This window comes from Telmatherina bonti (assembly GCF_933228915.1).
Source record: "Telmatherina bonti genome assembly, chromosome: 15".
Lineage (NCBI taxonomy): Eukaryota > Metazoa > Chordata > Actinopteri > Atheriniformes > Telmatherinidae > Telmatherina > Telmatherina bonti.
The window spans coordinates 16,189,704-16,333,489 of record NC_136613.1 but is presented as its reverse complement, the minus strand read 5'-3'; the positions used below and the strand labels follow the sequence as shown (position 1 = coordinate 16,333,489).

At 38.5% G+C, this 143,786-nt stretch overlaps 9 protein-coding genes across 12 annotated transcripts; 6 read left to right on the top strand and 3 right to left on the bottom strand.

Annotated features, from left to right (window-relative positions):
* Nucleotides 1–14,955: 14,955 nt before the first annotated feature.
* sytl5 (synaptotagmin-like 5) lies at nt 14,956–34,567 on the top strand (the record flags this gene model as incomplete). The annotated part of the gene is made up of 17 exons (XM_079254673.1): nt 14,956–15,074; nt 15,159–15,374; nt 19,909–20,021; nt 20,173–20,290; nt 22,932–23,075; nt 23,527–23,635; nt 23,737–23,854; nt 26,414–26,514; nt 27,139–27,234; nt 29,296–29,361; nt 30,288–30,466; nt 30,871–30,973; nt 31,076–31,237; nt 31,315–31,423; nt 32,874–33,012; nt 33,844–34,052; nt 34,425–34,567. The coding sequence occupies 17 exons, from the start codon at nt 14,956–14,958 to the stop codon at nt 34,565–34,567; spliced, it is 2,244 nt and encodes a 747-aa protein (XP_079110799.1).
* Nucleotides 34,568–38,113: 3,546 nt separating this feature from the next.
* On the bottom strand, nt 38,114–54,732 carry srpx (sushi-repeat containing protein X-linked). Its single transcript, XM_079253993.1, has 10 exons — nt 54,633–54,732; nt 49,394–49,450; nt 47,120–47,308; nt 45,892–46,068; nt 44,241–44,367; nt 44,002–44,123; nt 43,263–43,442; nt 41,703–41,836; nt 38,841–38,962; nt 38,114–38,742 (listed from the first exon to the last, which is right to left on the bottom strand). Exons 1-10 carry the CDS (start codon nt 54,691–54,693, stop codon nt 38,559–38,561), a joined length of 1,353 nt encoding a protein of 450 aa, XP_079110119.1. The 5' UTR covers nt 54,694–54,732; the 3' UTR covers nt 38,114–38,558.
* Nucleotides 54,733–70,912: 16,180 nt separating this feature from the next.
* Nucleotides 70,913–74,334, top strand: otc (ornithine transcarbamylase). Its single transcript, XM_079253685.1, has 10 exons — nt 70,913–71,035; nt 71,151–71,289; nt 71,393–71,474; nt 71,897–71,984; nt 72,134–72,287; nt 72,364–72,486; nt 72,588–72,641; nt 72,748–72,897; nt 73,195–73,332; nt 73,441–74,334. The coding sequence occupies exons 1-10, from the start codon at nt 70,953–70,955 to the stop codon at nt 73,498–73,500; spliced, it is 1,071 nt and encodes a 356-aa protein (XP_079109811.1). The 5' UTR covers nt 70,913–70,952; the 3' UTR covers nt 73,501–74,334.
* Nucleotides 74,335–76,065: 1,731 nt separating this feature from the next.
* gpr161b (G protein-coupled receptor 161b) lies at nt 76,066–83,636 on the top strand. Its single transcript, XM_079253912.1, has 6 exons — nt 76,066–76,149; nt 77,333–77,720; nt 80,266–80,987; nt 81,464–81,571; nt 82,693–82,818; nt 82,956–83,636. The coding sequence occupies exons 2-6, from the start codon at nt 77,377–77,379 to the stop codon at nt 83,225–83,227; spliced, it is 1,572 nt and encodes a 523-aa protein (XP_079110038.1). The 5' UTR covers nt 76,066–76,149; nt 77,333–77,376; the 3' UTR covers nt 83,228–83,636.
* Nucleotides 83,637–87,465: 3,829 nt separating this feature from the next.
* dcaf6 (ddb1 and cul4 associated factor 6) lies at nt 87,466–115,578 on the bottom strand. Of its 4 annotated transcripts, none has more exons than XM_079253754.1 (21): nt 115,240–115,578; nt 109,914–109,975; nt 107,095–107,187; nt 103,896–104,081; nt 103,702–103,815; nt 102,446–102,581; nt 101,943–102,154; nt 100,102–100,195; nt 98,802–98,921; nt 98,165–98,515; nt 97,689–97,886; nt 95,070–95,129; nt 92,883–93,054; nt 91,645–91,754; nt 91,124–91,538; nt 91,019–91,048; nt 90,438–90,576; nt 88,960–89,116; nt 88,767–88,855; nt 88,419–88,524; nt 87,466–88,348 (listed from the first exon to the last, which is right to left on the bottom strand). In XM_079253754.1, exons 1-21 carry the CDS (start codon nt 115,334–115,336, stop codon nt 88,290–88,292), a joined length of 3,000 nt encoding a protein of 999 aa, XP_079109880.1. In that variant the 5' UTR covers nt 115,337–115,578; the 3' UTR covers nt 87,466–88,289. The 4 variants fall into 4 exon arrangements, with proteins under 4 accessions (XP_079109880.1, XP_079109882.1, XP_079109883.1 ...); XM_079253756.1 differs by having other exon boundaries at nt 91,019–91,060; nt 91,208–91,538; XM_079253757.1 differs by having other exon boundaries at nt 91,208–91,538.
* Nucleotides 115,579–116,747: 1,169 nt separating this feature from the next.
* mpc2b (mitochondrial pyruvate carrier 2b) lies at nt 116,748–122,374 on the top strand. The gene is made up of 5 exons (XM_079254418.1): nt 116,748–117,085; nt 118,791–118,831; nt 119,206–119,290; nt 119,804–119,915; nt 121,292–122,374. The coding sequence occupies exons 1-5, from the start codon at nt 116,992–116,994 to the stop codon at nt 121,338–121,340; spliced, it is 381 nt and encodes a 126-aa protein (XP_079110544.1). The 5' UTR covers nt 116,748–116,991; the 3' UTR covers nt 121,341–122,374.
* Nucleotides 122,375–125,277: 2,903 nt separating this feature from the next.
* rpl24 (ribosomal protein L24) lies at nt 125,278–128,707 on the bottom strand. The gene is made up of 6 exons (XM_079254205.1): nt 128,673–128,707; nt 128,471–128,546; nt 127,772–127,882; nt 126,159–126,295; nt 125,629–125,692; nt 125,278–125,407 (listed from the first exon to the last, which is right to left on the bottom strand). Exons 1-6 carry the CDS (start codon nt 128,675–128,677, stop codon nt 125,327–125,329), a joined length of 474 nt encoding a protein of 157 aa, XP_079110331.1. The 5' UTR covers nt 128,678–128,707; the 3' UTR covers nt 125,278–125,326.
* Nucleotides 128,708–129,201: 494 nt separating this feature from the next.
* On the top strand, nt 129,202–134,329 carry cep97 (centrosomal protein 97). The gene is made up of 11 exons (XM_079253662.1): nt 129,202–129,291; nt 129,996–130,138; nt 130,280–130,438; nt 130,548–130,649; nt 130,784–130,897; nt 130,999–131,165; nt 131,261–131,425; nt 131,596–131,774; nt 131,916–132,558; nt 132,692–132,767; nt 133,201–134,329. Exons 1-11 carry the CDS (start codon nt 129,255–129,257, stop codon nt 133,702–133,704), a joined length of 2,289 nt encoding a protein of 762 aa, XP_079109788.1. The 5' UTR covers nt 129,202–129,254; the 3' UTR covers nt 133,705–134,329.
* Nucleotides 134,330–137,450: 3,121 nt separating this feature from the next.
* Nucleotides 137,451–141,449, top strand: nxpe3 (neurexophilin and PC-esterase domain family, member 3; the record flags this gene model as incomplete). Its single annotated transcript, XM_079254672.1, has 5 exons — nt 137,451–137,594; nt 138,339–139,120; nt 140,162–140,229; nt 140,349–140,570; nt 140,642–141,449. 5 exons carry the CDS (start codon nt 137,451–137,453, stop codon nt 141,196–141,198), a joined length of 1,773 nt encoding a protein of 590 aa, XP_079110798.1. The 3' UTR covers nt 141,199–141,449.
* Nucleotides 141,450–143,786: the final 2,337 nt, after the last annotated feature.

Sequence of the window (143,786 nt, the reverse complement as noted above, 5' to 3'; positions counted from 1 at the left end):
ACAAGAAAACAAAGCTAAAAAGGGAAAGTTTGAAACCAGTTTTCACAGGCAATGACAGTACTGTTTGTTTTTCCTATTTTCTGCCTCATTGAGCCCATCAGGGAAGTGTGGAGGCCTGCAGGCCTGATGGACCATTTCAGAGAAAGACTCCACTGAGAGTTATAATGTTACAGCAGCTGTGACATGTGAGCTCCATGACCATACAGGCAGCGTTATAATTGTCATAGCAAGCCACTGGCTCACATAAAAAAAAGAAATTTGTGAGCTTAAATGGGCTCTGAGAAGCAATGATTACAGAAATAAATGCCATAGTTTCTTTTTATCTGTATTTCCTCTGCCTGATTAAGTTATGATCAATGCTAATAGTAAAATTTCTTTTTAATAAGCTTTCATGGATGACTTTATTAGTTCAGATTAATTTGAGCTCCTGTAATGGTGCATGTACACTACACAAACAAATGGGAACACATAATCATTACACTGTAACTCAAGCCAGTCATACTTCTGGAATATCAGTCTGTCCAGTTAAAAAGTAACACTTATTGTAAATCAATCTCACCCGCTGTTGCACAAATGTAACAGACATCAGGTGGAAATGTGAGGCAATTTGCAACAATAGCCCCATAAAAGAAAGGTGCTGCAAGTGGGGGCCACAGACCATTTCTCCATCTTTATCCTTTCTGGCAGATTTTTGGTCATGTATGCCAGTTTGCCAGTGCCCTTGTTACTAGATGTAACATGATGCGATGTCTGCAACTCACAGAGGTTGCTCAAGAAGAGTAGTTCACCAGGTTAATATGCGCTGTGGCAAGAAAGTTTGCCGTGTCTTCCAGCACAGTGTGGAGAGCATTGAGGAAATGCCAGGAGACATGAAGAAGGCCATTGGAATACAACAACCCAGCAGCAGGACCACCACCTCCTTCTTTGTGCAAATCTGGACCTCTTGGGCCAGATTTCTTCTGCTGGTTTTCAATGGTGTTTCACAAAGAGTCATAGGATTGTACTGTAACCACGGGTGAGGCACGGTGGGAATCAAAGCCCACTCACTCGCTTGCAAGTTAAATTTGTTTGAATCAGTCAGTGAATGAATGCTTGAAAGTCAGACATGGAAGCAAAGACAATCTGGCAGTGCATGAGTAAAACAAGTTGTGTTGTCAGCAGGTAGAAACAGTTGCACCGATGAGAGGAAGTGGCTGAGCCAGAAAACCGGAGGGGCAAAACAAAGTGTGACGATGTCCCTGCACCGACATACCTGACTCAAATTAAACAGATAAAACAGCTGAAGTTCTGCACAATGGCTTATTCATTTGAGCCAGGTGTGTTGGAGCAGGGACACATTGAAAACCTGCAGGACACTAAGCCAAGAGGTCCAGATTTGGTTGCTTTTACAGGTCATAATTCCCAACACAAGTTGATGGTTAGATTGGTTCCCTCATATCATGGAGGTTACATGTCTGGTGTCCTCTCATAGTCCAAAAACATGTGAATTTGGACAATTTACTCTACATTCTCCCTTTGGAGCAAGTATGAGTGTTTTGTTTTTTTTTAATCTGTATGAGTGTTGTTTTTTTTACTGTGCATTGGCCCTGCAGTGGACATGCTGACCTATCCAGGGTATGCCCTGTCTCTTGCCTAATAGCTGCTGGGATTGACTTCCACAGCCCTGCTTTGAAATAAGTGGGTTAGAAGATGGATGGATACCCATTACATCATGAGAATACTGTGTCACAATTTACCACTGTGGGGATGACTGCGATGGTATTCAGTTTGGACATGTGAAAAAATATACACATTACACATTTTCTGATGAGAGCAGGCTGGATATTTAAATGTTGTAATAACACAACAAGCCAGAGGGGTCCAAGTCCAGTCCTTGAAATCTGCTATCCTGCAACTTTTAGATGAATCTCTTCTCCAACACACCTAAATCAAATGATTGGCTTGTCACCAGGTATCTACAGAGCTGAATGACATGCAGATGAGGGGATTTAACCATTAGTTGCAGGTGGTTTGGGTGAGAGATGCATCTAAAAGTTGCAGGATTGTAAATCTTGGGCTCTTCTGCAATAAGCAATGAGTGGTACCATCTTTAAATAGTGGATTAAATAAAAACTGACTCGAAGAATGTTTATACCTTTTCTAGGCAGTCACATGTGATTGCTGCCTTCATGAAGATGTAGATAACTGAGGCACATTCACTCAGCTAAGGAGGAATCCACTCTTGCTCGTCTACAAAGGTGGACATATAATTATCACTTGATTATGCATCTATCATTTTGTTTATTTTTTTATTTTTTTATTAAGTGATGCTGCAAACTTTTGAAAAAGCTGCACACTTCCATCAGTGCTTGTCAAACTGTGTGGAGACCAGACAGAATACTTGTTTCTCTCCCATTCTCTTTTGTAGCCTCTGCGTAGCTCCTTCTGTCAAATTTTGTGTACAAATGAGTGCAGCTTTATAAAAGACTTTGAAGTAAGACAGTTAGAAAGTGTGTGAAGTTTTCTCTATGGCAGCATTCCTTTCACAACAACTACACGTACCTTTGTGTGAGCTGTTTTGTTTCCTTCAGTCTTTACTGTGTCTCCTGTGGATCTCTTACGCTCAATTCAGGCATGAAAACTTGTAGCCAACCAATTAAGACATCAGATCACACACTGACGAATTGGGTTTTTGCTTCAACCTGACATTATCTTCATCCCTGCAGACAACGGGCCAAACCAGACAGGCTGCTAGCTAGCTTTATGTGTCAAGCTTGATGCATGTCATTCATATCGTTGTCAAATAGAGCTGCACAACTTAACGTTTAAGCATCGTCATCACAATGTTCGTGTGTGCAATAGTCATGCTGCAGGTCCTGCAGTGTAGGAGGCAAATTAACTTAACATGTTCTCATCCAGGGGGTACACACATGTTTCTTCATTGCCAGTAGAAACAGACTTGTATGGTAAAACATAATTCATGTTTGCACATGATAGATGAAACATTTACTCAGGATGTAACACAATAAAAGGAAGCAGTTAAAGATAGCAATAAAAAAAAACTATCAAAAACAGACAAAAGACATACTTCTAACAATTACCAAAAGAGAAAAATCTTTTTTACCTCTTTTTACCAGACTCAATGTCAACAAGATGGCAGGAATGCAGCAATAAAGTGCTTTCAAGTCATCAATTAAATTCCTGTATTTTTCATATGGTTTGATGTATCACAAGGTAAGAAAAACACGCAATGTCAATTTTTTTCTTATATCACGCAGCCCTAGCGTGTAATGCCTCCTCATTACTTTTAAGGTAACCAAATAATTAAGGTCCCTAATTGGCTTTTGATTGAAAAATCTGGATATGCTGTGTTTCAGCGTTGTCAATCAGACACTGCAGAGGATGAGGAGAACTGATGCCAATTCACACTGACAGCTGGTCCATGCTGATTGGCAGTAACATGAACAGTGTGCCTGACAGGTCGTCAGACTGAGAGAGAGAGGGTCATTAGTGCACTGCACTGGTGCAGATATGCTATCTGCCCTAAGGTGGTGTGTGTATGTATGTGTGTGTGTGTGTGTGTGTGTGTGTGTGTGTGTGTGTGTGTGTGTGTGTGTGTGTGTGTGTGTGTGTGTGTCTGTATGTGAATCTGTCAAAAACAAACAAAGCAAGAGTGTGGGGGGGGGGGGAAGAGGCGCTCAGAAAAGTCACAGTCTAAATGAAAGTCATGGATACTTTCCATTCAAACAAACATGACATGTGTTATAAAATGGAAAATAGAGCCAACACTTACTCAGGCCTTCTCTACCAATCCAGCTTGGTTGTTCTACCAGAGATGTCTGTAAGTCTCGTTCAGCTTGTCAGGTCTCATCTTTAGTTTCCTGCAAACACGATTGCTGCCTATTGATTCCACCTTGCTGTGAATGCAGGCCCATATGCAATTACAGGAAGTGGATTACATGCAGAGAGATGTACTGCAGAGATGGCAGGATAAATCTTACTGGTCACATTTCCTGTAAATGGAGATAAGTTGGATGAGTTGGGAACCATGCTGACTGTAATATCAGTCAGTCTTCACGATACAAGGCTTATAAAAAGAAATTGTTTTTACTTTGTGCTTTATAAAGAAAACTTAACTCTCTTATGGCCAAATCCCTTCTTACCTCACGTTTCATTTTCAAATGGCTCAACACCCCAGATGAAGGACCAGATCGCTACTCCTTGATCTCTAAAAGAAAAGGGACACATTACCCCTGAAAAATGAAGGGATAGGATCAAATGGTTGGACAAGCTCGACTAGACAATGAAATGGGTCTGACACAAGATGTTCATACTTGCTCATATTCTGTTACTTGATAAGACTTTATATTTGTTCACACTAGATTTGGTTACCATGACATTCTAATCTGTGAGAAATAGAATGAAGCTACTCAACACAATGGCTTTCCTTCTGTTGTTAATTGCATTTATGTTTGGGTATCACACAAATAACTAGGGATGCACCGTATCGGCTCAATACCAAGCGTGTGTACTCGTACTTGATATTAATAAATGTGTACCATTACCACTACCGATACCACGCTAGTCAAGCAAGTGCAGATGTGTTTGATGACATGGTTTGGACATGTTTTAAAAGAAATAAATGCCTTGAATGTTAAAATGTGACATTTTTTGTTACACTAAAAGCTAAATCTTTGTTTCAAAACAACACATTTAGAGTTGTATTTATAGGTCAAATGTGCCAAATCAAAATAAGGCTTGTTGAAATTGTTAGATCTGTAATGTTATTATATTTGTATTGGTGAGGTAACTTAAGAAAGGGTGGGTAATTTATTACAACCTAATGAAATCTTACACAGTTATAACAGCAATAATAACCATAGTCACAATCACGTTGACATAAACAGATTTGGTATCTGCAAATATCTGTCTCGGCAGATATTCAAGTTTCAGATATCGATATCGTATCGGAACTCCCAAAAAGTGGATCGGTGCGTCCCTACAAATAACATTAATTGTTGCATAATGGAAAATTTAATTTGAACTGTACAAGTAAGTGCAGCTATGCCAACATGTTGAAAATAAAACTTCAATTAAACTAACCCATAATAGAGAATATTGTTTTGGTGTTTAAAAAGAAAAATAAATTTTAGCAAACAGGGACACGTATTTAATACACTAGAACTTTGCAATCATTTGCAAAGTTTGATACACGTGCATCGCAAAAGCCATTTCCCTTTACTTAACTGGAGAAATTTACTGAATGAGTGTGTGTTTTCTGTTGAAAAAGTGAGTAAACCATTGGCCTCAGAAGTGAGTAAACTTAGTGCTATGCATCATTATTTTTCAAAATTCAACATTTATGCACAAGTCCTAAATCAGTAAGATAATAATTTGCTGCGTAATATGTCTGTAAGTGTCTGATACATGTTTGGACTCTGCCACTCCATAGCACTTGATTATTTCCTTGGTGAGGATGACCTCTCAGTAAAAAGGTCAAACTGATTTTAGATTAAAATTTAAAGCAAATGGCCGAAGCAAGTTTGTTCAGCTGTTACTGTCTGAGGTTAAACAGCTCTTTGATTTAACTTCGCAGAGCACATTATTGCAGAGTATTTGCTCTAAAAAATCATGTTAAATTTGATGAAAGTATGAGGCTTTTTCATTAAATAGGTTGCTGCTCTGATGAACCTGCAAGGGTAAAGCAGTCCTACACTGCTGAATGACTATTTATTTTATTTTTTTTATGATATCTTTCCTAATTTATTTGCATTTAATACTTTTCTTTCCAAAGCCCAACACTCCCCACAGCTTACTTGCCTTTGCACTTTATTCTAGTTTTATGAATTTTAAGATGTGATACCTTTTTTCTTTCCCAATGAGATGTATTTGTTTTATTGTTAATTTAAAATCAGAAAATGACTTCAAATTGTCAATTATTGGACTGGTCATTTATTTGTGATAAGCTGCTTTATTTGTTGATGGCTTCAAGATAAAATATTTTCTTGGATCAACTGCAGTTTTTGCACATTGGACTGTTATTGTTTCCAGAGCTGAAATGATTTTCTTGCCAAAAAGCAACAAGTTGTTAAGTGATTGCAGAGTAGGTAGTTTCAAGGGTTAAACTTGAAAGGGTTTATTTAAAATTTTGCATGCATTCCATTAAATGTGGCTGTGGATACTATAAAACTGCTGTATTCATCTCACTTTCAGGCAGGTATTGGTACTTCTACAAAGCTCCTATTTTGTAAGTCTCAAATGTGACCTGGATTTTAAACTGTAGGTCAGAAACCGTATGTCCAAAATACCACAAATACAGACATTCAGTGGTTCATGATTAAATATGATTGAAAGGTTGCTTGTCCTGTTCTGCGGTCATTTAGCGGACACTTTTCTCCAAAGCAACTTACATCTGAGAGTGAGAGCAACACAAGCAAGAAATCAAACAGTAGGGGATATTGTTAATAAGTGCTGGTCAGACTGCTGCGAGTCCAGATGGACACATGTCTTACCATGTAGGGCTAGAGGCAGTGCATTTTTTTTGTTGTTGTTGTTGAAGTGTAAAACACAGTGAAGGCATATATGTTCTGGTATCAGCTTTGACATCAGTGTTAACACCTGTGAAGTGTGTTAATATTGACCTCTGCTAATGAATAATTAACTTTGTCTACACACAGAGGAAGCCTGCCATTGTGTACGTGTATGAAACTGTGTTGTCTAGCTGAAAAAGATCTGTTTAATGGTCATCAGGGACACATTCTGCCTTTCGCCATCACTGGTGACTGATGTCTGTGTAGCATTAATGATTCAGCATCTTGTGAATCACCAGAGGGGATGTAAGGGCTGTACATTAAAACAATCTACTGCTTTCATCCCAAAGGCAACCATCCAGATCGACAGGCGGTTAACAAATGCAGCCCTCTGATACACTGAACAGGCAGTTTATATAATTTGTTGATGATCTAAACTTGCTGCTCCTAATAGCCACATCTGTGTGCACAATGTTGTATTTTACTTCCCTTGTTTGAGATGTGTCAATGACAAGACAAGTAATCTGTTGATGCTGGGGGAAGGAGCCACTGTGTGATTTATTTTTTATTAAAGCAGCTTCCTCAAAAGACCTGGTTGCAATAGCAACGCTTAAACTGAAAAAGAAGAATAGGAACTTAAAAGTCTTAGTTAACTCATATTTCTGTCAAAACACACTACACCACATCATGTCTCCTCATTTTTCATCTAACTTTAAGAGAGAGAGGAAATAAGAGAGAAAAATCTGTATTTGGGGAGTCAAAAGGTGTAAGAAAAGAGGAAATTGCTGCCTTGCTGTTGACAAAGGAACAAACTGAACATGTGCAGGATGTTGAAAAATAACTGTTGGGTTTTTTTTTTGTTTTGTTTTTTTGCCCTTTAGTGTTTCATCAGTATTATTTATTGTATTTGATATTTCTGTCTTGAATGACCTGCTTTATTTTTAAGTGATGGCTTATTTGCTTTGCACCTACCAGTATTGATCGTTATTAAAGGTCAGTTCAGTAAATTTACAATGCTTGTTCTTTTGCCTACTTTTTCACCATTTTTGTCCTTCTCAAGAGGGATAGCTATTAAAACGTCATTAAATCTGAACCATCAACATTATCATGTCCTGATAGTAGTGGAAACTTCATCAGTAGCTTGATGGGAGTCATATGTGGAAAACCAGAGAGGGACAAGCATCTATTTATTCATTTTTTAAATTTATTTATTCATTCATTTATTTATTTTAATTTAGTAAAATTACAATACCTTTTTGCATGGCGCAATGAATGTATTTTATGCTCTATCAGGGCATCACTTTGTTGAAACCAACTATCAGCAATAGGGATGGGAAAATCAAATCGAAAAATCGAAAATCTGGATTTTTTGCTTCATGATTTTAAAATCGATTTTTTTTTTTTAAATAAAAATTGATTTCTTTTTCAAATAAATAAAAATAATCTATTATGAAATTTTTAGTCATTTTTATTGTTTTTATTGATCTTTTTACTGTCTTCTTGGGTATTATAGCAGCAGAATGATGGTCTGGCTACCGTGTTGTTTTTTCCTAATTGAAATCAAGAAAAAAGTTGAGCAAATCCACAATCCACAATGTTTTTAATCCACAAAAATCAGCAAATTGAAGAATTGTGTGAATCGCAATTTAAATTAAATCGGCACCCAAAAAATCGGAATCGAATTGAATCGGGACACAAGCATATCATCACAGCCCTAATCAGCAAACATGCTTCAGATAGGCTCTGGGAGAAAGCAACCCAAGAAATGGTTAATATTAGCTAATAAACAAAACTATAAAACCATACAGAAAAAAGTAAGAAGATCATTTATGTTAATGTCAAAATCACTGTAAACTCAATTTATTTTTCCCTTTTTTGCTGTCCTAAATCCTTCTACTTTTGCGTCTTCTCTGCTTAAATGCTAGTAAGTTGGGTGAATGAAGTGCTTGAAATAACTTCTCCATTATCAATATTATTGGGAGTTTTGTGGTGGCAGATGGAGGATGAATGAGAGTATTGTTTATTTAAAATGTCCAACGTGGCTCCACTTCTTACTGTGGTGAACTTACCTTTCTCTTTTCCACTGCACATAAGTGGAATTTGTATATTTAGCAGACCTGTGTGTCATTCATTTGTTATCCTAACTGCTTAGTCCGATGAAGGGTTGCGGGGAAGCTGGAACCCATCCAAGCAGTCTTTGGACGAAATGCAGGGTACACCCTGGACAGTTCGCCAGTCCATTGCAGCAGACCTGTGTGCCACCAAAGCTATTTTATAAATAGAACTAACTGTACACTATCCATAATCTATATCAGTTTTTATGATGCCCATGCCATTTGAGACTTCGAGCGTTGCATAAAATGCACCTAATGTCCATCCAGTGGCCTTTTTCGGAGGTTTGCTTTCTGTCCTATTACATCATGATCCTCGTTGGCTCAGAAGCACTTCACATTAAGAGCTTTTCAAACATTCTCTCCCTGTTAATGAAGACCAGAAGCTCCAAAACAGCAATTAAATGGGCCATGCACTCACATAGTTTTTTGTTAATCAAGCAATATGAATGTGATTTGCATGGATTTTTTTTTACCATTTTTTTGGGCAAGAATAAAAAATTCTAATTTTTACATAATTTAAGGATTGTCACAAATAGCAGTTACACATATAACAACTGTGTGTTAAGCGTTTTCTTAATAATTTCTTCCGGAAAAAATGCAATGGGTGTGCTTCTCCCTTGTGTCACATTCTGAGTTTGCCTTAATGTGGGAGTAAACCAAGTCAAAGATTGTGTTATTTGCAGTTTAATGCTCTAGTAACCAAATTACATTCACAATGTCCTTCCAGTCAGTACAATGTTCCAGTAAGTGACATATTACAGCTACAAGAATCATTTATAATTCAGCAAAGGACAAAGTTACAAACAGCTCCAGAGAGCATGATTTTGTTTTAATCAACAGCAGACATCAACAAAAAATGCTGACAGAAATAAAAAAAATATTTGACAAAGAAATGATGAGTACTGTATGTGTCAATGAAAAAAACACTTGTGAAACACTCCCCAGACAGAATGACCGGCACATGTTTCTATTATATTTTTCTACTGCAGTGCCCATTTTCATCATAATGAAGAGAGCAATCACTGCTCTGACATGGTAGTGGATGTGTGTCAGAAATAAGTTGAAGTGAATCTGGCTCTGCAGCAAGTGTTTGAAGGATCTGTTCAATGTGAGTTTTGGTCTTCGGGGGGCTTTTGGCAATAGAAAAGGAAACATATACACACACACACACAAAAAAAATAATAAAATCAACAGACTTGTCCTTTAAAGCCTGAGAGAGCTGCTTCCATCCAAAGCTGAACATGTCCTGGTGTGAAATGGACAAACCTGAACTACTTTGTAAAGCATGAAATTCAATTAGTTATCATAATTTCCCCTTGAAGCTATTTACAATGAAGGGCTTTTCAGTAAATAAGAAAAAGCCTGGAGTTCTGAGAGAAATTTGCTTCATTTCAAGACTGTAATTTTTCTGTGCAGCCTTTGGTAAATGTTCAATAATGACTATCTTTTCTGTTTATCCCAATTCATTTTGCATTCATGTCTGTTTTGCTTTCCTGCCAGTTGGAAGCCAGCTTCTCGCCGCTCACCTGTGGTCTTTAATTGGTAGATTTATTCTGCTGTCTGTATGCTCGGCCACCTGGAGAAAACACCACACTGACAGCTGGTAAAAGGCCACTGAGTTACAAAACACCAGCAAAAACCGCAGTGTGACTTTGTGGCCAGATGTCCCTGATACAGCACAGACTCATGAGCAAATTATCCATTTGATGCTAAAACAACATGAATTGTGATCAGTGGAAAATATGAGGGAAACTATGAGTCACTATGAGTGACGTTATCGGAGCAGAGCTGAGCAGGCAGTGTGTGTCCTCCACTCAGATGCCAAAGTTTTACAGCCTCCACATTCATGTTTACTCAGGGCAGAGTGAACGGCAGCGGGAATGTGTGCTGTGTGTACACAGGGAGGGCTGCATCAGGATACCACACCTAACACACACAAACAAACTCACAGTTCCACTTTCATACGATTGCCCCTCTGACAAATATTAGTTTCACTTTACTGATATTGTTGACCAAGTGTTAGTCATGTGTGCCAGGGGAATAATGTGGCCCCAGCCTCCAGGTTGACGTATTATGTTCCAATCTGAATATTTACTTCCTGCTTTAAGTCCTAACCAGAAAGTTAATGGATGTCATGGTAAAGATCTGCAAAACTCACACAAAACAGAGCATAACAACCCAGTATTTTTCAGATAATAAAACAAAAAAGTGTTAATATAAATATAAATATATATATATATATATATATATATATATATATATATATATATATATATATATATATATATATATATATATATATATATATATATATATATATATATATATATATATGGAGGTCATACAGACACGCGTGGCCACACACACACAAAGTTGGATCAGCCTGTAGTGTGTTTTTCCACTTTCATTTTGAGTATAACTCCAAATCTAGAGCTCCATGGGTTGATACGTTATATTTTCATTGATAATTTATGTGTGATTTTGTTCATTCAGCTATGGATAGAACAAAATATTTGATGAAAATATTTCATTCATTCAGATCTACAAAGTGTTACTTTAGTATACATATATATATATATATATATATATATATATATATATATATATATATATATATATATATATATATATATATATATATATATATATATATATATATAACTGCCTGATTCCAAAGTTGAGGCACTTGTCATGCTTGGTTAGAACATGAAATAGTTGCAAAAAATGTGATATGTTGATAGAGTACTACAGACACAATTAATCTCTTTTTTTGTGCTTCTCAATACAAAAATAACAACATAGTTAGCGTGCTGATGTTTGTATTTAGCTCAGTCACTGCTGTGCCTGAGTGCAGCTTCACAGTGCTGCTTTGTGGCTGCAAGTTATTTTAGTCTTGTTCCAGGAGAAATCACAGTGATAGCTGAGAGAGGTGTATCTGTTGTCATAACTGTGAATAATTTAAATGCAAAGGTTTTCCTACTTTCCATTTGTGATTTGAATAACAAATGTGCCTTTATTGGTACCAGAGAAGCTGTAGTTTAGATGAAGAAGCTTGAATGACTGAAGTCATTATGTGCCTTTGGCTGTTGTTATGACGTGTGCCAGTTCATTAGTGCTAATTCATGTAAAGTGGAGAGAAGAGGCGAGAGAAGAAAGGACAAGGATGAATGAAGACTGAGAGAGGCTGGTGTGAGTTTATGCAGATCCTTCCACTCCTTTCAGGTCTTTTTCTCCAACTTCATTTATGCAGCTCTTCCCTACACTCTGGGGCTTAAATTTCCTTGTGCCTTTATTTATTCATTCATTTCAAATTCATGGCTAGTTTCATTGACAATGAAAGAAACTGATTTTAATATAATTTTTCTCATTTTGGAAGTTTTTTCCAGCACTTTATTTGATCACTTTATTTGATTAGTTCTATCCATCCGTCCTATCCATCCATCCATCCATCCATCCATCCATCCAGTCATCCATTCAGCCATCCATCCTAGTCCTATTAAAGGTTATGGGGGCATTGGAGCCTATCCCAGCAATTACTGGGTGAGAGGCAAGGTACACCGGAGACAAGTTGCCAGTCCATCACAGGGCCCGCTGATAGCTAGTGGCTGATAATATAATAATAAGTGTGGTCATTCCAAGTACATTCTTTCCCTGAAAACTGGCCTCAGAGGTCATCAGATTCAGGGTTTTCAGAGCGGAGAAAACAGAGACGTCTTCATTGCTTTACATCAGTCACTGTGAGTAATTCATCCTAATTCAAAATCCAGATTGCCGGCTCTGATGGTACACACATTCAATAAAAGGTTAGCTGTTTGGTCTCCTCCTCTTCCTCATGTTCAAATCCCTGTGTGTTAGAACAAGATGCTGAGCTGTAAAATTCTTCCACTACAGTCATACTAATAGTATGACTATGTTGTATACTATTATACTTGTATACTAGTATTGTATGTTTATGTGACTAATAGTATACAACTGGACATACTAATGCCTCGTTGAGGCATCGCTTTGTGGTTTCATATGTCAATAATTCTTTAAAACAAATAAAGCAGAACTAAAAAAAAAAAAAAGACATTGGTTGACAATGAAATAAAATGAAAGGGCATCTAGTGCTATTGCTGTGACCTTTAAGTCTTTCAGATCTACCCATGCATGAAAAAAATAAATAGATAGTAAATGGTAGAACAAAAATCCTAACATCTATTGTACTTTGAGATACATTTAGTTAGATATAAATTAATCCAGAACATGATGATATACAAATCAGACAAACCCTAATTTGTTCCCAGTGTAGCATAAACAATGTCAGTTGCCGAAACTGAGACGGGAAATTTCTGTTCACTTTGAGATGGCAGCAGTACATCTCAGATGACATTTATGATTGTGTAGCATCCTCCTTACCTTTGCAAATCTAAGAAAAGCCTAGGGGGGAAAGGGGGCAAAGTTTACTATAAATATTTGAAGGAATTTTCCATTCTAACTTTTTAAACTAGTTTTACCTTTATTTTGTCATTTTCATGTTGCATCTTTGCTTAAAAAAAAAAAGAAAATTCTGCTTACATAGCTAAAGGTTCTTCTGTGACCCTGTGGTTGTGATGATCATGAGTGTAGTGGACAGTACAGGAAGTAACACTTACAATTACCTCTGGCCCATTCATTCCACCGCTGGACAGCAGATGATAGTAATGTGACCATATAAAACTACAGATGATCATATTGCACTACAAATTAGAAAAAATTTGGATGAAAACTTTACAACAGGTCTTGAATAAATAATATTTAGAAACCTGTTGCCAATCTTAGAAAATATTTTTATTTTGGTCAAATATTTTTTTCTTTTTATTAAGGGTTGTATTCCATATAGAGATATAGATTTTATTTTCTTTTTGGATTAATGGAAGTATCAGTACAATTACAGTAAAGTCCATCCATCTATCTTCTCCCCCTTATCTGGGGTTGGGTTGCAGGGGCAGCAGCCCAAGCAGGGGATTACAATAAAGTATGGTGCTAATTTTCTGCCAGCAACTTTTTAGGTTTTTTTGTTTGTTTGTTGTTTGTTGTTTTTTTTACATGATTTGTAGAGTGTATGTAAATGTCTGGGAAGTAAGGAGACTAGTATTTGGAGTTGAAGGAGAAGGCTATTGTCCCATTCTTGTCGAACGCTAGCTAGACTATATCTTTAAGACAGGCCTTGTATTTTTGTTGCCAAATTTTCTGCTTTGTGATTCTCCATTTGTCACAAATCTTTTGGGAGCGAAGGTAAAATTATCTCATTCGTCTTTTAATTAAAATGTTGTTTCACATATTTGAGTTCTTCGCCGTTCATGAATGATAATATAAAAAGTTAATCAAAGTCCATTTTCAGTTCAATTGGACCAATAGTTAAACTAGCATCTAATATGAATCCAAAAGATTTTAACTGAAAAATGTTGCTTTTGCAAAATTAGGAATGAAACACCAAGATTTATTCTGACTGAACTGAATGTTTTCACCAAATCCCACTGCAGTACAACTTATAGTTGCTGAAACAGTTAACAAATAATTAGAAATGTGAGCTTCATGGTGGGACTGTATGAAAATGAAGAGATCTGGGCTCACTTTCTTCCCTTAGAATTTCACAGCAATTTGCCCAGTAAGAGTGTATTCTGATCCCCAGAGCTGTATATGTAGTGTTGCTAAAAGCTATTTTCTAGAGGCACTCGAGTGTTGCATGATTACTTGGACTGGTATGCAGGTGTGCAGATAATGAGTACGAGTCTTGTCGTGACTTTCAGGAAAACATGGAGCTTTGCAAATGGAAGCAGAGAAATGTGGCTGCTATGTTCTGAATATCAGGGTTGTGACTTAATTAGGAGGTTGTTAAGCTGCTGTGGAGCTGTCAAATGTACCAATTACCTGCACTTCCTTATCCAGAAAACCATATTTCAATTCATGCCTTTTTATCATTTAAAGCTGGAATTAACTGGGATTTCTTTTCTTTTCTTTCTCTTCTTTTCTTTCCTTTCTTTCCTTTTTTTTCTTTTCTCTTCTCTTCTCTTCTCTTCTCTTCTCTTCTCTTCTTTTCTTTCTAACCTATGACTATATTTGAGTAGAGCTGCTCATGTCGGATTGGCTATATGATATTGACTTTCTTTTGTATTTGTTGTGTTCAGGTTTCCTGAGAATTGTCACCTCTTGCGGACTATCTGAAGAAACAACAGATTAGAAGGGGAAACACTGGAGCAACACCAGAAACGTTACCAATCACAAGTTGGAAGATTATTAGCAGGGCAAGCAGAATGTAGTTGTTGACTTCCACTGCTGATTCCTCTGGCTGAGTGTGGACTGACAGACCAATGGAGAAGGTCGAAGAGGATATAAACCTCTCCTTTCTGCTGGAGCATGAAAGAGAGATGATCCTAAAGGTGCTTCAGAAAGACGAGAAGCTGAGGAAACGAGAGGAGAAGAGGATTAGGTGAGATATTAAACCCTTGCTCATATTAGTAACGTTTCTTGATATTTTCAATATCTTTTGCTTCCTTCTGCTTGACCCCAACAGGAAGCTTAAGAATGAGCTGCTGGAAATCAAACGAAAAGGTTCCCGTCGGCCCCAGGAGCCCCCGGAAAGACAATGTGCTCGCTGCCTCAAGACTCTGGGTCTGATCTTTGACCGCGGAAACCTTTGCGAGGAGTGTCAGCTGCGTGTCTGCAGCGAATGTTGTGTTACAGCTGCCAGGTCACGCCACTGGAGGTGTAATGTCTGTGCCAAGATCTCGTAAGTGTGATGTGTGCAGGGATGGAGAGCGGTGCAGGGGGGAGGATGTAATCCAGATGTTTTTTTAGAAGATTAATGACACAATATCTGTCTTCATTTGGATGTTGCAAACAATCCCAAAACACACATTTATGAGACCTAGCCATCTTCAACCTTTTTTTTTTTTTTAAAGGAAAGTACATATTTATAATTTCTTATGTCCTGAAGCCAATTGATGCTGTAGAAGCTACATTCATTTTTATGTCTCTTTAAAAATTTAACATGTGAGGTTTTCAAATAATCAAGGCACAATGTATTTCATTCATCCATCCATCCATCCATCTTCTGCCGCTTATCCGGGGTCGGGTCGCGGGGGCAGCAGCCTAAGCAGGGAAGCCCAGACTTCCCTCTCCCCAGCCACATTTGCCAACTCTGCGGGGGGGATCCCGAGGCGTTCCCAGGCCAGCCGAGAGATGTAATCCCTCCAGCGTGTCCTGGGTCTTCCCCGGGGTCTCCTCCCCGAGGGACGTGCCTGGAACACCTCACCAGGGAGGCGTCCAGGAGGCATCCTGACCAGATGCCCGAGCCACCTCAACTGGTTCCTCTCAATGCGAAGGAGCAGCGGCTCTACTCTGAGCCCCTCCCGGATGACCGAGCTCCTCACCCTATCTCTAAGGGAGAGCCCGGCCACCCTGCGGAGGAAACTCATTTCAGCCGCCTGTATACGAGATCTCGTTCTTTCGGTCACGACCCACAGCTCATGACCATAGGTGAGGGTAGGAACGTAGATCGACTGATAAATCGAGAGCTTCGCCTTCTGGCTCAGCTCCTTCTTCACCACGACAGACCGGTGCAGAGCCCGCATTACTGCAGACGCCGCACCGATCCGTCTGTCGATCTCGTGCTCCATCCTTCCCTCACTCGTGAACAAGACCCCGAGATATTTAAACTCCTCCACTTGAGGCAGGACCTGACTCCCGACCTGGAGAGGGCAATCCACCCTATTCCGGCTGAGGACCATGGTCTCAGATTTTGAGGTGCTGATTCTCATCCCAGCCGCTTCACACTCGGCCGCGAATCGCTCAAGCGAGAGCTGGAGATCACGACCAGATGAAGCCAACAGGACCACGTCATCCGCAAAAAGCAGGGACCCAATCCTGAGGCCACCAAGTCGGATCCCCTCAACCCCTCGGCTGCGCCTAGAAATTCTGTCCATATAAGTTATGAACAGAATCGGTGATAAAGGGCAGCCTTGGCGGAGTCCAACCCTCACCGGAAACGAATCCGACTTACTACCGGCAATGCGGACCAAGCTCTGACACCGTACAGGGACCGGACAGCTCGTACAAGGGGGTCCGGTACCCCATACTCCCGGAGTACCCCCCACAGGAGCCCCCGGGGGACACGGTCGAATGCCTTCTCCAGGTCCACAAAGCACATGTAGACTGGTTGGGCAAATTCCCATGCCCCCTCCAGGACCCCAGAGAGGGTATAGAGCTGGTTCACTGTTCCGCGACCAGGACGAAAACCACACTGCTCCTCCTCAATCCGGGATTCGACTATCCGGTGGACCCTCCTCTCCAGGACCCCTGAATAGACCTTACCAGGGAGGCTGAGGAGTGTGATTCCCCTGTAATTGGAACACACCCTCCAGTCCCCCTTCTTAAAAAGGGGGACCACCACCCCAGTCTGCCAATCCAGCGGTACTGCCCCCGATGTCCACGCGATGCTGCAGAGGCGTGTCAGCCAGGACAGCCCCATAGCATCCAGAGCCTTAAGGAACTCCGGGCGGATCTCATCCACCCCCGGGGCCTTGCCGCCAAGGAGCTTTTTGACCACCTCAGCGACTTCAGCCCCAGAGATGGGAGAGTCCACCCCTGAGTCCACCAGCTCTGCTCCCTCATGGGAAGACGTGTTGGTAGGATTGAGGAGGTCTTCGAAGTATTCCCTCCACCGACCCACAATGTCCCGAGTTGAGGTCAGCAGCTCCCCACCTCCACTGTACACAGTATTGATGGAGCACTGCTTCCCCCTCCTGAGCCGCCGGATGGTGGACCAGAATCTCCTCGAAGCCATCCGGAAGTCTTTCTCCATGGCCTCGCCGAACTCCTCCCATGCCCGAGTTTTTGCCTCGGCAACAGCCGAAGCCGCATGCCGCTTAGCCCGTCGGTACCCATCAGCTGCCTCCAGAGTCCCACAGGCCAAGAAGGCCCGATAGGACTCCTTCTTCAGCTTGACGGCATCCCTCACTGCTGGTGTCCACCAATGAGTCCTGGGATTACCGCCACGACAGGCACCAACGACCTTACAGCCACAGCTCCGGCCGGCCGCCTCAGCAATAGAGGCACGGAACACAGCCCGTTCGGACTCAATGTCCCCCGCCTCACTCGGGACATGTTCGAAGCTCTGCTGAAGGTGGGAGTTGAAGCTCGCTCTGACAGGGGACTCAGCCAGACGTTCCCAGCAGACCCTCACAACACGTTTGGGCCTGCCAGCTCTGACCGGCTTCCTCCCCCACCATCTCAGCCAACTCACCACCAGGTGGTGATCAGTTGACAGCTCCACCCCCCTCTTCACCCGAGTGTCCAAGGCATGTGGCCGCAGGTCCGACGATACGACTACAAAGTCGATCATTGAACTGCGGCCCAGGGAATCCTGATGCCAGGTGTACATATGGACACTCTTATGCTGGAACATGGTGTTCGTTATAGACAATCCATGACGAGCACAGAAGTCCAATAACAAAACACCATTTGGGTTCAGAGGGGGGGGACCATGCCTCCCAATCACTCCCCTCCAGGTCTCACTGTCATTGCCCACGTGAGCATTGAAGTCCCCCAGCAGAACAATGGAGTCCCCAGAAGGAGCACCCTCCAGCACTCCCTCCAAGGACCCCAGAAAGGGTGGGTACTCTGAACTGCTGTTCGGTGCATAAGCACAGACAACAGTCAGGACCCGTCCCCCCACCCGGAGGCGGAGGGAAACTACCCTTTCATCCACCGGGGTAAACCCCAACGTGCAGGCACCAAGCTGGGGGCCGATGAGAATGCCCACACCTGCTCGGCGCCTCTCACCATGAGCAACTCCAGAGTGGAAGAAGGTCCAGCCCCTCTCGAGGGTACTGGTTCCAGAGCCCAAGCCATGCGTCGAGGTGAGTCCAACTATATCTAGTCGGAACCGCTCAACCTCGCGCACAAGCTCAGGCTCCTTCCCCACCAGAGAGGTGACGTTCCACGTCCCTAGAGCCAGCTTCTGCAGCCGGGGATCGGACCGCCAGGGTCCCCGCCCCTTGCTGCCGCCCAGCTCACATTGCACCCGACCCCTACGGCTCCTCCCGCAGATGGTGAGCCCACGGGAGGTGGGGCCCATGTAACCCTTTCGGGCTGAGCCCGACCGGGCCCCATGGGCGAAGGCCCGGCCACCAGACGCTCGCTCTCGTACCCCGCCTCCAGGCCTGGCTCCAGAGGGGGGTCCCGGTAACCCGCGTCCGGGCAAGGGAACATTCATGCCCAGGTTGGTCGTCATCATAGGGGTCTATGAGCCGTGCTTGGTCTGGTCCCTCCCCTAGACACCTGTTTGCCATGGGTGACCCTACCAGGGGCATAAAGCCCCCGACAACATAGCTGCTAGGATCTTCGGGACGCACAAACCCCTCCACCACGATAAGGTGACGGCTCAGGGAGAGGACAATGTATTTCTAAAAGCAAATTAAATCTGACCTCTATCAATTAAAATCTTTAATTGATGGTGCTTTAAAAAAGGTTTCTAAAGATGTGAATGTATTGGGGTTTTTCTTTTAAATGTTCTAGACAGCATATTAGGACTGAGACAAGCAATCAACACCATGACTCAGCGTTTCCTCCTTTGCAAGGTGGGGATAATTAGCAAATTGACATTTTTCACAACGCTGAAAGAAGCCAAAGAGTCCTGTTAGTTTAAGCTGTTTCAAGACCGAAAAGGTTTGTTTTCAAGGAAAAAGTCAAAATATGTTACATTAAAAAAACCAAGATTGATTTCAGGGATCAGGAGTTTCTCCCAATGGCTATTTTATCTGTAGCCATCTCCAGACATCATTTAATATTTTTTCTTCAAACTGTCACTTTGCTTCCCCATGAAAAGATGTAAGCCAAGTCATTTTCACCTTAAAGTTTCCTTTTTCTGGTTGTGTCAGACTGTGTTTTGATTTATTGGAGCTTCTCCGAGTCCTTTTTACCGTAATAAATCTTTCAATGCCTGCTCTGACTGCTGAATGTTGAATATTATATAGATAGAGTTGTAAGTTAAAATGGCACCCATAAACTGAAAGTTGTTGTCAAAAAATGAATTGTGAGCTAAATATTAGACTAGTTTGGATACAAAAAACTGAAAATGATGCAGTTTAAATGAACTTTAGTTTAGAAATAGTAGAAAATAGTGTTTCTACGCTCTCAGTTGTCTCCAAAATCATTGTAAAGTCCCTTTGTAAAGAAAGAATTTATTTTAGTATAAACTAGTTGTGCTCAGACAAAACTCATTGCAAGCTAACACATATTTAATGATACACACTGGACTACAGGGAGCTGAAGGTGGTGACTGGAGAGTGGTTCCTGGAGGAGCGGTCCAAGCGTTTTGAGCAGAAGCTGTTGAGCAGTGATGTCATCAAACAGACCATCCTGAGCAGCCCGCCAAGTGAGTTTAACCGCTAATGTGCAACAAATTATGCTATGAAGCTGTAAGTGAAACCATAATGTCTTCTGTGGAAAGAGCATGTTGGGAGCAACACAGGAAATGGGCTGAGAGTAATAATCTTTTTTTTTTATTATTTTTTTTTTATCAAAAGCCGCAGAAAAGAAGCTGACAGAGAATCCATCAGCTTCATCAGAGCCAGAGAAACCTGACACTCCAAAGTCCAGCAGAAGTGCAGTACGAAACATCATGGATGGTGCCAGAAAGAAAGGGTAGGGAAATCTAGCATGAAGGGCTGCTTCTGGTTAAGTATTACACAACGAAATAGTAAGGAACATATAAGAAATGCATTATCCCGCCAGGATACAGTCATTTAAAGCTAAATGTGCAGTGAGTTGAGTGCACACTTTAGCATGAGACATTAGAAAAGACCAAGTGGACGCTTATTTGATTTGTCAGAGGTCTGGAATGTATTATGAAATACATTTTGTACTGCAACAAAGCAGTAATCAGATTGCACTGGTTAACATTTCTTATTATCATGCAAGCAGTCTAATATTTCCCGAGGTACTCATAAAAAAAAAAAAACATACGGACATGAAGCAGGTCTGCTGGATTATAGACGATGCAATCGCTCTGACAACAAATAATTAAATTGCTCCAGGTTCAAATTTACAGGCAACTGCAATCATGACACACTTGCTCTCTAGATAGTAAAGATGTGTACTGTATTGATTTGTCATGAAACAATGGATGTAGCATCAATATAGCTTGAAAAATCATATATTTTTATACATATATAGATATATAGAGATATATATCTCTATATATCTATATATATAGAGATATATAGATATATAGATATATATATAAACTGAATTGATATACACCAGACTCTACAAGAGAGACATCAAAATGCAATTTTCGCTGGAGATCTGCTGCTAAGTGATGACAAAAAGAAGGGAGGCAATCTTATAGAGGGCATTAAACTCTGAGAAGGCAGAATTGCAGATGTTGAGGAGAGCTACAGGTACCTTGGAATACAATAGGCAAATGGCAACCATGAAGAGGCCACAAGGAAAGCAGCTTCAGTCAAATCTGCAACAAGTAAGGCAGCTGCAGAATGCCCTGCCAGTGGTCAGACACCCTGCTGGGATAATAAGCCGGCCAAAGAAGGAAGCTCAGATGACAGATGTTAAAACACAGAAGCTATTCATCATGTATGAAGGGTTCAACCCCAAATCCAGTGTCCAGGGGCTACATGCTAAGCACAGAGAGGGAGGCAGAGGACTAGTGAGCATCAAAGCCACTGTATAGATGAAACAGACAAAGCTTCAAAACATCAGGAATATGGCCTAAAGGGATGGAGCACTTAGTGAATTTCTCAGGCAATGGAGACTGAGGAAAAAGGAGTAACCATCATGAGAAGTAAAAAATCCCTGCGTAGGATGTAGCACGGATAAATCACTGAAGGGGCGGATATAAACAAGTTCTACCAATGGCTGGGCGGAGGACGGCACAGAGATGCCAATCATTGCAGCACAGGACCAAGTCTCTAGCAACAGAGCTATCGAGGCCCAGTAAAACTACACCAAGCAGGATCCCAGGTGCAGCCTGTGCAAAGAGATACTGGCAGGAAAAAAAACAACATCCAATGCAATAAACATATGAACTGGAGAGCCCTAGGTTGCAATGGGAAACGCCTCCCAAGGTGGAAAAGGAGACAGTTAGGATCCTGTGAGACTTCAAGATACAAACCAACAAAATGGTAATCACCATTTTGTTGGTCATTGGTAATGACCAACATACTGCTCATTGAATAAGCTGCAGAGGAAAACCATTAAAGTCAATGCTGCCATCCTCATCGATGGCAATATCAGAAGAAAGCGATAGAAGAAACTGGGGAAATCCACGGACTTAAGGACGAGCTGTTGAAAGCCTGGAAGGGGAAGGTAACAGTAGACCCCGTGGCCATCGGAGCACTGGAGGTGATGTCTACTGCAGAAGTGTTATCTGACAAACTACAGACATTTCCATCCAGACGCAGTCCAAGGTACAGCTAAGATCCTGTGCAGGACCCTGAAGCCCCCAGGTCTCTGGGATAAACAGACACCCAACCTACCCATAGAAGTGGACTAAAAAAAAGCTTTTTATTTAAAAAAAAAAAAAAAGTAAATTCCATAGAGTTTTACAATCCCTTTATTTTTTTAGCATCGCTAATTGAATAAACTGTGGGTTTGTTGAATCCTGATATTTTGCTTCATTTTAGTTTTAATGTGTTTGATATGAGGTTTGTAGCCCATTTTGGCATTTATTAACACTCAATGTGTTACTGAATGTATAGAGTATAGTTTATGGTATTCTTTTCATTTATCTTCCACTCAGAAAAAGCTTTTGGTTTGAATTCACAGTTTGATTCCCAAAGCTGACAAAAAACTTTTGTGTATTTGAATTAAGGGATTCATTTGTTTATGTCAAACCATTTTTTACTTTTTCCAGTTCTTTCTCTGCAGCTACCAAACACATTATTTATTCATTCATTTTTCTAACCGCTTAATCCAATGAAGGGTTGCGGGGAAGCTGGAGCCTATCCCAGCGGTCTGTGGACGAAAGGCAGGGTACACCCTGGACAGCTCACCAGTCCATCGCAGGGCCAAACACAATATATTTGGTTGAAAATAATTAAGACTTAATAATACAGGTTGCAACTCTCTGGGATCCCTGGGTGACTTGGATGAACTTGATAAAATAAAAAAGAAATTAAAAGAACTGAATAAAAAATAGAGATAAATAAAATTTATCTTGATAAAGATAAATTAATATACATTATTGTGTACTCATAACATCATATTCTTGCACAGTTGAAAACAAGCTGCCTGTCATGTGTGTGTGTGTGTGTGTGTGTGTGTGTAGACGGATGAAAATGGATAAAAAAAGCAGCCGGCCTACCCTGAAGCCACAGAATGGAGTTGACAGCATCAGCATCAAGTCTGCTTCAGGTGGAGAAACTCAAAGCGTTAGAAGCGTTCGTTCTGCTCCAAGCCCACATTCAAACAGGTTTTTGTCACGCAGTCAACATTACACACACAGATCCACACACACACACACACACACACATTACACCTTTAATTGGATTTTCTGTCCTTAGAATTTCTTTATTTTGTTATCAATATAAAAATTAGGGAGGCGATGCTTCATTTATGTACTATTAAAATTATTTCTTTCAGGTTGTGTTCTTTATGATTTCTCTCCACATTCTCAGTACTGGTACCAACCAGAACAGCCAAACTATGTACATCAGGCATTGTTTTTACATGCTACGTTTAAGCATCAAATAAGATTTCATGTGGGATAAAAAAGTATTTTTTTATTTAAATCTTTTTCATGCAGCCAAGCTGGATCAGGTTCAGGGATATAATTTTCACACTAAATGTATGTTTATGAGCTGTCTCAGTCTTAAACAAGTGAAGATTCACCGATGTTCAACTGGTTTTTCTCTGGGATTAAGGGGAGGTGCAGTGGCTGTGGAGTCTTCAGGGATTCCCACTGTACCCAACAACCTACGATCCCTAACTCTGGACAAATCATCAACTCCCAGCGACAACCGGAGGGTCAGGGTCAGCGATGATACACACCAGTACACACAGCAGCACACAAACAATCCGTATTAAGGTTCCTTACATGGCTTGGGTGTGTGTGTTTGTGTTTGAACACACAGCCTGACGGAGCAGAAAGCGTTGCAAGTGACAGTGCCTCTGAGAAGAAGGCAGATGGCCATCATCGGACGAACTCTGACACCCCAACCATCTCTGTGTCTCGGGCGTCGGTCTCATCAGGTAACGGCATGACAACTACAACTGGACAGGATTTCCCTCGGTTCCTTTGTTTATTTTTTTCCCTTCCCATCAAAGCAACACAATTCCCACTGACATCTCACAGCTCTTCACCTCACATGCAAACATTTTGATAACTGATTCACACCTTCAGGATGGCAGGAAGCAGCAGATCACACCGAGGGGATGTTAGTCTAACTTCAGCTCTGTGGGTTGATGCACAAAAGATTAGATTAATTCTTTTGTTGGGAGTCGACATCACATCTGCACACATTACACTATTAACTTGAGCCCCTTTATGTCTCTCTGTTGGTCTTATTTTTCTAAATAGAAGCTTCTCTGCCTCTTCTCTTAATGTCAGGCTTGTTATCGGTGCACCCAAATGTCATGTCGAGATTTTTAAATGACTTTTATTACTGTCATTAGTTTGCACAAAGATACTGACTGACATCAGACACAACTTATCTCTAGTTGTGCCCACATGTCACAAGTGTATAAATGTATTCTTCAGTTTTGTGCTTATAGTTAGATTTTAAAGTTTAAAGTGACATTATTTCCATTTCATTTTAGACTTCATTATCAGTAAAGACAGTCTGACCCAGCAGGAGTCCTCAGGTCTTCACTCTGTTTTAAACCTTTCCAAAGAAAAGTAAAACTATTTCCAGCAGCTTTGACAAAATCAGGCTTTTTTTTCTATTTTTTTTCCCTTTTTTTAACAGCTGGAAGCTTTTTTAAACACTTTTAATCAATTAAAGTTCACAACTTGATTTTTTTTTTGTTTGTTTTTATGTGTAAAGCTCAATTATTTAGTATCTTAAAACTGAACACTCCTCACTTTGTATGTCTGTAATATATGTCATCACTTGAGCGAAAATCAATCTTGTTTCAGCATTTTAGGTTTGGAGTTTGAGCCTGGAGGCGATTAGGGAAGCTTAAACACTGGAAGAGAACAGCTGCAGCTCTCTACAAATTTAAAAAATACATCTTTTTGTGCTAAATAATTAATAACTCACTTGTTTAATCTTAACCCAAGGATTCATAAGGGTTTTTTTAACCCTTGAGCACAAAATCAGAAGCAAAAGAAACAGCAAAAACTGTTTCTTCTCTAAGAGTTGGATGGAGAACTGAGGCTTTAACACAGGCATTAAAAAACAGCTTTTTTTATGCAATGTGCGGCAAAAATGGAAAAAGAGATTAAACTGTTATTGCAGAATTGAACTGGGAATGTCATTAACTCATTAAAACTTAATTGGCTCATTAGGACTTGAAAGGTCTTATTTTGATTAAATTTTAGAATTTGATAATTAGTCTCATTCCTCATATCTTGTGGTCACACAAAACATCAGTCCGGCCCTTCAAGCGACTGACTGGAGTCACCATCCCCGATACAACAAAGAAATTTTAATTTAGCTGTACTGTCAGAGTCAAGATGGACTGTTGGCCCTGTGATGAATCGGTGATTTGTACACGGTGTACCCCGCCTCTTGCCCAATGATTGCTGGGATAGGCTCCAGCTTCCCCCAAACCCTGAAATGCACGAAGTAGTTAAGTAATTGGATGGACGAAATGATGGATGTCCGAGTCAAGATCTAGTAGATGAAGAAAACCCTTATTCAAATAATGCAGGTCTGTTAAGTTCAAAGGGGTTAAATTAACACAAGAATGAAAATGCAACACTACAGGAAAATGTGACAGTGTAGCTCGCAAAAGAAGTACCTTGACATCAAAATCCAAGTTTCTCTGTTCTGTATTGAAACAGGACTGTTTGTACCGCCAGCCATAAAGCAAACTTCCAGATTTGCATACACTGAGTAAATAACACTTGTTCTGTTGAAATGTTTCCCGGCATGTTGAGAATTTGTCTCCATGTCAGAAACTTTCTTGTTAAAGAAAGGCTCTATTACTTACATAAAGAAGTAGGTTATGATTTTTGTTTTGTGTTAACTTGTTGCAGTTATAGTTTGCAACATCTTGTGGTTTCAAGTCTTCTCTTGCAACTTTTGTCCACCTAGGGCAGAAACAATTGATTTGTGAAAGGTGTTAGGGGAGTTTTACCTTTAAAGCGTGATCTGTTACATCAAACACGGTCTTCGTTTTTAATAGATTCTGAATGTTTAAACATTTAATCCTTAAATTCTCTTTGTTTCATGTTTGCGGTCTTTCAAAGGCAAAGACTTAAAGGTTTGATACGTTTTTTGTGAGGATTTAGAAAGCTTTTTTTTTTTTTTTTTCAAATATATGGGTTTTTGAACATTTCTTAAAGGAGTCCTCAGGTAAGTAACTTGGAATTAACGTGCTTTGAATATAAACCATACAGAAATTGAAGTAATCTCCTGCATTGTCAGGAGGATTCAATTCTTCTGCGGGAGATGAAGAGGAGAAAGATTATCAGCTGCCACAAAAAAGTTCAGGAAGTTTCTGATAAACACACTTTTTGATATGCCCCAACAATTCTCGATGTCTCCTTCTATTTCATGGTGATTAACGTATCAAACTGCATAGCTGAAGCCACTGTCTTTTCCTTTATTCCTCTGCACTCCTGTTCCTCTCTTCCTGCACAAGATCACAGCCGCTCAGAGATGGACCTGTCAGCTCCGGGCTCTGAACTCAGTGACGATGCCCTCAGTATCCGAAGTCGCTCTGTCCCTGGGCTCAATGAAGCAGTAAGCAATGTCACTCCATCTCCTCACAACTGCACACTGATCACATTTCTAGAATTATTATCACCATGATTGCAGCAACAACTGTTTGCTCCAATTGTGAATTTCCAGTCTTGTCTTGTTTTAAATCCTCACCTGTGTTTCCACATCAAGCTGTAGATCTGTGAGTCGCTGAACTACATGTGATGCGTTCGCTGTGGACCTGAATGCTAATTTCACATCAGAGCTTACTTCAAAGAGCATGACAAGCATCTAAACAGATGTAGTGTGAAAAAAAGGTGGAGGCTGTGATGGTCAGTTTAGAGCTGCTTTGTCTTTGTCTCTGTTAAACTCTCATTTATATTTAAAGCATTTTCCAGAAATTATACAATGTGCTGTTTATTTTTTTATTTGCCTACTCATCCAGTCATACTCTCAAGTTTACCATATATAGAATAATGGCGTGATTTTTGAAGGTGAAAATAGAATTACCACACTCTAGACTTGTTTCACTAAATTCAAGCAAGCAAACTGCATCCATCCACTCAGCTTCTGCAGACAAAAGGGTGCAGAGTAATGTGAGGCTTTGTCAAAGCTTTCCAGGTGTCCTCTTTATTTTTTATTTAACCAGAGTGCTGTCATCCACAGGAGTTTTCAGATGAGGATGCAGAAGAAGACATTGACGCCCTGATGTCGGCCCACAGCACAAGTGCCGGCAGACCCCTCAGCAGCGCCTTGTCAACGGTAGCACCCATGATAAAGCTAGCACATGCACAAACACGCATTTACAGTGAAGTCTTACCCTCATGTTGACTTACAGTTTAAACAAGGCTATGCACTGAGAGTAAGATGCACATATTACAGTGCTGACTGTGTAAACATAGTCAGCTTTGTCACGAACAGCTGCCACACACTGCATAAACTACCGAGAAGAAGTCGTTGTGGGATAATGGGAAAGTTTCCTGTTTCACAATGTGCATGGCAGAGATATTTTACTGTCCTGATTTTTAGGGGTTTCTTTGTCCCAGGTTTGTCTCCACAAAACAGATAAAATGGTGATAAATGTTTCTTCATACTAGTTAAACCGATTCGGAAAGCAGATGCTGTTTCTTTAACTGTTTAAAAACGCAGAAATCCTTAGCTCAACTTCACTGTCATTATTTACATTGAAAAATGTTGCCAGAATACATCAGCAATGTGCACATGGTTCGGGATAAAGATAATTTGTTTATTCACAGCTCCATTAAGGTCACAATATTTTCATTGGGCAATTCCAACATTTTGATTCTTTTCTTTTCCAGCCATTCTGTCATAGACTCATTGTCCTGTTTCATAATCTAGTTTCTGCCAAATGAGCAGATGACCTCATAATTACTCTTGAATATGTTGCTATACGTGAGGAATTTAGGGTTGACTTAATGACTGCAAAATGTCCAGATATTATTGCTACAAAACTGGTCTTAATCATCACCCACTCCTACGCTTGAGAGTTCTTATGAGGTATTTGTGCTGATATGCACAGTACCTGGGCCTTGTCTTTGAAAAAGATGTGGTTCCAGAAAATGTCTGGTTCGTATAGATGCAACTTTGCGAACCTAAACTGTACAGTCATGTTTTTGTAGAGATGGGAAGGTTTCTTCTGGTAACCTTTCCAAGCCACACTTATTCAGTTTTTTTTCTAAATGTGCTCTTATTAACTTTGACATTTAACATGTCAATTGAGGCCTGAACAGTCTGAGGTATAGCATTTAGATTTTTTGCATTTTTTTCTGGGCATTGCACAGTTTGACTTTGGGATGAGCTGCTTGGACATTCATTACTTAAAAACACTGGCAAATGTTTTGATTGTGCTAAAACCTCAGAATTGAAGAAGAGTGTACTTATATGAATGTAGTCATGTGATACTGTTATAGACACACTGAATGGAAATCTGTTGTATTTGGTTGCAGGCACGAGGGCTGGATGTTCTCACAACACTGATATCAAATGGAAATTTAATATTGTAATTTCAGTAGCACATGTACTAAATTAGCACCCCATTTTTTTCTTGGTCTTCATTTCCCATGTTTACTCTTGACTTGGTCACACATGTTAATTTTCCCCTATAAAAGTACCCTGCAGCATTCTATAATGCAATTATGGGCATAAACCCGGTTATTGTCCTAAATGGCTATCTTAACTGTAGAACTCAATTATCCTGCTTGTCAGTCTGTGTGCGTGTGTAATTTGAGAGTCGCAAAGGTAAACAGACAAGAAATATCTTGCCTGCCTGATATTTATCTTCCTGGCACGGCAGCCGTTATTAAGCTTCTGTTTGCATCGTGAATAGAGGCAGTGATGAGCGACATTTTGCAGAGAGCTAATATAGTCTCCCTGGTGTTATATGATTAAATGCATGGAGCAATTTCACTGATCATTGCATAAGTAAGCTACAAGATGCAGTCTTTAAATAAAAGCTGTCATCTGTCAAGTTTTAGTGAAATTATTATTTAGTTATGGTAGTGAGACACAAAAAACGATGTCAGCAAACACAACAACATCCAACTACATGCCTTTTCTTTCTGTGTGTGTGTCCTGTGCATCTGCTCTGTATCGTTGATGATTCCAGAGGAGTTGTAATCTTATGTGGTTTCATCTGATAATCACCATGGTAACCGTGTGTAATGGGGTTTCCTGGTGCTAGAGCTTGGGTCTGTGTTTAGGTTCTGCCTCTATTACTAAAACATCAATGAGTTCAGTTCCTTCTCTTTTCTTTTCCCTCTTTCCTCTTCTGCTGATCACTTTGTTTCTTTACTGCAAATTTAGTCCTCTACTCCTGGTTCAGAGAGAAGGTGGGGGTACCTCAATGTCCCTGACTCGGATGCTGAGACTGTAAGTCTCTTCTCTGAAATTTGCGCATGTACGTGTGTGTGTGTGTGTGTGTGTGTGTGTGTGTGTGTGTGTGTGTGTGTGTGTGTGTGTGTCTTGTTTTTTTTGTTTTTTTTGACTGCTATACATTGAAGATACAGCAGGAAAGCAGCTAAGCATAAATATTACAAGCAGCAATTAATAATGTATTAAGTGTTTTATGGGTACACCCGCCAGTTTTGAATATATTTGCATGTCCAGTTTTTTTTCTTTTTTTTTAGCTGAGTTCAAAACCCTTCCCATTAAACACAATGGCTTCCTACAGAAAAAAAAAAGGAAAGAAAATAACACAGAATGCCACAGTTTGGCCCAGATAAAGTCAGATTTTATCCCCTTTAATGTAACAGCAGTACAGACATGATACCTGCTGCAGTTGTAATGGAGATACAGACAGTTCAACATTAACTCATATTTTCTGAACTCAGCTGCTTTGAGTTTTCTTGCTTTGATCCCTCACTTAAATTTCATGCTACTTCTGTATAATTCACTGTCAGATCAATATTATTTTGATAAATCAGACCATTTTGTAGTTATGTCTGGCTTTTAGTTTAAAGGTTTTGTTCTCTCTTTCTGTCTTAAGTCCTTCTGGGTTCTTACTCAAATTAAATTATATATCTAAATACTTTGTAACAGATATTTTGTATCTGACATCTCATGAACTAAAGCAAACCTATAAAAACAATTTAGCTTAATCTAGATTAATTAGGCTAAGAGATAATGGTGTATTTGTGAACAACAAAAATTAGATTAAAATATTTAGATTGTTTTTTTTTTCCTCAAAGTTTGAGATATTTGCTGTGCACCTCAACTGACTTCACACATGTTTCTACTAAATTCAACACTCACCCCTTCTCATGTCTTTGTCCTTATCTCTTGTCTTGGACTCACAGAGTAGTATTAACAGCATGATGAGCATGTACAGTGAGACCGGTGACTATGGCAACGCCAGGGTGAGCGGTGAAATCCTCCTGAACATCAGCTACAGCTATAAAACAGGTGCTCTGAATGTCCTGGTGAAAGAATGCCACAACCTGGCAACAGGAGACGAGCGGAGGCAACGCACAGATGCGTAAGTGTGTCTATAGATCATCAGATATTTGCAGCTAAAGAGAGAAACATTCCTGTGACACAAAAAAGCATCTTTCAATTTGAATAGTTTACCATTATTTTTGTTAAATTTTTTTTTTGTCTCATCTGTTGTGATTTGAGTTTGTATTTACCAAATTTTTAAAACACATATTGCACATAAGCAATGATTGTTTTTTATTATAATGTCTACATATATAAAAAAATTTAAAAAATAAAAAAAAACCTTAGAGTTGAAAAATACGAACTTTTTTCACATGACTCGGTTTTTTGTATGTGGATGGAAATAGGAAAAATTTATTTCTTATGGAAAACTGAAACACTTTCATTATTAGTTTAAAAAAGAAAACATGTAACAATCAGGCTTTTTGTTCCTTATTATTTCAGGTATGTGAAGACTTACCTGCTTCCAGACACATCACGACAGAGCAAGAGGAAGACCAGCATCAAGCCCAACACCATTAACCCTGTTTTTAATGAAAACCTGAGGGTTTGTGGAGGAAAAACTCAATAAGCAAAGAAAAAAGTCTGAATTCAAAATTCTCATCATTAACCAACATAAAAGTGATGTTTTCTTTTTTTTTAATTTCAGTATGTGATCAGCCACTCGCAGCTGGAAACGAGGACCTTGCAGGTGTCTGTGTGGCATCATGACCGCTTTGGATATAACAGCTTCCTGGGAGAGGTGGAGCTGACCTTTGATTCGTGGGAATTTGATTCTCAGCTAGAGGAGTGGTACACACTGCAGGCCAAGGTAAGAGCCAGAATGTGTTTGTCTTGTCATCTTTTGCCATCTTGCACAGGAGTTTGAATATTTCTTGTGGTGTGTAGGTGGAGAGCAGTATAGACTCCACAATGCATTATAAGGGAGAACTGACTGTTGTGTTGAAGTACATTCCTGCAGAGAAGAACCTCATGCTCCCTCTGGACCAAGTTCAAGGTACCACTGTTATGGTTATCAGATAAAGATGTAAAATTATTGAAATCATGATATTCTGCTGTGTCGGTGTCACAGTATGCATATGTTAATATTCAGCATTAGTTTGTAATGAGTGACCCACCAGCAAGTCACTGATTGTTAACATGAATAAGTACAGCTTTCCCAACCTAGTTTTACCTCAGTTTCAGCTCTCCCCACCCCCATCTGACCTAAAAAATTGTTTTTATGTAAACAAAATTAGACTTGTCCTGATTTAAATCTTAATTATTCCAGAGCACATAAAAATAATTAAAGTGTTTCTGGTCCTTGCTTTCATGCACTGGCCTTCTTCTTGTGTTCAAACTTCTGCAGGATTTCATACAGATGTATGTATTTTCTATGGTTAGAGAAGACACAAAAGAAAAGAGAGAGAGAGAGAGAGAGAGAAGAGAATCAGAGAGAGAGTAATTATAAACATTAGTTATCATATTGCATTTAGACCATTTTATCTGCAGCTACTCACATGTTTAAAAAACACATTTAATTTAAAAACATAACATATATCTTTAAAAATGCTTGAAAAGCATCAACTGCTTTGAACTCTTGCCTTTATTGTGTAACAAATTAATTAGTAAAGGTACTAAACCTTCACCTTTAAGCAGTTTAATTTGTGTAACTAGAAGTGTTGGGTTGATATGCTTTTCTCCCATTTCAATTTTAATAATTTTTTTTTTTTTTTTTTTTGTGGATAAATTATCTCTGTGCATTTTTGCAGGTTGTCAGCAGTTCTCTCCCTTTTGTTTAAGTGTTTTACAAAACAAATATAATGTCATGTTACTGCTGGAGAAATGTGGTACCTTCTCCTTCATATGGCATCTATCATAAAAAACATATAAAACTGAAAAAAATCAATTTTGACAAAAATTGATTTAAAAATTCTAAAACAAAGAAAAATCCCGATTTTTTTTTAATTTTTTTTTTTTATGTGAAACTATTTTTTAGTCCACCACTTGTAACTAGTCAACTAAAGACAGCTATTGGGATATTTTTTACACTGCTGGCATGACACTTACATCCTTTGATGCCTTCTACCACAGTCTTTTGATTCATTAACACAGATTACCATCACACTCACCGCTGTGAGCAAAATGAAAAGGTTACTGGCATCTAGAGGGCATCTTCCTTTATAAAGGTGTTGCGTATTATCACAGCTTCAGGTTTATTTAACATCTTTTTTTCTGTGCTAATAACTAGACCATAGGATAGATACTACACCCCCTTTTCATCTCTCAGAGTGACTTTAAAGCTTTACAAGTTCGAATTTTGTAATATTGTTTAAGGCTGTTCGAATAGTTATTGTCATCAGCGATGTCAATTTTTATTGTTGAGATTGATGTTATTTCTTCTAAAGTGCTACATTTCCAAATAATTTGCCAATGTCAGTTTATCTCTTGTTAAACCCCTCCTGCAGTGAAGAAGAGTTTCCTGAAAGGCAAGAAGACGAGTAGCTTCACTCCACCTAAAGGGGGCATGGTGGAGCTTCTGGTCAAAGGAGCCAGAAATCTAACTGCTGTCAAATCTGGAGGCACTTCTGATCCTTTTGTTAAAGGGTGAGGGTAACCATTACCGCTCCCAGTCACAGTGTTGACAATGTTTGAGAGTCCATTGCCGTAGACTTTGGCAGCCATATTTCCATCAGTTTTCCCCAAAGTTGTTGTGGCTACAGATAAAAAGTAGCTTACTAACACCAATGTGTAAATGATGGATTCTTTGTGAAACAGTTTAGGTCCCTTACAAAGAAATAAATAAATCTAATCCATCATTTTTATTGCAAAGCTGTTAAATAGTGGCTGAGAGGACTTTTTGCTGTATTAAATGGCTCAAAATGTTATAAATGTTGAAGAGAAAGCTTCAAAGAAAGCTTGTTTTTTTGTATTGTATGCACCAACATGATTTGGCTACAAGGTGTTGCAATCTAGACCATGTTAGAACGTACTGCAGATCCCGTTGCTGCACAGATGCTCTGCAGCTGAAGAAGTGTAATATTAAATATATAACAAAAAAGCTAAAGCAACTTTGGTAGCTTTTGGCTTTAGCGCAAGCACTAGGCATCATGTATTCTATAAACTGGGAGTAAGTCCTCTACTATCCACTGTTGGTAAGACACTGATGACTTAACAACATATTACACGCAATCCCACTTCAAACATACCAAAATATTTCATTATTATGTTTGACTTTATGTTTTTTATAAGAACATTTGCAACCAATTAATTAACTTTACAACAAGAAATCTGGACTCAGTTTGTTTACATTTACACAGACACTGTGGTCCCTGCATCCTGTATCATTCTAGTGATTAGTCCAAAATACCAAGCCAAGATATACTTATGGAAAACAAAGCTGGAGCAGAGTCAAGTAAAAATGTATTCTTTCCACAGGTATCTCCTCCCTGACAGTAACAAGTCAACCAAGCACAAGACAGCAGTAGAGCGTCGCACCGTGAACCCACAGTGGAATCACACCTTCACATACTGTGGCCTGCAGCCTGGAGACCTTAACAACATCTGCTTGGAGCTCACTGTGTGGGACAAAGAAGCTTTGGCCAGCAATGTCTTCCTAGGAGGAGTCAGGCTAGGAGCTGGCACAGGTATGATAATCTAGTAAGAAAAGAAAAAAGCCTGTTCAGTATGTAAAAATAAACATTTTCTCACATTTTTCTTGTTCTGGAGATCAGAGTAATGTTGGGAGATCATAGAAATGTTATTCAGCTCATAAAAAATAAAGAGCTTTGCAGATTTTGAGGAGGTTTCTGTATATCTAACCCTATAGACTGGCATAATTTAATCATTGCAAAAATTAACAATGATGATTTAATGATGACCCTAATTACATTAAATCATCAATAATGATTTAATGATGATTTCAATTGTATTATTCTCAGAGTACTGAGGGAGTATTATTACCCTCAGGTCTCACTGGTCATTCTATCAAATTTATTCTTGTTCTTTCTCCCCTTAAGGCAAAAGCTATGGGAACGAGGTTGATTGGATGGACTCATATGGGGAAGAACAACGGGTTTGGCAGCGAATGATCGAAAACCCAGAAGTTCCTCAAGAGTGTACACTAATGCTGCGGTCCAGCATGCGTAAGTGTAACATGTGAATCCAATCAAAGCACAGAGAAGGTAAAATAGAATAATAGACAAAGAAAGAAAACAGAGAAGTGGTCTGAAGGTATAAGGACAGAGCTAGAGCTATTGAACAGTAAAAAAAAAAAAAAAAAAGACTAAACTCTAACGTAAGTGCTCATAAAGGACCACAGACCATCCTTCTCTGTACCTATCTTGCTTGTTCAGATCCCTTCTCTTACCCAGAACAGCCAGTCATGCCTTACTCACTCATCCACTTGTGCCCATCTACCCTCCAAAGTGTCTAGTCCTGACCAAGCACTGCTGCTGTTTATTGCTGTTCATTAAAAATCATCATTGTATGTAACTTCCTGTAACCTATAAATAAGCACATGGTGACTCCTGATGTGTACATTCTTGTCTTGTACGTGAGCCATTGTTGCATGTAGCCTAGTTAGAGATGGAGAACATTAGACAAGAAAATGATTAATGGGATATAAACTTTCCCTTTATAAGTAACCAAGCAGCACGGTGGTATAAAGCACAGTAGTATTTTATTAAGATTAGTTTACAGTGATGGAAAGTGACTAGATCATGCACTACTCTGCAGTTCAAGGGGTTTGCTTGTTTGACTTATAAGATGCACAATGGTAGGATGTGTGCTATTTGGCATCCTAAATCAACATTTTTTCTTTAGGCCTTACCAAATAATTTTGTCTTCATAGAGTTTGTTGGAGATAAAAGAAATGGATTAATGGATTAAAGCATAAGCCTTGCCTTTCAAAAATTCGATTATAACATGGAACAAAAGATTGCACATGATAGGAAGAGAATTGGATTTTAAGATAAATGTGTTGTAAAACCTGGGGCTGTAACAAACTATCTTAATTTCACTATCAAAAAATTTTGAAATGAAAATGTGCTACTTTATCCAACCAATAGTATACAGCCCCAAATTGCTTACTTTACTCTATTTGTAATAAGTACAATAACATTAGATTTATACTCATGAGATACAGAAAGCCCAAAATGCTAGGTATTCGTTAACCTTATTTTTGGTTCAAATTTATCTATAAAGTATCTTTGGGATATTTATTTTAAAATTATGCAGCAGAATACTTGTAAACCAACTCTCTTAAACCATACTTCTTGTTTTTGCACTAATGTTAGCATGTGTTAGCATGGTAACACAACTGCTGCTAAGTTTTGCTGCATTAGCATGCTAGCGTTAACATGAAGGAAGCATTCCAATGACTAAAGATTTATCTCGAATACCACAGTGACTAAAGTTGGATGATTTAAGTGTTAAAACTCTCAAAGTTTGGACAAATTATGACAAAGTATATTTACTATCTAGTTTTTTTTGTTTGTTTGTTTTTATGTTAACGATTGTTGTACAATTAGAAGATCATAAATAAAAATATACATTTAGCATGTTACATGAAATTTTAGCTCCTCCATCACCACATGATCAACAGTCATGGTCAATTGAATAAACTACTAATCAAAGGTACAAATAAATGTGACAACTACAACAATGGGGTTTTGAGCCACATGTGTGATACTTGCTGTTTAACTTAATACACCTTTGCTACATTCATTAAGCTACAGCTTAAAAATGACCAAAGAAAGCAGTGTGGATTACAACAGCAATGTAGCTATTTTAAACATCTTTCTGGACACAACTGGTGATAGAATAATTAATGGTAAAATTTAGCTGAAATAAAAGTTTTGTTCAGTGACGTATATTTTGACACATATTGACAAGTCAAATCAGTTCTGAGGATATAAAACTACAAGACTTGCTTATTGCAGCACCCTGTTTCTTCCTCCTGAGGCTATTTTTCCATAGTCTGAACCTGGCATTAACACATATTGAACATTGAACATATTATATCACTTATCACTGGTTTATATTTTTTGTTGATTGAATTAGTGCTCATTTGATAAGGCATAAGTCTTGAGGTCTATACGCAGCAAGTACATGGAATTTAGCTGCTTTCCATCCCTGGTTGGCAAAATAAATAAATGTGTTGCACAAAGTCTTGTCAGATTAGAAAACTTAGACTAGCTTTGATGTAAATTTACGTAACACTGTATCAGTGTGTTGATATAAACTGCATGGTATTAAAGAAAAAAGAGGTAGAAGAACAAAAAGTTACATAAAGCACTGATAATGACATCACTTCACACCTTGAAGGGAGCGTGCGATTTGCAGTGTGTTCTCAGGAACCCTGACATGGGGACTATGCGTAAGAGTGAGTCAGCACCAAGGCGAGCCACCATCATTTTGGAGGTGGTGATGGGGCTAATAATGAACCAGTGACAGTCAGACTGTGAACTTGTACCTGTCGCCCAGGGCTCTGCAAGCCTTCATCCTGTGATGATTCACAGCTCACAAAAACGATTTTCCAAGTTTAACTCCGTAGAACTATTTTTTCATGTGGGATGCAATCTTTGTCCAATTGTCTTCAGCAAATATGTTCATACATACATTCACTGTTCAGCATACTTGAGAAGCCCATGCAATACCTTATTACTGATTAAATTCTTATTGTACAGCATGTACTATCTCTGTTGTGTGTAGTTTCCAAGCATCGATTTTACTGTTGAAGCATTTTTTTCTTCTTATGTGGGTTATGAAAATATTTTTAAATAAACACATCTTTCCATAGACTGCATGATGTTTTTTTTTGTAATTGTTGTTATTGAAAAACAATATCTGTTTAGTAAGTGCTGTCATTGTGTATGCTGTATTTTGTTTACAAGGTATTGTCAAATAAGCTTTACACAAACCTAATGAAAACAACTTGGTCTCTCTTTTTCTCCTTCCTGTTGCCTCAATTTTTCAATCATATGTCTCCACTGAATAAACAAATCAAAAAGGCCACTCTTGTGTTATCTGGGTCAAAATTTTATTGGCCATTAACAATGCAATAAAAAAAAAAATCTAAATTGTTTTTGCTAATAAACAATGCAAACATTTCCAAAAAAAATCTTCTTTCTGTTGGACTTGCAATACAATCTTGTTTAAGATTGCACAGTCATGCTTAGATTTAAACTTAAATGCATGTATGTGTTTTGAGCTGCATGGTCTTCATATGTAACTCCTTAGTGGAGGAACTCAACATGCAAAGATTTAACAAATAAGTAGCTTTGCAGGTAATTGACTGTAAATCTGTTGTGTGATGTTTGTGCAAGATTTGTTTAGAAAAAGCAAATCAGCAATGCCTGCTCATTTTAAAAGCTGTAAAAGCTTAAAAAGTACTTAAAAGTAGAAACTTTCTCCTACATGAAGTAATTTATATTTATTTATTCTTTTTAACTCATAAAAGAATGATCTCTGCTACGTTAGTTGGCCTAGGCTCCTCCAGAGTGTATCTTGTGGCAGAGGTTGACAACCTGCAGACATAATATAAAGATGTATTATGGAAATATATCCAACACTTGTTCAGCAATATTTAATCTTTTTCCTAATTTTTTTTCCCCACACCATTAAAAATGTTGGGACATTTTCATTTTATTAGAAGTGCAATAAATGATCAGAACAATAAACATGCACAATGTCGCCATTTCAAATATTTAATCAATGTTTTGTAAATCCACTCATAAACGCACAGAAGCACTGTGCATAAACACAGGGTACATTATTATTAAAGAAGTGAAACATAAATATTTAAAGGGCTAAACGTTTTCCAGACTTTTTGTACAAAATAGTAAAATAGATTTCTGGTTTGAAAATATTCAAAATAGCAAAACATTCGGATAACACAGGAATCAATGTGACTGTAATCTACTGTGTGTGTTTTAATCCAGATGAGCCTCAGATCAGCACCAGAACTGACATCCACATCTTTGATGATGACGCGTGCATGCTCACACACCGGTTACAGGACAGAATGAGTTCATGTAGAAGTGTGGGACATGTGGATGAAAACATATGATTTGAAACAGTTTTTCAAGCAAGGAAAAAGATCAAAGATGGCTGACAGTCCATGAGTTTGTTCCAAAAGGCAGGGAGGGGGTTTATGATTGACAGGTTTGGCCTGCCTCCTGCTGTAACACCATCTCATCCTTGCGGAGAGGGAAGGTGTCAATGGTGGTGAATAATTCAGCCGCTGTGACGGGGAATGGGTAGCGCTGCCTGTCTATGCCCTGCTTGTCTACCACCACCATTTGGAAAGACCTCTGAGGAATCTGGAGCAGTAGCCTTAGAAACACACATAAGCTTAGCAAGCATGAGGAGAAAGAAAAGTCACATGTCCTGAAGTTACACTAACATAAATGTGTGTTTGTTTGAGTTAGTACCTGAGCTGCAGGGCCAGCCCTGTGGGGAGCACCCTGTGTCGAATTCTGCCAATTTGTCCTGGGTAAGTCCCAATCAGCTCAATAACCGTCACATGTCTCAGATCCAGTCCACACTGAGCCGGCTGAGCACAAAAATAGAGACAGAGATCTGTAAGTTTTACAGCTTTGTTTCTAATTCCTGTGCAGGTGAAACATAAAGGAGTGAAACTCATGTTACATAAGATATAAAACTAAGCAGAGCTGCAGAAAGCAGCTTTTGTGGTTGTCTCCACCTATGTAGTGTATTCCTTTTTCACTTCATCCTTTTGACTGTTTTCAGCTGTAGACATTTTCCTATATAACAAGGAAATATTCAGTAAAGCTTTAACACATGATATTTGAATAAACAGTATAATATATTTTACTAAATCTAAGATTATTAAACACAGGACAAGACTTTTAACCAGATCAGATATTTTATGTTAATAAAACAGCAATTGCCTGATAAGAAAGCTTCAATCTCAGTTTATCAAATCACATCAAAGTTTATTTGTATAGTACCTTTCATACAAGAAGCAGCTCAAAGTGCTTTACATATATTAAAACAACACATAAAACAAATCTTTTGTCTCTTTAATCAATAATAATAATAGTAAAAGAATAAACATAAAAGAGAGCCTCAAAGTGGATCCATTCAGGCAAGTTTTGCTTACGATTTGAAAAGAATTCAGACAGCTGAGCTAGACAATAACATCTCCGAACAAATAGTTTACATTTTTCTCTGAAAGGTAATCAGCCTTCAGCATCTAAGATGATGACAGTTAGTTTCACACTCACTTCTCTGTTGTTGTAGAAATGTTGTCCAATAATGGATGAATGCCAAAAAATAAATAAATAAAACTATTTACATAAAAGTAAGTACAAATGATGATATACAGCAGTGGTTGTAACACCACAGCTCCATCATCTGAGTTCATGCAAACCTTTAACACCATCATGACCTAAAAAAACAAAACTCATCTCACAATTTGATAATTACATTAAATCAATCAATCAATCAATCAAAGATACTTTATTTATCCCCGAGGGGAAATTCAAGGTTCAAGTCAGTTCGTCCAAAGTTAGACATACAGACATTTACATTTGACAAGTTTACAAGACGGACTGATACTTCGGCCCTGCAGCCAGTTTTTTAACCAAACAAGAATAAGTTAAATGATATTCTATTGCCAAGTTTATGTTATATACAATATTATGTCCAATAAGTTGAGTGAATGCACTCTGTACAACAGCTGCATCTGTAGAGGAAGCCAAGCAGCTCTACTCTCTGTGTTTCAAGAAGCAGAATCCAGCTGATAGCAGAAACACTAAGTTTGTGGAAGCAAAAGTTTTTCCTGTTGGACTGTGTGTGTGTGTGCTCTGTAGTTTATTCCTAAATGAAAACTGTGCTTAGTTATATTTGGTGTTCTTCTCTTAGGAGTATTTTTAGGATCCATTGCAAGAGTGCTTTGTTACACAGGATGAGTTTGGTCACTTAGATTATCTCTATATTTAACACGTCGTGAAAAGATTCAAGTTTAAGCCTTTTTTTGTCTTTAGATGTGTCTGTAGTCAAATTACATGTCTTTCCAACAGCCTTCGAGTAAGAATAGGCCATAAATACAATTTTCAAATGGACTTCTTGCTAAGCTGTTTATGTGTAGATGCAACACTGGTTCATACCTTAAAGGTGGAGTATGTAAGATTTTCAATATTTTCAAAACAAATTAATTAAAAAAATAACTACAATCATAATTAGATGTTTTTTTTTAAACATGTAGGTTCCAGTCTGTTCATATTTGATGTTCTGATTTGATGTGTAATTAAATTACAAGTTTAATTAATGACAAAGACCCTTCTTAAATTTTTGCCTACCAGTAAAAAAAAGTGCTTTTTGTTATTTGTCATTAATTAAACTTGTAATTTAATAGCGCATCAAATATGGACAGACTGGAACCTACATATTCAAAAAACTTTCCAATTATGTTTGTAGTTATTTTATTAGTTAATTTATTTTGAAAATATTGAAAATCTTACATACTCCACCTTTAAGTGTTGTTTTATGCTTGAATAATTAATAGGTTCTTAAGTTGCTTAAACTAAAACTAAAATTACATTCTTAAACTCACAAAGTTAAACTAAAATCACAATAATGAGAAAATGGTTTGGTAAAAAGAAAATGTATTTTTTGGAAAACTTATGTAGTATAAAAAATGTGTTAGAAAGAACTAGAAAACAAGGAGAACTGTTTGTAAAGACCCTTTGAAGCAAAAAAGAGAGTAATTAAGGAGGTCTCAATATTTTTTGTTCCGTTTATATAAAACATAAGCACAAACATAATCACATATTCACCACAAACATTGTGGTAACAGTCTGGTTTTAATTTTCTTAAACATATCAGATAGTTTGACAAATGATTGAATACTGTGGACAAATGCAACCCTTTCTGCCAACCAAACAGCTGGATAGTGATCACCCAGGTTGTGGAACAACTAACACTGGTTAGTCTCTCAGCTGATGACACACTGACTCTAAAAGGTCAGGCATTTAAAGACGGCTCTGACTTAATGGTTTCTGACGAGTCAGTGAAAAACATCCACCCCAGAATAGCCTCATCAGAGCTGTTGTCACAATCATTTGTTCACCGCAGTGACATTCTCTGATCGTCGCTGTGACACCTTCTCTTCTTTTCATTTTTCCCACTTAGATATTTTAGCGTAAACAAGAACCAGATCCAAACAAACCGAGAGGATACAAATCGCTGCAGTGTTGCCCTCCTCCTGATCCCCCAGCTCAGTCGACCCATATTCAGCCAGTGCTGTGTCTCTGTAAATCGTGCCTCACCTGTAGGTTAGTCATCTGGAAGCGGTAATTGTAATTGGCAGCAGTTGGTGCAGAGATAATGAGCAGCCGTCGCTTCTCGTAGAACTGGTCCAGCAGTGCAGCAGCTGTACGCACTCCCACGTTAATGTTCATAGCTGTGATGACATTGAATGTACAATTAAGCTAAGAAATGAAAGATATTCAAAAGAAGTGAAGATTTATGACAACACGTTGTCGCCGTAACATGCAGCATGATTTGATTGTTTATGTCTGTCAGCAGACAAAGAGGACAGAACCTGATGACACTGACGATGAAGAGCTGCAACACATTTCTTCCTGTTTCTCAGGAACTGACATGAAACAGCATGAGCCCAGTATTGATTTTTTTTCTAATCGATGGACAGCAGAGGATGCCATTTTCTCCTCCACTTGGCTTTTCACATGAAACCAGGAACAGAAACAGAATTTACTGATGCATGTGGTTGCGTGCATCTGCAAATGTGCCGAGTTTCTGTTTGCACATGTTCATCCTCCAAGTTGGGTTCGAAGGCAGAAGATTTTTCATTTTTACTTTATCGATCCCAGTTGGAAAATTGGGGTCTACATTTTCCACATATCTAGAAGATTTATTAAAGAGCAGTCAACTTCCATATTTTGGCACTTTTTGTATTAAAAAAAATGAATAAGACCCAACTAAATTATTCCCCTGTTTGCCCATTCAAGGTGATTATCTGATCCCAGGCAAAAAATAATGGATTCACCACAACTGGAAGATGTTTATTCAGCCTTTTCACTTGTATGAATGAAAATGAATAAATGAAATGATATATATGATGCAAACCCATCTTAACCAATAAAGGCCCAGCCCATGAAAAAATGTGAAGTCCAATTTTTGAATAAGAGGTCTTTAAATACTCCTTTCACAAAATGTAAAATATAAAAGTACCAAATTTTTTTAGGGATATTTGCTATTTATTACAATGTAATATGTCAACATTTTTATAGTGTAGTCTTCTGCTTTTTGATGTCCATTAAAGGGCAGAAAACAAGTATCATATTGTGTTCCACAGGAATTTGACCAAAGTTTGGACCATAAAGAGATGCCAAATGTCTCAGAAACTGTATCATATATGTCACACTGAGTTCTTATGGGTTAAATAGTAGCTAAACATTTTGGTATGTTGAAAAACATCATTAAAAGACTTAGACCTCAAAAGCGAGATTAACGTAAAAATACTCACTTTAAAGTACCTGTTCTACTTATTCTTCCTTTCTTAATAATTAGCTTAATTTTGATTCTTCTTTTAGTGTTTACTTTATAATAGTTTCCGTATTGAGCTCAGTAATCCCAATACAGGCGGAGTGAAATTCTTGCTGCAGTATTTTAAATATTATTTACCCAATCTGGATCAGTCTAAAAGCACAGAAAAACTTTAGCAGTATTGAATAACTTCAGTATAACACAGCAGATACATAAAATGTTCTTTACAAACACACATCTGTTGAATCAGTTTTTGATGGAGATCTATAAAGTCTGTCTCAGTTTGTATTTGCATGTGTGTGTCGTCATGCAGTACATACGTGCACAGTTTGTATCTGAACCAGACCAAGTGAGTCCATATTGACACACTCTGGCAGCGCTGCCCTGCAGCTCATAGCCACCGGTGCAGGTGAATTCGCAGGTGGCACCGTAGTTGTCTCCATCACTGTCACATTTCATGTAACCATTGTCTGGGGGAGTCAGCGGGCTGCAGCGGCGCACTGTGCAAAGAGAGTGACACAGGAGAAATCACATGAAGAGACGCAGGAGGCAACAACGGTGGTTGTCACTGCTATCTCATCACATCAGACATTGGAGATCAAAACAGCCATTTTCTCTGGCTCACAGTTTCTTTACAGGCACAGTTTTTCTGTATTTTCTATGAGCTGTGCTGACTAGACTTAAGAGAAAAATATAAAACTCAAGTACAGTAAAGTCAATGAGAGTTTAGAACACCTGAAAGAAAATCTGACAATAGTTTTGGAATTGTATGTTTTTATTACACATTAAATATGATCAAACTGAACTCACACAGGCCTAAAAAGGCAGTTCATAGAACTACGAATTATCTTCACATATCAATATCTGAACTAAAATATTAACTACTGAACTGAACGCAGATGATTATTGTTAATAAAGTCACATGACTAGGGTTTTTATGTTAAGGCTGATCAGTGAACTAACATAACTGAAGCACCGACTGAGACTGTATTACGATAAAAAGCACAATACAGATATGAGATTAAAAAAGAAGTCTCCTGCTGTGCTTTTAAGACTCACCTCTTACTCTGACAGAGAAATGGCAAGATCCTTTGTTCCCGGCCCGGTCAAATACGGTGTAGGACATTTTATGCAGGCCTTCTGGGAAGTCAGATTTTGAAGGTTTTCCTTTCAGGGTAACGCTGCAAAGCACATGCTCAGTTAAATCTGTCCCTCTAATCTCTCTTCTGAACAGGACTTAGACTGAGAGAAAAGAAGCAGAATGGCAAAAAAGGTTAAGACAGTATTCAGAGACTGACTCTGTAAGGATTCCATCTGCTGTGTCGACCCCCTCTGGTGTGTCCCAGGTCAACCTTGCTGTCAGCTTGCCTGGTTCAGCCCACTTATCCTTCACACTAGGGCACTTGATTTTGGGGGGATCGATATCTACAAATCGAAAAAAAATTTAAAAAAAGAGGAAATTGGTAATTCTGTGAAAAGGTAACAAAGTGCACATTTTCTCTTTTGTGCTTTCTGTTACTCCATCAAGTACTGTTTGTTCTAATAATGTTGAGATATTTATTTTAATTAACAAAGTTGCTCATTATTACATACAAAAGTGGAAAACAGCAACATCCTTCCGTCCAGACATGATCTTTACTTCTGAGTCTTCAAAACACCTGATCGTGCAGGAACTCACAGTGCACTGTGAAGAGCGCATGGAGGAAGCCAGCGAGAGGAAACAGGGCAAGAACCAGGATGTAGTGGAGGAAGAGGTAGATAGACGACATAAACGTTGGATGCAGAGCCTTTTTATGACACACATTTAGTAAAAGCAGTATGAGTGGAGAAGCTAAGAAGAGGGCCATCAGGGCTGCTCCGAGAGAGACACAAGGTGGCTTTGGTTTCAGAGTGCTGATCCATGGACTGCTACTGGTACGCTGTACAAGAACCAGCTTGGCCTAGAGATCCATCCGAATTAAAAGTTTGGAATGGATGAGCAAGGTGCAATGCACAGGTCCTGAACCTGGTGAGGGCGCATGATGTTGCAAGACGTGAAACACATCACGACTCAAGAATACATCACTGAAGATGTGTACCAGTGCATCCAAGAGATGTGAGAGTCACTCACAGTTAAAACTGTTAGATATGTTTAAATCATGTGACTATTGTGCAAGAACACTTAAGTGTCCATTTGATGGCTCCATACGTCACACAATAAAACAGTTTGTGAGGAATTATTGAAAAACGCCTGGATATCTGTTCGACTACGCAAAATGACCCCCTTTGACATGCTGGAAGTATTAGAAACAACACAAAACAGTCTTTTAAAGCGACACAAACAGTAAGATGAATCAATTCCCAGAGGAAACAAGGATGAGTCATCAGTGTGTCCTCTCAGACAGAGATGTAGCACACTCAATGTCATCCTTCAAACAGCACTTGAAAGGATGTCCTGGCTGTGGTATCGTCTATCCACATAAAAAAAAAACTAGAAACTTAACATTTAATGCAATTGCTAAAATTCAGTCCCTTTAATTCACAAAGGTTTTAAACGCAAACACTGAATGAAAGTACAAATGATAAACCTTTCTGGTTAGAGAAGAAAACCACAGTCTGCATGTTTGTGTTTCTGTGAACTATGTATGCACATTTCTACAGGCCTCTTTTCTTTCAAATATAAATCTCAAAACCTTATAAAGAACAGGTTTAGTCACAGACTTAGATGTTAAATAGCTAATGTTGGAACTGGGTCTTAAGAAAGTAATTATTTGTATGTACTGTACTGTAATCTCCAAGGCACGGCAAAGGAAGTTTAGCACATTTATTATACAAGACAACTCAAAGTGCTTTACATAAAACATTAAAAGCATAACAGTAGGGTGCAGGAAGCATTAAAAACCAACATTAAAAAGAAATTAAATAAAAAGAGAAAAATCAAAAATAGCTGAAAATGTTTGAACTCAATACCAATGCATGTAGGGACTGCAGCACTCCACACTTTGTTGTGTTGGCAGGTTGCCGTCTTCTGGCCCTTCAGTGTGAATCCAGGGGAGCAGAAGAACTCACAGCGAGAGTTGAAGTAGGAGCCATCTGAACACTTGTAACCTCCGTTAATGGGCATGTCTAGTTTTGCACAGCGGATCTCTGTCAGAAGACAGAACTCAGAGTTAACAAATATGTAGCTTTTGTTGATAGTTAACGCACCGTCAATTATAAGCAGATTAATATGTTTAAAAGGGTATCATGATTTCAGTAGTGTATATTGTGTATATTCTTTAATCATCAATGCTGATTCTTATTCTATGCTGGAATAAAGATCCATCAGGACTTTGTTGAATGGCATCTGAAACCACATTCTCCTTGACCTTTCAGCATCTGGCAATATTCGTAACCTTTCTGAAATCAATTCCCTGGCAATCATACCCTTAGAGCATGCAATATTTGAACTTTTCTCAACCTACTTTTTAGTCTTTATACAACTATCTCTGTCACTTTTCTTCCATACAACTGGACCAACACAAACATCTCCCAATGTAACAGCAGTTTTGTCTTATCTGTCTCTATACTGGCTGTTTTTGTTTTTGTTTTTTTTTACCAAATGTGCTTTTTTTTTTAATGTAACCATTTAAACAGAAAACAACACATTGTTTAAATTAGGTCCTCTATGGCATACTACATAAAGAGTATTTACAACAGAAGTAGCCTGTGGGTTCAAAAGAATTAAGGTAATACACAAAAACCTTCAAATTGCATTTCATCAAATAATGTGCAAAGGTAACTTTTGGGTTAGCAAAGTAAAAAAAAAGTGTAACTGAGTAAAGGTTTATGGCAACAATTAGAATTAATAAATAATAAAGCACTGTATTAAGATGCATCTGTGTTATGACTGGCAAGTTACTACACAAAAACTGTGTAGTATTGACAGTGATAAGAGGCAGAGGAGATCTTTATTAGTCAGACTTGACATTTCATTTCCCTACCCAGACATGCTGATGGCAAGTCAAAGAAGTATGTATTGCAGTGGGTTACTGGTGTGCACATGCTAGTCTAACATATGCATCATTGCATGAGGAAATTAGCATGTGGTGTGACAGCAAAAATATTTATTAGAATGTGTCAGCTGAATTGTAATGTAGTTTGTATTTTAAAAACAGTCTATTAGTATGAGGATGTTCAGGTGGGTATTAGTTCTCACCTCGGCAAGCATAGTTAGAAGACCAGTGTTTGCTTGCCATACACACCACTTCCGTGCTCTGGACTTCATATCCCCGTTTACAGCGGATTTTACAACGTGCCCCCAGTACGTTCCTGTGGTGTTCCCCTCTGGGTGTGCGACAGCTCACATCGCCATGTTTCACCTTAATAGGTGCACACCACGGGGTCTCTAAAAGCAAAGGAAACAGTGCAAACAGCAATGAGCTTTTGTTTGCAGCATCAGTGCAGTTATACATCTCGGCCTTGGAAGGACAGACTCAATAACAAGCACTTACCTGAAGACTATAACAGCTTAGAAAGACTTTCCTTATTAGGAGCAAAAATATAAAAACCCACTCATCAACCTTGAGTATAGGCAGATAAAGTGGATTTCTTATTACCTTCTCTGTGATTTTCCATTATCCAGAAGTGTATCAAGACTATAAGAAGATGACTTCATTTGAAAAGGCATATAATTATGTGTGGCGCAAAACAGAAAAAAGCCTGACATCCACTGAACTCTTTCATTAACTCTTTAATTCCTGGTGTTGCAAATTAGCATCAAGCCACTTCTGGCTTTTGTTTATTTTAATTTCTTTATATCAAGTTATTCTGTTTTATTTATCTATCTTTATTCACTTTTGTTAATGCACAGCTTACTAAATTCTACATTATTTACTATACATTTTTATTTGTTGGTTGTTTTTTTTTATTTCTTTAGTATTAAATTGCACTTTATTTTGTTCCAGTATTTTTTTCACTGAATTTTTTTCCCTGTGTTCATTTTGTTTTCTTCAGAATTGTAAATAAATTCAGGCCTGTTGGGGTTAAAGCCCAGATTGCCTAGATTGAATTTCCTTTCAACTTGTCCCCTTGCCTGGTGGATACTTGCCCATCTCTTGAACACTTGCGTAAAAATTCCTTGTCTAACGCCAATTGGATGGGGCTGCAAGGTTCTTATTCAGTACAAGAAAATCAAAATCTGCAGTTTATTTAATGCTGGCTCAGGACAAGGACTTAGTGCTGTGGCCAAGCACACACACATCTACGTACATCGGAGAAGGAAATACACCAGTTTCAGCTGATGTCCAGTTGGAAGAAAGATGGATGTTCATTACAAAACCAGCTTCTCTTGCTGTGTATATGTGTGTGTTGGCAAAGTTTCCATATCCACTAAGTGAGGGAAAATAAGACTATCTTTAAGCTTTTACATGAAGGGAGAGTTTGGTTTGGCCTGAATACTATTGTTGCATGTCTAACTGAGTTCAAGTTGGAAGCTACTTTGAGATATCTGTGTCAGTTTACAAAGCTGGCTTACTTAAACTGAATTCAATTGTTCTTTTAAAGATAAAATACAATCCAAGAAAAAATGTTCTTCTGTCATTGCTAATAATATAAATACTCTATACATACATGTACATCTGTATATATAGTTTATATAGCTACATACTTATCTGTAACAAAAAAATCAGCGTGCAGCAAAGACATTGTTGAGTTTGAACTAAACGTGAAAAGCAACTCTCATTTAATCAAAATGAATTTTCATCCGAAACAAAACATTAAAACAAATTTAACTTTACATTTTACTTAAGGAATTTGTAACAAATGACAACATACACCACCGTTAGCTAGCAGATTTAGCTGCCAGCAGAGTAGTACAAAGTATGTGGGCTTGGTTCCTCAGCCATTAACAACTTTATATTATATCATTTAGATTTATTTAAGCATCCATTTTTCCATTCCTGCTTCCAATCAAACACATTTTTGAGAAAAATTTAAACCAGGGATGTCTAGCTCTAGTCCTCAAGGGCCACAATCAGGCAGGTTTTCCATGTATCCCTGCTCCAACAGACCTGACTCAAATTAAGCAGTCATTGTGCAGTACCTCATTGGCTGTTGCATCCACTTAATATGGGTCAGGTGTGTTGGAGCAGGGATACACCAACAACCTGCAGGACAACTTTGGACACCCTTGGTTTAAACAAAAGGCAGAAAGCTACCCTCTACAACTTTGTTACAATGACATATCTGCTCTTGAGAGAATATTTGAAGATTTTTTTTAATCCCACAAATCTTTCTACAACCCTATAGTTTTGTTTTCAGATGCCCTCTGTTTACATTTAAAAAAACATTTCTTGCATGTTCGCTTTAAGTCTTTGGTTAAGTTTAGGAACAAAAGTGCTTTGATACATTCAGACACCAAAAGATTTGGTTTGGCTCCTTGATTTTTACGGCCTTGTGCCAAATGTATTTCATTATTGGCAAGTGTACTTACCTTTATTTCTTCGTGAATACCAGTCCTCATCATCTCCGTAAGCATACTGTCCTGACCCTGAGGGTGAAAGAAAATAAGAAAAAGCTGCCACTACAAGGAAAAGAAGTGTCCAAGGCCAAGATGTTGGGCATTGTTTGAAAGCATTGTCCGAGTCTGACCTGTTGGGGTTGCTTTGCTGGAAAATAGTAAAAAGACTAAGCTTAGAAACATTGCCTAACTTTCCATTTCAATCAGTGTCCAAGTCCAAGGGGGATGAGCTGGAGCTTGTGGACAAAAAACATGCATAAAAAGTCAATTTCAAAAGATCTGCTCTTTCCAGATTGCCGGGAAAATGAATATTTTTACAAAAATATTCATTATGTATAGTTCCCTGCTGTGTCTGATGGAAATGGAAGGTGTGCAATTAATTTCCTCCAAAATATCTCCCAGAGTTCAACTCACCATAGATCCTTTTTGAGTCAGTTTTAACTGTGAACAAATGATAAGAGAGCTGAAATTTCTGGTGGCTGTAGAGCAGCTGGAGGATGCAGTTGAGTGACACTGGTGAAGGATAAATGTGTGAGGAATTGTGATGAGCAAGGAGGACTATTTTAGAAAAAAAGATGAGGGCATGGTGCAATAGAAAAGGCAGGCCACCGGCAATAACATGAGAGGAAATGGATAAGGAAGAGCTTAACTTAGGAGGGGAGGGGTGGTCAACCATGGCCCCAGGTTGTTATAGACCCCAGTGTGAATGTGTGCTCTGTTCAGGATCCACAAGGGAGAAGTGTTTAACCCTCTTTCATTTTTGTCTATAATTCACATATTCTATTCAATGATCTGATACTGCTAACAAATCTCCTGCCCAGTCCCTCATTCCTTATCTTGGCTTTTCTGACGGTTTCATTAAACCATTTCTGTACCATGATGCTGGAAGTCATTGCACACATTCACATACATACACACACATACAACAAGCTATGAGGTTTCAGCAGTCAGATCACACAGCATGGACTACACAGAGCAATCCCACATACTGAGTGAGTCATATTTAGCTGCCTAATGGGAAAACTTTACTGTCTGCTTCTTAATGGTGCGAGGGAGCAGGGTATGGAAATGTAATTACAGGTGTGTGTTTCTCTATGTGCATTCACGCTTTAGCTTGATGAGTACAAAAAGCCATACGTTTTTTAAAAAATAGCAGCTTTGCAAAGAAAAATAAAAAGATCAGCAATTTCAGGCTAAATGGATAAATAATTCACACGATGTGATCTGATAAAGTTGTATGATCCTTGATTCTTTTTTCCCTGTTACTCATGGATACAATGTTGTGGATTTACACAGAATACACTGGAAGGAAATTTCATGTAATGATTCCTTTCGACATTCATTGTAAACTCTAGTGTTTTCTTTTCCCTTCAGACAAACAAACAGCCGCAGAGGAAAGAAGAGCTGCAAATACTCGAGGCAGTGCATGACCTCCTCTAAGGTTTCCTTGTTAGAGCCTCGTGGCTTCATCTGAAGCTCAGAACAGCTGCTTTTAGTGTTCTTGCTGATAGGAGGAGCAGGTTTGGCTGGATCTGAAACTGCTGGCACAGCAGCACTTAAGTTGGATTAAAGTGAAGTGGGCTAGTTTGTGCTTGAAGATAAAAGTTACACATTCATAAAAAATCAAGACAAGAATTTCTGAAACTCCTCTTCATTCATATCTAATGAATCTGTCTGGATGATATAGAGGGGGGTCTGCCGCTAGCATCGTCATGCTGTCCATTTCTTTCACATCAAAGGGGTTTAACTCTGGTGTGAATATGGTTAAAATTAGAAAGCCTGATATTGCAATTAGCTAATCTCTGAAGTCCTGTGATACAAACTGTCATTATGTAAAGGTTTGTTCCAGGTTAAAGTTAAAGCATAGCTGCAGGCTACAGCAGCAGAGCAGAGATGAAGATCAAAGGATGTAATTTCTTTATAGTTCAATTTAGTGTTGGTATAATGGCAGCCGTACAATAAGTGAGTCCTCTCATTTATCAATCTGGTTACAAGATCAAAAATGTATAATTTTGTTTCAGGTAACGACAAAGGCATGAATTTGTGTCACAGGTTTCCCTCTGCAGGGCTGCTGCAATGCTATGTAGCATTTGACAAATAAACCAAATATACAGAAGCAAGTTTCATGTCAACCAGCAACAAAATCATCATTAAGGTTGGAGGGGTGGTGATGGAATCAGCTGTAAGCACGGAGACCTTTGTCCAGAAAACTGATGTATGACCAGTGTTTCTTTTCACTTTCAAGTTGTTTTCCATGCTTTGTTTGTGTAGAAAAGCCTGCAAATATCTATTCAAGCAGAACTGTATTGCAAGTTCACTGACCCTGAGTTAGTAAAGCTTGTATTCTTTTGATAAGGATTCAACTTATAATATTTTCATCATTTTGGGAAAACAAACCTTCTTTATAACTGAAAAAAGGAAAATCGGGGTTCATTTGCTCAGTTTTCAGCTTTTAAGATCACTGTCTGCTGTGGAGGTTCAATAAATAAACACTGACTCAGGGCATAAAAGCAGAGTCTTTTTTGCTGCAGTTATCAAATACAGCATGCTCTTACTGTAGATATGAGAGCAAATACATCAAGATATCCCAGTTTGTCATTCTCAAATTAAATCCACTAAAACAGTTGTCATAAAAAATGTTATCCTCTGGATGGCCATCCAGACACCTGCCATGGAAGAAAATAGCCACATCACTAAATACCACCCAACCATCCATTTTCTTAACCACTTAGTCCAATTAAGAGTCACAGGGAAGCTGGAGCCAATCCCAGCAATCATTGGGCTAGAGGGGGAATACACCCTGGACAGGTTACCAGTCTATCACAAGGCCAACACAGAGACAAATAAAACATTCCCACTCACACTTTCTCCAAGAGACTATTGAGAGTAACCACCCAACATGCATGTCTATGGACGGTGCTAAATACTTCAGTTATTATGAGGGAAAACAAGGGAACAATGAGTTAATCTGTAGTATAAAAAAACAAGCCTTTTAGGTTTGCACTTTACCTAAAAGCAGAAAAAGCCAGGACAGAAGTCGTCTTTCAACCAGAAACTTGGCGGCTCGATTCCAGGCTTCACCTGACTACATGCCTAAGTGTCCTTGGGCAAGACACTGAACCCTGCATTGCCCCTCATTGTGCTTATCAGGGCAGGAATGTGTGTAAGTGAATGGGTGACTGTGACATGAACTGTAATGCACTTTGAGTGGAAGTACAAGTCCATTTACCATCCAGCCATTTTGGTTCAGACACTAAAACTGTTAAATGTTTCAAAAATATAGTTTAAATCTATAGTTTGGATGTATGTAAAACATCTAACAATATATGTATAGACTGTAAAATAACTGTAAAGTCGTGGACTTAGTGAATCATATATTTAACTGTTGCTAAAAAACTAAACTGACGTGGATGTGGATTACTAATAATTTAGTGCTGCAGTGCAGTAATACCATTTCAAAGAAATGTAGCTACTTGAAATGTGATTATGATAAGATACTTCATTACATCTGATAAAGCTGAGATATTCCATATTTTTTGTGGACACACTGGATCACATTTCCATTGGAAATGTAGCCATTGTAGACTCCTCAGTTTAAGTTTTAGGAGCTTAGTGCTATTTTTTTTTTTTTTTTTTTTTTTTTTCAGTTTCAGAGGAAACAAGCTTTTTTTCTCTGTGATTTTGTAGGGGAGCCATGCAGAAAAACACATGAGCAGCTACAACATCCAAGCTATGCAGTAATGAACAGTTAGCTTTGTTCCTCAGTGCTTTAATCATCAAGGATTCACCTGACGTAAAGATTTCCTTCCTTTCTACAGAGGTTAATAGATGTGCTTGTTGGGAATTGTCCATGTTTCTTCCTGAATAACAAGGAACTTCTTTTCCAGAAACATGTCCAAACGATCATCATGGAAAATTTGATCAGACTGGATCTGAATAACCTGCCCGAAACAGATTTAACTGAGTACAAAAGTATAAAACAGGTTAACTTCAAATATTTACAAGAAAAGCCCCAAAAATCAGCAAAAGCATTTCTTCTGGAGATTTTTTGTCACATATGTCTAATGCACCCTGAGATCCACGCTCAACTAGTGAAGGAGCTAACAGACCACCAGAACAAACATAAACAACCCGGTGTAAAATAAACTCCTCATAAATGCACACACACACATGTGCACACACAAACTCAAGCACAGAACACAGTCCTGTTAGCTCCACAAGCAGCTTTTAGCCTGTCAGTGTAAATCTGCTTTGCAGCTTGTGTTCATGTTGCAGCCTGTGTTCACAGCAGTGGTGAGTTTCTTTTAAACTATCTACAGACTGCAATTACACACACACACACACACACACACACAAAGTACTCCTGCATCCAAACATGAACTTTGAAGTACTTCCTTGCAGCAGGCTCTGTAATGAGTCTCTTTCTGGATACCATGTTGCTTTAACAGAGTAGTGATATTGCCACATAATATATTCTGCCACATAATAATTGTTTTGGTTGAAGAGAAAAAAAACATTGCCTTATCAAAACCTCAACAGTTCAAAACATGGAAATAAAACCAGTTAAAACCAAGAAACCTTTTGAGTTTTTTTTCCAAGTAAAAGAAAGTTTTTAAACATTTGTCAATGTCAGACAGTCAGTGCTTCAAGTAATCAGTAGTTTTTGCAGTTGTGGTAAACTGTGGGTGTTTCAAAACCTAATCAGTAATCCAATAAAGCCCTGAAAGCACTTGTGAAAGACAGCCACAGTATGGGAAAAAAAAAAACTTTCCGCATTTACACTGAAAGAGTAACCAGATAGATGGTTTATTTCTTCTGAACAAAGCAGAAAGTATGAGAAAATTTCAAAAGCCCAGCAGCAGCAGCAGAGCATTCATTAGAGCCACAGACCTGAAGTCTGTGCAAAGAAACGTCCCCCACATGCACACTGCACTCCCCCCGCTTCCCACCCCCTCCACGTAAACATAGACGCGGTTCACCAGATGCCAGCGGTGAGAGGGGACAAACCCCAAGAACAACCCCAACAAAAGAAGTCATCTCCAAACGCATAGGGTCTCATCTACCTCCAACCCCCCTGAAACCACTGATGCCCCACATTTCCCCTCCGGACATTGTGCAGATGAGCAGCTCCTCTGTTTAGGCTTTTTTTTCCCCCTCTCAGCAGTGTCTTAAAACGCCCCGCAGATTAAATAAAAGCTCTGTCAGATCTCACCTTCATAGCCGGAGCAGAAGCAGAACTGGACAAACAGGAGCACCAGTGGCCACATGTCCATAGTGGGTCGCGGGACGGACGCCTTACAACGTGTGAAGGAGAGTTTTCAGGAAAACTTCCAGTGCATTCCTGCTTTCCAAAGGCCCGCCTCTTGCTCCAGAAACAAGGGAGGATTCTCCTCATGCTGGCAGGCCGTCCACCGGTATGAGAGAGTCGCACAGGAGGACCAGAGAGCCAGAGGTTAACGCTGACACTGTCCCCAAAGGAATAAATTATTACCAAAACATTGGCTTTCAGATACTTCACATATCAGGTGCCCCACTTGGGTTTTAGATACAAATATCTTTATTTTAATTTCACCACATTTTTTAGAAAGTTTATAGAAAAATAGGTGCACAAACAGCTTAGTTATCAGGAAAGAAATGGGACAAATACAGACATGATCAATAAGGGGTACCAATAACCCAGGGTTATAAATCTTAAATCTCTAAAGAAATACAAATCCTCTGTTAACTAATCATTACATGTATTCGTAAAATATATTTAAGGTGATCATATTTACATGTAACTTAATTAGTTTCTGAATTAACATTAAACTGGCAGGTGAACACATCAGCTCATTTATGATGCAAAAACATACATTTTATTGTCATTTTCATATCACTTGCTGCTTACTTATCAGAGCTGTGTCCGTCAGTTTTTGCTTTGCATCATTTCTTCTCTGCAGAGGAAGGCTTAACCATGCGTGTGTGTGTGTGTGTGTGTGTGTAGTTTCCATGACAACATGATGTGTGTAAGTGGCTGAGAAGCTTTGTCATCTTTTCCATGCTATTCATATGAATTAATGCACTTTTATTTTGTTGAATTTGGAAGACTGTTAAGATAATGTTGTGGATATTGACATTAATTCCTTAAGTTTAACATTTTCTTTACAGGTATAATTATCTGAACTATATAATGATGTGTTGTAAGACATCCTCACATCCTGGAAGTCCAGGGGCACAGCTCTGAATGTTGTCTGCACAGCCCCAGACCCAAGGCCAAAGGAAATACTGAAAGATTTACTGCAGTCATGTATTAAGTCCCCATTTTGACATGTTTCTCATAAATGCAGGCTGTTTGATTTTTCTTTTATTTCAAACAAGAAGTTTTATGCTTTGTATAACCTGCAACCCTTAACTATCTGTATCCAGAAAACAAAGGCAACAAGAGAGAAAGTATAAAGCTTGATTATTTGCTGAAAATTGTTAACATGGAACAGTTGCTTGTTTGATGATATTAAAAGTTTCTTCTCTCAAACTTATCATGTGAGGCTGGAATAGTTACAGAAACCATGAATTAACAGAGCGCCATTCATGTTAATACATGGTTGGCATGTTTTTTTTCAATAATGTGTCCAACAGTGATGCAGCAGCAGATTTCTCACAGGATGTTCTTGTTTTTCATCCCATAAATAAAACATCGCACTTCACTTTAAAAAAGTTTCCTGTGAGTAGTTCATTTACTTTGGCATAGGAGACGTTATTCCAGTACATTTTATTTTATTACCTATCATGAAAAGCTCGACTCAACATCATCAATGAAAATGTACAGATTGTGATGGCACATACTGGAATTTTTTTGTTTTGAGCAGAAGTTCACTTGCAGCTTGTTTCATAATGATGTGAACATAATACAAGTCAAGTTAGCTCCAGGTTGTTTCCTAGCAACACAACTCTGATAACTCTGATAACATATATGGTAACCATGTAAAAGTCAATAATAAGTGTTCAAACGGTAAACAGATATGCAGAAATTAACTACGTAAAACTGTTTTTGTTTTGTTGTGTCTCAGCTGGCCATTGTTAAACTTTACACCACACATACAGAAATACACTTAAAAAGAGCAGAGCCAGACTCATCTGTGTCTCCAATTGCATGAGATTTGGCTCCAAACACTGTGTGGTTTGTGAGGGAGCAACTCCACACATGAAGGCATTGGGATGCTCTTTATCTTGACTGGATTGAAAGGGAGGATGCAAAAGGTTTCCAGAACTGTCGTTACTTGTGGGTCACATCAATCGTTGCACCTGCCTTGGCTGAAAAGTCAGTATCAGGTCAGGTGAGAAAAGTGTGCGCAGAACATGTCTTTGCCTTAGCATTCAGGGATTAGAGTGATTCTTTCATGTGGTAACTACAGCCAATGATACAGCTGTCTCTGATTTTAGTTTGGTTTAAGTGTTGCTTACGCTTAGTTAGTGTTTTTACTGAGAAGGGATGCTTTTTATTCAGCTCAAGGGAATTTCTGTAACCGAACCTTAAACTATGATTACTGCAAGTTTGATCCTGATGCAGGATCCATTTCGATGTTACGGTTGTCTCACAATGATCTTAAATACAGACTATAACTTATGTAACCAGAAACAGGAAGTAAAATACCATTTGTGAAACGTCCTGGGACATCACACAGCTACAAGTGAAACTATTCACCAATAAGATATTTAAATTAAATGGTAAAATAAAGTATTATATGATCACTTAAATGATAATTAAATAAGGGAACTTTTCTTCAGTATTATTCATACTGAAGCCGTAGTACTTCATCAGGGCACTCCGGTGGCCAATTGACTGTAGAGAATAGGATTTACATTTTTATTTGTGATCATGTTTAACTGAAAAGGTGACTAAATAAATCCCAAGTATTTCCTGCCTCATGATGGAGATAATAGATAAACTATTGCTTGTAACTGCAAAGAGAAACAATTCTGTACTATATATTCAGTTCTGCCTGATGGATTTTTTAAATTAATATTTTTTAAAGATCCAAAACATTTTAGTCAGTTTGTATGTTAACTTTCATTCAAAAATCAAAAGTGTGCTTTTTAGTTATTCAAGCTGACAAATAATGTCTTTATTTAAGAAAAATAGACAATGGTTATGTAAGTGTAAGGTTTCACCAACATAGATCAACCTACAGAACAATTTCCACATAATTTGCAGCTCCAAAGAGAAGTATGTCCTACCTATTACAGTCTCCAGCTAACCCCAGATACGGTGTTTAAAAGCTGCAACTGGCCACTGCAGGTTTAAGTCCACTTTTAGCAAAAGTCCCTATTTCAGCTATTTATTTAACCCATAAAGGCCCAACCCATGAAAAAATTATATTACAAGTCTAATATAAGATCTTTATTTCCTTTTAACTAAATGTAAAATAAAATAATACCAAAATGTTTTAGGAATAGTTACCATTAATTGCCATGTTCAAAGTTTTTACAATGTAGTCTTCTACTTTCTGGTGTCCATTAAAGGGCAGAAAACAAGTATCATATTTGTGTTCTACAGCATTTTGAAAAAAGTGAACTGTGAAACTGAAATTAATTCAACAAATAACAGAAAATATAAGGTACATTTATTTATGTTTTATATATATATATATATATATATATATATATATATATATATATATATATATATATATATATATATATATATAGATATATATAGATATACACATACATACATTTGTCTTTTGGTGTCATTAACAAGAATATGTGCCTGACACTGCTTGATTGTTACTCACATTGCTCACAAATAAAAATTTAAAGTCAATAATTGTCTTCTGGCAGTGTCATAATTTCCAACACACTATTGACTCAAGTAGGTAAATATCAAAATGATCATCTGAAAAAAAGCACCAATAAACTAAAAACATGATAAACTGGGAATTCTTAATCTTTTTCTTAATTTGTGGTTCCACTATTTCCACCAGTTCATCAAACTGGAATACATCTGGCGGGCATCAGGTGAAAAAGTTTCTTCATCAACTGATTGCAATCTTTGATCCTGATGGTAGGAAAGCTCCAGCCTTTATTTGATCTCTTCCTCTCTTTCTGGTGAAGAAGTTAACATCCCAGTTTGAAGACTCCAGTTTGCTTCATACTGCAAACCTTTACGTTGGATAAATTCATGAAAAACACCAGAAAACATGATGATGTGTAAAAATAGTCTAAAAGGGCCTTAAAGTGCAAAACCACTGATCTCCATCGGTGATGTCAAAACATCTCTTATTTAAAATCTCTTAAGTCTTTAAGGAAACACCAGAGTCATCAGAGGTGGCCAATGCTCCGCTGTCGTCTGCAATCTGGTTGTGTGTGTGTGCGTGTGTGTGTGTGTGTGTGTTCGGTTACTGCAGATCCAAATACTGAGGCAGGACATTGTTCCAGAACTGCTGGGAGCCATCTTGTTTGTCTACTCCTGCGGGCCTCCTCTTTGTCCTCGGTGCTGGTTTTGGTGCTTCTCGCTGTTGTCCGTCTTTTCTGTGCGAAGGAGCAGCTGCAGGAGGACGTTTCTGTCTCTCCTCTTTTCTTTTTTTTGTCAATTTCATTGTTTCTTTTTCCTCCTCCTCCTCCTCTTCTTCTTCCTCATTTTTTCCCTCTTCTTCCTGTTCTTCTTCCTCATTTCCTTCCTGTTCTTCTTCCTCATATTTTTCCTCTTCTTCTTCCTCATTTTTTTCCTCTTCTTCCTGTTCCTCCTCTTCTTCTTCCTCCTCATTTTCTTCCTCTTCTTCTTCCTCATTTTCTTCCTCTTCTTCTTCCTCATTTCCTTCCTCTTCTTCCTGTTCCTTTTCTTCTTCTCCCTCCTCATTTCCTTCCTCTTCTTCTTCCTCCTCATTTCCTTCCTCTTCTTCTTCCTCCTCATTTCCTTCCTCTTCTTCTTCCTCCTCATTTCCTTTGTCTTCTTCATTTTCTTCTTCTTCCTCCCTTTCATCTCCTTGTTCCTCTTCCTCTTCTTCTTCATCCTCATCCCCTTTTTCTTCATATCGCTGTTCTTCCTCCTCCTCTTCATCCTCTTCCTCCTCTTCTCCTTCCTCTTCATCCCCCTCTTCTCCCTCTTCTACCTCACTCCCCGATCCCTTCTCCTTACTTTTTTCTTCTTCTGTTTCTCCATCTTCTCCTTCATTTGTCTCTTCCCCGATCTCTGCATCACTCTCCTCATCTTCAGCACCTGTGTTGCACTCAGATTGGTCGTCCTGATTATCTTGTCCCATCTTTACATCTTCATTTTCCTCCTCTTCCTCATCTTCCTCTTTGCTTGCCCTTTCTGTAGTCACATTTTTAGCAGACTCTTCACTTTCACTCTTTCCCTCCTCATCCTCTCCTTCCTCGTCAGCATCTTCTTCATTTTTCTCTTCCACTTCTTCCTCATCTGTGGTCTCTCCTTCACCTTCACCCTCCTCTTCCTCTTCATCCTCTGTAGCCTCATTTTCAGCTTTGTTGTCATCTGCCGACTCGTCTTCTTCTCCCTCCTCTTCATTTTCTTGATCACTGTTTTCATCTTCCTCTTCCTGAGAGCCGTCACTTTCATCACTATCTGCTTCACCTTTACTCTCTTCCTCCGACTCTTTCTCCTCATCCTCACTTTCAGGGGAGTCATCTTCTTTTTGTTCTTCAGTCTCGTCTTCCTCCTCTTCACCAGACTCGATTTTTTCACCTTTTGCAGATTCACCAGTGTCACTTTCCTCTCCATCCTCCTCTTCCTCAGAGTCTTCACTCTTGTTTTCTGCCTCATCCGATTCACTACTGCTTTTCTCTTCCTCGTCTCTACTCACCTCACTATCTACCTCTTCTTCTTTACTCTCCTCTTCGGTTGACTCTTTACTTTCACCTTCCTCTTCCTCCTCTGATGCTTCATTTTCTTCCGAGTCGCTCGATTCTTCATCCGTTTCCACTTTGCTTTCTTCTTCCTCTCCTTCAGCTTCTGTAGCATCACTAGTATCAGTTCCTTCGTCTTCCTCGTCACTGCTGGAGTCTGTTAGCTCCTCTTCCTCAGATTTATTATCCTGGTCTTCGTCACCCTCTCCAGCATCATTCAACACAGCCTCTCTGCCACTGATGCTTTCACTGCCCTCATCTGAGTCATTGTTTTCCATATCACTACCACTCTCCTCCTCTTCATCATCCTCAGTATTTGTTTCATCTCTCTTGTCATCTACATCCTCTTCAGAGTTAAAAGTTTTCTCACCTTCATCCTTTTCTTCATCATCATTCTGGGAAGTGTCAAGGCCTTCGCTTGTGACCTGCGCAGATGTGACACTTTTCCCTGTTTCCTGTTCTGCTGCATCGTGCGTGCTGTCATCACAGTCCTCGAGTTGAGCAGCATTGTCGGACTCTGACAGGATGCTCACTTGAGCATCTTCTTGTGTATTGTCTTCCCTTTCATTTGAAGTTAAATGTGATGATGTGGAGGAGAAGGAAGGCTGCATAAGTGCTGTCTGCTTTGTGAACTGTTTGCCTTTCAGAGGTGTTTGAGGTTGTGTTGAAGAGGCTTTGTCACTGTCAGACTGGAAACTGTCTACATTAGTCACCGCCTCACTGAGGAGTCCAATAGCTGCGCTCGCCATCCCAACAGCAGGAAGAAGTGATACTGTATCACACAGAATTTCTCCCCACCTTGGTTTTTGCTCCCCATCTTTTTTTCCGTCTACTTCAGATTCATCCAAATCCGTACCAACAGGTTCCGAGCCTTGCGGGGATTTGGCTCGGCTGACAGAAAGCACGTCTCTTCTGTTGGGGCTTTGTTGGGAAATGGTATCATATAAAGGTTCAGGAGGTTTACGCTCTGATGACTGCAAGCTGGAAGTTTCAGTGTTCGTCTTTAGCTTGGCCTTGATATGTTTATAGTCATCATCAGAGTCACTTTTAATTTTGGTGTCCTTTAGTTTAGTTTCATACTCTTGGCCTCTCTTTTTTTCCTTTACTTCAAGTAGCTTCTGCTTATTAGCAGTAGTAGCATCAGTGTCTTGGGTTATGTCCTCTTTTTCCACACCTTTTTCAACACTTTTACTTTCAGTGGAGTGATTTTCTGCACTTTGATCTTTGTCTAGTTTAGTTTTGATCTTTTGAGGTTTCCCTTTAGCTTTCACCGGTGTAGATTTCACACTTGAAGATTTCTTCATTTCCACCTGGGAATGTGTGGTGACAGGAGTAGTTTCTTGTTTTACTGGTGGTGGCTTCACAACCACTGGTGTACGTTGACTTTTTTCTGATGCAGATTTAACCTTCCTTACTCTTCTTGGAGTTGACTTAACACTATGTGCCTCCTGTTGCTCAGTCTCAATATCAGTCTGGATGATTGTGTCATCTTTTAAGTTATTTTCAGTGGATATTAAACTGATTGTTTCATTTTCTTTTGTAATCTTGAGGACTGGCGTTGTCTTTTCTAAAGCTGATGAAAAAGTTTTAAGGCTTTCTGTAGTCCCTGCCAAGTCATTATTAGAGTTGTCTGTTCCATTATCACTGTTCCTTGTATTCGCTTTTGTATTTTTTCTGACATTTTTCTTAACTTCTGTATTTGTCTGTGGGACAGATTGTTGGATTTTTGGACTATATTCTGACTGTTTGCTCTTGTCATGTTTTGCTGATTTAAAACTGGAAAGCCCCTTTTTAACTTTTTTATCATCAGACGCCATAGTTATGCTCTCTTTGCCTTTAGATGTGATGTGTTTTTTCCCCATCCTCTTGACTTCTGTTTTTATGGAGCTGGAACCTGTCAGAAGCTCTGTCGGTAAGGCTTTATGAGAGCTTTGGTTAGTCTTCGCATCAGACTGGATGTGTTCTGCATGTCTTTCTTCCCCTTTTGCAGTACGTCTGCCCTTTTCCCCTTCCTGTAAGACATAAAATTGAGCTTTAATAAGATGTAAGAGAAGAAAACATCCAGGCAAAAGGTCCTGTGCCAGATAATGCTGTGTTTTAAAAGATTAATCTTATTAAACCAACCTCTAACTACATACAGAAATGGGACTTTTTCTCATCTAAATGATTTATTTTTACATATTTTGTACCACCTATGTATTATTTTACAAATACACATACAATATAATATTATAAAAGGTAAACAGCTGTAGATTGTTAGTGTATTTCTGATTCAATATTTTGTTTTCCTTAATAATTTAAAACTTCTATTTAAATTACCATAAACGACCTTAAATAATATTTAAAAAAAATGTTTTTAATGGTAATACCAAGAATATCCCAGCTTATACCACATGGTGAGCTCACGTAACAAATCAGTCATCAACAGATCTATCATCAGGTCAAAGTACAGATGTAGGTGGGAGGTAAAGAAAACCTTGCCGATGACGAAGAAAGGATGAGGAATCCTTTTTTTTTTTTTTTTTTTTTTTTTTTTTTAATCGCTCCTGGGGATGAACAGACTGTGGTTAATTTTGGGGTCTGTGAGTTGTTACCTAATCATGTCACAGCCACTCTGGCACCACAAAGTGTTCGATTGCAAGTTGAGTAACTCAAACATTCTTCACATGTGTCAAATTAATCATTTTCCTCAAATATCAAGCTCTGTATTATTTTTCTGTCACACTGAAAGCCTACATGTATGAGCAGCACACATGAGACTCCTTCACTACTTGCTTCATCACTGGCTGTGGAAACACTGATGAGCTGTGGCAAGATTCCTGCCAACTTTTCCAAAGCACTGGATGTGCATATACGTGTGTGTGCTTGCGTATCTGAGAATGAGAGCCTCAGCGCTTTGTGTACTGAGATAAGCTACCCAAATATCTAAATCTGCCTCTAGAAGATCCGTTACCGGTATTCTTGGCAAAAGGAACCATCGAACACTGAGAAAGCAAAGTTAAATTCAATATTTCTCTTCAATGTTATACCAAGTGGAAAATCTCCCCACACACACATATACACACATGCTTTCAAGAGCACACACACACATACAGTATGTATGCTGAGGTATGCACATTTCCTGGAAAAGGCAGTGAGTGTTCAACATTGTTACTTCCTGCCCTGGAGTGCTTATAATCGAGACCAGACAGAAGAAGCCTTAGGAAGATAAAAACACTCAGCAAACAGTGACTTAATGATATTACATTTATCTCCACAGTTACTGTGAAACCATAGCATGTGCCGTTAATAATTATCTCTCTTACCGTATATGCCAGAAGGACAGTATCTGCTCCTCTCTCATCCACATCTTGAGTGACTAACTGCTTCTGAAAAGCTTCTCCCTCTGAAGCAAAAGAAAAGTCTTTGTTAAAATGCTATTCACTATAAACCTCTCACATGTTGAATTGAATATTTAAAGATACCTGTTTGTGGTGAGGCTGGACACTCGCCATCACTTAGATTTTTACTGAGCGGTCTAGTGGGGCTGCAGGGCGCTTTAGGTGCTAAAGGAGAAGACAGTTTGTTGCTTAAGGCCTTTCTGGTGGCTGTTGCTTGGTACCTTCTATTTTTTGCTGTCTCTTTAGTAGATGTAGGAGTGCTGGGTTTATATTTAGTTATAGACTTAGGTGAAAGTAAGTGAGGAAACTCTTTAGATTTGGACTTTGGGGAAGCAGTGGTGGAGGCTTTGCTCTGACGCGAGTATGATGACTGTGACTGCGGGCTTGATGGCTTTGAGGACACTGCTACACTGAGAGGGGATATGGACTGAGATCTAGGGGATAAAAGTGGGCTTTCTGTTGCCTCTGATCGTGGTTTGGGGCTTGATGTGGGGGTAGTAACATCCTTGGAGAGCTTTTTCCGGGTTTGGATATTTCTTGATGTTTGCCAAGAAGTGTCGAGGAAACCAGAATTAAGACGAGGTAGGTTATGAAACTTTTTTCCAAACAGGTCCACTGAACTCTTCTGAAACACAAGATGCAAAATCCTTGGATGAGAAGAAATTAAAATGATCTCATCAGCTCCCTCAACCATTTACTTGATGGTACAGAACAGTGACAAGCTGGTGTAACACTGCCCCCTGTTGGGATTACACTCTAATTACAATCAATTTTCAGTATTTTCTGTAATATTCCGTCCTCTCTGTAACCTGGCTCAAAATCAATTGTTGTAATAACATTTTTTTTAAATCCTGTAAAATAATAAACTAAACTGATGCAGTACCCTAGAAAAGTAGCAAGAAATGCTTGTGGCTCTTCTTTCATTAAAAATGTTTATTAATTCAGCCAAAATTGTTTCCATATTAACATTTACTTCCCCATCTGAGATTTAAAAAGCTACTTTCATTTGGGTCTGACACCATTTACTGTAGCACACAAAAACACTAAAATCTGTCTAATGCACACACTATTTGACGAACACACATATATTAAAACATCATTTTCAACGTCTTCCAGGTGCTTTTCTGGATTCAGTGTGTTTTACAACATTACAAACTGATACCCCAGTTTTATGCTCAGCAGCAATTAGTGAATGTTTAAACTGAGCAAGCAATACAAATTCAAGCTTTTGTAAAAACCTGATTTTGTCTGAAATATGAGTTCTGAGTTAGGAAAGTTTCTCACTTTTTCTCTGTGGCGGGCTCGAGCAGCAAGGGCAGAGAATGGGATTACAGGACCTGGGTAAACGAGCGAGTCTTCCAACAGGATTTCCTCATAATCAGACTCCTTGATGTAGTCTGTAATTATGACATCCTTATCCAGTTCAACATCCTGGCTCCCTGCTGGTCTGGGTGAAGCCAGGACCAGCAAGTGGTGACTACCACATGACACCTAAAAAGGCACAGAACAGAAAAAAATACTGTTTGTGTACACCGATTTTTTTCTACATCACAGTCAGAAATAGTGATTGGCAAGTGAGTAAACATAAATACAAAGTGGATTTAAATACTTGAGGATCTTTGTTCCTCAAATTAAACATACCTTTTTATTACCACACAAAATACAGGTCAGTGCTTTTATTACAGTTAGAGCCTCAAGGAAAAACAGATAACCACAAATAAACACAAGTTAAGTGCTATATTACTTATGATTAAATACTTTGTATTAAGAGTTAGAGCTAGCCTAAAAGTCAGAATAGCAAAACAGCGACCATCAGATGACCTGAAGCACTTACAGACTGAACGCTGTACGGGAGAAAACGTGTGCAAAGTGTTGGGCTGAACTGGTTGATGAAGTTCTCTTCCCCTAATCCAAGCTTTCCATAACGGCCATCTCCAAATGTGTAGAGCAACCCGCTGTCTGAGGAAGAGGAAGGGGACAAATATGCAAAATAAAAAGGTGAAGCATGTTTTATCACAGCCTAAATTTACCCACTTAAGATATGATTCAGTGAAATGACACTGCATCAAATGACAATATATAGTCTAATTATGTATGATATGTATGCCATTTGTTTTTGTTTTTGGTTTTTTTGCTTTTTTTTTTTCCCTCATAACTCTTTATATTTTACAGGAATTTACTGCATGTTGTTTGACTAATAGCCTTTCAAACATGTGGATCTTGAAATATCATGACTATGTATTTGACTGGTTATTAATGTTTGGTCCAACAAGCAGAATTAATTTCGTGGTCTGATTTTTTTCTCTGTTTTTTTAGCTTCTGAAGGAGTGCTGCCCAATGAACCTTGTTCAAAAGCAAATATCAGTGTATTTAGAGTAACCTGTGATGCTAGTTGTTTCTTGTGTTTATGCTATCACATAAGACTAAACAAAGCTTCAGTAATTGGCAAACATATTTCTTCCTCATTAAAGATTGTCATTATGATGCACCTCCATACAGAATGTAATAAAATAAAGCAACACAAGAAAAATGCACCATCTCTCATTTAACAGGACTTATTGCTTCTCCCTCCTGTTCATTATATGCTTTGGTGAGAAAACTTTCAAGTTGTTGACACAATTGTATAATTATCAAATAAACCCTCTAATAATTTCTGTTTAGTGACTCCTACAAAGAAATGAGTATTTCATTTGGTATTTGGGTTGTAAAATATCTTAAGTGAAAAAATCATAGTTAAATCTTTGTGTATAATGTCAGAGTTCCCAAATTTAAAATTGTTCCATCTAATGTAGTGTAAAACCTGGATCACATGCACAAAACATTTCTTAACTTTTTTAACTGAACCCAAACATAGTTAGGTTTGAAAATGTTATTCATCGAAATTATAGAGAAGAAAGATCTAATTAAAGAGTAAAAAAAATAAAGTTTCCTCAGCTAGCGAAGGAAACCTAAACCCAAAGTGGATTTCCACTCATCTGAACAGCTTGATATTGTCTGAAATTATGTAACTAAAACAGCAGCCCGAACCATAAAATAACATTATGCTGTGATCTTAAGTAATTTTGATACACAGCCGCAAAGAAAATTAATGCAAAACCTTCAAAGGTTAACAAATAAAGTATCTTAACAGCAGGATATCAAGGATAACGTACTTGTGACCACAGCGGTGTGATTCTCTCCACAGGCGATGTGCCGGATGCTGCTGTTATGAAAGTGCTTCAGCGGTTCTGGCAAACAAACTTCAAACTGAAATGTTCCATGACCCAGCTGACCGTACCGACCATGGCCAAACGTGTGCACGTCCTCTCCTGTCATCAGAAACAGTTAGCGTTAAGCAAACCACTGTTACAATAATAATAAAGAATTAAATTTATCTTGCATTTAGACTCAATCCATTATTCATTAATTCCTCATTCGTTCTTGGTGATGATTAGCTACATGTGCAGCCACAGCTGCTCTGTTACACACTGACAGAAACACTGCAACCAGTTCATGCAATGCAGCCTCGCCGACTACCATCAAACATTCATACACTAATGATGCCAACACAGGATGTGTATTCTCCAAGGACACAGCGACTGGGAATTAAACCACCAACCTTCTGGTCATTGGACAACCTGCTCAACCACCTGAGCCACTGCTGCACCCAAATGATAAAATACTATTATATCTGCATTTAATCAACTAGACCAAATTTTAAGTGTATTTGTACTTTATCTGAGGGTTTTAATATTCTTTGTATTTGTATATTTTATAATTAAAATTACTTTTTACAGTCATTTTTTACCACTTATAAATAAAGTACTACAACCATGTGAGTATGACACAATGGAAATTTCTGCTGGAAAATGTTGGAACTTTACAAGAAATTAATTTGTACTTTTTCTTGGAGTATGTTCCCACTTTCTGAGTTGTCATCTGCCACTTATTAAAAGGCTATAAGCTCAAATATTGGAATTTCTAATGAAAATGACAATGATTAAAATATAGTCAAATCCAGTCATTTTTCCATTAATATTATTATCCTATGACCAATATTTTGTGCTGTTGACATACCTGTAAGTGCCACAGTGTGCTCCCCTCCACAGCACACCTGAGTTACACGACCCAGAATGCCTTGCACACGCTGAGGTACTTTATGATTGGCCAGCTGTTCTTGCTGAAGACCAAGCCTCCCGTTCGCACTCTCACCGAATGTGTAGAGGTCACCATGCACTGAGACACAATATTCATGGTGAATTAAAAGACTAAATTATATCTGAAGACTGGCGGAGTTCACGTACAAACTGGTTGTGTGTCTCCCTGTCGATGTTTTACTGAACAGTACTGTACCTGTGACAAAAGCAGAGTGACGGTGCCCACAGGACACCCATATCACTTCTTCTCCTACATTCACCTCTTTGGGTTCAGCTGCACACAGCTCGTCCCCTAAACCAAGCTGACCCACAGAGTTGTCTCCCCACATGAACAGCCTCCCGTCCTCTACCAACACACAGCAAAACAAACCAGAGATCACATATACAGTGTTTGGCAAGCAGAGAAATAATTACAACATCACTCCTCAAACCTGTTAAGGCAGCTGAAGTGCTGCTTCCTGCAGAAAGCATCTTGACTTGTGCACGCTCACAGAAGGACGGCAGTAGTTGAAATGTTCTTGTGTTCTTGTAGTGTCCCAAACCTAGCTGCCCCTCCTGGTTACCACCAGCACCGTACACATTGCCTAAAACTAAAAATGCAAAAAAGGTTTACATATATATATATATGTATGTATATATATATATATATATATATATATATATATATATATATATATATATATGCTCATATGTATTCATACCCTTTCATTAAAGAAAAGGCTGAATTTACAACAGTCACTCAAAATTGAACTAATTTTGTTTTTTGTTTTTTTTTCTTTCATTTAATTGAATTGAAGAAAGAAAAAACAAACAAACAAACAAATTGGTCCTGGACAAATTAGAGCACTTTTCTGTTGAACAGTAGGACGAAATACCTGTCAGCAGGTGCAGAAGTCTGACTGAGAGGAACAGAAAACACCTGACTGTAGCGGAAACATTAAAGGATTGATCAACAAAATATTAGTTTATGAATGATGTAATATGTAATGAATTATTTAATTTGTTTGGTTTTCTAAAAAGAAATATTTCTATTGAACCAGAATTAGAAAATAATGTAATGATTTTCATAAAATTTTTATTCTTTATTACTTTAGTCAATTTCAGCTTATTTTACATGCAGCTGTTTTTTTTTCCTTCTTTAATGAAAGGGTATGAATAAATATGAGCACACACACACACACACACACACATATATATATGTATGTATATATATGAGTTAAAGTTAAATCTGACAAATTTTCTAACATTATCTTTTTCCAATCTTACATGTGCAGACAATCGTGTGATCTCTTCCACAAGCCACAAGCTTCACCTTTTCAGACTTCAAGGCTGAGAAGGAAATAGTCATAACATGTCTGATTAATTTGCTCAGAGAGGAAGGTATAGAACATTTAGTAACTAAAGTTATTTCTAAATGCTTGTGTTTTTCTGACAGTTTGATTATATATATATATATATATAATATATATATATATATATATATATATATATATATACTTAATATTATTATTATTATTATTATTATTATTTAATGAGGTTGTTGTGGGTTGAAACATACCTTTCACAGAGGAAGGTTTGTCAGCAGCTGGTTTTAATCTGAGCCCCAGTTGACCGTAAGTATTCCCACCAAACATTAGCAACCTTCCATTATCTGTAGATGCATTACAGAGATTGAAATTAAATTAAACTTAATCAGTTAAATCTAATCACTTATCTATAAGAGAATTTATAGTTTTAATATCCAGATGATGTACCTGAGATGACAGCAGAGTGCTCTCTGCCACATGTGATATGCACTGGGTGGTCATTTCTTAACCAGAATTTGCTGGGTACGTTGTCAGAAAAATTGCTCTTTCCAAACGTAAAGATGGCTCCTGTCTCTGGAGAAAAGTGTGTGATTCATTTTCATGCAGCTATGACTAGGAATGACACTGTCTGGGTCAGTAACTTGCAATGCATTTGCCTTATTTAACGCCGGCTAAATCCCAACACAACCTGCTGTCAAATCTCAGGCGGTTTAAGTAGCAGCAACGTGACAGAAATAGCAACAGGTTTACGCAGCATACGCGAGGGAACTGTTAGCAGAAGAGAGAACAGGTGAGTATAGGGAGGTGTTTTAAAGCTGAGAGGCAGCGAGGTGAAATAGGAAGTATTCTCACCAGGTATGTCTGCCTCAGTTTGCCCCGTCATCTCCGCCGTTGTCCTCCGTCACACCTCGTCACCCAGCTGATCCCTGCTGGCCAAGTGGTCAAGGAGAGATCAGACTGGCAGGACTAAGCTAAACCTGGTTGGCTGGACTTACGCGACCCAGGTGCACCCATGCAGGTAATGTTGGCCAGGTGATTGATAGATAGGCTATTTTGGCTTTGACAGAGAAGTAAAATAAAAAAAAAATGCAAGTATAAGCGAGTCCTTAGTAGACTTGAAAACAGCAATACCATCCGCGCAGCACTCCGTTTAAGATGGGTTATAGGTCATGAAAAAGCTTTCCATTTTCCTGTGATGTGCAGCACCACATTTAATAGTCAAATACACTCTGTAAAGTTTCAGATACATATATGCATATATAATAATACATCCAGTGGCTCTTGCCATTGTTAGAGCAGCGCAGATGCTGAACAGCAGTCAGTCTTTACCAGTAAAATTTCATCTGGATCTGATCCAAGATGCTCTACTAGAGGCCATGTAAGATTATGGACTGAGATAGATAGATAGATAGATAGATAGATAGATAGATAGATAGATAGATAGATAGATAGATAGATAGATAGACCGTTTATTATGTTTTTATGGGTGTTTTGTTTTAATTTATTGGGATCATTTTTAAGAAATAAGATAAAGGACTCACAAATCGCTATATAGTATTATAACTTTTATTCATCTGGACCTTGTGGTCAACATGCTCAAGGAAAGAAAAAAATGATCGTGTATGAAGCTGAATTGGTTAATTTACTGTCACATGGAGATGAGATAAAGTTCTTTTCCAAGTCTATAATTATTACGTTATGTGTGTCACAGCTAGAGGCCACGCCCCCTCAGTCCAGCAGTGACGTCACTGCAGCCACGCTGCAGGCAGCCCTGCCTCCATGTGTCTGGGGCAGTCAGAGAATGACAGCTGCATTTCTCTGATTTAACAGACACACATACGTTCTTTAACATTTCCCAGGAGCTACTATGACTTCAAGGTTGTTGCTTATTAAAAATCCCCTTTCAAAATGTTTGAATTTTTCCCATTGTCGCTTTACACGAGGATTTAGGTAAGAAACTTAACAAAACTTTATGTATAGAAATTGCCCAATTTTGTCAGCATTGCAGATACTGTTAGTAGAAAGATAAAATGTGCATTCACCCTTTGTTCTGTCTCTTTTTCAGCACTGGAGTAGCAGACTTTGATCAGGTGAAATTAAAAGGCCGCAGCTTTCTCACACTTAAAGATTTCAACTCTGAAGAAATCAAGAGGCTCCTGTGGGTGTCAGGGGACCTCAAGCATCAGATCAAACATGAACAACAGGTATTACCCTGAAGTGGCAAATTTCAAAATCTATTTGCTCAATATGTTCAGTGTAACTTTGTGGCGTCTAGTTTAAATAAGTAAACGGCTATTTCTGTTTCAGTATCTGCCTCTTCTACAAGGAAAGTCGATTGCAATGATATTTGAGAAGAGGAGCACCAGAACAAGAATGTCCACAGAAACAGGTGTCTGTTTTGTATGTCAGCATCTGCATGTGGATCTGTTAGACATTCCCCACCAAATAACAGAGGTCAATCTATCCAGGAAAAATGACAAGTCTACACAGATGAGCTGCATGGATGTTTATTTTATTACATTTATGTGAACACTTTAACTCAGTACATCTTCATGCTGCTCACTAGCCAGACACTATTCATCCCTGTCATTGTTAAAAGGAACAAAAGATCTGCTGAAAGAGGACTTTCACTGGCGGCCTTTAACAAAACACCGTAGAGTTCTTTTACTCCTCTTCCCCTTCATATCCCATCAGTGCCTGTATGGTTCTGTTTGGTTTTTTTTTGTTTTTGTGTGTTGCATAGATTCTTTTCAGGCTCTGGTCTAGTTGGTGTTTATGGAAATGAAAGTTGCATTTATCTGATAATTCCAGGTTTTGCTCTGTTGGGTGGGCACCCTTGTTTTCTTACCTCACAGGACATCCACTTGGGAGTGAATGAGAGTTCCACAGACACAGCGAGGTGAGTCTTACAAATATGGGATGTATACTGTATCTTATAGATTAATAATTCATGTTTAATAATGTTTAGGAGAGAAGGAGGTAATTGGTAAGGATAATAGTTATTAAATGTGAAAAAGAGCTTTACCTGCACTATTATGTCATCACCAGGGTTCTCTCAGGACTCTGCGATATTGTTTTAGCACGAGTGTACAGCCACTCAACGCTGGAGGAGTTGGACAAGGAGGCGTCTATCCCCATCATCAATGGCCTTTCTGACCTTTATCACCCTATCCAGATTCTGGCAGACTTCCTCACCTTACAGGTAGTCCTTGCCCACAACATTTTACCTGATATTGATCCAGTACATTAAAATGAAACAGTAAATTGTTCCCCTTTAGGAGCATTATGGCTCCCTTAGTGGACTGACGGTCAGCTGGATTGGCGATGGGAACAATGTCCTCCACTCCTTCATGATGACTGCAGCCAAACTGGGAGTTCATCTCAAAATTGCTACGCCGAAGGTTTAGATCTTTTGACTGTCATGTGCTTTGATAATTCTTTTACTGTGCTTGTTGTCTTGTTTGTAGTTTATGCTTCAATAAAACTGTACATTCATGCACAGGGTTATGAACCGGAAAAAAGGGTTATTGAAGAGGCACAAAGGCTGTCCAAACAGGTGTGGCCCTCTTGGACACCAGGAATTTAGACAGATCACAGTCATTTTCTGATTTGAAGATTCAGTCTGAGCTACTTTGACGAGTAAAAGTGTTTTTCTGTCTCAGCATGGGACCCAGCTTGTTCTGACCACTGATCCAATGGAGGCCGCCTATGGCAGCAACGTGTTGGTCACAGACACCTGGGTTAGCATGGGACAGGAAGAAGAGAAGAAGAAGAGGGTTAAAGACTTTGAAGGATACCAGATTACAATGCAGGTACAAAAGGATGTAATTTAAAGGCAAAAGCCAAAAATCATTGCACCAGTTCCTGTATCTAATCTTTGGAAATTAAGAAGCCAGCATTTATCTCTGCAGGTGTCTTTAGTAAAAGGCTGTCATGTCAGATTTTCACTGCACAATTATCATGATCAAAAGCCTTCACCATAATTATATTATCTCAGTATCACCCTAGGGGAAAAAACATAAACATTTAATAAACATCTATTTATTTAACAGCACATGATGTGCCAATACTGCATTATAATTTCATGTTTTGATATTGGTCCATCATAGACAGGAAGTGTGGCCAAGCCAGACTGGACCTTCCTGCACTGCCTTCCCAGGAAGATGGAGGAAGTGGATGACCACGTATTCTACTCGTCCCGCTCCCTCGTTTTCCCCGAGGCTGAGAATAGGAAATGGACAATCATGGTGGGTAATCTGTTGGAAAATGAGGATTTGCTTGCAGTTTTGAGCAAATGTGTTTTCCTGTTGGAATATCCTCAATATATTAAGGGTCACAACTCATCTATCTTGCAGGGCCTGATGGTTTCTCTTCTGACTGACTACACTCCACAGATCCCCATGCCTAAGTTTTAATAAGCTTAGGTGTTGTTTTGACCCTCGACAGGCACCCCAACGCTACATGTGATTTTGTTTACATTGTTTAATACACCTTATCAGTGTCATTTGTTGAATATAAAATTATTATTAGCCCTGCGATGGACTGGCGAGCTGTCCAGGGTGTACCCTGCCTTTCGCCCGAAGACTGCTGGGATAGGCTCCAGCTTCCCTGTGACCCTGAACTGGATTAAGTGGTTAGGAAAATGAATGAATGAATGAATGAATGAATGAATGAATGAATGAATGAATGAAAATTATTATTGTCACACCATAATTAATTTGTTTACATTTGGTGTGAGACAGGATGCAGGCCAGCAGTGAAAATGTGTATGTGAAATGTGTGTGTTCAGCCTGACAAATGGTTTTTTTGGCATTTAGGGATTTTACTGTCACAGTTTTTTGGGTTTCATCATGGTGGGCATTCCCAGTGGAGTGTGAAGTTAATTGGATGCACTGCATTGGAAACTCTACAAACCATCTTCCAAAGTTTAATATTGTCTTGTTTTTCCTTTTATTCTTTCTTTTCTTCACTTGTTGCTCTGAAACAAAATTAGGAGCAGCATGGAATATGTATCATCCTTGTTCAGAGTATGAAAACAATTGCATTTTATGGCTGGTATTGTTCTCCTTACATTATTTCTACAGGTCTCTTGAAAAAGGTATTATTGCATGTACAAAATTGTAGTTTTTAGTATTTTATGTTGTTAAATGTCAGGAAAAGGACCAGCACAACACATGAATTGATGTGTTTCTAAAGTGCCCAGAGATGACATTGTTGTAAAGTGGTGCTATACAAATAAAGCTGAATTGAATTTAGTTGAATAGTAAATGGAATGATTGTATTATGAGATTAATAACCCTTGTTTCTGGTTAAGTGTTCACTTGGGACTGCAACATTGCAGAGGATTAGTAAAGCTGTCAGTTTCACATTATCCCTTGAGGGAAAATATGCAAAAATTAAGAAGATGTAATAAAACAAATAGAATTTAAGAAAAATATTATTTACAAGGTGTGGATTTATAAAGCTGTCACACTATATAATGATTTTAGTTCAGGTGTACACAACTTTCCATTTTGTGCCTGCAGAATTTCACTGGGACAGTGGTATTGAAACTGAAGAGCAGCAGAATCCCTCCATGTTTTTCATTAATTAAAGAATTCTTAAACTGCCTTATATGAAGTTATGTGAAATCACTTAGATTTTTTAAAAGAAATATTCAAAGTTGTTTAGCTATCATTGCAACTTATAACAAATATGCAACCATTTATATGTTATAATTAAAGAAACACACGATGGACAAATAATACCATGTCAACCTGCAGAGTAAAGCTTTCTACTATTGTGAGTTTGCATGTGTTAGCCGTGATATCAGCCTCTTAGGTTACAAGAAATTTTGAATCCCTCTTCTTTACTGAATTTTTTAAGTGCATTAAAGTTTACAGGCATTTACTCATGCAAAAGCCCATTTTAAAGACCAACCAAAGGCTTTCAATCAGATTAAGTTCTGGTCTTTGAGTGATTGCAACACCTTGATATTGTTTTGTTTTTCAGTCACTTCACTGTAGACTTGTTGCAATATTTTGTATAGTTTTCCTGTTAAATGACCCATTTGCAGCCAACTAGATGTTGTACAGATATGCTCACTTTTGACTCAAGACTCTTTTATGTGACTGAAATAAGTTTACAACTACAAACATTATTTTAAAAGACCATTAATGTGTGATGGTTACTTTTTTCAAATGAGGAAAAAACACTTGATTAGGATAGGAATTAGTAAATAGAAAACTATAAGTAGCTGCACAACATATACATACTTAAAAACTAGTTCCATTCAAATCCACCACTAAGTAATATAATTTTATTGATACCCTGTATTTCTGTGGATTTAATACTTCTGATACTTGGAAGTATTTTTCCTAGTTCATTGTTGCAATAATAACATTTATATAGTGAAACGGTTTTGTGGGAGTGCGCCCCCAAGCGGACAGATACGGCAACGCGCGCGGTCTCTCATTGGAGGACTGGAGATGACGTATTTGTGCGGGAAGCTATGATCTCCGTGTGTGGTCCAGACAATAAAACACGACGCTGCTTAACGCTTCATTCATTAAAAAGCAGCTCTGTCAACACTAAACGTGCACACGAATGCTTTATTAAACAGCAAGAAAGTCTACACAACATGGAACTTGGAATCCTAAGAGATTCTTCAAAAAGTTCGCAACACAAAGAATATTATGTTTATTTAATGTAACATGTATAAAAAAAAATAAACCTGCACATAGCGAAGAAAAATTACAACAGTTGTTTTAATTGTGATATGAAAACAAAGCAGTGTTCCGCGGCGACCACCCACACACACCGAGGGGTGGCTGCAAGAGGGAGCTGAAGTTGGGGTGGGAGGTGGAGGAGGAGGCGGACGCCATTGCAGCCGCAGCTGGCCGTTTGAGATTTGTCTGAGGAGAGACAAATGATAGAAAAGTAGGACATGTCGACCGGCTTTTAGGGGGGTTTTTATACCCATTTTCCACTACTCTCGGTGTGTGCTTTTGAAACATATGAGGAAGATGGACGTTCCGTCTCTGCAGAGCAGGGAAATGTGGAGCCACAGCGCCGAGCCAAAGCAGGTAAAGAGCCGAGTTTCTGGGGGACAATGGGGAAAGTTTTAGCCAAACTTTGCTAACGTTAGCCTTACCTCTAGCAAGCTGAAACTGGGGTGCTTGTCCTCACAGTGCTTCGCCCTTTTCACGAAATACGATCGGCATTTAGCTGCTCAAAACAGAACATATATATCGTCAATCCATTAGGTTTGGAGTAAACTTTCACTTAGAAATTCCCAATCTCACAGAAAGCTAACAGCCGCACACAGGGATGTCAACAAAGATGCGTTTCTGAGATTAAAAAAAAAAAAAAAAAAAAGATGGAAACAAAGGGTTTTCTCTTTCTTAATGCTTGACCTGAACACTGAATAAACATCTTTCAGTTCAGGCTTTTTGTCTTTGGTGATTAGAGAATGGGACAGGTTATAAATGCTGACACTGTCCCGTGCTCTACAATATACATAAACACCAAGTGATTATTTAAGCTGGCGTTACTGAATAATTTTGACACATTATAATATTATTAAACCATCATCACGACAGTACTTTGTTTATTTGTGTGTGGTTTTTTTTTTTTTGTTTGTTTGTTTGTTTGTTTTTGTTATTTGAGACAAATGGATTACATTGTGGTTTTCCCATTGTTTATCAATGAAACAATGGTCACGTGCCGGTGTTGGTGTGTTACTAGTGTCTATTTACCTGCTTATAACCACATTTGTTAGTTTTTACATACTTTATTGTGTAACAGTCAAGACAAGTTCACATTAGCTGGATATTAACTTGTACTGGTAACTTCAGTTTTGTTGCCTTTTCTTGGATTAAAACATGTAAAGTTTCATTATTCCATATTAGGCTTTCTTGTCTGATTTTTGTGTTTTCAGTTCTGACAAATTGACTTGTCATTTATATATTTAGGAACATCAGGAAAACCAGCTTTAAAACCGAAGTAGTCAACATAACCTGTTGCTTTTTTCCCCCCCATAATTCATTACTTGCTTGTGAAATGAAATGAAAAATACTTTATTAATAATTATATAATAATAATAATAATTATAAATAATAATTTTTAAAAAAAAATTATAATGATTTATAATAATTAATTTTATTAATAATAATTATTAATAATTATATGGAGATGACTTATGGTTTAGGGATGCTCATTTGTCAGTTTTTCTTTACATGTTTGTAATCATAAGTTCCTCTTCAACAGTCTCCTACCCTTGCCTCACCTGTCCGGTGGCCCAGTCTTTCACCATGAACACCAGCAGGAACTGCACCTTGGTGGGGAATGGCGAGGGTCTGGCTGTACTGGAATCAGTCTCCATTGTGACCATCACACTCCTCGCCTGCCTGGGGAATCTGTTGATCGTGGCTACCCTTTATCGCCGACCGTACCTGCTCACACCCAGCAACAAGTTTGTGTTCAGCCTGACCTTATCTAACCTACTTCTGTCAGTTCTGGTGCTGCCATTTGTGGCTGTGAGCTCAGCGAAGAGAGAATGGGTGTTTGGGGTGGTGTGGTGCAATTTCACTGCCCTGTTCTACTTGCTCATCAGCTCAGCTAGCATGCTCACCCTTGGAGCTATTGCTATTGACAGGTTAGTGCCATATCTTAACTGCATCCATTACTTAATCTTCTATATCTTGAAAAAAATGTATTATAATGTTTAAAACTTGTATTTTTTGCTTTTTATTTGGCTAAATTATTATGATATAACAATATAAGGTAATTGCACTATCTACAAATAGAGATGCCATGATTATACATTTCTTGAAAAACTGTCAAAGAAATATTGGATAGTGAATTAATTTCCCAAACCTATATACGTGTCAAATCACATAAGTCTTCTTTTTAGGGCTTTAAGTTTTATGGATTTCTTAAGTAAATAAATCTTAAATATTAACTCTGGATTTGTTCTTAGAGAAAACAGGTGAAAACATCTACAGGACCTCTACTTGGATTTAATAGGCTTCTTTCTGGACAAAACATTATGAAAATGGCTTTGACCATTTCATTTCAACCTGAGTGGAGAAGTTACTGTAGAAACCAAAGAGTGTATGGTAGAAACACAGGTGAAACATCTAGCTTTAACTTCCAGCGGTCCTTCAGCTGAATGGTGGCTGTTTAATACAAATAATACGGAGAGTGTGGAAAAAAAGAAACAAGAATTACCTTCGCATACCTGGAATTAAATACACTTTCTTATACAGACTGTGACTAAAAGCCACGGACCTCATGCCAAGTTGATTACGTTTGAACAAAGAAACTATGCTTTAAAAAAAAAAAAAAAGAAGTATTCAGTTGTTATTTTTCTCATCTTTAAAATGTAACAGTGAGTTACCCAGACCAACCAGAGTCATACAAGATTACAAAATGACATGATAACATTTCATTTCAGTGTTACAGCAGATTAACATTAAACTATAGTGCACTGACTCCAGCATGAAAAGCTGCTGGTTATCCTACTGGAGGTGGAACATATTCAGTGCATTCCCTTTCGCTGCAACATTTTACATCCTGCTTTGAGCTGTCATCTACAACAGCACTTTGGTCTTTTTTTTTTGCTTCTTCTATAACCCCCGCCCACAAAAAGTCCAGACTGGATGGTTTAATCTGTTACGATAAACAGTAAACACAAACAGAATCTCAAAGGTAGTGAATAAATAAAACAATAAATTAACCACAACAATGAATTGTCATAAGAATTAAAAAGTATTTATTTTAAGACCAGACCTTAAAGATTGATCATGATGAGGTCTGCTGAACATGCAGGAACAGTTTGTTTTATTTTAGGGCTGCTGCAGCAGCAGCGACCCGACCTCATTTCCAAAATGACTAAAAGCAGCGGATCAGTAAAAATGAGTGATCCCGATGCCACATATGGTTGGAAGAGGTCAGAAAGGAGCTAAGACATTAAGTTCCTGATATATCAGCTGTAAAATCTAAAATTCAATCAGCAGTAATACACAAAAAGGAAGAATAAAATCAGAACACATGGGATTTCTTTCCATAAACTGTCAGCGGTTCAGTGTATCTGATGTCTTTTATTTTCCTTGAAACATTAACAGATGTCAGGTGTTTAATTATTTTTGTAAAACTGCCTTTTTTGTGTAACTGAATTAGATAAAGAAACACTAATGCAACCAAAGAAAAATTAGTTATTAGTGTATTTCAGTGTAAGTCAGAATGTAGCTTTTCAGTTGAGACTGGTAAACTGCTTGCTTGGCTTGTGGTATTTTTCTGGATCCTGTCCCAGCTCAAGTGATGTGAATTAGACATGCACACACAGAAAGTAACTCTCCATACCTGCTGATGTGAAAGTACTTTTCAACTAGCAAAGATTAAATTATTTTCTCATCTTCTCACTCTCTTTTTTTAAATAACAAAATGATCTGAAAATAGCCTGCAAACCCAAAACTAATCAACCTGTTTTCAGCATTTCTTTCAGATACCACCCAGTGACATCTTTAGAACCAAATATTTTATTTAAATAATCATTTTGAAGTTTATTTTAAAAGAAAATAAAGGTGGCAAAATAATCCCATCACTCATTTGACCAGTTTACTTGCATTTGAAACCAAGCTCTTTAGCTTGGGGTTGCTTCCTCAACTATTTTAAGCTGCTGTTGCAGCTCTAGGAAAACATTCCTGTTGTGTTTTTTAAGCACTAAAAAACACTTTTTGATTTTGTATTTACAAAATAACTTTTTTCTGTATGGGGGGTCATTATTTACATGCATTGTACTTCAGAAATGATAATTTAAAACCACGAGTTTAACTATGTATTCCTGTTCTCAGGCATTACAAAGTGACCACTGTAGGAGCCACTGACATTTTTTCTCAATAGCCCACAGTCCACCCCGTTCTCACTGCTTCCCTAATTGCCCTCAGCACCTTTGGGGATTTCTGATTACAGTTAGTTTTTGTTTTCATGCCAAGTCCTGTCTTTCTGTTTTGTTCACGGCTTTTGGCTAAATGCATTTCAGTGTTTTTTTTTTCCTTCAAGTTTTTGCTTCTGTATTACTCACTTCCTCGTACAGAAGAGCTGCCTCTGTATTATTTGGATAAGAAGTGTCCCTCGAGAAAGACGCTGAACATGTTCTCAGCAGATTTATTCACCGTGTTTTTATGTAATCTCAACAGGTACTATGCCGTCCTCTACCCGATGATCTATCCCATGAAGATCACGGGAAACCGAGCAGTGGTCGCCATTGCCTATGTGTGGTTGCACTCGCTGGCGGGTTGTCTACCTCCTCTGTTTGGCTGGTCCTCCTTTGAGTTCGACTGCTTCAAGTGGACATGTGTCGCATCATGGCACAGAGAACCAAGCTACACAGCCTTCTGGGTCGCCTGGTGCATCCTTCCCCCTTTCCTCATCATGCTAGGCTGTTATGGTGTCATTTTCCGCGTTGCCCGTACAAAAGCTCGCAAAGTGCACTGTGGGACTGTTATTGTGGCCCAGGATGACTCCACAGCAGCTCAGAAGAACGGACGCAAGAACTCAAGCACCTCAACTTCCTCTAATGGAAGTCGGCGGAGCCTCATATACGCAGGAAGTCAGTGCAAGGCCTTCGTCACCATCTTGGTGGTAGTAGGCACCTTTCTCATGACCTGGGGCCCGTATGTTGGAGTGGTGTGCACTGAGGCTTTGTGGGGACAAGGCAGTGTATCTCAGGGGGTGGAGACTCTAGTGGCCTGGTTGGCTTTCTGCAGCTCAGTGTGCCATCCACTTATCTACGGCCTGTGGAATAAAACTGTGAGGAAGGAGCTGCTGGGGATGTGTTTTGGAGATCGCTACTACAGAGAGTCATTCGCCACACGACAACGAACGTCCCGCCTCTTCAGCATCTCAAACAGAATCACAGGTGGGACGATGGCAGAAGCTGTCTTTCTCCTGGAAACCAGCTCAGATGTCTAGAACTTATTTGAGATGTTATCATTTATGTATAAACCTGGAAAGGCCATGGTTTGCTCCTATGTAGTCGTTGAAGAGGCAATTCTACAACCAAACGACATAACAGCACCAGACCACAGCAGACAGATTTGACTTTTGCACGAGGAAGAAACAGAATTGTGTATTTTTGTTGTAAACATGTTGCAGAAACAATGAAACAGGTCATTTATTGTTTTCAGATTACAACTATCTCTAAATAGGACATATTTGTTTTGCATTGTTTCTGGATAAAAATATTCATTGTCAACATGCACGGTAGACCGTTTCTGTACACTGTGAATAGAAGGCTCTGGGCAGTACAAAGATGCCTCTGCCTGTGCTAGCGGTTGAGGTTTGCACTTATTTACACATTTGTAAGGTCACACAACCACCTGTGTTTTTTTCCAGACTTGGGAATGTCCCCACACCTGACTGCCATGCTGGCTGGTGGAGGACACCTGTTGGCCCTTGGCAGCAGCACCGGAGATACAGGCTTCAGTTTCACTCAGGACTCCAGTAAGTGATGCACACGGGAAGAAGTAAAACCACATGCAAAGTGGATACCATCCATAAAAGATCACAATGTGTTTTGATAAGTATTTTTTTTAGAAAATTTGCATATTTTTATCTTCTTGTACCAACCGAAAATAATTCTTAACTGCATTTTATTTTACTTTATTTTGCTTTACTTAATTATCTAACCTTCTTTTCTACCAGACAGATCATTAAGATGTTCTTATTTACAGTGATCACCTGGAAACTGTCATCGACTTTTGAGAATATTAAAGAGAAAGGAGGAAAATGCCAATTTATAAAGGCAGCTTTAAAAAAAACACCCACTGCTTGCATACAATCCCAAGCACCCTAAATGATAGGAGGCAATATAGTCAAATCAGCAAGACAACAAACAAACAAACAGATTAAACAAAAGCGAACAAAATAAATCCTATTAAGCTAAATGGAAAAAAAAAAAACTGCATGTATCATTGAGGATGTCAATAGAAATATCTTATAAAGCAGACCTGGAAAAAAAATCCATGCAATTTCAGTCTTATTGTTGATCATTTCAGTGTTTTGCTGTAGTAGGTTAAATTGAAAACATAAAATTGAAGACATAAAGCTTCTTGAGAGCAATTTTTTTTTTTTTTTATGATTTATCAATCAGTCTTTTCAGTTGTAGTTCAGGGTGTACATGACTAAAATATCACTGTTGGCATGGCTGTCACATTTGCAAATCTACCAAGTATGAAGCAGAGACAATACATTTGTAGTTTGTAGTTTAAAACCTCTTTGCCTTTTTATAAACGCTTTAAAACTGAAGTTGTTGTAAATGATAATTTGCTTGTCACTTCATAAAAAGTTGGACTTAAAACTGACTAGCTTGAAAATAAGAATAGCAAAGAGTTGCACACATGAGGTTTGGAGGACTGGCAGATGGTCTAACTAACCCTCCCACATCCTTGTTATAGTCAGCCGCACATTCCTGTTTCACAGCTCATGTCTTCTGCTGAGGACTGTGTATTCAAGGCATGTAATGTCATGTGTAACACGCAGACTCATCTCGTTGTCCAGCTTGTTTGTGTGCTTTTCTGTCTGAAATGACATCCAGAAACCACTGCCTTTTGTTTCCCATGCAGGCACAGACGTGATGCTGCTGGATAACTCCGTTACAGATGGCTCCTCCATCCTGCTTCACCACGCAAATCCATCCGGTAAGAGGAGGAGCTCAGTGACCTTTGAAGACCAGGTGGAGCATTCCAAAGGTAACTTTATTTCTCTGCTCTGCAGGAAACTAGTAATGAAGAAACACACTTTGTACATGGTGAATGTTTAGAAGATGAATTTGAAGTTAGAGAGCAAAATAAAAAAAACAAAAACAAAAAGTTTCTTTATTTTTCAGCTGAAAACACATCTTCGGTCCAGGTCCATGCAGAGGTCCACAAGTCTCTTGACACATTCGCCTCCTGCTTGGCAAAGGCCATAGAAAGCGATGCTAAGCTCACTTTGTTTGGGGAGAACCTGGATCTGCAGGGGGGACTTTTCACAACAAGGGCGCCACAGAGACCCAGGTACCTGGACGGTCAGAGACTGAGGCTGGAGAGTATCGATGAAGGGATTGTCAAAGATGACAGGGATGAGGAAGAGCAGGATGTGGAGGAGAAACCCATCTAAATGGACCCAGCAGGTCTAGTCTTAAGTCACTTGTATGTGGTCTCTCAGTGCTTGGTGGTACAGCTGATGAGGTCTTGACTCTACGTGTGGAGGCTTCATCCGTACTTGAAGGAGGAAGAGGCACATTATTCATTCCACTTTGGACCAAGTGCACTTATTCAGCATCTTGGCAAAATTTTGTATGATTCATGTAATTAGATAGGAAGCCTTAACTACTGTAATCTCAGCGGTTTGGTTGTATTAATATGTTTTCTATTTTTTCATGTTTTCTCAAAACAAACATGCTTCATTAGAGCTCCATAACAAGCAAAAAAACTAGTCGTCTTTCTTCTAAAAGGCTCCTATTATCACTCTCCTTTTAAAGATTCTGCTTCATGACATTAAGAAAATAGTTTCCACTGCAGATTAGCTCCACATGCAAAGAAGAGGCGGCTTGTCCTGACATTGCACTCCACTTCCAGATGTTTTGATTTAGTGTGCCCAATTAGACGTCTTCTGGACTGTGTGGGTGTGTGTCACTTCCTGACTGTTGGCTTGTCATATAAACACAACTGTCTTTTCACCTTTGTTGGTGCACAGTGACCTTAAATATTTATTGCATCTTTGGTCTGGTGCCACGTTAACATCAGTGAGGAGGGACTTAAAAGACAGAGTTTTCTGAACATTGAAGAAGGTCAAGTGTGGGTTAAAAATACGTTCCACTGACATGGATAGGTTGAATAGTATCTGATGCATCTGGGTGTAATTATCTCCTGTGCACTTTGTTCGTATTTATGAATTGGAAACTAAATGCAGTGCCTGCAGTGTAAGGTTTGCGAACACGTCAGGAGACGTGTCACTATGTATATGAAATAAAACATGGACCTTAAATTTAATAAGATTACAAGAAGCAGAAAACTGCAAGTTCTGTAGATTTTATAACATGGCCGGTAGATTAAAGCCTGTTTTCTTCAGGAAGACAAACACCCCATCGCATAATGCAGAATGCAAATAATCAGGTTAATCTTGGCTGAATTCTATTTAGCTGATCCAGTTTTAGTTTGTCTGTCATGACCTACTTGTACACTTAAATAGACTCCATTGTCCCTGCTAATGTTGCTGGTAACACACTTAGTGTTTATATGACAACATTACTGCTGAAGGTTTACCGATAAGAGGTGGAGGGGGTTCATCATGCATTCTGAAACACTCAGAACAAGCAGTATGAATGTCCTCACTGCTGGTGTCACTATTTTCTGTAGCTGTGAACTTAAAAAAAAAAAAAAAAAAAAAAAAAATCTGCGAGTACTTTCACGGTACATTAAAGCTATTGTTGCTGTTTATTAGTAGTAAAAACCCAAGGAGGTACCAAGAAAAATGATTCAGGAGTCCAGAATCTCATTTTAAAAAGAACTGAATGTTACAGCAATCATGTCAGAAATTAATCTGATTTTATTGGTTAAGTCAGTTTATACCAACAACAAATGTTCAGAGGTACAAAACTCCTTTTACTTTTATAAAAGTTTCTCTAAAAAGTGTATTTATTAATAGCCCAGTTCTGGTGCTTCAGTTTTTACCTCGTATGACTTTTTATTATGTATAAACAGGTACTACTTTTGTAAGAAAAAGCTATACACCTGAGGAGTGATGTAACCTTTTGATTTTCATTCTTTCATAAGTATTCATATGCATACTTGGATTAAAGTTTTATACCAAGAGGTTTACTCTCCTCTATGTCTGTTGTCCTGAAAGTTATTTTTGTTGTTCTGATGGTCCTCCCAAGAGGACGAACAAGAGGACTGTCCTCTACTGATAAGAAAATCAACAAATATGGACACTTGGTTTAAAGGTGAACAAGTGAATATAGTATCAAATCTATTATTTGTTTTTAAAATCTGTAAACAGGGTGAAAAGAATACCAAGAACATGTTCAAAACTAAAAATGAATCTTTATGGAATTTTTTTTTTTTTTTTTAATGCAATCTGATCATTAATGCAATTTTTTTTCTTCTTTTGTCACAGTTGTCCTCCCGTACATATAAATTACACATTTGAGTTCTTTCCTTGATACACAACTTAATGATGTTTCAATTTGGTGAATTTCCTATAAATTTGGAGGCAGTGTGACGACCCATGATTTGTTGGGTCGTTGTGTTTTTTTTTTTTTGGTTTTTTTTTTTTAGTTTGTTTTGATTTCTAATTATGTGTTGTTGCAGGTGGAGTTAATGGCTGATTGGAGACAGCTGGCCAGGATCTCCAATCGGCTATTTAAGATGTGCTTCTCCCAGGGCGCGGCCGGTCCACAGGAGTTTGGGCCCCAAGTCAGGCTTACCCAGCCTCTGCTGCGCAACGTGGTCAACCGGAACAGAAACAGCCAGGGGTATAGTAGAAGCAGCCAAAGCTGCAGAACCAGTCTGTTGCTTCCAGTGTCCCATTTTGTGACAAAAAAAAAAAAAAAGCTGCGGCTGGTCCGCGAGTACCAGAAAAACCCCGAGACCGCCCAGATGCTGACTGGGCCACAGCCAGTTCATACACACGAGCGTCTCCAGAGCATAACTCACCGCTCCCTCTGTGCATCAGCATGTACTCGTCAGGTAAAGCAGCAGCCTCAGAAACTTTCCATTCCAACACATAGTTTAGCAAGTCGCTCCGGAAGCGAATTCCTAAACTGTTCCAGGATCATTAAATTACATAACCCCTGAAAATCCTGCACCTGCTCCGCAGCGCACCAACGAGAATAGTGGACGGTCACATCCTGGGCAAACTCCAAATGTGTCCTTGCACCCAGTTTCCAAGTCCGAAACCGCTGGCGATATGCTTTCAGGATAGCAGCCTTCACCTGACCATAATCGGCACAGTCACTCAGACTTAATAAAGATATCACCTCCTGAGCGCGTCCCACCACCACACACTGAAGCAACGTTGTGCGGTCCAAACTAGACCCGCCTTGTGTATCAGTAATGCGCTCAAACAGCGTGAAGAAGGAAGCCACATCATCCTCAAGCACATCAAAAGCCGTACTGGATCTAACAAGGTCACGCCGAGACCCCGCAGCCAGTTCGCCATCCTTAAGTAAATCCAATCGCGTACTCTCTAGATCAAACCTGGCCAGCTCCGGACGCTGCCTCATCCCCATCCCGGACGATCCCCCAATTGTTATGATCGCCTGCAAAGACCATAACAAAATAAACGAATAAGAGGAATACAAAAATACATTTATTAACTAAACCAAAATCCAACCCGAAACGCCAGGCCCAAACTCCCGAGGACCGGCCACGCACTAGGAGAAGCACATCTTAAATAGCCGATTGGAGATCCTGGCCAGCTGTCTCCAATCAGCCATTAACTCCACCAGCAAACCATGAGTCGTCACAGCAGGAATTATTGTTCTTTCTCATAACAATCCATCAATCCTATTAAGTATTTAGACACAAGGTTTAAAGATCCACAAGCAGAAAAGGGAAACATTCCCTACATACAAACTGGTACTTAGATAAGAAGTATATGCATAGCGTTTTTATTTTTCTTCCCCTCAAACAATGTGGACAGAGAATTTTAGAGTGACTGAGTGCGGTTAAGGGGGAAAAAATAAACAATTTCACAAAACAGTTTAACCAATTAAATTTTTTTTTTAATCTTTACTAGTTTATATAAAATATACCAGTAGTGGGTTTTCTAAATATTTGTAGCCATCCATGATGACTGGAAGACCTTGGCAACAATTCTTCAAAAGAGAATATATATAATTTTATATATATTTTTTATTTTATTTATTTATTTTTTTTCCCTCGGCACAATACTGATTAATATGTTGTTTTGAGTTGGGTTTTGTTCTGTGGAAGGAAATGGTCAACCTCTCTATATGATCACCTCTCTGCAGGATGTATCTGCTGCAAAATATTTTTATTTTGCAACTTGTAACGTTATTTAGCCTAGACTTACAGAGGCAATCACTTCTGTTTTGTCTTTTTTTCCTCGCTTCATTTGGAGGTTTTAACCATGAAACCAGATTTATGTGCTTAGCCTTTTTTCTCAGGAAACAGTTTCTGATTTCCAAACCGATTTTTAAATTAACATTTTCTTTAGTCTGAAAATGAACAAATCCCTTTCTTGATTGTTTTGTTAACTGTACAAAGATCTCCACCTATATATTGTCACTGGTCATCTGCTCTCACACTCGAAAGTAGCAGGAACTCTGCACCAAATCTTCTATAAGGTCTTTTACATGAAAACGCCCAGAGTAGAGATGAGGCATAAAATCTGAATTCTCCTTTAATGAAATAAAACTTAAAAGAAAAAAGATATTTTCAATCCCAGGAGGAAATTATGTTCTTTCACCTTAACTCTTGGATACAGTTATGTAACTTCTGCTGGAAGCAGCATTGGTTTTGACAAACCACCATATAACCTCCCCAGGACAACATAAGTTTGACTCAGCTGCTGGCGTCGCTGCCTCCGACAGCTAATCACTGTCGTTTCAACTCTTTTTTTCCCCCCCCTTTCTTTCTTTCTTTTTCTAGGCAAACAGTAATTGCCATTACTTTTTTGTTTGAATTTGCCTTTATTTTATTTCCAAACTCTATAAAATAATAGACTCTTTTAAAGAAGAACCATCATTTTCTTTTTTAGCTTTTAAACAATAAAATTAAAGCATTTGTGTTTTACTTAAAGACTGTATTCACATGCCGCAGCAACACAGCAACATTTCTTCGCTACAAAGTCAAAATTGTCAAACTTTAACACTGATCAAATCTCTCCTGCTCCTAACAGAAAATAATATTGCACTTAACATCCTTTCACGCCAGCCGCTATTATTCTCTCACCTAACATATTACATACTAAGTCATTTATATATATCCATTCTTATGCATTCACACACGTTTATCCTCATACAGACACATCAGTAAGAAAGTCAACTTTTAAAAAAATCAAAACAAACACACACAGGGGCTAGAAATTACACTAATATTCAAAAGGAAGTATTCTAGACTATACTTGTACAAATCTCAGGTATCTTTTTCAAGTGCTTTACAGCAAGAACAAATAGTGTTTTTTTTTTAATTGAAAATAAAATGCCAGCAAGCTACTGCTCATCTTCGTTTTCCTGTCCTGAGCCTTCAGAGCGATCGCCTTCTAGTCGATCTACAAGAAGAAGTTAGTCATCAGAAAAAGAGAGGGGAAAAAAAAAAGATCAGTGCATGTGTTTATTTACCTGATCTGATGTGATTGAGGGAGGCCAACATTCGGAGCATGAAAGAGGCCGGGACCGTGATTGTGTTTCTTGTTTCTTCTAGCATCAACTCATTCCTCGTTATTACCTGATTACAAAGAAGAAAAGCTGGTGAAGGCATACATCACTGAAGACTATCAACCCTACAGACAGAAAGGAAGAGCAGGGAGCCTGATCAGTTATACATAGATATGCCAAAACGGTTACCTGACAGAGGAAACATTTTAGAAATAATACTTTGTGTTTTGGCCAGAGCGTCCCATAACAGGCTGGAAGACTGAAAAGCACAGTTTTTTTTTGTTTTTGTTTTTTTTAAAAAGGGTGGTGTACCTCATCAGCAAGAACTCTGTTGAAAGATGGTGACTCTTCTAGTGGTGACCAAATCTTGATATCATAGTCTATCCCTGAAGAAGCCAGAACTGAAATGGACCACAAAATGTGTGCCAGTTAAACACCACACAAGAAGATATATCATCATTATCATCATCATCATCATCATCATGTGAAGCTGCAGTGGACTCACTGGGGTCATAGGGGTGGGGCTGCAGGCAGTTGACCACATGGTTGTCGGCTTCGAGCAGCATGAGATGCTCAGCGGTGTGTCTGTCCCAGATGAAGATGTGACCACAATCTGAACCACTCATCACAAAGTTGTTGCCCCAGAAACATGACTCCTTTATCTGGATATGAAATGAGTAAATACAATCTTGTAACATCATCTAGTGGTTAAATAAATACTTTTTACCATTTGAGAGTCTGATTGGAAAGATTTTATTTCTAATGCTGGTGTTTAGATTCATAGATTATTATATTAGTTTAGTTTTCAGTCCAAACAGCTGGTCTGGTTGGTCAGAGAAAAAAAATCCATCAATAGTTTTGATTTTCCAGGTTGATGACGACAGATTCTGATTCAAGTCTTGTGCAAGAGTAAGAGCTACTACATGCCATAGTGCAAAGATAAAAACTGGCACCTGCATGTTGGTTTACGAATGAAGGAAAAACAAATTTAAGAGCTTATTTTCATGGACCAGAATATAAAAGAAACTTAATTCCAGTAAGAAGTGGCCAACCCGCTGGCGCAACTGGTCCAAGTTTAAATCCCAATGAGAGGTTTTTTCTGCATGTCTTCTCCATTCTCTCTGACCAGCTTTCCTGCTAAAGGCCACTAGAAAGGAAAAATATTAATGAGAATCGATGGGAGTCTACTATTTTTTTTTTAAAAGTAGATACTGATCTCACTGAGTAATAAGCTGATGTGTTTAAAATAAAGTGATCCAAAGTAAAAGCTACTATGGCTGTGACTATGTGCGTTCATCCCGATTCAATTCAATTTTTGGGTGGCGATTCAATTTAAATTGCGATTCTCACGATTTTTCAGTATTGCTGACTTTTGTAGACTAAATACAAAAAATATGTGCAGTATTTTTTTTGCTCTTAATTTTTCTTCATTTCAATTAGGAAAAAACAACACAGTAGTCAGACCATCATTTTGCTGCAATAATGCCCAAGAAGACAAGTAAAAACAACAATAAAAACAATAAAATTGACCAAAAAAAAAAAAATAATAACATTGGAATACATTTATTTATTTGAAGAAAAAAATTGTATAACAAAAAAAATATATTTTACAATTTTGAGGCAAAAAATCCTGATATTCGGTAACCTGTATGATTGGCAAAATAACCTTTTTAATAAGTTGAGGTTCATGGTCTTAGAAATACAAAAAAATCCTCGTGCTCAGGCTGCATGCTTACACCCAAGCACTTTGCAGATTTAATAAAAAAAAAATAATCAAGACAATTTGCTTGATGTGGCTCTTTTCCAGCAGGTAATCTGGTCAGGAATGTAGCTTCCTGACTGCCTTGTGATTTTGTCTAATAGCCTGTGTCATAGATTTTCTGAAATGCTGTCACAGGTAAGATATTTTCCAAATTCCAGTCTAATGACAGGCTGAGGTAAGAAACACTTATTATTAACTGGCATAAATCGAGGGAAATTTACCATCGTCCTGGAGTTACGGTGGCCCTTGTAGACCATTTTGACCGAAGGTCTCCTGATATTTTGGGTCTCATTCTCCTCCATTTCCCTCCTTTCTTTCCTCCTACGAAAAATCTCCTGAATACGAGCTGCAGCGGAACGTCTGAGAAAGAAAGAAAACAGATCATGTTAACACAAAGCACCCACAAACACGTACAAGCCCATGCGTTAAAGGTGTGGGTTTATATTTTTACACATTTACAAGCTTTACAAAACAGGCAACAGTGCTGACACTTTTGGGGAAAAAGACTATCAGTATCATCATTAAATTCTCCCCATTAACACTGCCTAGCATGCAGCATGATTATTCACCACATTTGTAAAATACAGCCGAGGTGCTTTTTCCCCACTATTTGTGGAGTCAGTGCTTACATGCATATAATTTACACTCAGCTCAGTGTATTAGTTTAAGTGGAAAGCCCAAACTAGGCCAAAACGTTATGCAAACACTACATATTATGCTGTGTGGTTGGGTTTAAATGCTCTGCAGCATGTCACACACCTCACAGGTTAGATGATTTTAGTTTCCATAGCAAACATATTACCTGATCATCCTATCTCCTACTGCAGATCCTCTGGAATTAAATCTATATTTGTAGTAAAACAATCAATGGCAAGGCATCACACAAAACTCAAATCAGAAAACCCACCTTTTAACAGTGCACAGTTGAATACATGAAGGGGGGGGGGTTCTTATTTGTGGTGTAACAAGAGCATCGTCTTGTCCAGCATACCTCTGTCCTTGTCCTCTGAACCTTGCTGATGGGATAAGAATTGGGTCATCGTCACTGTCATCAGAGTCCTGGTTGCTCTGTGATGGCTGGCTCTGGCCCTCCTCTCCCTCCTCTCCAGCAGGCTCAGCTCTCCTGCAGTCCCCTGGTGTATCCTCTGAACCCTTCGGCTGACTCCTCTCCTGCAGTGAAGGTGTCATGCTGTCACCCTCAGAGGATCCCTCTACTGGGCCCTGAGCCACCGAGCTGCTGAGTGCTGTGGAGCAAGAGGCCTCGCAGGGAGGGTCTGTGGAAGCGGCTTGTAAACTCTGCTGCCTGGTTGACTCGCTGGTAACTGGGGGTATATTAAATAAAGTCTTTCATGGTCTGTGTTTGTCTATGGCACAGAATCAGATAAATAGAACAGGGCCATTTTCATAGCACTGAAGGAGACAGCTCACCCTGCTCTGATGCCGAGCTCTCTGCAGATAGATTCTCTCTGCTCTGTGCAGCTACAACTTCAGACGTCTTGGGGCCTCCACTACCCAGCGAGCTAGAAGTACTGCTGCTCCTGTACAGAGGCAACATTACCATAACCATTATGAGACAGCCATTATGAGAATGAATACAGAAACTAAAGAAAGTCAAAGCAAATGTTAGAAATTTGGAGGTGACAACTCTTCCAAGTTCAGACTTAACTAAACTAAGAAAGTAAAGGAAAAAAATAAACGTGCAAGACCAAGAAATGCTTCTTTTCTCAATCCAACCTCATTTAAAAAGGACTGAAGGGGAAGTAGAAGACTGACCTGCAGTGTGACTATTCAGAGGGTGAATAGAGATATAAATACCTACTCTAAAGAGAAGTACTATTCAACTCTATATTAGAATACAATAAACCAATGGAACCATGCGCATCAGTGCATGTGGTATAAATAACCTGTACACCAGTGAAGGAGTTTTGGACCATCATTTATTAGAGGAAGGTGATGCCTATTTTAGCAACACAATGCCGATCCACTTTCTGCACAGATTACAAGAAAGTGACTGGAGTAAACAGCTTAGGTCAAAACAAGATCTACCACCTGCTAAAATAAAAAAGACTCACTGAGGTAAACACAAAAGAGTTTGCTGCACTTTCATTTCATTTTGTCCCATTGGCTTTTTTAAGTGCCATTTGAAATGAATTTGTCTCTAGCAAAACAATCAGTCAAATCTACACACGGTTTCTTTTTAGGTTGTTCATCTCTGGTGCTCTTGACAGTTGTTGACTTTGTCTTGGTGTGGGGGCTGTGGGATGTACTTTGTTGTGTTTCTTTACGGGTATAGCAAGTTGTCTTAAGTCCGTGGTTGAATTGCATTATTTTATATGTGGTGTATTATTTTTTTAGCTTTTATTTTCTGTCCATTTTCCTTTTCTTTTCTGTTCTCTTTCAATCTTTTTTCTGTCTCCTCCAGTCAGGTCCAGCAATACTATGTAAATTCCGTAACAAACAATTATTTAAAATAAAGAACAAAAATAAGGGTACAGATTATCAAGAGGAGCTTTATAGCTTATAACTATACTTGGCAAAGCAAATTTACTCAACACAACACAGCAGGCAGACCATTGTTCTGGTTGCTATAATGCAGGACAAGACTAGTTGAAAATAAATAAATAAACAGATAAAAATGAAAAATAAAAATAAATAAAATCTCTCACCATTCATCTGTGAAGTCCAGCTTGATGGTGCTGGTGGTGGTGCCTTCTGAGCTGTAGTGCAGGCTGAGGACTGGTTCTGCTGCGCTAGATCTGGAGGTGGAGGTGGGAGGACCGCCACTGGCCGCTGCGGGAGCAGATTCTTCACGTGGTGAACCTACAGCTTCTGCTGCTCCTGAACATCACAGACAAAAAACACACAAGCAAAGAAAATAAGAAAGGTTGATCCTTTCGAACCATAGTTTAATTAAATCTTTGCAGCATGTTCTTGTACAGTGGCGCACAGGAATTATACAACCTTCAGTTGCATCAATTCCCACCGATTAGCAACATTAAACGAGAATGGGAACATGCAGCACAAGTTAACAGGGCAGACAAAGGGCAGATTGAAACAGAGATGTCATCGACTTTCAAAGGCCACAGCAGCAGGACAGAAACACTTATAATAGCCCCCAAAGAATCCTCTCACAATTCAATTGCTTTTTATAATCAAGAAAAATTAATAAAATGATTTCCAGCGAAGACGTACCTCTACATGATGTGTGTAGTGCATTAACAGCAGCAGTTTATGTTACATTGTTAAATTATAATTAGTAATAACCTTGCAATGGGGAGCAAGTTTAAGGGCCTTCCTCAAAGACTCACAGTGGTTCACTTTTGTTGGGACGGGTTCTCCAGACCCAAGCCAAACTCTGAAACAACTAGGCTACCACTCGCCCCTAAATGACAAGTTTCCCAAATGTAAAAGAAGTATCAAACTCCTGGATTTCAGATTTCTAGTTCAGAAAGCTTTCTATAAGTTGCTAATTCAATTAGTAATTTTAGTTTTATATTAAATTTAATGCCTAAATATGACAGTCTCCAGCTTCTCACAGCTTTAACAGACACACAGGTGCCATAGTATAAGTTCAACAATATTTTCTAGCTTTTTTGTTGTCTTTGTTTATCTTTACACAACACAAAGTTGCTTCCTGTTATACTGAAATGCACTCCTGCAAAGTTAATGACATCACTGGGAAAAAATACTTTCATGTCTAATATCTATTTAGTTATATGAATAAGAACAACAGGCACACTGATCTAGCTAAAGATACCATATTGATTGGTGGTAAAAATGTACATGATAAATAGTCACTTTTCTAATGGAAATCAATCAGAGCCTGAGCCGCCATCTAGTGTCCATTAGTGTTACTACATGCATGGCAAGCGTCTTCTTTTCGGCCTCAGACACATTAAAACATATTGTGGAGGAATTCATGTTGAATCGAAGTCAGGTCTGACTGGTTGTTTGCAGGGGAAAATGACTGGTGTGAAGATGCCATTACTCTTTTTTATTATTATTATTATTATTATTATTATTATGAAGTTTGAATACATGGCTTTTTTCATTAAAAACTCAGTCTGGTGTATAAAAGAAGTGATGGCAGCAGGTGGTCAGATTGGAGGTAGTTTTAAAGGAAACACTATCTAGCAAATAATAGCTCAGTTATAAAATATAATTTAATTTATAAAATATAATTTAAAACAAAATTTTCTTTTAACCTGCAGCTAAAATTGATGTAATGGAAAAATGATGTTTTCTCATCAACATATGGGTGAAAGATGAGTAAGGTACTGGAGTGATTGGATTAATTATGTGGTAAGAAAGGAGTAAAAATACTGGATAGGACTTAAAAGGTTATGTCTCAAAAATTAACAGCAAACAAAAAGCTTATGGTCTGTTTATTTCAGGACTATTCTTTGTGTTTTGTACAGTCTTTTTTTTTCCCTTTTCTATTTTTTTGTGAATGTAGTGATGCTGTTTTTCCTCCATATATAGTCTGTAAGATTAATAATAATAAAAACCTGCAGTTGGGCCAAAGTATAAACTTGGAAATTTTCCTTCGCACCTTTTAATGATGTTTAATCATGTTTTCACATGTTAATGTGTGTTCATGTCACTGATCTGACAACTACAGCTATTAATGTCCCCATCACATCCGTCATTCTACCTTTAACTTGGGTCAGATAGACGTCATCCGTCTATCTGCTGGACAGTAAAAAAGTGATACAAGAAAGCAAAAGCATGAAAACAGCGGAGGACAAACTGGACACACAGTGTTAGAAGAAGTTTAGGATGAAGAGTGAGGAAAGCAATGTGACTGCAGGTTGGGGGTTCAGAGGAAGGGTGGGGGAGGGGAGGGGACGCACCCTGCTGTTCATCAAGAGTCATGGATCCCAGCTGTTTGTTTACCACAGACGAGGGGGAATCTGGAACACAAACGAGACCGACTAAACATCCAACACAGAGGTCAGAGCTGAGGACCTTAAACAGTCAAGACGTGCGAGTGTTAAAAACATCAGACGTGTACAAATATATAAACCAATGGCCGCTGTGAGAAGATGCAGCTTCAGATTATTTTTTTTTTTCATTTAGATGGAAATAATAATAAAAAGAGAGGGTTTATGGACAGAAACAAGAGAATGAGGTTACACATGCTTACTACAGACAAACTATATTCCTGCAATGTGACCTGATGACCTGATCTATGCACAATAACTAAATCTGTTCACCTGATGCTTCACACTGCATTTACCCGCATATTTCTGATTAATGAAATGTACGTAAAAAGCAACGGCATGACAGTCATGCAAAAGAAAAATGCTTCTGCTCTTCTTTTTAATGAAGTCAAGCAACACCAAAGATGGCTGTCTAACAAATGTCCCCTTTCAGATATGATACTGCAGGAACTCAGTCTTAAACCTTACATACTGTTCTGAATTTGTAATGACATTAAAGCAAATCAAAAATTTAAAAAAAGCTGCACCTTCTACTTGTATTTCTGTCTGAACAGTGCAGATTACTGCAGCACCAGTTGCAGGACAAATTAAACAGAAAATGAATAAAAACACCTTATCCTGGATGTCACAGACATCTTAACAAACAGGGCAGATTTCTTTTTATCAGCTCACTCAAGATAAAAACCAAACAAACATGTTCTCATTATGAGGGCTAGACAGACAATCAAAACCCTAATGAACAAAATCATTCACTGATGAGAAAATGTATGACTGGCAAAATATCCCTCATTTCCACAGAAGTTATTTTTAACACAACATTTATAATCATGTAATAAACAGCCATCTTGGGTTAAACAATGATAAAGCTGTTGATTTATGGGCTTGGTAATGTTTTTTTTGGTTGGTCGTTAAGAAAAAAGAAAAAAAAAAGAAAAAAAAGAAAAGGCAAAGTAGTGAGAATGTTGCTGATCCATCCTAAACTTGGGGGAGTTTTGCACCCTACATGTTATTTGTCTCTTTTTTTTTTTTGTTCTCAGAACTGTCAGTTTGAGGCCTGAACATCCTCCTGCTTCTTTCTGCTACATTTTAATACATCTAAATTTCTAATAAAGCTGCTCTAATTCTGTTTATCAGACTACACAGCAAACCACAACTGAAAAGCAGCCCATTCAAAAAAAGAAAAGACAAACTAGATGCACTGAGGTGATAAGTACCTCATCGTCTGCTGCATTGAATTAAATATCAGAGTTAAATTGGAATTTAATGCATATGCATGAAGCAGCTGTAATAACAATGTGCTTGCCCTTTAAAGGACCTGGTTCCTAAACTGTGACACCAGCCAATAAGAGCCTTCTGGGTTGAAGACTTAACTTTCTGCCAGTGCAAGAGCTTCTTGAAAAGCTGGAAATGGATCTCTTAATGTTTTTTGTTTGTTTGTTTGTTTTGCTTTGGATTTCCTAGCTTGTTAATTTAGCAAATGTTTTTCTTCAAAGCAGCTCATTCAGTTATCTAAACAGGTTCTGAAGTCATAAATGAAATTATATTTAGTTGCAGCTATTGCTTTTCAAAATACTGAAAATGCAGGATTATTGGCTTAAAGCAGTGTTTCTCAAATCCAGTCCTCAGGCCCCCCTGCCCTGCATGTTTTAGGTACGATCCTCCTCCAAAGCACCAGTGTAGGATTATTGAACTTCCTCATCAAGTTATTTTCAGCATGTTAACAAGCCCTTTATTTCATTCGAGTGTGTTGAGGTAGGGTTGCCTATAAAACATGCAGAGCAGGGGGGCCTGAGGACGGGAATTGAGAAACACTGGCTTAAAGGGAGGAAACCCAACAAATCAAACTGGACAGGAATATAGTGATCTCTGTAGACTTTCTGAACAACATGCAACAGAGGCTAACCAACACTCTCTTCTCTCGCATCAACATTTTTCCCCATTTAGTACATCACATGTCAAATACTGTACAATTAATGAGGTCCTTCTAAGAGGTAAGGGGGTCCATTTAAACATTCATAAAGTAATTACTGTTTTAATTCATGTCTTATAAGGACTTTATTTTCAGATAGAGGTAAGTTCAAAGCAAAATAAGGAGCAAATATTTCAGTCATTACGGCCGTGGATCAGTGTGCATCACCAAACATGGTAAACGGTCATATGAACCATGAGAAAGCCAAATCAAAAGAACCTCATTCCAGCTGGTGCCACTTCAATAGGACAGTCTGCAGGTGAAAACTCAAGCAATGAGTGGATAGAGGCAGTAGGAACATTAGTGAGTGATGGGCAGAGCAAACACTGGATAGGCTGTAGGGTTTAGTAGGACAAGATGCATTACAGGGGAAAGGGAAGCTAGTCACAGGTAGGTTAGTGATCACTTCTACCAAAACCAGGTCTTCCTGGAGCCTAAGTTACTCTGCAAAATGACATGTTAGCTGAGGCAACATAGAGGGTACAATTGCAGGGGATGGAGCCCAGGCGCCTGAAAGGAGGATTTGCTGCAGGATTGAGGAGCTCAGAGGGGTAGGTAACCTGAATGGGGTTGCTTCATGGTGGCAGCAGCCGCTGCAGAGGTAGCACTTCTTTGTGACTGACTTTCAGCGGCTGCAGAGGAAGAAGAGGAAGAGGAAGGGGACGCTCGCTGACCCAGTCCCGGGGGATCGGCCAGCCGGAGCAACCTCTGCAAACGCCTACACACTAAACTTATGGGCAGCCGATGAGGACCGTACTCTGACAGAGAGGCAAAGGAAGAGAGGGAGAGTGAATGAACGATTAGGAAACTGAGGGAGAAGGATGTGGGGAGAAGAGAGTTGAGGGTGCTGAAGGAGAAGAGCATGAAGTGCAGCTGCTGCTTGAGTGGAGTGGCTCCAAAGGACAAACACACCAAACATACACCCACACAACAGAAAACACTGAATTACCCTGAGGATACCTGTTGGCTACACTGAAGAGGAAAGTGTGGCCTTGAGCCTTTTCCTTCTTTTCCAAGTACCAACATGGGTTCTTACCTGAGAGAGCTGGTTCAGAGGTGGGTGTGGCGGTGGGTGTGGGCGTCCCAGTCGTGTTGGCCTGACTCCTCTGCTCTGAATCTGGGGAGGATGTAAGAGGGGAGGAGGAAGGAGCAGAGCTCTCCACTGATGAAGAGCTGGAAGTAGGAGGCGCTGTGACTGTTGATGATGACCCTGAGGAGGAAGAGGAAGTGGATTTAGGCATAGGGGCAGCGGCAGTGCCGGCAGGACTGGCAGGGACCTCGGGGGTGTCTGTCCCCACGGGCCTCTCGGGGGCGCTGGACTCCTGGCCCGACTCTCCTGCTGAGGCAGCAGGAGGGTTTGACCCCCCTTCTGGCCGGACGGCTGTCCCTGAAAACGAAACAGTTAACAGATTATCACAAAGATATTTTTAAAAAGTACTTGCATAAATAAAACGTAGCAGGAGTCGTGCTTAAAATCTGTATGCTTCACAATTTTATGGATTTATTTAGTTTTTTTAAATCAAGCTCCTTTGAACATATTTTTCTTCCACTGCCTTAGCTTACCCTCCTAAAAAGCCTATAGAGGTTCTAAAGTCTATATATGCCATATCTAAATAAATATAAGGGCTTTTGCTGTCAGTGTGATGAGCAGTGCTCTCTTCCTTAAGCTGTACCTCTGGGCCGTGTCTGAGGACGGGTTCCTCTGCTGCTCTGAGCTTCGCTGGCCTCCTCAAACCACCGGGACAGCATGTCTGACATCCTCTGCATCAAGGACACATTTGGACTCTGCTCCCCTGGAGGAAAAAAAGGGAGAAGATTTCTAAAATGTTCTGCTATGAAGAAGCAAACATCAACTTGATGGTTGTTTTAAAGATCAGTTTATCAATAAGCATCTTCCACAGAGATCCTCCTCTATCTGACAGCAGAGCTGTCCTTTTTACTTGAAGGTAGAGTAAGTAAGATTTTCAATATTTTTTAAAAAAAAAATTAACTAAAAAATAACTACAATCATAATTAGATAGTTTCTAAACATGTAGGCTCCAGTCTGTCCATATTTGAAGTGTTATTAAATTACAAGTTTAATTAATGACAGACCCTTCCTAAATGTTTGCCTACCAGTAAAAAAAAAGTGCTTTTTGTCATTTGTCATTAATTAAACTTGTAATTTAATAACGCATCAAATATGAACAGACTGGAACCTGCATGTTCAAAAAAACTTTCTAATTATGATTGTAGTTATTTTATGAGTTAATTTATTTTGAAAATATTGAAAATCTTACATACTCTACCTTTAAAGCTCTGTGATTTTAATTTAGTCTTTAACCATTCCTGTTAAACTGGGTAGAAGAAACTCAGATCTAGTGTTGCTATGGCAAGTAATCAGTATTTTCCATGATGGAGACAAGATCAGACTAAGATGACTAAGACTAAATTTAAACTCAGAAAAAGCTCCCTTCATTTCCAGAGCTCGTTATTTTGCGTTAGTGTTGATTAACTCTTATCAATTGTTTCCTTTGAAAGCAGACTGCTGTTCCAGCTGCAAGGCTCACAGAACAACATCAAAGCAACACAAAATCATATAGACTCTAGAAAATAGGAAAAGTGTGACATTAGACATGAAAAAGGCAGATTTGGTAAGCACTGGAAGCTGAGCAAAAGGAGGGTGACGACTAGTGGCAAAGACTAAGACTTAACTGGAGTTTCTCTATCACTTGTCTGCCGACAAGTTCATCACTGTTTGTACTGACACAGCGCATACTTAGGCACAGCTTTCTAAATCATATCATGCTTCAATTTTTAACTCTTGATGGAGAATTACAAAGTTAAAGGAGGAAAAATAATTTTAAAAAGGGTTAGACTTCTACACTTTGGTGTAAAGACTTTGGTCATCATAATCTGAGGTGTGTCTGGAAGTTGGATCTGAAACATGAGACTTCTGCTTTACACAAGCAGCAGAACATACTGTGATCTTACCATCTCTTTCCCTTTCGCTCTCAGGACGAGCTCGAGGTCCGGTGTCAGACCAGTCACCTCGCAGACGGAGGCGTTTCACTGGAGGCTGCCTCAGCTGTGGAAACACACACACATACACACACACAGAAAGATTAGCAGTTTGTCAGTCAAAGCATGGTCAAAAATAGCTCCGCTGCCAGAGCAAAACACTATTCGTCTCTGTTGGTGTCCTCTCTAAAGTGCCCCCCCCCCTTCTTGCTGTGTGACTGAGGTTGGCTTCTCTTTTCAGTCCCCCTGGCTCGCTTTCTGCAGCACAACAGGCTCAGAGCCAGAAATAGAAAACAGGGTCTTAGTGGAGGGACTAAACACTGCTTTACCATGGAAATGTCATCAGTTGTGGACAGGTGGTAAAAAGCAGGAAAGGATGAGCGAGATAGTGGAAGGAACTGATAAAAGAAAAACCAAGAACAAACTAGGTCAGAGGCAGAAAAGAGAGAGCGTATCAAGCTTTCCCCAACAGTCGCTCCCTCCACACCTATACACCTCAGCCTGAACTATTTTAGTGGACTGAGGAACGCTGCCTGCGTCTGTCGCTGGATTTGGAAAGGAATGTGAGGCTACATCCCGACACAGCTGAACTCTAAAAAGCCGGCACCATGATCCAGCACATTCATTGAATGTGAACACCAAAACACACAATTCCTGGTTGTTCTTTGGTTGATTTCCAAACCTTCTGTACAAAAAAACTGATATGTAGACTATATGAGAGCAACATGCAAATCAGACAGAATCCCTTGTGTTTTTCATTCCTCCTCTCTTCTCTATCTTGTGTCTCAGTTTTCACAGCCATTTGCACCCAACACTGCAGTGCATCAGCCAGCAGATTGAACAGTGATGTCTGCAGGGCTCAGAGTGGCAGACAGTAGCAACAAGTGTTGCACTGTTTACAACAAACAATCCTTTCACCCCCACCCCAAAAAGATTGCTCTACGGAGGCCTCTGCTTGGCAAAACCGGCTTGTAATTCGTTTCTACAATAAAAATACAAGCAGTAGGAGCCACAAATACAGTCTAAAAACTTGAAACAGAACAGGATACATTGTGTTGCCTCTTCACTATGTTAAATGTCTCTGTGCCAGATTTTAAGCAAATAATGTTGTAATAGCTTGAATAAGTCATTTTAACATCTTTACAATTAGTTTGAAATAAAGAAATAAAAAGGGACAAATTCACTTAAACATTTGTTGAATATTTTGAGTTTGTTTGAACCCAAATCATAATTTTTCCTCAATGCTCCCATCTGTTTGATGCAACTGAACAGATAAAAACAAAAGTCATACAAGGGCCATGAAGCCCATGGGTATGAGTCATTCAATGTCAACCTCACTGTCTTTGAACTTAAGATGCCTCTAAGCAAATTACTACACTGCAGATATGCCCACCGCAACAAAACAACAGCTTGTTTGGATGCCAGGTAACAAAATAGCCTCTCATGACCGAAGTCAGTCAATCTAATGAATATGCTTCAAGTTGTGCACTGATGAGCAGGTGACTGATGGTTTTCTTCACTCTAAAAATGTATCTTTTTTCCAATTAATGAATCACAGATAGCTGCTTTTGAAAGTGATGCCTCCTGCTGGCAACATTTTCCCTCAATTCAGTGGAATTCAGCTCTCACCTGCTCACCATCCCTTTTAGCTACTTCTTGAGCAGACCCATTATTAACCAGTCATAACAGCCCACAAAAATATCAAGAGGTGAAGAAACCTAGTTCAATAAACAAACCGATTGACTGAATAATGGCTATAGTAGAGCTTATGTTCAGTATTCATGTGATAAGAAAGGATCACTCTGCCATCTCACCTCCTCCCTCCTCTCTTCCGACGGTCCTTTGAGCTCTCTGGCCTGGTCGTCTTTGGGATCAAACAGGTAGATGTAATCAGACGAGTAACTGACAAGCACCTCCTGACTGTCCTCACTGTAGCAGAGAGATGTCACCCTGCACGACTTGTTGGCTAGGTGGGTGGGAACGAACCGGACACACATCCCTGTCGTCCCTCGGCCCATGTAGTTGCCTTCAAATGAAAAAGAAGATTAAATTTTAGCAAATTGTTGCTTGAAAAATCATTTATTAGTGTATTTTTGGATATTGCCACTTGACAACAGATACCAGGATTCAGAAGTGAAGTATACAGCAGACATTTTCTCTCTTTCTTACTATTGGCTCTACTTTGAGTATAAGCATTCATGAAAACATCTGATGCAAACTGCGGGGGAGAGTGAGTGCCGTACAGCACGATGGTAAAAACCACAAGCAGCTGCCTGTGGGGTTATCGCTGCTGTGAAGTAGGAAGGGCACAGTTTACCTGTCGCTCTGGTGCCCAACATGCGTCTGTCATAGATTCGCACTGAGCTGTCAGAGCAGCCAACAGCCAGATAATACGGCACCAGGGGAGAAATAGATATGGAAGTTGCTGCTCTTCGACAGTTTATCAGGATGTCCTGGAAAAAAAAACAAAAAAACAAAACACAACAAGGTGACATTTAAAATGCTGTGACGTTTTCAGAGCCAGTACTTCCAGAAATGATGAGATGATTTAGCTTTGTGTTGATAAACCATTATAAAGTTGAAGTTTACAGCATCCATTAATTACATCCTATTATTTTTAAAGCAAAAACTGAAATATTGACTCCAGGTTCACTCTGTTAGCCTGAAAGTTTATTCAATAAATTGTCAGCTGAGATACATGACAGTCATGCTGCTAATTCATAACTACAGCTGCATGGCAGATTAAAGGAAAATCCTGAACCCTTGACCCCTGGAGTGAGGGGATCTGGTGGTTCTCGATGGGGCTTTTTTCTGACAATGTTTGTATCTTGTTCTTTGGAAATGTTTGTTGTGTGCAGACTGGTGTAGAGTCTGGAGAGCAATCTCAGAAATAAAATGATTTCAGATTATCTTTCAAACTAGATTTTTTTAATGTTTCTTTTTCTATAACAGCAATGACATCAAATCCAGACAGATGGCAGTGCTGAGAGGGCTGTAACAAAGAGAGAGAGAATAATGTTTTGGAAAAATAGTGTATGTCCCTCCTGTTGAGTAAATCATTGCTGTAGCAACCTGTGCTGGCACTTTCAGTGGGTTTTTCTTTCTTTTGTGACAGATAAGTTTAAGAAGGGGCTGCAACAGAGCCTGGTAAACAATTCTGACAATTTTAAGGTCACAGATTCCGATCTAAAGTACGAAAGACGAGAAGATGCAATATAATCTATGCGGGCACACATCCATCATCTGAAGCAGCTGAACCGAAGTCAAGAAAGCTGTTAGCTGAAGCTCTCAGGAGACAGAGCTGTTTTGCAGAGAGCAGTGCTCATTTCTGAAAGAAAGATGCTCAGCAGAACTCACTTAGATGGATCAAAAACAGCTAAATCAGGGAATGTCCTCCGCTTTCTACTAAGTATTAAATGTATAAAAAAAAAAAATTTAAAAAAAGCAAAAAGACGTATTCAGTCATTTTTTTCCACAACATCAACTCTCAATAAAAACTAAAGTTATTTTTAAACCTGCAAACACAACAGCACAAATGCACCACCAAAGAAACTTTCCCGGCTGTCACCGTACATCTTTGCAGTCTTCTTTAGTGCAGCTTGTTTTTGTGCGCAGGTCAAACCATCGTACTGTGCCGTCCTCCCCACACGACAGAAACGTGTACGGATCATTTGGTACCGTCATAATCTGACAGAGAAAATCAAAGTTAGGAGGCTGAGAAAAAGACACAAACATGTTCATGCTCCTGCAGCATTCTTGCTCTGCACCTCATAAGCTGTCCCATAATGACAGGTGAACTGACACTGTCTGTTGTACTCGGGGCTCTTTTCGGTGTGGGTGTAGTAGATGATGCCATCTCCAGAACAGGAGATGATTTCTTGATCATTAGTGTGAGGCATGAACTTTGCACTGAAGATATTTGCCCGATGACCTGAACGTATGGATTTCTTGACCTGTGGAAGAGAAGCGAAAATATAAAGGAGGTTTTATATAAATTATACAAATAACATACAAGATGGGCTGCATGGTGTTGTGATGATTAGCGCCCAGCCGCACAGCAAGAAGGTCACAAGTTTAAACAGTGGCCTTTCAGTATGGAGTTTGCACATTCTCCCCCTGGTTATTTCCAGGTACTTCGGCTTCCTCCCACCATCCAAAGACATGCGAGTTAGGGTAATTGATTGTGAGCATGAATGGTTGTTTGTCTCTCTATGTTGACCCTACAGTTGACCGGTGGTCTGTCCAGGGTGCACCCTGCCTCTTGCCTGCTAATTGCTGGGACAGGCTCCAGCCCACTGGGACCCTGAATTGGATTGGAAGCAGTATTGAAAATGAATGATGCATACAAGATGATGATTTGAGGTACTTAGAGCTGCTGTCCAATTTTATTTTCTTCCAATAATAGGCTTTTACAAACATAGATGGGCTTTGTTGTTTCTCATAACACTGAACTTCCGACTGAATCCAGTTTCATCTAAACACACCAGCAACTAAAAAGGTGTAAGTATTAGATCAGGCATTTGTGAATAATGTAATTGTAATGTAAAAACTGACTTAAAATCCTGCTGTTAGTGTACAAAGGACAGAATGGCATCCCTCAGGTCACCAGGAAGAGGTCTGCTTTCTGTTCCCAAAGTCAGAGTTACACATAAAGAAGCAGCGTTCACTTTTAATGCTCCTCACCTGTGGAACAAACTCCCAGAAAACTGCATGTCTGCTGAAACTCTCAGCTGTTCTAAATCAAAGCTGAAAACTGGTTTATTTGCCACCTTTAATTTAAAAAAAAAAAAAAAAAAATCATTTATTCTCACTGCAACTTTTACATCATGCATTTTATTTCTTTATATAAATTTTCTTTTTTTTTCATTAAAGTTTCTTTTAAATGCTTCCTGCACCCCGCTGTAATGCTTTAATATTTTCATGTAAAGCCCTTTGAATTGTCCTGTACATGAAATGTGCTGCACAAATAAACTTGTTTCCTGATCTGGATGCTACTGAACAAAACTACCAATGGTGAAAAAACATTTGCTCCAAATAATTATCCATAACATTATATCAGTTGTAAAGAAAAGAAAAGATTTACATCTGTTTGCATTATGTAGGACATATTTTTTCTATAGTTAAATGTTAACATTGGAGCCCTTTGTGATGTTGCCGTAACAACTCTCATCCAATGAATTTGGAAGTCTGCGGAAAATTTCTGCCTGATACTAGAATTGATTCCCAAAGTTTCTGTTTGGAGGTACACTGCTACCCATCTTCATAAATGTTCATTTTAAATTTGCTCCACAGGTTCACAATAGGGTTGAATCCAGGAGATGATGGTGGCATTCTTCACCCTTAGCAGCCAAAGACTGAATGGTATTTTTGCAGCATGGGATGGTGGAAGTATCCAGCATGGAGAAGTTCTCAGGATTTACTAACACATCAGCAACTTCATATATGTGCATGCCACCTATCAGTATTTCAGCAGAATAAGATGCAGTTATATGTATATGATGCTTATGTGTATGTTGTTTGTCCTCTCTTATATAGGTTGTACTAGAATTTTTTTTTTTTGTTGTGCCAGTACACCAGTTCAGTGACACAAAGCTTTATTATGTGATGGAGACTTTCCCTGATCTGCCTTCATTTGAACCAGTCCATTCGTTCTTTGAATCACAGTGTTACAGATTAAAAGATGATCTCGATTAAGTTTTAGTGAAACGTCCAATATTTTAATGATCTGACAAACAATCCTAGTTTCTGCAATACTGCGTAATAATTTTGACTAGTTTAATAATGTGGAACAACCTCCTGAAGTAGTTTTCCTTTAATTAAATTAATCTTGAAAGACTAATAATCAAACCTAGTTATACCTAGAGATAGTTGCTGCTGATCTAAACAGACAGGAGGAACAACACAAGCTTAATCTTCCAAAGAAAAACTAAAACCTACATGCAGAATGCACTGATAAAAGTGTGATCATGTTGCTTATTTCACTTTACAGAGTTCTCCCTCCTGGTGGGATTCTTTTGTGGAAAAATCAAAAACAAAAACAAAAAGGGGCTTATCTTACCTACAAGGCCAAAATAACATTAATGGCTTATTACAGGACACATAAAAAACATAATATAGAATGTTTTTCTGGGTGGAGATGACAATGCACAATTACAAATACTCATCTAAATAAATTTTGGATCGATACATGTGACTTGATCAGGAAGGACATGGTATGACTTTAAGAAGACATTCAGTCGGAAAATCTGCACAAATTTTTCGCCTTAGAATGACAGGATTTTTATAAAAAACGAGAGCAAACTATTAATCCCCACTTTCATTCAGACATACGTCATAGCAGAGACATCACTGGATAATGGACTTTGCTGACTGGATTAGTGCAGTTTTATATGTTATGGTTTCAATATAACTGCAGTTTTTAGGGAAACTTTGGGTTAGAATTAAGATTGTTCACAATTTGCTCTCTGTATAATTTTTACATCAAATGTAGGCTTTATTGCCCATTTCTCACCCAGTGGGGCTTTCTTTACAACTGGCCTTAAAACATTTCTAAAATCACCTCAGAAGGAGGAAAGCAAAGACCTATCATTTTCCCCATAGTTCTGTTTTTAATGTGGCTTATTGTTTCTTGCAGTGCATTTGTTTAATTTCAGCTCTACCTGTGTGTCTATCAAAGTATTGCTATGTGATGTTTATTTGCTGAGAAAAATCATCAATATTTCAGAATAGCTTCTAAGGAAAGTTATACTAATCACTGCAATGCTGAGATTATCATTTTGTCATTTGACATGTGTTTTTGCAACACTGTATAAGACTAGCAGTTTGTGAAAGTGCAAAAAAGCTTTTGGTTTTTTACAACATCAGAGTTCACACAGTGTTCAGTTTTTTGGATTTTCTTCTTCTATCATTGAGCAAAGAATGTGTCTAAGAAGTGTGAAACAGTGCAGCTCAGAAATGACAACCCACCTTTTTGTTGTACGGGTTTGTAATGACCAGATAGGTATCGTCTGACCCAGACAAGATATATTCACCCGTGTCATTCCAGGATATCGTGTTGACCTGTAGGGACACAAAAGAGAAACACAACATAAATAAACGAATTGAATGACAGGAAATAAAAAAGTTATTCATTTAAAAGCCGCAATGTGTAAGTTTGTCTTTCTTAGCAATAAGAGTAACTCCTAAAACGTTGGAGACGCATCCGGATGACATCCCCACCAAAAATAACTTTGGTTTTAGGAATGCAATCCTTCTTTTTTATTTTTTTATGCAAACTTTCATCATCCTTCTCTTTTCTGTCAAACTCCTTAACTATCACTGCCATCTCTCGTGTTCCAAGCTATCACCAGATAAAAGCACGACACCCTCTAAACCAAGGAGGTTCAGGTCTGTTATTTGACAGCAGGACCTGATTCACCTCAATCAAATCAAACTACTCTCCTCAACAACTTGTTAAGTTCTGCCAAAGCATGTTGACCCATGAATATGATTCAGGTTTGCTGCAGCGGAAAACTTCCTAACCCTAGAGGACAGCGGCTCCTGGGGACCGAAGCTGGACACCCCTTCTTTAAACCAATGCAGGACTGTTACCATAGATACCACCTCTGACATATTTCACCAGCATTGTGCAAACCTGTTGGATAAGTGATTAAATGTAATGGATGTTTATTTACATGCAACAGTTCCAAATACATCTTAAAAATGGGAAAATCATTGATTAAAAAGGTTAACTTTGGCTTGAATCAACACATAAACCATTCTACATCCAGAAAATTGGACTCTCAACTACATCCATTTATTGCCAAATAAAACATATAACCACATGCAAAGGCTGAGGAATTTGGCTCCAATAACAGTGTTCAAATTTGCAAGAAAATGTATATTTTCTTCATCCAGCCACTTAAAATATGATACAAATTCATCCGTTTGTGGTCACACAGGTACCAGCAAAACAGTGCATCAGCTCGCTGTCGGTTGCCACTATGTGGATCAATATTTCATTAAGACCTCATTCTGTTTCATCATCACAGAAAGGCTCAGCTACAATCAGTGAGATTACACCGTGTTCAGTGAGACTGCAAGCTGTGCACATCTCAACCAGATGAAAGATATTAAACTGGTACCTGCAATGAAATGCTATCAGATGTGTGGTGTAGTGCAAGTGAATCTGTATCTGTATAAAAAGAAAAAAAGAAAAAATAACAGATTTGATGACGACCAGATTCAGAGGACAAAATATGTGATTTGACATTTTTAACACCTTTCTTTATATGTATTATGGTGCAATGTACCTAAAAGCTCAACATTTCAAAAGCCTTTGCTTTCACTAAAAGGATTTTGTAAATATTTATTTTATTGCTAAATAAAACAACTTCCCAATTTTACTCATTTTGTAACATTTAGATAAGTTATTCTTCTTGTTCTGCACATTCAACCAAAACTGCTAAGTGTTGCCTGATAATGGTAAATTTGATACTGGTCTGTAATTTCTAAGAACATTAAGATCCAAACAGTTCTTCAGGAGGGGCTTCACTACAGCTGTTTTAAGAGCAGCAGAGAAAATGTTTGTCTGAAGAAAACAATTGCATATATCCAATAGCTCACTTTCAAAAGATCCCTGAGAAATTTTAAAAACTGATGTAAAATTCATGACATAAAATCTTCTGAAAACACTGTTGTCTAAGGAATCCTTCCACATAATGAAAACTTAAGCAGCTGCTCAGCACAATCAAAGGGAACTTAATGTTCACAAATGTTAAATACAACTAGTCTTGTGCTGGGACTATACCAGATTTTTTAAAACCTTGCAGGACCTGGTGGCATAATTGTTAAACTACCTGCTGATGTATTACGTCGCGCACCACTGAAGGATTCTGCAACGGGCCCTCTAAGTGTATAGATTGGTGAAAACAAAAATGTAAAAAGACAAGCAGCGGCAGACATATTGATGGTATTTTAGGACAATATCTGGTCACATTTGTCCCACACTGCTGCAACTGGTCACTTGCATATGAAACATAAACAAACATGGGATCTATAAAGAGGCTGGCATTAATGTACAAAAACATAAAAACACAAGCGTGTTTTCTGCCTTGCTTGGTAGTCTGGGTTTCTGTCCTGATGAAGCAAATAAATGTTCATTCATCATCAGGCAACCAAATAATCCTAATTAACAAAAGTGCTGAGATATCAATAAACTATTTTCTTCATCATATTTCAGATGAGCAAGCATTGCTGTCTGCTAATGTCTACCCACTGTCTGATGGGACGCTTCGACGATTCACAATAGTTCTTGTTCAGTCATTCCTGCTTGTTCTCAAGGAAATGTGTCAAATGAATACATTTCTGAAGTAAACATTGTAAACCACTTCAATGAACTATTTTTGTTTCTTTGTTTCTCAAAATAAAAAGTAATAATGCTCATTCAGAATCTCTCAGCTGGTTTTCACATGGACAAAACAGATCATTTCAGCAAAAAGTACATCAGCAACACTTCTATTCCTGACTTCTCTAAAGCAGAGCTACTTTTCTCTCGGACCTTGTTGGCTTGTCGCATCTGTTGTGGTGTTTTGGACAGCAAGCTTCTGGCTGATAGTGTGACAAGATTCGTGACTACTCTGTCAGCTTCAAGTTTCTGGGAGGTATCAACCACCTGACCTGCAGGCAGAGATGTGTTCGACTTCACGTGCACACTGAGCAAAAATAACATGGCGGGTTTTGTTTCAACAGGAAATAAAAATGATTCAACACAAGAAGAAAAAGATGAAGGAATGTCGGACACTTACGCAGCCATCATGCACATTCAGCGTTGCTTCAAGTTTAAGCCTCTGGACAAACTCTCTTCTACCTGTGGAACAGAAAATAGGCCCGTTTAACAAAAGGTTTGTGTTAGCTTCATCCACTAAATTTATTCGAGCACAGCAGAAATGCGAGAGGGAACATCATGCCACATTACACATTTGTGCCCCAGTACTTCCGAGCACAATTGTGTAACGTGTGTCTGTAGCATGTGTTGTATTATTCATGCCATCGATGCCTTGTTTGCACAAACACTCAGCTTGAACAAAAGAGAGACCACAAAGAAACAAGACAGGCAGTTCAAACCACAGGTTTTAATGGTTTTTGTTTTGTTTTTAGCGCGCATTGATGATGACTATTTCTGCAGAACACAAAAGTTTATTACTGAGGATAATATTGTGAATTCTTTTTTGATTTCTTAGTCAAAGTACACCTACGGGGTGTCAAACTACAGTCCTCAAGAGCCAGTATCTGGCAGATTTTTGTTTCCCCTCTAATAACACACCTGATTCAAATCAAATGGATTCAGCAGCTTCTTATCAACCTATTTATTAATTTCGGTCAGCATGGAGACAACAAAGATCTGCAGGGTATCGGTCATCGAGGACTGGAGTTTGAAACTTGTACCTATAAACACCTGTGTGATAAAGAAACTTAAATGAACTAATTGAAGTGCAGGTTGGTGTTAAATTAGCATTATTATTCTGGGTTTTAATTAAATTATTACACTAAAAGAAATAGCAATTAGGTAATGGTCCAGACATTTACAGCTCCTTTAAATCTTAAAAAGTATGAACAAATTAAGATTTACCTTAACAGTCACAGTGCTTTCTGTATAATTGTACTATTTTTTAAATAAATAAACAACAAAAACAGAATTTACTCTCTACATGAAGAGTACATTTGTGCAATGTGAGAGTCTTAAGCAAGAGGGTAGCTGTGGGAGTGGTGCACCAACGGTTAGAGAAGTGGACCTGGAACTAGAGGAGCCAGAATCAAGGCATCTTAACTACAGACTGGCAACAAAGGTGAATCATTGGGGGCCCGTGAGCAAGGCCCTCAACCACCTGCTGTTCTCCGGGTGCTGTAATATGACAGCTCAGTGCTCGTTCTGCAACCAAGATGGGCTAAATTTCTCAGCTAGAATTAATAAATGACACATTAACAACACCTAAGTGGAAGAACAAGACAAAACTTCTGATCATCACTTGAGCTACCAGTGTTTCAATACTGATCCAACTGAATTCCCACTGAGATCACAGACCTCCTTTAAAGCGCGGCCTGTAATTTCACTGGGAGTCAGCTGGTAAAAAGATTGGTGGGGGGAAAAAATAAAGCTAAATCAATAATCAAAAGAAAATGTTTAAACTGTTCAACTGTGAAGACAGAAATTGATTAATTGCAAAAATTGTGTTTCAGAAGTGAATATGACATAATATTAGGCAGGGTGATATTACAGTAAAACTTCATGCTTCAGTAGTTTATAGCGTTTTGACCGAGGTATTTGTTGTGTTATGCATTGTTCTTGACAGGCATGGCGCATTGACATTTAGGATAAAAACATACTAAATTTTACCAGAACTCACTAATTTTGGCGACTTCAGCAGAGGTAAAATGACCGGTACGGATACATAGCTGAAGTAGCACCATTACTGTCACCATTAAGCCTTGTAGATGCATTTTATCTGATGTTGACAGCTCTGGGCAACTGGTATCAGTGTAGCCCACAATACTGGCAATATTTTACCTTCTTTTTCCATGGTTGGCAGGGTCTCCATGCATTTTACCAACAACTGTCCCCGATAGTGACAACTTCATAGGTTGCATACTTTGCATGCTGTGTAAGAGATGCTCTTGTAGGTTGAAAGGCAACATTGGACTTCTGCTTCCAGTCAAACAAGTCTAGCCTTGCATCATCAAGCCCATTACCAGTGACGTTCTTGTTGTACGTTGTGATGACAAACATCTGAAGCATGCTGGGATAAGCTTCCTCTGTTACAGCGAGTACTGACTGGGTTTCTGAATGACGCAAAAGGCTTTAATGCATGCCTCAAGCTTTGATTTTGCTATACAGTCATTTTGCACATTTTAACATGCATTTTGAACTGTGGATTTAAAGACAGTTAACAATGTGGACTACTACTCCATCCATATCATCCAACATCACCAAAAGAACATGGATTTGAGTTTTAGAAATTTAAATTACCCTAAAAAACAAAAAAAACAGAGGAAAACGACAAATGTTGATCCCACATCATTCATTTAAATCCAGTCATTTCATTTCTGAATTGAAATGATTGTGAACTTGGATTTTCAGATGGCAGTTGGTCTTTTCTGACCAAATACATCTCTAAATTCTTCATGCAGAATTTGGTATTTATATTACAAAGATTCATTTTGCAGAATGAATTCATTTTCTGCCCTATTTGACAGATTTGTTGTTAAAGTAAATTAGGGACAATGTCTCCAGATTATAGTTTACACACTTGTAAATACCTGCTAAAAATTAAACTTACTGCTAAAGCTACAATCATTATATTACACACTATTTGAATGTTAAGAGATACTACATTAAAACCTGGTAGAAATACTTTAAGTGTGACAATAAAGCAGCCATCTTTCTCCTCCTTTGAATCAAATATGTCAGTTAAATTGTGAAAGTCTGCTGTCGCCGTTTATTCAAATGAGAGATTTGACTTGTTCCGACAAGTTTTACAAGACTTGCAGCAGTCCACGGCTGGCATAAAATTGCTGATTAAAAAAAAAACCTGAGTGATGATTTAAAACACCACCACAGTAAAAGAAAAAAAAAAGAAAAAAAAAAGAACTAACCTCAACTAAAGTCACCAATTAGGGATTAAAAAGAAAATTGATCAATGCATGGACTTCTTTGCCACAAATGTGGTTATTTACAGTTTTATTTAAGTCTTCTTCAAGCTCAGACTTTAATCTTCTCTAAAGTCGTTTTTCAGCAAATAACTGATAAACCTCTATTCACCCTGTTTATACTATTTTTCCTTGTAGAAAATTAAACTTTAATTTGTTGATAAAACACAGCTGAAACTCAAACCAATTAAAAATGATTAGTCATGCAATAAAACAAGAATAAAAAGATATATTGAAAATTATACTTTAAAAATCATAAATTAAAAATTTGATTAATTAAAAGGGATGAAAAAAAAAAAGATTATAACTACTTTTTTTTTTTTTAAATCTACAAATAGACTTAACCAGACATGGGAATTTTGCTTTAACTTTTTAGGATGTTTCTTGTCTCAACTTAAAGTGGTGTCTCCTCATCTTGTTACCTCCAACTAAATATATCCTTCAGGAGCTGACCCACACATCTCTGAATGCATCCTGACCATGTACATAAACACAGCTCCGACTTTATCTCACCAGGCTAAATACAGCGCTGACTAAAGCTCTGAGGCACCGACTCCACCTCGACAGGCTCATAACTCTTCATTCAACCGCTGTGTGGTGCCGACTGTTTGACACAACACTGCAACAACATGTCGGCACTTTTAGCTTAAGGCAGCCATGTCCTCGGTTTTACGTTGCTGCTTTTCTGAACTGTTCAGTCTCAGATGTTTTTTAACTTTGCGATCAAATCGCAAGGCAGATTTTGAATTCCCATTAAACACATCAAACAGTTTTTCCAACACCGAACAGACCAGCTGACAGTTCTTCAGGGAGCCAATATATGCATAACAGCTCTTATATAGAGGCTGTTTGAGAAACAAATGTTGTTTCTACTTTTGTGACAATTTATACACTCAGCAGCCCTGCAAGACCCAAATGAATCAAATACAGTTTAAAAAGCACTCTTAAAGAGCTGATTCTTTTTACAGAAATACAGATATTTAGACTTAAATTTGGTGTCAAAACTGTAAAGAAAATAAGCATAACTTAAAATTTAATAAAAGAAAGAAAAAAAATACGGCACAGTCTATAAACTAAAGAATCCTGCAGAATCCCAGAACAGGCATGAAGTACAAACACAAACAAAGAGCAAGGTCCACTTTCTTCCAATGAGCCTTTCATCAGTTATAAGATGGTTACAACTGGAGATTGAGACACTTTCCTGTTTCTTTAAATAACTGACAGATCTCATCCACTCAGCTATAAGAGAATCAGCCACTGTGTGTATCTGCTCATTTAGATCCACCCTCTTGCAGATAGAACATAATTCAATCAATATACTAAAGAAAACCAGTGCAAAAAAAAAAAAAGAAAAGAAAAAACCCTGAATAGTGTCAATATATTCCTGTATAAAACCCAAGAAAGCACTGCCTCTGTTTGACACGTTCAACATAATCTGTGACATTGGGGTGTGGCAATATCTGCATGCAATCATAAAGATCCATCCAACTTCTCTTACACATATCCTGCAATCTGTCTGACTATACAGCCAGTTACTTTTTTCAGGTCTTGCCATAACAGTTTCATACTTGCTTAAAGATTTCCCAGTCTATAAAACTGTGATGCATTACGTGTTAAATCATAATATTCTATTCTTATTTTTCAAAGGATCACACTGAATCTGAACACACGCTCAATGCTGACAACCCTCACATGTCTAGCATGATTTAAAAGCATTTTATGCAGAACTTAAGCCCAACTATATATCTCATAATAGCAGTTGCTGCAGGAATTTAAAATTTCTTGTGTGTAATTTATTTTAATTCTGTGTTCTTTGCAAGTTTTCCATATTAAAAGTAAGCGACAGCACATATTGTGAGTGAGTTTTAACATGAAAGTGGAAGAACAGTCTCACTCTGTTCATGCATGCTAAAAGTGCTTGAAAATACACTGGATAACAGGATTGAAGCTTACATTGATGATACATTGATGAGGCTATATGTCAGTGTCCAATTAAGCATGTATGGTGATGTAACCAATTCTGATTATTGATTAATGGAACGATCCTGTGATTGCACTGAAACTGAATCTGATCTGCAGCCTTTTAACGCAAAATAATGGAATATCAGCATGGAGGAAATGAATATTATTTATGTTCTGACAGAAAGCTGCTCTGTTAAGGATTATATATAACCTTTAATCTTATCTGTTAAGCGATTCAGCTCTGAAATAACACGTCTCCTGAATCATGACAAACTGAACATGCAGGCAGTGACTGCTGTGTTTACATAGTCGGAGAAGCTGCTACTAAAGTACTTTGATTTGGCTTGGAGCACAGTTTTCCTACCAGGTCATGTGATTCTGCACCACAAACACAGTTTGCAGAATCTTAGATTAACATGTTTTTATCACACATGTAGCATAAAGAAGGGTTGCTTTTTTACTTACCTAAATAGTTGGTCCTGATGGTGTTCGGATTGCTATATCCAATTAAGCGTTTATTAACATCCCAAACAAGATTGCCAGTGCAGGACATTGTGACCATATGTCGGTTATAATTGACAATAACATTTAAACTAAGCTAACCCTTCACCTGACGATGTCGCCTTTTATCTACTGTTGGTTTCCCATCAAATTTCTTCGCTTTCTGTCTGTCGGTGCAGCGTTAGCTGACGGCGGCACCAAGCGTTCGCATAGTTGAGCGTGAAAGACTCGCTCCGTCCGGTCTCCGCTGTCCCCCCAAATTCACCCCGACTGTATCCCAGCTCTCCGGACTGCTAAATATCCCTCCTGCTAGCCTAGCCTGGTTTATTTCCTCCAGCAAACAGCGGTCAGCTGTGTCCAAGCAACGCGAGAAACTGCGGGGTTTGGCGGAATGGTTAGGTGCGCTCGTTTTAATAACGGTTGTGAGGAGAAAAAGGCGGAGTTTACGCTTGGAGACTTGTCACAAAACAGCGTTAATGTTTTGATAAAGACATTGTATTTACACAGAGGTGTATGAAGTAGAAGTAAAAAATAAAGTAGAAGTCCTGCCATGTTTTTTCATCTACCGATGCATTTAGATCAGATATTTTCACAAACAGGCTCATCTTGGAGCTGAGCGAAATAAATTCACCTGGTTTATTGACTGATGAGAAAGAGCTTATGTTTCTACTTCTACTTTATACATATCTGTTTTTACTTTAAAATGGAAAGTTTTCGCAGTTGAGTGGCATCATTAAATCGGAAAAGAATGTTATTCAAGAGTTTTATTATCAAAATTATTTTCTTAAGGGAGATTAAAGATTAAGTGATACGATGGGTTACAAGATGAAAAAGATAAAGTCTGAAACCTTTTCGAAAACATATTGCCCTTGACTGTCATTTAATTTACCAATGGGCGTAACATAATGCTGGAAATGTTTGGGAATAACAGCTCTTTTATAGAGAATAACCCCTCTTTTTTAGGGATCAAATGCAGGCCAACTTATTCAAATACAGTTTTGTAGACAGGAAAGGCTTTTAAACATTATTGTTCTTATGTTTTACAATATGCTTTGTAAATATGATTGCCAGAAAAGACAGAGCAAAAGTGCCACAACTGGTATTATTGTTTTTTAATATTACAGTTATTTCATACATATCTTTCATATATATCTTTGACACATGATTAATACATTATTGAAAGTGTTCTTTGACAATAAGCTTTGATTTTGTTCCTGAAGCCTTTGAAGACCAAAGATATGGCCCAAGAATTCAAAACTGTCAGATTAACTAAAACTGGGGTAAATAAAATTTTTTTAAAAAACCGTGTACCTTTTCTCAGTATTTTCATCTCATTGGGACGAGTCGGGCAACAAAGTTAACGATCCCCAATGTAAGCCAATCACATCAGGACTCTTATCAGGTGGACCAATAAGAGTCGTGAAATGCTTAAACCCCGCCCCTTACGCGGAAGGTTGCGTTTTAGAGAAAGTCACCTCGGCTTGTCGGTCAGCGGAGAAGCTACTGATACCTAGCATGGTCACACTGCCTCCCGGGGAAGGTCGACAGTAGGACAGTAACATCCTGTTCTAACTTCAAACCTTCCTGTCTTATATTTTAAACAACACGAAGAGAGAGTGAATTAAATCCTGCTGTTGTTGAAGACAGATATCGCACTTGCTAACCATTTTCCAGGCTAGCTTCTGTAGCTTCTCTTCCAGCTGAACATCTGCGATCATGGCTGCGCTCAGAGCCTCCTATCACAGGATTTTGGACAGCATCGAGCATATGCTGCCCGCCAAACTGAGACCTCTGTACAACCACCCTGCAGGTAATGTGAAGTTCAGCCTGTATTAGCTGTGTGTGACACTGTTGTCGGCTGATGTAAATCTGTCCAGCTGTGTTGGAATTGATGTTTATCTGTCAGCACTGCATCTTGTACAGAAAACACAAGCAAATTGGTCAAATTTGAGTGCCTTAATTGCATTAAAGTAATTGTTTTCATATAAGAGAACTGCTCCTGGAGACCCTAATCTGCTAACCCCATCTAATCTGCTTAGTCTGTAAAGAAATGTATATTGTAGGAAAAGTTCGTAGCTTTGTCCACCAAAGCTATAATCAAGTTAAAGTTGTGTTGATGCTGAGGAAAGAGTTTTAAAAAAATGTTATATGTGCTCCAAGTTTCAAACCACACAACTCATGATGGTGAGTTTTGTGAATTGTTAAGTTGTGCAAATGAAGCACAAACACAAGTAAAAGCTGTAAAGCATTTCCTGACTTCAGGTGGTTGCAAGTCAGCAAGATTAGAGAATTTAGTTCACAATGGATCTTATGGTTATGTACCATATCAGCTTATGTTTTGTTTATAAAATTATTACATATTAGAACAGATCAACTTTTGGCCTAATTTATTCCTTCAGACTCTAGTTGTCAAAAGGTTGCAATGCAAGGTTAAACATACTAATTAGTTTTTTGTCAATCCAGTTTTCAGTGAGGGTAGCATAAATAAAACCCTTGCCAATACAAGGCTCCGCATTCAACGTCACCCCTCATAACAGGAAACTTGTCTCTACCAGCTCAGGATATATTGCTTTCATTTGGTGCACTTGTTAAAGTGAATGTGTATCTCTTATTTGTTAAGTTCATCTTGCACTGCGCCTGAAGCATCTTTTACACAGATATTAACTGGAGCAAGCTGAGATTAAGGAGTAACTAGTGTCAGTGTGGACACCTTGGTCTTTGTTTTGTCTTTGAAATGACAATAAAGCTCTTTTTGTCAAGGGCATTTTTTTGACCAAGGAATCACGAGCAGTGAGTGAAGCTAACTTCCTTAAAGTTTATTTGCAGTGACAGCCATTCTCTCTTGTGTTTATCCTGCTGCACTGGTTGGGAATACTGGTTTCCAGAACAACAAGTGTTTTTCTTATTTTTCGTTTTTTCCCCCCAGGTAACACGTTTGGTGTGATTGTAACCACCTGGGGAAGGAAAAAGTCAGAAAATACTTAGTGATATGCAGTCTAACATGCTTAATCGACTAATGTTCAGTGGTGTTATGTTATGATTGTGGTGCTAGTTTGTGTTACTGCAGTGTTGTTGACCACCTGAAGCCCAGATTACATCAGGTTTATTGTGGCTTTTCAGGAGTCCAAAGGTAGCATCATAAAAAAGAAAAAGTAAATATATTTACATCTTAAACAAAATTAAAACAAGACATTAGAAACACAGTTGTCAAGTTAGAATTTGTTCATTTGTTTAGGGCTGCGGATATCTTTCTTGTTGATTTATTTTCTTAATGAAAAATAGCAGATATATCTTATAACAAAAACTGGAAGAAAAATAAGAGTCACTGAAGGTTTTAATTTCTTATGAAGGGGTTAATCCAAGTTGTGGACTCATTTAAATCCAGCCAGTGCTGCATTTTTGAGGTTGTTACTAATATTGATCTTTAACATTTTTGTGCTCAAATCCAGAAAGAATTGGACAAATTTATGGTATTAATATGTTTTTTTGTTTTTGTTTTTTTTTTTTAATTTCAGGTCCAAAAACCGTTTTCTTCTGGGCACCGATGTTTAAATGGGTAAGTGCAGTATCACACAATGTTAACCTGTGTACACACAAACACCAGAGGGTCCTAAACTTTTTTGGCTTTTTTTTTTTTTTTTGCCTTTTGACCTCCTTAAATAAGCCTTTATGTACTTATCAACCCCCTTGTTGCAAATGTGTATCTTTGTGTGTCAGTCCAGTCAATGATCAGCGTTGTCTTACTTTTTAGTTTGCAAGAAGTCTGAAGATCTAAAATTATTCATTCTAACCAGAGAAAGATTAGGAAGGAATAATAATAGGACAAAATTATGCAGAATTGTTTGTTTGTGTGTAATTGGTTGAAAAATAAAATCGGTACAGATAATAATATTGTCATTGAGTGAAGACAGTGGGGTCTCTTCTCTGCAGGGTCTTGTCTTTGCTGGTTTGGCTGATATGACTCGACCAGCAGACAAACTCAGCACCTCCCAGTCTGGGGTGTTGACAGCTACAGGTGAGTTGGGGTTTCAGTCAGACTCTGACGTGTTTAATACATTAATGAGTCTCATTGTATGGCGTCAAGTTAAATATTACCTGAAGCACAACATTTCTGGCACGTGCCAGACATCTGTTTTTGTGTCTGTTCAGGTCAAAATTGTTGTTTTGGGTTTTTTATTTTGGTTTTTTTTTTTTTTTGTATTCTCAGCTCTTCCTCATCCATTACTTAAAATTATGGCACATTTAGCTCCAGAGCATCAGACATTTTGGTGTGAAGGTGTAAAAACATGTCTGTAAATTGAGTGTACCCAAATTTTTGTAAATGTTTCAACTGTACAAGTTTATCTGTCCCATGTTCTGAGATAATTCTCCAATCTGTGCTAAAGGTTAGCTGCAACATCTTCTTTAGCAATCTGTTACTTCAAACAAACCTTATCAGTTACTTTTTTGCCAAAACACAGACTCTGTTCTGATAAATAACCCCAGTTTTACAGCAGCATATGCAACCTTCACCATTCTCTCCCTGCAGGGCTCATCTGGTCCAGATATTCGCTGGTTATTATCCCGAAAAACTGGAACCTTTTTGCCGTCAACTTCTTTGTTGGCAGCGCAGGAGCCTCCCAGCTTTACCGGATCTGGAGGTGTGTAAGCGCATGTTTGGTGGGAATTCATTCCAGAGTGTGCAGACTTAGTGGTGGCTTCTGTCTGACTGAATTACCATGTTAGAATCCTAAACATAGAAATATTTCCTGTAACAGATGCAAGATGAGTGCATAGTGGTGGCTTGATAACATATTTCCCCAAAACATATGAAACCACAGCCATGAGTTAATGTTTGACCGAGTGTACTGTAGCTTTGGTAAATATGTAAAAAAAAAACAATTTTCATTTAGTGTTTTTCCAAATCAAGAAATGACTGATCTTTCTTAAGGAAAATTAAAGAATTAAAGGCTTTCCTTTTAAAGTTTTATAGGGTAGAATAAAAATCACTTTTCAAAGAAAGGAAGACTTCTGGCAGAACCGGTTCAGTGAAGGTAGCTTTCCGCTTCGACCTGCTGGGGCGATCCTTTTCCCCTCATTATCACAACCTGAGGTCGTAAGATGATGTCAGGAGATTGCCGGATAGGAGCTCCTTTGTAAACTTTAAGAGCTTTTGAAGCAATACCACAAACTAGTCTCCACCCTCCACCCCCCTTCCCACCTTACTTTGAGGTTATAGTTAAAAAGCCAAACAGGAGTATTGTTTAATTATTTCACTCTAAGGTTCAGAGATCAGAGCGATTCCAGCTTCCCAGAATGCATTGTGAGTTAAACAACAATAGCTGTAAAGGAATTCTCTCTTATACTTGGAAAACAAAAACATTTACAGTCTTTTATAAGGTCATAATTAGTCTGGGTTCTGTTCCAAGGAGTGTGAATATGACTACCACTACCTCCAAACAACGAGCAACAAAAACCTGACTGGTAATGCTGAAAGGGCAAGGGTCTATTTTAGCTGAGACAAATCTTAAGGCTAAAAAACAACTTTGCACATTAAAGACACATTACGTAACTTTCTGACCTTAAAACTCTGCATCCCGGACTTGTTCAATGACACAGTGACATCTTTTGTGTGCATTTCTGGAGCCGATGCTGCTCAGCAGAGTCCCGAGGCTCAGAAACCGCACTATACAAGTTTTACATCCAGGACGCCACGTAGCAGCAGAGTTTCACTTCATGCTATGATAAGGAAATGGCTGTTTTGAACACAAAACATTGCTGATTCAGCAAAGTAATGCAAGAAGATTAAAAGAGACAAAGAGACAAACGGGAGTCATAATAAGATCATCTCTTGCTGGCTGGTCAGGTTGGATACAAGGTGGATTAGCCGTCGATAGGGGGCGCATGACAGGGAAAATGGCAACAGTTCTGCAGTGTGTCTTTAACTGTGGTCTGTGAGCATTGGACAACAGACAGAATGCATCAAAATAAAAATTTTTTTTTAAAAAGTATCCCATTATCTCGTGTTCCCTGACAGGTACGAGCAGGATAAGAAGGCACAGGCTAAGGAGGCTGCGGAGTCCTGAGGGCGTCCCGTCGTTCCGCTGCTGAATCAAAGGGAGACTCTCACATCATCTCTTCATCATCCCATACTGTCTCCATGACATCCATACCATTGCCATTGTTCCATCACACTAAGCCTGGCGTCCCTGCTGGAAATATGCACTTTCACTCTAAGTATCAGATTTCCTCAGGGTGTACGAAAAATTAAAAAAAAAAAAAAAGGAGAAAGAGAACATTTTTTTTAACTGTAGTCAACACACTCAAGAATGATGGTCATCAACGCACAAGTACTACTTGTTCAGCAAGTTCTTGATTGTACAATGTTTGATTTAACGTCATGCTTTCTATTTCATGCACTAGCTGGGAAGTTTTGCTTTTTCCATCGCCACCTTTCAGGTGTAGCAATCAGTACCTCGAGCAAGTTTCCCAACAACTTGTAACTCTTGGATTTTGTGTTGAAGGTGGTTTAAGGAATGTTAAACGTGATTATTTTAAGAAAGGGTGTCATCACATTTATCTTTTAATTCACTTATTTATAATTTGAATCTAGCCCAGGCATGTGTACCTCAGCAGTCATTAAATCACTATTGATTACCATGTAATGATTCCTTCCATTTTAGTGGTTTCAAGTCTTTTAATTTTTGGGAGAACAAATACTAACTTATGAATCATACAAGGTATTCTCTTGTAGTCAAATTTGTGTGTAGATACTGTTATTTTGTAGTTGTATATAAGGACTATAGATAGTACATATCTAACCTGTGCATCTTTTTACCTGATTATTGTAGCGAGCCACTGAGGAAACACTGGTACAGACTGTACGAGGTCTTAATCATCAAATCTGCTTTTAAAACTTTTCTTCTTATGAAGATATTTTATATTTTTTGTGCAAGAATAATGGTTTGTTTGAGATCTTCACATTATTTATACAGTAAAAGTCCCTGATTAATTAGTAATAATTGGTATTATCTGCTGAGTGAACAAACGGCACTTTTAGGGTTGATCATAATGACTGTAATGGCTATGTAATGGTAATAAATACTAACACTTAAAAGTATGAGCATCTTATAGAGACTTAATGATTATCTGGTGATTTGAATGACTTTATAAAGAACAAAAAGTGTTTGACGGATGAAAGTTTGACATATCCTGCTGACTACCAGTAGTTCAAATTTGTCCTCTGTGGAGGACAAAAATGGCCTCCATTGCAACAAGCATGTTTTATGGGAAGAGCAAAAGTGCATAATACTTTTCTTTATGCTGATTTTTACTTGAAATTTTGTAGTTATATTTTCATTGAACATCTTTATTAAAAGATTACATTAAATCGTTTCTTAGATAAGTATAACTATATTTTACCACAATATTTAAAAGTTTAAGCAATGTCCTCCGTAGTGGACATTTGTAGTTACACTTTTTACTTTTTTTTTTTTTTACTGGTAGTCAGGAGGATATGACTAAATATGGATCCCTTCGTTCTAATTCTATGGTGTTATGTATTGTGGCAAAAAAAGGCCTCAAAGCATCATTGGCCAGTCACTTTGTCCAAATTGTGACATCTGAGTAACTCCTCTCCAAACACAACTGATTCTCTGTGTATTATTGTCACTGAAAACTTTAAATATGATTGAGGGACTTATGAGGCTAATCATGTACAACTTCAGATGAACAACAAAAGAAATTTAACGGGGTAGTTACGACAATTCTTACTGATAATATTATATGAATAATAATCTGTTGTCCAATTTTCACCACTGAAAGATTCAGTGGTGAAATTAATTTTCACCTCAGAAAACTGGTACATAGTAGCAGATGGGGGATGATTTGGGATTGCTTTGCAACTTCTAGACTAGAGGACCTGGATATTTTCTAATTACTGAGATGAAAATATTGTGAAGTTAAGTATTAAAAGCTGACTGACAAATCTTGGCTGAACTTGGGTCATGCAACAAGAACAGCAGTAAACCGTCAAGAAGAGAAGAGCTGGAAAACAAACAATCAAATGATCCCAAATGTTCGCTTTAAGTCTGGACTCTAACTTGGAACAAGCTGCCCATTTGTTTAAAAAAAAAAAAAAAAGAGCCTAAATTTCTCCATAGTGATGTTAGATAAACATCATTTAGAAAACAATTACTTGAAGAACGTGATTCTTCACTGCTTCTGCATTTGTGCAGTTTTTATTTTATTAAATGTTCACCCATTCTTTAAAATGTCCTGATAAGTCAGAAAAAGAAACAATTGTGTACCAACATCTGGCGCTTCAGTCCCCCAATTCTATCACAGCAAAGACACTTTAAGATTAAAATCTGATTTTGTCATTGAAATCAAAATGCCAAAAACCTGTTCTTTGCTCCAGTTCTACAATTACCCTCCAGCTGCACTCAGGCCAAACAAGAAACATTTTCTATTGTTCCAGTGACCTTTACAAGCCACATGCGTCAAGGTGTCATATTAAGCCTTTTTTTTCCCCTCAGGTTGACGCAACGCCTTCAGTTCTTAATGAAATGTGACACTGTGAGAGAATACAATCCACCAGTGAGGCATGTTCACACTGCTGCTGTCTGGTCTACCTCCACAGGTAGTGTGATTTGTTTGGTGCATTGTGAGCATCAATAACACTTTGGTGCAGACCACAGACGTGAACTGTGCTCAGCTTGACAGTGTTGGGGTCTCAGTTGTCCTGCAAACAGACTATCCAGTGAACCAAACAGGAATTGATGAATGAACAAAACAGATAGTCCCCTCTGTGAAACGTTTTCACATCAGAGGGACCAAACCCTAAAGAGTGTAAAAATGTTCTTTTAAAGTTTTGGCTGACATAGTCTCATCAATAACACTGTCCTTGCATATAACCCGTTTTTTCAATATTTAACATAAAGATATATAAAACTTTATCTAAACAGAAATGTTTATAGATTTGTTTAGATTAAAATATTTAGATTTAATATTTGAGATTAAAAATGAAAAAATTTTAGATTCCAGCATGTAGCGTTCATAATAAGGTTTCATAATTTGACCTGTATTGATGTAAATCTTAACTGTTGTAAAAAATATATGCTGATACAATTAATTACTTTGAAACCATTTCAATTTTACACTTGCTAAAAAAAAAAAGTTACTTTAAAAATGACACAAGATAAGCTAACAATCAGTAGCAATGAACCCTAAAAACCATGTTGATAAAAGCACCAAATGTGTCTCATGCATAAACAAATGTCAATGCAGGAGGCTTTGAACAGTTATTTGTTCTACAATAATCTGACTACATATCAAACAACCACCAGTTTCCAATACACCAGTGGGTATATAGGGAATCCTCAGTCAGGGTATAGAAACTATGACACCATGTGTCCATGTTTTCTCAGGAAACTGCAATCTTAACTACATCAGCAGCACATCAGTCATCTGCTTGAACATAAAAACTATTTTAAATGCAATTTTATAAAAGGTACAAAAAGCTCAACACGTCTAAAGCAAAATGCAGCCGTCAATGATTCCTCAGGCCAGAAAAATAAAGTTGTGAGGTGCAGATTTCTGTTTAGAGATCCTGCAAAGCAATGGCTGCTGCAAGAATATGATGAAAAGTCAGGAGCAGAATTCTAAAGGTCAGCAACTCAAGGCTGCATGGCAGCATAAACCCATACGACACATAGTAACCAATTACTCACACTTTAGTTTACAAGTGTACAGTGGTTGGGTGTCATCGTGCATGCTGTGGTTGTGGACTGTTCAGATCATGCTTCAGAAAGGAGAAAAGGAATCAAAGCCTTTTTTCTTAGTATTCAGAGAATCCACCAAAATCTCATCACAGCTGTTACTGGAAAAATTCAACTTACCATAAAAATTTTCTTAAAATTGATAAGACTTCATAAATAAAGATGGTTTCCATGTATTATTACACTTACACTGTGCTGTAATATTGCAAAGATGGGGGGAAAAAAAACCCCACAAACACTAAAGTAATGGTTAACCAGAAAATTTTATTCACAACACTAAACAGCGTCTGGGTTTAGCGTTTTCCACCAACACGGGGTGCGCTGACTTTCATGGGCTTGGCGATCTTGGGTTTCTGTGCAGTCTTAGCAGAAGCCTAAACAGAAAAAAATATTAAATACAACATTCAGTTCAATCTAATTCAGATTACAAAGGACTGAAGAGTTTTCTGACAACAAACAGGGACTAACGTTTTTTGATTTGCAGTTAAATACCATTTAATCTAATATATAACATGACAGATTCACAGGCAGATGAGGTCATCCCAAATCAATTCTGCAGTTCTGAGTTAAGAAGTGAAACAGCAGCAGATCTCACCTTTGCAGCTGGTGCAGCAGGCTTCTTTGCTGCCTGCTTCGCCTTCTTGGCCTCCTTGGCAGCTCTGAGAGAAAAGGAAAAAAATTAATTTACTAAATCCAAAAAGCAATATGGAATAGTCTCCTTCATGTACCATGGCAGGAGGTGGTCTTTAGCTTTAGATTGAAATGACAGGTCTTGTATAGTATTTACGTGTACAACTAATTGTTAGTTCAGCTGGAGAGTTTAGATTCAGTTCGCTCATGATAAAATGGCTTTCTGAGATTTAATGACTTTCACCACTTTCTTTAAACAGTCAAATAAATGTACACATTCTTTTTATAATTTAAATTGACGGCATTTAGACGTTCAGCAAAATTAGACCAGTCTGTGCTGGATTCCAAACAATATATTTTAAGACACTGGACTCCTACAAAAATAATGTTCGAGTTAATAAAACTATTCAGTCAAGTTGAAGATCTATTTGATCCGACAAATAACTTAAAGTTAGTGAATGATAACCGGGTCAACTTTTCAGGTACTGTTCTCACCTGATGGCCTGCTCCCTCTGGGCCTTGCGGACCTCAGGCTTCTGGTTCCTCTTGGCCATGATCTCAGCCAGGGAGGCGCCAGTGATGGCCCTCTGGAATTTCACTGCACGGCGGGTACGCTTCTTTGTCACCTCTTCCTATTAAAATAACATTAAAATTTTGTTTTACAACCAAAGATTTTTTTTATTTTATGCACTTCACTCAACACATTCAGCATAATCACCAATGCAACAGTTTGTTTGTATATAAGGATGAAAGACAAACATGATTTGGTTCAACTTAAATAAACAGGTTTGTAAATCCAGTAAAACATCTACTAAAAGATGCAACATACAATCTGGAAACTTCAAAAAGAAATATGTTGCAAAATGTGCTTTGAAGTCTTTAAGTCAGTGATGGTGAGAATCAAACCTACTATAATCACAAAGCTTGAACTGCAGTCACCAGTTAAGCTGCTGCCTGGATGAAGAGTAGTTCTTCAATCACACAATATATCTGTTAGGACAAGTTGTTTATTTAATGCATTGAACACACTAAACAATGGTGTGTGTGTGACGCCATGAGGCAGTTTGTGGTTTATGGAGACTTAACTGTCAATTTATAACTATATGCTTTGACGCCCGAAGACAAGTCAAAATTTTCCTATGTGGTACATCTTCAGTGAAAGATTCAAATGTACAACTTTTAACAAAGAAACGGGGGAAAAAAGGCACAACAGGTGATTGTCTCCTGGCAGTGAACAAGGCAGTAAAAACTTCTTAAACTGGAATAGCTCTAGTGCCAGCGCCTGGCTTAATGTGAACAGAATTGGACATCAAAATTAAAAATCCAAGTACAACCAAATGTATATTGCTCAATAGCAAGAAATCTTTCATCACCACAAAACACATATTTCATATACATAAATGCTGACAAAAACTATTTTGTTGTTCTTCTCTAAGCCACCTACAAGGAGGATCTCATTAGTATAAGTAAATAGTAAAGTAATAATTTACAGGAAAAAATATATTCACATTCCAGACACCATTTTTGGCATCAAAGGCTTCTCAGTATACTTGTAACTAATTTATGCGATGTAATATGATTGCATATGGCAATATCAAGTAATGAGTTATGTTGGAGAGTTTGGAGGCTGGCCAGTGGTGAGATGTCAGTCATGACGTCACAGGCCAGTACTATGATCTCCAGATGTTCTATGGCTGCTGGTGTGGAGTGAGAGCTGCTGCAGAAACTGCAAAACGTAGTCCAGCAACAACACATAACACAGACCAATACCATGCACACCATTCACCTGCAGCCAAGGTGTTAATCAAAAAACTGAGCTAAGATGTAATAGTAAGGAGCTATTATGTCAAACGACAGCAATGCTTTTGATTATTTGTTCCAACTTCTCTTTATCTGCTAACCAGATTTACAAGATACACATAGAACTTTTTTTTTTTTTTTTTAATTTCCAAATGAACATAAAGTTTCTTTTGAACTAAATAAAAATATTGATCTTATGAAAGGACACTGGCTATTTGTAGAGCAAGATGGGATATGTGCATGGGTTTTTTAATCAATTACTTGAACAATCAATCTCTAATCCAAGAAATGTAATGTGTGGTACTTACAGACTGGCCCTTCTTGTGCTTGCGTCTGTACAGCACAGTCCAGTTAATCTGTCTGGGGTTTCTTTTGGCCAGGAAGGCAGACTCACACTTGGCATTCAGAAACTGGAAGACCTATCAGAAAACATAACTGTCATACAATGTACTTATACTGCATCTTAAGGCAACATGTGTTGGGTGTTCCCTACTGCCTTTACATATAAGGGTATTTAAAACGCAGACAAGAACTGTGGTGGTAATGCAAGTTTGCATGAAGGCTGTGACTATGTAAGTGTAATTTGTAAAATATAGAACATTTAATACAGAAAGAAGTTCGCTGATAGACTGTTGTCCTGTAAATGCGCTAGATGTTTGCATTGCAAGGTTGAACTAGTTAATGGCATTTAAACCTTTTGGCGTTTTGTCAACTCTACTATGGTCGTCCAAACTTTAGCAGCATATATTTATAATGGTGAGGTGAAACCATTTTAGCCTAAATAATAATTAATGCCGTTCCTTTGGGAAGCTAGCAGACTTAGCTAGCGGCTATCACTAGCAAGTTACTATGGTTTTCATATAGACTGAGCAGAGCTGTTACACAGACTGTTATATATATTTAAAAGCGCAATAAACTTAATGTATGGTGATACATATGCGAGCAAGTGTTGTTCTCTATCAATGGACAAACCGAGCATTAGCCGGTGTATCTTGCGGTATGGTTACCTTTCCGTCTATCCTGGCGTATCGGCGGCCATGGCCGGGGTATATTTTATACCCGCTGAAACTACACAACTCGACCCTGAAAACGACAAATATAAGACATCGTTGAAAGAAAGTTAACCACAATTTATTATAATGTCTGATATGTCTTCAGAATGTTTGTTTAAAACTTGAGATGCCAATTGATACGAATTCACAGACTCACTTCATGACGGCTACGTGAGGGCTCAAAACCGGAAAGAAAGATGGCGGAAGCGGAAACTGAATTACAGGCTTTATATTAATAATTGCACATATTACCTTTTTTTTTTTTTTTTTTTAAAAAGTTGCACTTAGTAATGGAATTTTTAAATGTCAAATATCCGATAAAATTATTTTTCGTATTTTAAAGTACGTATGATTAAATTAATACCTTGACTAGTCATTGCGACGTTATAGCAGTTGTCAAGCACAGACACCAAATATGGCAAGCAAAGTAAGTATTCAAACTACTTAGAAATTATGCAAACTATATTAATTGCTTCCAGTACGTTTTGTCATGAAAGTCATTAATTAATTTCTTTCTTTCTTTAGTTCAACCCATTTGGCGGGTCCTGTCGACAAAACTGAAATATTGTAGTCCTTTCGAAGCTGAAAGATACAGTACCGACCGAAGCGAAGGAGACTTTGAACTACATTTACCAGAAAACCGTTTTGCGCAGAATGACTTCCCACAGGCGCTTCTTGTGTTTCCTCCTACAGCTTACAGAGTTGATAGCTAATGTTTGGTGTTGTCTGAGCAGATAGGATGGGTGTATCAGATTTACAGTTTGATACAAATGCTGGTAAGTAGTCCTGTACTATTTGCTTAACCTAAAAATCAATCATTTGGGTCTTTCTAACCATAGCTGCGTTTGACGCATCAGATAACTACCGTTACGTTGTCAGCGTTACCAGCAGATCCAAACATCCAGTGTAAACCTTCCTGTTTTAGGTTCGCAGATTGTGTTACTGTGAAGCCAAACAAGTTTTTAAAAACCACATTGACTCTTATCATGTAACATTGTTATTCCGCGTGTCTTAGCACTTGTATGGAAATATGTATTGCAAACAATGATTTCCTTGTGCCCTTGATAGTCCTTTTCAAAATGTGCTGCCGTGCCATTGCATTACAATCCAGCGGCAACCTCTGCTTAGAAACTGGAGATAGCACATTTTCCTGAGGCATTTTTCTGATTATCCAGATCTAGTTTAATGCACAGCACGTTGGGGTTTCTAACAGAACTTGGACTTAAAATGGAGGACACGAGAGCAATCTAAAAAGCTAACAATAGTTCAGATAAGACTTAGAGCACAGATTAGTTGAAAATTACCTATATACCTATATGTCTTTGTAGTCTTGCTCAAAGAAATTCTGATACTGTTAGTTATTGGGTTTTATGCTTCATATATGCTTAGATGTTACATCTTTCAAATGATCTTGGAATTGAATGAAGATACTTTTGTTGGGATTTTTGATGTCAGCTCAATATAATTTTTCTCCCACCAGGACCTGTGGTGGATCTCTCAGCTCAGGGAATGCAGAAACTGGATCCCAGTTTTGTTTGCTCTCAGGACACTCACACTCTCATCTTGGATCGAAACAACATCATGAAGCTGGATCACATGGAACGGAGTCCAAGCCTTCAGCAGGTAGTGAAACTTTCAAACCCCAGGCTATTTTGTTCACTTTCATTAAGCTTTATTTTCATGGGTAACAGGCTTTAGTGAGTCATAAATAACCGCTAATTCATCTTTTGATGTCTTGATTTATAATTGTTGTGCTGTTTTCAGCTCTCTGTGGCCAATAACCGCCTGGTGAGAATGATGGGGGTATGTCGGTTGACTGAGTTGAAAGTCCTCAATCTTCCCAATAACAGTATTGGCTACATCGAGGGACTACGAGATCTGCCTCATTTAAAATGGCTTAACCTATCTGGAAACAATATAAAGGTTTGTAGAAAAAAATCTTCCATTTATTTTAACTTTATGTATTTTTCCAAAGAATAAACTTGTACATACATAGTAATAAATGTTTAACCAGTTGCCCAATCCCTGACAGGTAATTGAGCAACTGAACAACTGTGTGTCCCTTCAACACTTGGACTTGTCTGACAATAACATATCTACCATTGGTGACCTGACTAAACTGGCGGCATTAAAGGTAAAGTGTTGAACTCTAGAAAAAATGTGCATTTAAACAAAAATAATTAACTTGTTTTGTTTTTTTGTTTTTTTAAGAATGGTTTTATTAGTTTTGTTTTACGTGTCCTTCATAAATATTCTGTACATCTGCAGACACTTTTACTTCATGGAAACAGCATTACAACACTTCGCACTGTCCCTGCTCATCTTCCTGCCCATTTATCCATTCTCTCCCTGGCAGAAAATGAGATACGAGATCTTAATGAAGTAACAACATTTTTTTCTATTTTATGTAATTGTGACATTATAAGTGTATATCACAGAAATACAAATTATTATTCACCTTCTATAATCTGATTTCTTCCTAGGTGTCATATCTCGCACCTCTTCATGAACTGGAGCAGCTCTCCATTATGAGCAACCCTTGTGTCATGTCGACTCCATCCTTGCCAGGTTTTGATTATCGCCCATACGTCATGAGTTGGTGCCTGAGGCTGAAGGTGCTTGATGGTTATGTAGTAACGCAAAAGGAAGGGTGCGTCCATTCGTGTGCTGTAAAGATGTGCCAATCGATGACTATCAGTATATATGAATCTTGTCTTTATTTGTATGCAACTGTCTTATTTCCAGTCTGAAAGCAGAGTGGCTCTACAGTCAGGGTAAAGGTCGGTCATATCGTCCCGGGCAGCATGTGCAGCTGGTTCAGTACTTGTCCACAGTTTGCCCTCTGACTGCATCCCCAGCCCTGGAGACAGCAGAAGATGCCAAACTGGAGAAAATCCTCAGTAAGCAGAGGTATAAATCTGACCCGAGCAGTGCTGCTATACCAAACAACATGACATCAGTAGTCCTTATCATTCACTAATCATTTAAATCTCTCGCTAACATATAACATCCTTAACCTTTTAATGTCCTGAAGTGTTCAGTTAAACACCCTTCTACTGGAACTGGCATCTTTTTCCCAGGTTTCACCAAAGGCAGCTACTAGAGGAGACCCAAGGAGGCTGTCTCAGCCCTCCTCGCCCAACTCAGTTAGATGTGGAGAGTCACAGCCCCTCACATACAGTTCCACTGGGGGCAGTCAAGGAGATGAAGAAAAGCACTACACCTGGACCAGCTGCAACTCCGTCAGTCCAGGAGAAGGGTAAGAGCATTGCAATGTCACTTTGTGAAGCTTCCAAAAGGCATCATACTTCTGCTTGCGATTTGTTTTTCTTTACATGTAGTTATGTTGTGGCATTTTTTGCTCATAATCTAAACTGTTGAGTCTGTCTATTGTGTGTAGAGCCAGTGGTGCAGTTTAACACCTGGGTGACCTGCAATGCCGGAAATCCATCTCTGCCAGTGGTCCGCAGCCCAAAGCTTGCAGAAGAACAGATTTATTTAGAGGATGTCCAGACTGATGAAGACAAACTCAACAGCAGCATGCTTTCATCAGAGTCAACCTTCCTCCCTTTCACATCTGATCTGGAGCCAGTAACAACCCACTCTGACAGCGAGGATGAGACGGAAACCTTTGAGCCAGATTCTCTGGGTCCAAAGCAGCCAGCACAACCCAGAAGGTCTAACACAAACAAGACGCATCATTCGTCCCCAATTAATAAGAGTGAAGGGAAGAGTCTTGAAGAGGAAGTCATTTCTCCTGCCACAACAACACCTGGATCATCTGCAGTTGGTGCACAGCGTGATCTGGAAGCGTCTGACTTTAGTAAAGCAGAAATGAAAGGGACCTCTAATCAGCAGGAAGTGCAGGTTTGTGTCAGTAAAAAAAGTTTGTTGGAAGCAGATAAGGCAGCGATTAAAATACAATCTTGGTGGCGGGGGAACTACACGCGATGCTGTCACCCTGACGCCAGAGAGGTGCGCTGTGAAATCCGTCTGCGGAGGATGCAAGAACACATCCTCTTTCTGTCTGACAAGTTGGACACGTAAGTGACTGACCAGCAACACACACTCTTTCATTACCATGTTAGTTTACCTATGTTTTGTATAGTTATGATTTTATGTTTTTACTTTTACATGTGGTTGCAGCTGGTAAAATGAAATGTGCTGCATTTGCAGTGTGCAGAAGCAGTACGAGGAGGAGAGATTGCAAAGGCTGGTTCAGGAAGAGGCTGTAAAGTTTCTATGGAAAGAGGTCAGCCTTTCATATGATTAATTATTTACTAATCAAAATCTCTCTTGTCAGTGAGTAAAAAGTTACCCGAAGGCATGAAGTAGAAAATGAAGCATCCCTCTCAACATTTCAAGCAGCAGTAGTAAATAATTGTTTTATTTTGTACTGTTTTGAGAAAGTGAAAAAATGGGCAGCATATGCTGACTTCAGCTTTTTCTGTTCCCTTCTTTTTCCACTTTTAGTGTTTTTGAAACCCCAAAAAGAGAAATTTAAAAAAAAAGGGCAAAAAATGTTTCTTATAAATGAAAGTTTCACTTTTGACTTTACGCCTTTTTGAAAACAGGAATGAGTTATCTATTGAAGATAAACCTCTGTGTGCTGAATGTTTGCTGAATGGTGTTTAGATTTTCAAAGACATTTCTGAAAAGTGCTTTTTTCTGTCTTCCTAATGCAGCTCCGGTCCATGCAACAGTGGAAGCAATCTATGGAGGACCAGCTGACAGCTGTTACACAAGCCGTCACCGCAGCTCAGGCCCCATCGCTTGCATCTTGTCGGGCAGCCCCTCTTGCTCCTTCCAGCACAACGAACCCACCCAGCACTGACATTTCCTTCCCAGACTCTGGCTTCCAGTCTACCAGCGAGCAGCAACAGGCACAGGAGGACAGCTTCCTGAGCAGCGGAACAGCTGAATCTCTGAAGACGGTGCGGGCTCTGAGCCCCATTCGCAGCTTTGAACAAGGCTCAGAGGCTGGTGGCAATGATGGTGCGGACAGCGCAGACTGCAGCCTGCTGGAGCAATACCTTTCCTCTGTGCAGCAGAGGGAGGAGGATGCTGAGGAGGTGACTGGTGACAGAACAGAAACACCACAGCCCTCCTCACCAGCTTCACTCAGCAAGACAGCACCCGTCAACTCCCCAACACAGAAAACGCCAGAGACGACGCCCGGTTTTGCATGAGAGTCCTCACCTTCTTGACAGCTCTCCAAAACTACTGAATGTATGTAAATTAGAGAGTGCGATTCAGACATGTCCATTCCTCTTCAGACTTTCATCATGTCTAAAAACTGCACTTACCGGTAACCTGATTACTGACCATGATCCTGGCAGTTCTTTCTTTTGTTACAGCTATTCATGAAGACTGATACCCAGAACAAGCTTGAAATATAACTTTAATGTGAATGTAACTCAATGTTTTATACCACTTGTTCTTTTGTTTTTTGGACATTTCCCTTTTTTTTTTCGTAAGGACATTAATTGTTATGCAGCATATGACTATTGTTAAAAGTTATTTTATGTTTGCAGGTCATCACCTTGAATAATAAAAGTAAGGCGTGTTTTAACCTGTTATATTTATCAAAATCTATTGTTAGTTATAATAAATTATACATCAATATATGCACACAAATGACACATCAGCTGGTGCAGTGCCAGTTACACACCGTTTTTATTTCTAGGTTTTGGTCAACATTATCTGATGGTGAACAGAAAAATGTTGTGGTATTCTTGAGAACATCTTAAATAAATATGCAATTATACATTCAGAAATGTTGAACTCTTAATTTCCTCCAATCACTCTTTGCATTGCTCCTTTTGCAACATTTGGATAAAATACATTTTATTTCCAAAGGCTTCCTTCAGACTAACAGCCTGGAAACTAAACGTGTGTGGTATCTACATTTTCAACGGATTGAAATTGAAAAAGTTTTTTCAGACAGTCAGTTTAGAGAAGAAATATGGGATGCAAGTTATACTTTGAATAGGTGACTTAGTTAATTGAAACTTTGTGTGTTTCCCTTTCATTTGTTTTATAATGTGATCATAAAGCATATTTATCTTTATTATTGTAGCACAATTACATTTGATTTCACTTAAGGAGGAAGTAAAGTTATTCAGTGTGCTGTGTGAGAAGTTGCACAGTGAAGTGATAGAAAATATTGCAAGTTCACATTGAAAATGATTCAAAGTGCTTGAATCTGACTTTGTATAAAGTTTGCGTTTGTTTAATAAAGGCTGTTTCCTTGTGGAGAACATAGACTGTACATAAAAAGGTGGAGAAATGCCCCGCTGCTCCAGTCTGTGCAGCAGAGATGAAAGAACCAGTCTGAAGTAAAGGCTTTATTCACACTGGCTGCTAGAGGGCGCAATAAAACTGAAAACATCCAGTCATCAACCCCGGCTTTTGTTTCCATCTCTAACCGCAGGAGGAGGCTCCTCCGGAACGCCGTCCTGCCTCCCAGGCGCTTGTAACCCCGTTTCTTACCCATTCGCGTCGTGTGATCACGCCCAACATCATGCTAATATGTAAGTATACTAACCTTAAAGAACTAAACTTCACGGATAAGCTTTACCAGTAACATTTAGACGTGTACCTGTGTTAAACTGACATCATGCATGTTATGTTTTAGTGTATTAATCCCCCTTTTCTTTGTAGCTGGCTCGCGCATCATTGCAGCCAGTAGCAACTGACCGTTACAATACCATATCTAACGGTACAGATGCCAACATGGAGTCCAGCCTCGGGATTATCGTATCTGTGCCATTTATCTGACAACTAACCTCTCAGATGATTTTGTTATTGATAAGCCTGCTTGCTTAAACACAGAGAAATTTAGACTTAACAAGCAGGGACGTAACCTTCATAGGCTGACATGTCTGAACAACAAGTCCTCCCATTTAAATGTATGTTTTTCTTTCTTGTCAGCTGGAAGCAACACAGACGAAAGAAAAAATGTTTTAGTGAGTTGCAAAAGGACAAGACCAAACATAAGGTTTAGATTTGCATCATAGAAAACAGTTAAAGTCTCAGCAAGTCTCTGTAACTCTTCCGTAGCTTTTTACAAGACTAAAGATGAAGGGGGGCAGAAAAGACAAGACTTTCACATGCAGTTCTTTAAGCTGTTTCTTTTTAGTTGTTTTATAAAGGAAGAACAGCAAAAATGATACAAAACCATTGTATCTAATGGGTTCGTTTTTTTTTTAAGGAAAATTGTGAGTGTTTTTATATTTTCTCCGTATTAATATTCGTATCAATATAGCGATATAAAGTAGCCTATAAATTTAATTCTTTAGTGAATAGTTACATGTAAAGAGTTTAGCTGTGGGTATTTATTTGTTTACACCATAAATTTACAGTCTGAGATCTGAACTGATTACTCAACATGTTTTGAGCTGATGTTTAATTGGTCTGATTCCTTGAAGTATGGCAAAAAATAAAAAAATAAAAAATGTTATCATACAAGCTACATTTGATTGACTGGATGTGTAAAACATGAGCCAGTTTCTTTACTGCAGAGGTAATATCTGCCATCCTGCATGAAAGAATACTTTCATCTTCGTCTCCTTGCCCAACACCAGGAGAATTATCTCTGAATATAACTTTCATTGGCTTGTGTTTCCAATTAACAAAAATGTGCTGTTCTCCCAGCAAATTTCCAACACAGCTGATGTGTAGCACTAATAATATCTATTATTAACCAACTTCTGCAACCTTTGCACTGACATAGCAGCTGTCTTGGTGGGTTTCCTGTTAGCTGGGGTGGTGTAACAGCTCATTCAGCTCTGCAAGCACACTTCACATTAACCCATTAAGACCCAACCCATGAAAAAAATAAGAAACAGCCTTGCTGGAGTGAGTGTAAGAAAAGTGACATTTTTGTAAGTATGAAGACTTTATTTTTGTCCCTTTAACAAAATGCTAAAAAAAAAAAAAAAAGAAAGAAAGAAAATAATTAACTTTCTTTTTAATTTTTTTTTAGGATTTTTACCCTTTATTACAATAAAATATGTCAACAGTTTTTTTTAATATTATCTTCTGCTTCCTGGTGACCAATAAGGGGCAGAAGACAAGAATCAGATTGAATTCAATGTGATTTTGAGCTAAATTTTTACTAGAAAGTGATGCCAAATATCTCAGGAACTGTATCATGCATGTCACACTGGGCTCTTATGGGTTAACTGGAATACTTACAAGAGGATTATCTTAATTTTTTTCTACAAGTTTGAGTGCTTTCATAATTTGTCCTTTGCATGATCTGAAAAAACAACCGACCATGATTACAACAACGGTATTTATCTAAAGATTTCTCCTGTATCTATAAGCTGTTGTCATCAATTGTTTGTAACTGGAGGAAATGCTTTAATTCTGGTGCTTGGATCATTGTCCAGCATTGCTATTTGTGGTAATGGATTCATAAATATAAAAAAAAACCGATTAACTGTTTGATTAAACCCAAAGACAGAACATGTGCTTGAGCAGCTCAGATAGATTTGTTTTGTCGCTTCCTTTGGTTTTTGTTACTTCCTCCGCTGTCACAAAATGAATAGATACTAGAGGACAGAACAATTATGTACTCTGTTTGTCTAGGTATGTGGAAGAATAATATGTACTTATCTGGCACTCTTGTTATGTGCATTTGGGATAAAAAAAAATCTGCTTTCTCAGACTCTGGGGAATCCCAGAGCTACACTGTCAGTTACAAGTTTTATCATCTAACCTGCTTTAAAAATGAAAGATGGAAACATATATATCTATAAACATACCTAATATTTGCATGATCTACACTACAGTTTAAACATCTAGGAGAAGTTAAGGATATCTGCATTATCCAGTTCATTATCTTATTTGTTTTTCATAAAGCAAGCAAGCAGTTGTGTTTTCTTAGTCCATCTTTGTCATTTGCAGTTTTAATGGAAGACATGACGTGATGACCGTGGTGACAGCACGAGCGAGACAGGCCCTGGTCATGGGAGGCACCATGTGGCGATACCTGTCCAACTATGTTCTCATCTTCTTCCTCCTAGCATTCTCATGCTTCATCTTCCTGCTACACAACATCCAGTCTGTAGAGGTGAGGAGAGAATTGGGCCACATGTGGGCGTTAATTGATGGATTTTTTTCCCTGTGATCTCCAAACGAGACTTAAAATAATAGATCCAATTTTTGTCTTATTTATAGTGCTGTAAATTATTAGGGCAATCTTTTTAGAAACCTTTTCTTCACAAATGAGATGTAATATTGTGTCAGAGAGAAACCCATTTTGGCACTTCACTGTCTTACAGGACCAGTTAAAAGTTTGGACATATTTTCCCATTGGCATTAATGGTGAAGTGTGTCGAAACATTTGACTGTTAGTGTATGACTGTCATAAAAAGCTGTAATGATTTACATCAAAGGTAGATGTTAATTTGTTTGCCTGTTCTCTATTGTTTACATAAATCAGGGGAGTGTTAATGAAAATGTGGTCTGAATGTTTGTTAATAGTTGAATCCTGGAGCCCCACATATGTCTGATGGATTTCCTTCATATTAAACTACTTTCTTTACTTCAGCACCCTATTAGTATTGATCTATCTTGGAATAAAAGTTTTGAGAGACTTCCAAGACATAATATTGATTCATTGGAATTAATTATTTATTAATATGATTATAATCTTAGCAGAGACTCATGATTTATTAGAATTGTTAAATGACACAAAACAGGTCCTACATTTCCCACATTACATCAACGACACTGGTTGCAGTACTTTATAATGGTGTGGTGTGCCAGGCTTTGCATTTCACTCATTTGCATTCATAATATTCTTTCTTTCCAGAAGTGGAACTGCCATGCAATTTCAGCTCTCTACCAGCTGCAGACTAAGATCCACTCCTCTTTGGTCCCTGGAAGTCTCCCTACTTTCAATCACAACCACAGCTTCTGTGCCCATGTGGGCCAGAAGCCCTCTCCTGAAGATAAATTGGAAGAGCGCTTCTTGTTGGACTCTATTGCCTGGCCTGGTCCTCCACCTCACTCAAAACCAACCAGCCTGCACCAGACAAGCGACCCCGTGCACAGCCTGTTCACCATCCTTCCCTATAAAGGGGGGAGGGAGTGGCACGTTGGCGAGCAGTTGGAGGCCCTTGTCCAAATTCACGATTTTCAGGGTCGTCCAAAGCACTACGGTGGGGATTTTCTTTTAGCCAGACTTCATTCTCCTGAGCTGGGAGCAAGTGTTGCTGGGACAGTGGTTGACCATAAGAATGGAATTTATTCTGCTTTGTTCCCTCTGCTCTGGGAGGGGTCCATGCAGGTTGAGATAACGCTGGTGCACTCCAGCGAGGCCGTTGCTGTGCTGCAACGATTAAGAGAGGAGCGGCCTGATAGGGTGTATTTTAAGAGCCTGTTCCGCTTGGGCTTTCTGTCAGAAACTACTTTGTGCAACATGTGCTTGCCGTCCACCCATCACCCTCTGTGCAACTACACAGACCTTTACACAGGCGAGCCCTGGTACTGCTACAAGCCCAAGATGCTCAGCTGTGACACCAGAATCAATCACGCTAAAGGAGGCTATTTAAAGCACCTCATTACTAACAAAGAGGCTTTGCTTTTTCAAAGGTTTGTACTCTTCTATAAACAGTAATGCATGCTGTGACTGAACGTTTAATGCACTAGTCTTTAATCTAAGGACATAAAAAAAAAAACCAAGTGAGGTGACTTTTTATATTTATAACTTCATGGCAAACCGCAAAAGTACAGTCAGTCAATAGTTTACCTTTCTGCTGTGAAACTCATTATTGTTATTTATTGAAACATCATAATTGACACATATAGTACCAGTCAAAAGCGTGGACACACTTTCCCATTAAATCCAATGGGAAAGTGTCCTCAAACTTGACTGGTAAATCATCTATTAATCTGCGGTTTTATAAACACATTTGCAGAAAAAGTTGGGACGCTGTGTAAAATGTAAATAAAAACAATGCAATGATTTGCTAAATCTCATAAACCCATATTTTATTCACTATTAAACATACAGACATTTGACCGTTTCATGAAAAATATGGCCTCATCTTAAATTTATTGGCAGGTGTGTCTATTAAAAAAGCTTTACCAGGGCAGCAAAAGACTGGAAATGTAAGAAGTATACTAGCTGGATGATCATGTCACAACTAAACAGATGAACTGGCACATGTCTGTAATGCAACTGGATTTAAAGGCAGCTTTGAAGAAGATGAGTCTCTCAGGAATAAAGATGAGCAAAGATTCAGCGAGCTCCAAAAACTGTCAAATTCAAAATGATCTTTGTCAACATAAAATTGAAAAATAAAATCCATCAATTACAGTACAATAAAAATACATTTAAATATGCAAAGAATCTGAAGACATCTGTCTGTAAGGGACACAATAAAAAATCCATGTTGGATGCTTGTGACATTTGGCCCTCAGGCACTACTGCATTAAAATAGACATGATGAGATATTAAATCATCTTAGATTCTCGTTTTATTTCCATTTTACACAGCATCAATCCCTTTTTGGAACTGGATTCCTAGTTAGCACCCAGCAAACACACCACTATGCTGAGTGAATACTACAGCTTCCAGCTGGCGTTGGTTCTTATGCTAATTACTACAACATTTCTGTTCGTTCTTTACAGTGATGTTAACATCAAAGTTCCCATACATGCTTCAGGAACTAACAGTATCAGTGTTCTGCCACCAAGAGGTACAGCTCACCTACAGAGAAACATGAGTAATTTCTGAATCATTTCTCAGTTCCTGCATGCTGTAATGATTTATTTATTCAGTTTAAATTAGTCAACAATGTTTGTTCCTTTCTTACAGATAATGTTGAAGAGGAAAGCTGCAGTGTAAAACCAGAGAACATTCAGCCTGCACCTTCAGGATATTATTACAAGGACTCATGGAGGCCATTGAGTGGCGATGCATTGCGTCAGTTTAACGAAACGTCTGCTGTCATTGAGTGTTTGAGGAACAAGGTGATCAACATGTTTGGAGACTCTACTGTTCGACAGTGGTTCGAGTACCTCATAGATTTTGTACCCGGTGAGTACTTTACTATTTTTTACTCATTTGACACTCACTTGTATAACTTCCATCTATTTCATCTCATTCAGAACTGAAGGAGTTCAACCTACACAGTCCTAAAAATGTCGGGCCTTTCATGGCGGTGGACAGCGTCCATAATATTCTCGTTAAATACCGCTGCCATGGACCTCCCATCCGCTTCTCTACAGTCATGTCCAGTGAGTTGCGCTACATTTCAAATGAGCTGGACAGCCTCCCCGGGGGCTCAAACACTGTGGTGGTCATCAGCATCTGGGCCCACTTCAGCACCTTTCCAGTGGACGTATACATCCGGCGACTTCGCCACATTCGACGAGCGGTGTTGAGACTTTTGGACCGAGCACCAGACACGCTAATAGTGATCAGGTCGGCCAATCTCCAGGCTTTGGACCAAGAGGTGAGCCTCTACAACAGCGACTGGTTCTCCTTGCAGCTTGATATGGTGCTGAAGTCCATGTTCAAGGGCTTGAATGTCCTGATGGTGGATGCCTGGGAAATGACTGTAGCACACCACCTCCCTCATGCCCTCCACCCACCTCCAGCCATTGTCAGGAACATGATAAACATGTTTTTAAATTATGTTTGCCCAGAGAAGAACAAGTCTTAGAAATAGAAGAAAAGAAGTGATAGTGGGTCGGTGCACAGCCATCTGTCAACTCCACAGTTCCCAGCATCACATGCTTTTTCAGATTGTTTGAAAAACGTGTTTCCCCTTTAAATACTGTCCTCAATGAGAGAACTGACAAACCCGCTGTGGTGCATGTTTACTTTTTTTTTTTTTTTTTGAAATGCCAAAGACTTTGGCAGAGCAATTAATATTGCTTATCGACCGATACCAAAATGTTTTTTTGTGTGAGAGTGTGTGCGTAGGTTAATGCCACAAGAATCTGTCCACATACATCCATGTATGTATGCATATTGATAAAAAATAAAATAAAAATTATCATAATCAATCCACTCATCCCACTCTAGAAACTGGAGTGTACCATGTTTGCTTTAAAGAATTCCCAGCATCTTTCCAGTGATTTGATGTAGGTGATTAAAAGTCAGACCTCACTGCAACCTCTCAGAACATTTTTTAGCCATAAGTCAATGATTCAATGTTGAACAAGTGAAATGGAGACATTTAAAATCTAAAAGTTGAAAGGCTGCTTCAGTTTGACATCAACATGATTTTTCCCAGCATCACTTTTCTATCCATTATGCAGCGTCAACTCAGGAACACTGGGAGATATTAATGTGTTTTAAATTTTATCAAGCCATGGAATTGGGCATGATGAATTTTAGTATGTATGTTCCTATTATGCTAAAAGTACTTGTGTGCCTTGTGTGGAACAGCTGTGTATTTGAAGCCTTTGTACTTAGTTTCAAGATTACATGAAGCAATGAGAGGATGTCTGACCTGGTTGACAAACTGAAATATTTTTATTGTGACGAGGGGAAAGTAGTCAGTCGTGAGGATGTTAGCTTTATGCCTAAAAACATTCAATCACAATCTATGTCTTGTAACCTATTGAGCTTTTACGCAGTTTATTTACAGATTTTGTTGATGGAACCATTTCTTCCTCGTGATTATGGCTGCTGGTCAACAATTCATGAGTTAATTTTCTGAAACCAGCTGATATGAACTGTGAATCATGAATCAATTCATACAATCACTTCCTTGAATGGTGAAGCTAAGTGGGCTTAACACATTACCTGTAACAGCTTTCACTTGTGATTTTTATTGCTAATAAACTGTTAAAATGGGAACAAATCATGTGTCCAGCCAAAAGATGACGTCTGTTCAGAGCAGATATGCATATATGTGTGTGTTATGCTGGAAATCCAGGAAGTACAAATTGTTTTAAGTTGCTCGTGCAATTATAACCAGATGATGTGTCGTCTAAAGGAGCAGCAATGACAAAAGTGTTTACCACGTAAGTAAGCAGTCAGGTATGTCCTTTTTAAGTTCTAATATTTTGGACATCACAACACCACTGAAAATAGATCCTTAAAATGATAAAAATACAACTTAATATGAACAATAACATGACAAATGATTGCACATTTCTCAGGATAATTCCTGTAGCAACTCCTACAGCCCCTGTGAATGGTATTCATTGCTGAGCCTGTTCAAAGAAGGATATCTGTCATCTTTGTGAAAGTTTATCTGTCAATCTGACAGTTTATCTGTTTTTTTTTCCTTATTTCAAGTAAATAGTACTTGGAACAATTCAAGGCCTCTAAAATACAAAGTCAGTAAAGTATTTTCTTAATTAATTAGTTACTATGATTATATGTTTAATCATTAGATGAACAAATGTATCTCCCTAAGGCACAGGTGCCAAACTCAAGTCCTCGAGGGCCGGTATCCTGCAGGTTTTTGTTGTCTCCATGCTCTGACACACCTGACCGAAATTAATAAATAGATTGACAAGAGACTGGTGGATCCATTTGATTTCAATCAGGTATGTTGGTAGAGAGAAACAACAAAAACCTCCTGGATACCAGTGTTTGAGGACTGGGGTTTGACACCCCTGACCTAAGGCATTGTATACTAATTAGCTGATGAGATCCATCCCAAGATTGCCTAAACGACTTATTTACAAGTTCAAAAAGATCCATGGAAAGGCAAGTAGGTTATTTAGGACATAGTGTGTGGTAGTAAGGGAAGCAGTTCTGCCTCACTACATGTTGGTGACACTTTTAGATGGATCTTTATATCTGACCACAATGATGTGTGGCAGGTTCAACGTTGGGAGACGTTTGGGACACTGTCTTACCTCTTTACAAAAAGGTCAGAAAGAGTTCCCTTTCTCCTCATTCTTATATTTTTCTGAACAAAATGAGATTGGTTATGGGCTAGATTTTATTTTATTTACAACTAGCAGCCTAGACAGGGTCTAGATTAGCCACTGCTAAGTAGCATTGATAATTAACATTCTTTATAGTTTAGATAAGTGAAGCCAAAATTAATTTTTTAAAGGGTGACTAAGAATCCACTTTAAAATAACACCTGGAGTGTGACATCTGATTTCAGAAGTTTCCAGCACCACCTTGGCCACCCCTCTAGCTCCGCCCCTGGTATGAAAATTTAAAACAAAAAAACCACACATTTTGTTAATAACAGGAGAAATTGTAACTAATATCACATCAAGTAATTTAACATCACTTTTCATTTGCTTTCTGTCGGAGCATGTGCAGAGATATGAT

Coding starts and splice junctions, on each gene's coding strand:
- otc (XM_079253685.1), top strand. CDS start 70,953: ATGACTTCAAGGTTGTTGCTTATTAAAAATCCCCTTTCAAAATGTTTG. Junction 72,288..72,363: donor CAGACTTCCTCACCTTACAG/GTAGTCCTTGCC, acceptor GTTCCCCTTTAG/GAGCATTATGGCTCCCTTAG. Junction 72,487..72,587: donor TCAAAATTGCTACGCCGAAG/GTTTAGATCTTT, acceptor ATTCATGCACAG/GGTTATGAACCGGAAAAAAG.
- srpx (XM_079253993.1), bottom strand. CDS start 54,693: ATGGACATGTGGCCACTGGTGCTCCTGTTTGTCCAGTTCTGCTTCTGC. Junction 44,368..45,891: donor TGCAGTCCCTACATGCATTG/GTATTGAGTTCA, acceptor TTCGATTTGTAG/ATATCGATCCCCCCAAAATC. Junction 41,837..43,262: donor TTCAGATACAAACTGTGCAC/GTATGTACTGCA, acceptor ATGTCATCACAG/CTATGAACATTAACGTGGGA.
- cep97 (XM_079253662.1), top strand. CDS start 129,255: ATGGGTGTATCAGATTTACAGTTTGATACAAATGCTG. Junction 130,650..130,783: donor CTAAACTGGCGGCATTAAAG/GTAAAGTGTTGA, acceptor GTACATCTGCAG/ACACTTTTACTTCATGGAAA. Junction 131,775..131,915: donor TCCGTCAGTCCAGGAGAAGG/GTAAGAGCATTG, acceptor TATTGTGTGTAG/AGCCAGTGGTGCAGTTTAAC.
- mpc2b (XM_079254418.1), top strand. CDS start 116,992: ATGGCTGCGCTCAGAGCCTCCTATCACAGGATTTTGGACAGCATCGAG. Junction 118,832..119,205: donor GGGCACCGATGTTTAAATGG/GTAAGTGCAGTA, acceptor TCTTCTCTGCAG/GGTCTTGTCTTTGCTGGTTT. Junction 119,291..119,803: donor TGGGGTGTTGACAGCTACAG/GTGAGTTGGGGT, acceptor CTCTCCCTGCAG/GGCTCATCTGGTCCAGATAT.
- dcaf6 (XM_079253754.1), bottom strand. CDS start 115,336: ATGGTCACAATGTCCTGCACTGGCAATCTTGTTTGGGATGTTAATAAA. Junction 104,082..107,094: donor CAAACCCGTACAACAAAAAG/GTGGGTTGTCAT, acceptor TCTCTTCCACAG/GTCAAGAAATCCATACGTTC. Junction 91,049..91,123: donor CAACTGTGCACTGTTAAAAG/GTGGGTTTTCTG, acceptor ATTTAATTCCAG/AGGATCTGCAGTAGGAGATA.
- rpl24 (XM_079254205.1), bottom strand. Junction 127,883..128,470: donor ACGCCAGGATAGACGGAAAG/GTAACCATACCG, acceptor GTTTTCTGATAG/GTCTTCCAGTTTCTGAATGC. Junction 125,408..125,628: donor CTGCTGCACCAGCTGCAAAG/GTGAGATCTGCT, acceptor TTTTCTGTTTAG/GCTTCTGCTAAGACTGCACA.
- gpr161b (XM_079253912.1), top strand. CDS start 77,377: ATGAACACCAGCAGGAACTGCACCTTGGTGGGGAATGGCGAGGGTCTG. Junction 77,721..80,265: donor GGAGCTATTGCTATTGACAG/GTTAGTGCCATA, acceptor TAATCTCAACAG/GTACTATGCCGTCCTCTACC. Junction 80,988..81,463: donor CATCTCAAACAGAATCACAG/GTGGGACGATGG, acceptor GTTTTTTTCCAG/ACTTGGGAATGTCCCCACAC.